The following is a 121896-nucleotide window of genomic DNA, read 5'->3' on the forward strand; positions in this document are numbered from 1 at the left end:
TAATGTTCTCTCTCTCTGATTTTTTACACTTGTAAAAGTTAGTTGGTACTTAGATATTAAGTGAAGGCCATAGAGAAATTGATTTTGATTACACATATAAGTAGGTAGACATTTCTCCACTGTACAAATAGATAAAATAAGACACAGTTGTTAACTGAATCTCCTCACTGACATAATAAATTAGGAATTAACTTATCAATCTCTCAAGAGGCACCATTTGAGTAAAACATATTTTAAAATAATAATGTGCATTTTGTAAAGTCCTCAGGAATCCAGTGTCTCTATGTTTTAAGACTTCAAGCATGATGTACCAATTATCCAGCATTTGGCAATAACTATTTGTATGTTTGTAGCTTTCCTCAACATCAGATTTTCTAAGCTGATTTATATGACAGGTGAAGAAGAAACAGATTGTGTATACCTAGAGCAGTTTTAAATGAGTGGAAAGATTTTTCTGTTTCCTCCTTTTCTGCCAAAAATCACGTTACAACACAAATAAGTCAAGTTAAAGATGCCATAGTGTGAAGAATTTTAAAAAAATAAACTAATTTTTCAGGCAGATTTACTACCACATTCTCATAAAGTCACAACCCTGAAGGGAAAGAAATTATAAGATTTTAAGGCTACTTTTGCTTTTCATAGCTCAGCCGAATCTGTTTACACCAGTCATGCAGTTAACTGTCTGAATATTCTTAAAAACACCATGCAAAGTGGTTACCTCAAACCTTGAATTTTTTATTTAAATATTTTTAAAAAATTACTATTTTTACTCCCTATCTTTTTAATGGTTTTCTCTAAGGTTTATTGTACTTCAGACTCTGTATTATAAGCTATGAAGAGCAATTATATCCTAAAGTATGGTGATCACTGCTGAATATGATACTCCAGGTGAATTATATAACTAGTAATCAGGCATTATTAATTCCATTTGGTTTGATTTATCATCTCTTTCTCCAGGAATTAAACATAGTGTACTGCAGTTAGAAATTCAACAGCATGTCAGCAGAGATTGGTGTGAAAATAATGCCTTCTTGGTCACTACATTGCAGCTTTCTTTAAAGCATTAACTGTGAATAAACTATTTGCCTACTTATATATATGTAAATATTAATAATAGAAACTTTTGACCTTGACAAACTGTGATCACTAGTACTTGAGCTATCTTGAATCACTTCATTTGCGATATTCTCATTAGATAGTCAAATTAGCTCTAAAATATACCTTCTAATTGCCTCTAAAAAAAAAATCCTGGTCCTCTGATGAGTTGACACACTGTTTTGACACATGTAGCTTATTTTTTTTTTGTATGAAAGCTTTTTCAGCTGAAAAATCCTTTTCTATAATGAAAATTTTCAATTAAAATGTGGTTTCATTGTGCTTTACCAACAGTGAGAAATATAAAATTCCATTTTTATTTATCTAATCTAATTTTTAAATTTCTTTTTCTTTATCTTAATCTCCCTTTGTTTTTCATCCTTCACTTTGTACTATTATCTAGTCAAAAGATATAAAGCAGTAAGAAGCTAGGCAGCAGTTCCCTCATATTACACTTATTCTAGAATAGCTGGTATATAATTACGTACAACCTGCAATAATTTTTTCCTGTAAGTGTATTATTTTCCTGAATAATGGGGTTGGTAAGGAGATGGAAATCAAATGGCAAGAGAAAGAGGAAGTACATGGAAGTCAGGACAATGTTGTCAGATAGACCTGTGCTCTCTGTGACCATACTCATTGTTACTGTAGTGGTAGAAGCCAGGTCCTCCTCGTGTTATATTCAAGATATATAAAAATGGGCACTTAGATCTGAATTTCCAGCCAGACTTCAAGTATACCACTTGGCTGCTGCCTAAGCTGCAGACATGAATTTCCTAAGTGACACAAATTTTGTTAGCCATTCAAGTTCTTCATGCATTGATAGCTGTACATTTTGCAGAACCCAGTGAGCACCAGCTCTCTCTGGCACCGGTCCTGTGCTTAAGCCAGCAAGAACCTATGCTTAGATATTCTCTCAGCAAACTTATTTCAGAGCCTCAACGCAGCAAAGGGACCAACGTACCAACAGTAGCAAATTCCACTGGCTTTCAAAGCAGGAGCTGACATGGTATGCCTGCCATATTCATAGGTTGATGATTACAATCCTCCAACCATGAAAATCAGCCTGAAAAATAATTAGCCTGGTGGGAAAAGGAGAGCTCTTGGCCACAGCAGTGGTTAAGATAATGCTATTCAACAAAGTATGTGGCTGATAAGCCAAGTGAGCTGGGGGGACAAGGCACTGAGGGGAGAGCACTTTCTTAGACCAGCCCAACTGCTGACAAAACAAATGTGGATCTACGTGCTCCTCTCCATTTGTGGTCTGGTGTTGTCATTATATCGCAAGAATTCTATTGTCATTACATTGCAAGGGTTCCATATTGCCAGAGTTTCATACCTCCTTGATGTTTCTCATAGGCAGCTCCTCTGGGCACTGACTCTTCCTTCTTCTCACAGCAGCCAACTGACTCCAGCTCCCCTCAACCAACCAATCCACTCTTTTATAACACTCTTCTCATTGGCTAGCAGTGTGGCCTGTTAAAGTCAGGCCTGCTCCTAATCTCTAATAATTGGCTCAGCTGCAACTCCTTAAGGGGTAAGATTACTTTCTATACTATTTTTATTTACTTATATTGTATCCCCCCACAGTCTGGTTCCAGTTGAGCAAAACTCCTAAATACACATCCAAGAGGCTCTAAGGAAGCAGAGTCTGCACACACTTCACGAGGAGCTAACGCTGTGCATCAGCTCAGATCCTGCCCCATTAACTGTGCTACACTTAAGTGCTTAAGGCCTACAGCCAAAATTATATAGTTGGAAAATATACCTTTCTTCTTCCTAAATACAGTCAGGACTCAGGAACTACAGAACTAAATTTTGGAAGATGTCAGCTGTCTTTGCTGGCTTTTCTGTGTGCTGTTCTGAGGTCTCTAAATCTGCCCTAGGCAGGACCTGGAAGTTGGGAATGCAGTAGCACGAGTCCCGTCTCCGAGCTAGCCTTTGAGACACAGCAAACAGCTGCTATTTCCTGAATCAGGGTCTACAGAGGAAAAGTCACAACAGCTTTAGGAGAAATTTCAGGTCTTGCCACTTTAATGACAAATTGAGAATTAACTAATCACTTTAAAGTTAAACAACTTCTAAAATTACTTTCTATAAACAGATGCACTATTAAAGCTGTTTTGTTTTTAGAGTGATTTTGGAGATGCTAATTTGCATGATCAATTAGTAGAGATCATGAGAAATACATGTGGCTATGTGCTAACATTTTAAATTTTTATTTAAACAAAACAGAAAAATACCCTCTTTGATACCCAGATGACCTTCCAGATTTCCATGTACAGTATCTATGGATTTTTAAGCATAATTAACAATTTCCATTTCAGTATTTAAGAGCTGCAAGTTCTGTTTCTTTGACAGTCAAAAGCTAATCAATCTTGTTCTCAAATGCTAATACAAGCAATTAAAAATAACATTAATTGAAATACTGCAGGGGCTGTTAGTTTTTTTCTTAACCTCATGGCAATACTAATTTACAGTACTAATTAGTGAATTGCCCTTTGTATTATAAATCTTTAGAAGGGAGAACTGGCCTTTAAAGCCCAACAGAGAGATGCAGATGGTCACTGCACTTTCAGTAAACTTTCATACTATCAGGAAATTCATTTCACCACATAAGCTAAACATGATGGATTACATTGTTTACGATGAAGAGTATTAATTTCTGCAAAGAAAAATGTGTTGCCCATTTGTCCTGTTGTAAAACATGCAGATATTCTTTATAGAATAGAGTACATTCTTTCCAATTGTCCTAATTAGAAGACTGTAACTGCCTCATGTGAAACACAGGAGAAAGGTAAATGGGCAATATGTTATAAAATGGAACAAGACAACCGATGAAATATGGATAAAAATATATCACATATTGATTGTAAACAAACAATTTAAAAGGTCTTGCTGAGCAATTAAAAATTCAAAAGAAAAAAATTAAAACTTACAAAGTAACAGTTACAAAATTATTCCTATTTACCCTAATGAACCTTTTCCAGAAGATCTAGTTTAATTTGTTGTCATGGCTATTTTTATTCTCTAAACCAAGGCAGTTAGAATAGTTTCTTTTCCAGATAATTACCAAAGACTTAGGTGGTTCCTTGATTTAGGAACAAGACTGGGAGGTTTTGGTGATCACGCTATAATCTATGCAAACAAGAATACTGATTCTCCTTGGAAGTACCATTATAGCATCATTCTAACACAAACATGAAAGTACACTTCAGTCCCTCTATAGTCCTGCAGGCTGATTTTTCATGTTATTTTCATGTATTGCTATTGTGGATTTTGGAAATCTGATAAGAATTTTTTGCTTTTTAGTAACAGCTGAATGGAAATTTTTCATATTGAATTTTCCACAGAAGACATCCTCTGTGCCATGCAGAATACCTGCTATTATACTCCATTTATTCACTGGGCTACAGCAGTGGGTGTGCAAGAAAGGATATTGTTTGAAAGAGTAACATGAGAGGTGAGGTGAGCACAGACAACTACAGAAAGGTTTCATGAGCCAACTCAATCGCTGAGAGTTTATGTCTGATATATAGGGTTTGCTATCGAAACTCCAACCTTCCAGAAATGCAAATATTCCTCTTAGACCAAAGGAAACTGTGGCAGGTCCAAATTGCCACCAGTAGAATAATTGGTATGTTTGACTCCTGCCAATGTCATCCCTCACAGGCAGATGCCATACATATAGGGAGATTCCCATTTAATACATAACACACTTAGGGCTCTGGATTTAAAGCTACCAATAAAGCAGGCAGCCTTAGAAAAAGAATGTGAAAGTAGATTTTAGACCTTTACTGGGATGTCACTGTTTAAGCAGTAAGAAAATAGGATTGTAAAGACAGATAAGGTAATGACTAGTTACTAATAAATGTTGCATTAAGTAACCTTTAATTTTAATTGATTCCATCCTGTTCCTGGAGATGAGTATTTCTTTCTCTCCTGTCAGCTTTGTTCCAGACAAACTTGTATGTAAATAGCCACAAGTGGAAATCTGATGCTGGCTGCAAGTTTATGATCTGGCTCTTTGGCTGAAGTACTCAAAACTAACATCGTGGAGCTTCTCTGCAGCGCAGGATGATGATGGCCTTAAGAGATCAGCGTACCTACACATTTTTAGTACTGAGTATATCCACATTAACAGGGATTGTGCTGTTAGCACACACGCAGATTCCTGTATACAAAGGCAACAAGAGTCCCAGCATGGGCCACTGTAGGTCTCCTAATGCTGAAAGCAGCAAGAGAAGAAAACTTAAACGCAAATTCATAAAGCGGTTGGGTTGGATGGTGTTTTCATCTTATTACAAAGGTCCCATACCTTCTCAGCAATTTCTCACAGACAGCTCCTCACAGTACTCCTTCTTCACAGCACAAAAAACAAACAAACTCCATCTCTCTCCTAACCCACTCTTTTGTAGCACTCTTCTTCTTATTGGACACAGCTGTGGCCTATTAAGGGCAGGCCTGTTCCTAATCTTTGGTGATTAGTACAGCTGTGACTCCTCAGGTGTGAGACTACCTTCTGCACTATTCTCTTACATTCTATCCCCCCACAGGATGGGATCTCTCCCACTAGATCAAGTTGCTCAAAATCCTCTCCAGCCTGGCCTTCAACACTTTCAGGGATGGAACATCTGCAGTTTTGTTGTCTAACCTCTGTCCCAGAACAAATCTGGGAACATCAGCTCTGCCCTCCATTGTATAAATGATCAGGAAGTTAACATTAGGACATAAGCCAGCCAAATATTAAAATATTCTTGCAGCTTGTATCTCAGTTAATTCCTAGGTCCTGAGAACTGAACTGCATAGAGGTGACATGTGCCAGCTACTGAAAAAGAAAGAGCAATTTTAAGACTAACCATCAGTGTAAGATCTGAATGTAAAGCACTTATTATTCATCTAGTTCCTTCCCTATCTGTAAAATGTGAGACAACACTTAGCATCCTGGATCTTAGAAAATCACATTAAAGAAGAAGCATGAAATATTCTCCTCAAAGTAAAAGCAAAATATTATTACTTTTTCCTCTTTTTCTCCCTTTCAAATGCCAAAATGAGAAAGTCTTGACTCAAGGACAACAACTTGATGTAACACTGCAAGAGGTAAAGCACACGTGTCCTTTGTAAGAATAGAAAAGTACAAAGCCAACAACCTTACTTGTTTTATATATTCAGTCTTCCTGTCTTTTGTGAACAGCTGCAGATTTCAAGCATTGTATATAAAGGTAAAACAACTTGTTTTTAATCTAAGCATCAGAGCTATGTGATTTTTCCCACTGGCAAGTTAGACTTTACACATGACTTTTTCTTATTATAGATACTTTTCATTAAAAAAATAAATTGTCAGAAGCAGGTTAGTTAGTGCAATGAACCTCTTGCAATTAGAGTGTTATAAGACAAGAGACCTCTAACAAAAAAATTGAATCTATTTTATATTTAGGATGAGAGGAAATGGCATCGAGTTGATCCAGGGGAGGTTTAGATTGGATATTAGGAAAAATATTTCCCTGGGACAGGCTGCCCAGGGAAATGGTTGAGTCCACCACCCATGGGGATATTAAGGAGTGCAAATGCACCAGGACATGGTTCAGTGGTGGACTTGGGAGTTATAAATTAATAGTTGGACTCAATGATCTTAGAGGTCTTTTCTAACCAAGATGTTTCTGTGATTCCATGATCTTATGGGAATGAAATGTCAACTTTCTACATTAATGTTTTCTGAAAACTTTTTACCTACTCCAGCTCAGGCTGTGCCCTTCTAAGTCAAGGTTAATTTGGACTGCACCTAAGACAGGCTGGTGCTCCATGAAATTAAATAGTCCTGAGATACTCATCTAAGAGAGACTTTGTTTCTGCTTTGTTTCCTTCTTCTTTGAAGAAGGTGAGGAGCTAGTGAGGAGGCAGTGACTTGCTGCTGGTGCTACAAGGCTCCACATCAGCACCACCCTGGCATTCCAAGGAGGTGGGGTTTTGTTCCAATCTTCTGCTGCTCTTTCTCACAGAATTTCTCTGTGGATGGGGGAGCATTTAATCAAATTTATCAGAGGGATCCCATAAAACATACCATAAGTTGGACAACACAAAAAAGGGTTAAAATTAAAATACAACACGTAAATTCAATGTGAAATGTATATGGGTCCACATTTTTGTATTTGAGTTTTAAATGAGTTAATGCTCCAAAATGCAACACTTATGGTTTATAACCTGTCTTTCTATGTAGATCAGGGGATTAGTCTTTCCCTTCTGCCCATAAAGAATTGGCAGTAAGGTTGGCAGACTCAATTACAATACTGTTTTAGTCATGGAGGGTGTTCAACTCCCCTTCTCTACATGTACACAAGTTCTGGTGTAGTGTGGGTTGGAGGACCATAGTAGGACATTAAGCTTCTGTAGTGGTTGACCCTGGCTGGATGCCAGGCACCCACCAAAGCCACTCTATCATTCTCCTCTGGAGCTGAGCAGGGGAGAGAAAGTATAATGAAGGAGTCATGGGTTGGGATAATAAGAAGAGATCACTCACCAATTAAATTACCAATATGGGTAAAACAGATTCAAGTTCAGGATATTAATTGAATTTATTACTAACAAAGTCAGAGCAGGATAATGAGAAGTAAAATAAATCTTAAAAACACCTTTCTCTCATCTTTCCCTCCTTCCCAAGCTCTTCTTCCTCCCCACAGAAGGGCAGGCACATGGGACTGGGGTTACACTCTAAAAACACCACTGAGGCCACAGCTACTACATTTATGTGGATTCAGTAGTGGAAATATGGCTCCGGTTTTGTGACAGAAAAATATTTCCTGGTAAAACCGACAAAATTTCTGCTGTAATATGTGAACTGCACAACATTATGCTTTTATAGAAAATAAGCCATTGAGGAACCTGCAGTACACTCTTGTCTGTGCTCAATAGACTAGACAGGGAAACAAGTGGTCTGTTTGATTTATGGTGTGCCTAAATCTTGAGGGAAAAAACTTCTGTACATCAAACCTCTGTTCAAAGGAGTGTTGCATGTAAACATAAGTGAGACTGACATAAGGAATGTCTGCTGGTCCAAGGAAGTTGGAACAGATGTGATAAGCATTTCTCCTCTCTTGTTTATACTGCTTTTAACTTAAAAAGGAGGGGGAAAAGCAATCTAATTCAAAAATGATACACAAAAGTCATATCCACAATGAACTTGCAATACACTGCTGCCTTGGTGATAGAATGGTCTCCAAATACAGTGAATTTCCTGCTGACACTTTGATTAGAAAAACACATTAGGAGTTCATTATTTCTAAGCAGGATTTTCTAACACTACTTGTTGCATTCTGCTCTAGCTTTTGTCTGCACTGGCTAGTCAAATCATCCTGTTTTTTCCACTTCAGGAAGTGGACCAACATTAAAAATTTCTGTAAAACTGTTATTTCAGCTTCAAAGAATGAATGCTTCCTATCCTGAAGATGTACACAGTATATCACTATAGACAAGCCTTGTCTACTTTGTCATCTTTGTTAAAAGTTTGCTTATCTGGGATATGTTTTTATACCAAGAACATCTAATCATAACAGAGGAAATATTCCACTGCTGGATAGTGACTATGTTCCTTTGACTGGCTGCCATGATATCTGGATACTATGATGACAGGCACATTATAAATAGGCATAGATCTCCCTGCCTCTACCAGACCATTTATCACTTGCTTTGGAAGACCTTCTAATTACTCTGGCAATGTAGGTGGTCGCAGTAGCTGAAGGAGTTGCTTTAGGTAGACTGCCAAATATCTCATTTGTCTTATCATCCTTCACATTAAGTGCCAATTTCTTGTAGGGTCATTTCTCTGTGCTCATTCTTCCTTGATAGCTCGGTTACCTTTGACATCATAGGGCACCTACTACTCCATAAGAAACTCCCACCCTTAGGTTTCTGTGGCACCAGCTCACTGTTTCTTCATCTGGCTGACAGCATTAGAGAGTTAGTGCTGATGGATCCTTTATTTCTTCCCTGTCTCTGCTGGCATCTCTCAAGGCTCTGTCATTATTCCCCTGTCCCTCTTCCCAGTCACTGTCTGGATGTCTTTGCCAGCTGTCCTGGACCCACTTATTTCCCTGTATTAATGACTCTTAAATTTGATCTGCCTGCAGCCTTGCTTCTGTGGTGTCTTTCTGGACTCCTCATGGCTTCCTTAGATGCTGCATGCCTAAGGAGGAATATGCAACTTTCTTCATGGCAGCTGTGCTCTTTATCACCAGTTTATGCACTTGCCTCATATTCCTTTGGTTCTGTCTTCCAAACATTTCCTTCTAAAATACTGTTGCCTCCATCATTGTTCTTCCATTTACTCTGCCTAATTTTACCAAAATTCTTTTGCAATGGACTGAATTGAACTTGCTCTGACCTTTATTCTCCTCTGGTGTTACCTCCTCTTGTATTTTTTATAAAACTTGTTCCTTAAGGCAATTCCCTACCTCCTTTCTAAATCAGCAAATTAAGCATATGTGTATGCTAAAATATTTTGAGATTAAATCTGAAAAATGTAGAAGACTTTATTTGTTTAAAATAAAGTATACTTTTAAGCCATTATGGTAAACAACTTTGACACCATGAATATTTGAAACACTATCAAAAATATTTCCTTTATACCATGGCAGTAAACTGCGTCTCTGTGGCAGTACTGTTTATATCTTCATGAACATGATATAAGATTTTCTATCGCAATGTGTTATACAATAATTTCTAATTCTTTTCATCCAAAAATGTACAGCTGTAGCAAGCTGTAACATGGGAATGTTGCTTTCCAGACTGAAGCAAAGCTGGTATCTCTATCTAGTTCCCCCCAAACTGATGAAAGAACAGAGGTGAATTTTGACCCTGATAAACACATAGAGTAGGGATGTATTCTCAGAGGCTACATCTGACAATTCTTCCAGTTCTGTGGTGGTAGATACAGGGAATGCTTTATTTTACAAATTACTACAGTCACTGTATAAGATAGGCAGAAAAAAAATCATTTTAATTCTATTTTACGCAGTTATATAGCTTCATAGGAATGAAAACAGTTGAACAAATTACTTATCTGACAGACAAGCACATCTGGGCAGGTAAGAAGGAGTTTTGTAATTGGTGGTACTGAGTAAATGTTAGGCCATTTTAAGCACATTGAGTCAGATTTAAGTCATCATGTTAGCAGTTCATTCAAGAACCAGCTGATCTCCCCTTTGTGGCTATGAAATACTGGAAGTCTACTGGTGATTGCTCAGAGATTTCAAACAGTGGTACTGCTAAGTATTTTCCACTTTCCTCTATTTTTCCTTTCATATTCAAATTGCACTGTGATGTTAAACACTGAAGATCAGTCATGTAGTGAAAAATAGTGAAAATTTCCCAAGAACAGCAGTTTTAAAGGGTTGTTCTGAAAGTGACAGCTTTACAGCACTAAAATCTGCAGAGCAAGAAGATTTGTAAGTATCAACGCAAACATTATCAACTAACTACTTGGCATATTAATAATGGAAATAATGGAGGGAACCCCTGGCTGTAATGTAATAAACCTGTTTATCATAACTCTGCAGGTTTTATCTTCTCCAAGTCTTACATGGAAAGTGCTCCAGATATGGCCTTTGATGGCCAGGATAATGAATATTCAGAACAGGTATTGTAGCTGCCCTTTATCCAGCATGGGTAAAGAGATTGACCTCAAGCTCTGACTGTGCAGAAATCAATAGTAGAGCTTACAGTTGTGAAAAAAAAAACCCTCTAAACCAAAACTCTTGACATGTCCATTAATGCGTACCAGCATGGAGGGTTAATTTATTAGAGACAGGGTAGGAATGCTCTCAGTTGAACTGTGTCCCACCATGACAACCTGATTGTCATTATTCTGTAAAAAACACCTTCTGCTCTCCCTGCCTTAGACTGTCTACAGAAATTTTCCCAGCTTTTAAGATGTTACTATTAACAAAAATTGGACCAAATCCAACCCGAGTTCATCTGCATTAGCTCTCTAATCTGAGAGAAGATTATAATCTCCCTTGCCTAGTGTGACCTTAGTATAATAATCAAAATGGAAGAATATGGTATTTGCTGAGAATACTTGTTTCCTGTTGATCTCTTCTTGTCCCTTTGTGGTCTTTTTAAGGAGATATTGCTATTCCTTACCAATACAGGTGTCAATATTAAATTGTATACTCACAGAAATTGAAATTTCACAGAAATTTGTGAGGACAAGAAACCCATGGAAAGTGTCCCATACTTTAAATGAAAATGTCAAATCTTGGTTTTCCTATTGATTTTACAGAAGTCATTGCACATAAATATTTGCACTTACCTAATTTTAGAATGAGGACAATTACTAAGTTGCACTTGTTGAGGTACCTTTTTCCTACTGGTTTGCCATTCATGCTCTTGTTCATCATCAACCATGTTTATTCTTTCTGAATAAAATAAACTTTTATTTCTTTTATGGGCTTGCACATTTGTACTATGCAATCAATACTTATTCAAAAAAAATAAGATTCCTCATGGACCACAAAATGAGAATTATGAAATACACTTTTCTGAAAAGTTCTGGAATTGACATATTACAATATACAGAATCTGTCTCACTACCAAAAAACATTCAATCATGCAAATGGCATGTACAGGCAAATGATATATATGGATTTAAATGGATGTTTAATAATCCAGAGAATAAAAAAGAACATTAATTTAATATCATGTGTATGACTGTGACTTATACCTGGACTGAGTTAGCAAATTTTACAGAAACACAAAGGGGAAAAAATTGACAAGAACAATGGAATTAGATTAGATTCAGGCTTAGATTTCAACAGCATAAACAAAAAGATCAAGAGAAAGACCAATGAAAGGTAATCAAAATTCTAGTAATATAAGTGGCAATCTGGGTTGTTAACACAGATGTATGACATAAAGATGCCATACAGCATTACAATTTTTACACTTTATGAAAGTCTAAATACTTGAATTCTGTTTCTCTGTATGGAAATATGCAGATAGGATTAGGAAATACTATCAAAAAACATCTAAAGAGGTTTTCTATACATCCATTGAGATTCCAAACATTAATTCCTTTTTGTGAAGGATAATGGGACTCAGAACCTCCTACTCAATAGAATGTATTTTCATATATAATTAGGTTTTGGTCACATTGACATTAAAAGTAAATCTCCTACTGATTTTGGAATATGGAATTTTATCTGTGTGGTAGGTTCAGTCATCTTCAGACAAAAATTCTTGTGTGCAGTTCTGTTCACTGCAATATGAGAAAGACATTAAGCTGTTGGAGAGCATCCAGAAGAGGGCAACAAAGATGGTGAAGGGGAATATGAGGAGCAGCTGAAGTCACTTTGTTTTTTCAACCTGGAGGAGACTGAGAGGAGACCTCATTGCATTCTACAACTTCCTCACAAGGGGAAGAGGAGGGACAGACACTGTTCTCTTCTTCCTGGTGACCAGTGGCAGAACCCAAGGGAATGGCCTGAAATGGTGTCAGGGGAGGCTTAGTTTGGATGTCAGGAAAAGATTCTTCCCCCAGAGGGAGGCTGGGCACTGGAACAGGCTCCCCAGGGAAGTGGTCACAGCACCAATCCTGACAGAGTTCAAGAAGCCTCTGGATGATGTTGGTGTGACTCCTGGAGACGACACTGTGGGCCTGGGAGTTGGACTCAATGATCCTTGTGGGTCCCTTCCAACTCAGCATAATCTGTGATTGCTGTCTAACAATAGCACTCACAGAAGTGTCAAATACACAATTAGGTAAACTAGAAAAATTTGTCCCAGCTATACAGATTCCATCCTAATGGAGACTCCAAGGTTGCACTTGTGTAGCAGAAGGGCAGATTTACCATATCACACTGAGAGATCCAACCAGCACTACACAAACCACACTCTAATCAGGTATGTCTGAACTGACAAAAGGGCTCAATTTCAGTTCCAATTTCCAATTTCTCATTGCAAAAGAAACATTTGAATTTTAGTGTATTTTTTCCTCATTATCAAACATATACTTTTTTCTTTAAGCTAGGTACAGGACAAGGAGAAGCACAATTAACAGTCCAGCAGCACATGCACTGGCTTCCCCAAAACAGATGGATTAAGACAAGAAGAAAAACTTTTTTGGTATAGAAACAGATTTGTGGTTAAAGGCTCTAAGGAATTATTAAAACCCTAATGAATCTTTTAAATTAACATCCACAGTGTCCTTTTGAGTGAAATAATTTCAGAGGTGCAGTGCAAACCAGTTAAACAAATTGCTAGTTGGGAAAAAAAATCCAAGTCTGTTGGCAGCTCTTCTGTTTCAGATGCCTACAAAGACACACAGACAGATATATATATGTGTGTATATATATATATGTGTGTGTGTGTGTGTGTGTGCGTGTGTGTGTATATATATATATATATATATATATATATATATATATATATGGCAATGGGTGGTGGAAGATTTAAGCAATATTAGGTTATTTTAAGGAGAAGTAGTGGTTTATATTTACACCCAGATGGTGAAAACTTATGGCTGTAGTGCAGATCTGCCAGGCTACACTAGCAAATAGATCTCTCTCTGCACCCCAGACTAGCAGAGAATAGATATTTTAAATAGATCATTTTCTGTAATAGATCAATACTCTGTTGTTTTACAGATTAAGGTACATACAGTGGTTTGGCTGTTAAAAAAATCAATACAAATATTGTGCCATCTTTGCAGCTGGGACCAGTGCAAGAGAGTAGGATGCTATAGCAAAGTTTCTTCTTCAGCTCACCTCCAGCAACTCCACTGCTTCTCTAAAATCTCTCAAATTTCATGAAATTCTGCAGGACGAGGAAAGTGTTCACTGCTCCACAGAGTGAACTGCTTCTCACCCTTGGAATGTAAAAACATCAACTATTCAGCAAGGCTCTGGTTATTACTGGTAGGAGGCTAAAACAAGGGGCTGGTTTCACAGTGTCCAGCTTGCTTTTTTTAATCTGAAATCTTTTGGATAACTATAGCAACGATGCAGCATAGTCACACTCCAGCTATCTGTGACAAAGAGGGATGTCTCTGTTGTTACCTGATTTGTTTTTGTTGCACACAGAACTGATGCTATCCCACTGTATGTTTTGTTAGTAATTTATAAACATTGCTTATAAATGAATAAAACTAGGGTTCTGGAAAATCTTTTTGTTTAAGTAAAGACATTTTTCATATCATAATAATCTTCTCTATTACAACTCTCATACAGGTGCACAGAGTTTACTTATTTAAAAGCATAGATTAGGACCGAGAGAATTAAAATGGTCTTCCCATGACTAAAACTGACTATGGAAAGGATGTAGCAGAACACTGCCACCTCCAGTTACAGACCATGCACAGAATATACTGAGTATATTATTCTGTCACTTATTGAGAATTAATGGTAAACAGGCATGAGCTCTGGCAAAAGGCTCAGGCTGACTGCCAGTGCAGAGGCACACACACATTTTAGCCTTTGATTACAGCTGATTTATTTAAAAAAAACAGTAAAAAACTGATACCACATAAACAAATAAACCATCACTCCCCACATACTATTATAATCAAGTTGCCATGTCAGAAAAATTCCTATTACTAGCGACATAAAGTTAAGGACTCTGATCTCTAACTTCAGGGCTTTCCCTGCTCAGCTTACATTGGGTACACGGAAAGGGAATCTACCTTTGTGTTTTCCTATGTCCTTTCTTTCTACTTGTCCAGGATGAACTTCTCCAAGAGTTCTAAAATCCTGTGGGATAGCCCATGATGTGCGAAAATGTGCAGGGGACGGAACATCCAGGCTGAATCATGAGTGCCCATGACCCAACAGAGGTGGAGGTTTAGACTGAAAGGCTGCACTAATGTGGGATGCTTTTTTTGGCCAATGTGAAGAGATAAATGTCATCCAAATGCTGTAAAGCAAGGAGAGCAGATTTACAGCAGATTAGGTGGAGAGGATGATGATGGCTGCTGCTTACCACTATACAGGGGGTGAAAAGACATGAGATAATACCAGTAAAACATATGAAGTGTGAGAATACATCTCCTGAGTGCCAGGTGAAAAAAAACCTCATAAAGTTTCTGTACCTAATATCTCATGATGGCTGGAGCAGAATTTCTAACCTAGGCTCCAGCTAAGGCTTATTGCTGGCACTCTATCCTCCTTACCTCTCCTTTCCATCTCACCTGCCGTGGCCACTCTTGAGACCTTCTGTCTTCCTGCTTCAGCCACTAAACCATGCTACTTACAACTCTGCCTTTGACAGGGGATTGATATTTTTTCCTCTGTCACTTTTCCAGTCTTACCTCTGAAAGTGCTCCTTGCCTTTTCCTTAGATAAAATTGCATCAGAGTTTACTTCAAACATGTATTACCTGTCAGATCAGGCACCAAGCTGTAACACTTGTTATTAGTACAGTCTCATGTTCTGGGTATGATTTGTTTGAAGAGAAAGTGACAAATGGAATGAAGCTGAAAGAAAAACAAAAGGTATCAAGAGATGGAAAAAAATAAATTATGAGTTAAGACCAAGAGAAAAGATAAAAATGCATGGCCTGACTAAGTGATATCTTGCTGGAGGAGAGGAAACAGATACTCACAGGTGTATGAATAAACACAAAAGAAAAAAAAAATACCTAGCACAGCACCTGGAAACAGTAGCAATAGGGAAGAAAAGAAGGAAGAATATTGAGATTAAATGATATATATTAGATAGGGAAAATGCCTTCCAAGTTGCACTCTTACAATAATATTAACATTCTACTTTTAAAACAATTTGTGGAATATAATTAACCTTTTAAAAAATCTTTATCTTTAAAGACAAAGCTATTACCATTTTGCACCAATATATGATTACATCATTTAAAACCCTATCACTGCCTGCATAAATGAGAATTATTCTCAGAGAGGAGAACAAGTAAGAACAACCAATGAATTAATAGTATGGAGTATGTTTCCCTATGTCTCCGGAAGAACCTCAGGTGGTTTTCTCATTGAAAATAAGTATACTGTAAATGCAATTATGGCAAAAGAAGGGCAGAATTTTTTCAGCCAGAAAAGAAAAAATTGGGGAAAATATAAATATTCAAATTTAAAATCTCCCCAAATAAATATTTGATTTTTCTTTACAAAATGAGGTATATCTTTTCAAATTGTCCTCACTTCAAAGATTGCAATAACTTAAAATTACATAAATATTGAAATTGTATACTCTAGATCACTCCCTTCCTTTTTGTTTGTTTGTTTTAGCTTTGTCTTTAGGCTAATAAAATAATTATTTATGCATATCTACTTCCACAAAACCAGTGCCTAATACTGCCAGAGTACACCTCATACCAGATTTCTTTTAATGATTCATGAACAGTTGTTGCCGACAGCACTCCTATATTTATAGAATTAAAAACCAAGAGATCATAAGGTCATCTAGTTTATCTTCAGTGAATCACAGGCTCTTAAATTTCATTAATTTCCCTGGTATATATCCAAAACTCATATTTGAAGAAGGTGTATCTTCCAAACTACACTGAGCCCTGATGTGAAGGCAAGAGGTACAGAATCCAGACCTCCTGGTAATCTGTGCCAATATTTAATTGCTTGCACTGTTAAAATGAGTCTGATTTCTCATTTGAAATTGGCTCTTTTATGCTTCTCCTCACCAGATTAAAGAGATCTTTGGTACCTGGTATATTTTTCCAATGAAGGTACCTGTACACTGTAATCAAGACACCTCTCAAATCTTGTTTAGGCAGATTGAGCTCTTTTAGAGTCCTCCAGTAAGACATTTTCTCCAGCCCTCAAATCATTTTTGCAGCTCCTTCCTGAGCTCTGTGCCATTTTTCACTGTCCTTTTAAAGAAGTGGACACTAGCACTGATGAAATATTCCAGTAGCTGTCTCACCAGTTCCTTATGCTCTTTGCTGTACTTATTCATCCTCTGAAGAAAGGCAGAGCTAGTCAGAAGGCACCATCTGGTGAGGAAGTCTGACTGGTAGGGGGCAGATTTAAATACTTAAAGAGTAGCAGAGGGGAGGGTGGAATGGGCAAAGGACATTTAAAGACTGACTTGCTAGACTATGATCATTTTTAGTTTCCCCAGGAGGTTAGTGAATTATTCTCCCTTGGACTGCTATTGCCTGTGTTTAAAAAGGTGAACAGCAGCAGACTATAAAATATGGAAAATGAAAATTTCATTGGGATTACACATGGATGAGAAAAATCAGCATCTGCCTGCTGGAAAACACAGGATTAATGGGGAGAAGGCAAGCAGGGAAAAGGAAAAAAGGAAAAAAAAAGGAAATGCCATGATAGCCAAATAGGAACAGAAAAACTGCACAAAAGAATGTAAATGGGAAGGGGATTCCATGGCAATAATAGATGTTGTAACCTATATTTAAAAAGCACTGGATTACTGAAGTCTCAGAATGCAGGTCCAGCATTGAAGCTAATTCCCACTCTGCAAAGCCAACACCTGAGAGGGGACACAAAAGATTTTGCCCCACTCAGCTCTGCAAATTGCATTTCTTAGTGAAAGATCCTTTTTAGAAGCTTACAGAGGTGTTGAGTAAAGAACAGGATGCAGAACCTGGAGACTGTTTACTTATGCACCCAGCTGCTCCTAACTGCTGGGGTAGCTCATAAGAAAAAGACTGCCAGACAAGCATAAAGCTGGTTGTTGAGATCAGAGGCAACAGTCTGAGTTGCAGATATAAAAGGCATGCAAGTGCAAGAGAGAGTTTTTGAATGACTTTCAGAAGCTGCATAAGCCAAAGGCACTCTTCTCCCCTTCTGCAAGGACTTAAGCATTTGTCTCTGGCTCTTCATTCAGCCATGCTTATTCATTCCTTTAGGATCTGTAGATTTGGTTTTTACAATGTATGGTGACTGAAGAATAAACTTGAAAAGTGCATGACAGCTCTAGTTGTTGCAGCATGATCCTGCATAGTACAGTGGAGATACTAGTCCAGGCAAAAGTGTACTGCCTGAGCTCTTCACTGACCCTGTATCTGCAGTAACACAAGCAATGGTTTGTCACTTTTTAAAAATCATCCAAGCAATCAGTAAGAATCCATTATAAAGAATACACAGTATATAAAAACATGGTTTTGAACTCTCTTTATAAAATTATGTTTCATATAATTTCTTATACTTTCAAGAAAGAAGAGTGCAAACCACTGTAATACTGTTGCTGGTTTCTGACTTATTTATAGAAACATTGAAACACCTAAGGCACACACACAGTTGATTGTTTCTGAAAAATCAAAGCTTTTCTTTGTTGCTTAAGCCCTTTACTAAAGTTCCCATAGCAGCTGTCCATATAAACTTTATTCTTCCATACCAACAAATTAGGCAACACAAAGAACATCAATAAAAAAATGACACTTTAGCTGTGAAGGCAGTGAGTGTTTCTTAAGATTTCAAAAGTCTTGCTCGGCCTAACCCGATAGTGTTACTGAGGGAATAAAAAAGGAAGAGTAACATGGCTTAAAGGCTCCTTAAACACTGAAATGGGGGACACATGGTGTGAGATGCAAGAGGAGGAACCTTTGCAGACATTCTTTCCCTGTTTTGCAAACAGCCATTGCAGAGGAATTTTTTCCCCTTTGATTGACAATTAATCCCTTGAGCCAACACTAGCAAATACTTGCCACACAAGTCCAATTCCCTCTGGATTTTCTCTCTAATTCAAGATTGTTGCAAAAGCCCTATATTCTCATACTTACAAGTCACTGCTACACTGTGTAAATGTTCTAGGATGCACAATTTGAAAATAGAAAACAGAATTACTATAAATATTAGGAAGGTCTTTACTTTCAGGTGTTACTTTTACAAAGTAAAAGAGTCACAGCAACAGAGGACTCCTTTCAGGGAATAACAAGGAAATACACTTAACTGTTACATTATTTGCAAATTATACAAATTTACACATTATTTGTAAATTATACAAATTCACTTATTCACTTTTACATTTCATTTGTAAGAAAATGAAATGTAAAAGTAAACTTTTAAGCATTTATCATGAATGGGATAAAATTGATTCTTCTTTCAAGAGTTTCATTTTCTTATATTTCATTTTTTCTGAAAATAAATTGTTAGAGAACTCTAAAAATCATCATGTAGTTAGTCTTCTGTTATTCTAGCATGAAGAAGTAAAAGCTGCGGTTCTTTTCCAATTTATATATTTTAACTTGTGTTATATCCAGACAGATGCAGCATTCTTATAGAGGTGTAATGCTTTGCACTTATTTTACTACTTGATAATTTGATTTTTTATTTCCAAGAAATATAATCGTTCATCTTTTTTCTGGGCAAATTATTCCACCATGTAATAGAATTATTAACTCCTCAAAAATCTTCTGTTCAAACATCAGACTTGCTTCAATGGGGATAAGTGTCCTTAATATGTTTGAAATAGTAACATTCTGTATTTAATTTACAGCTACTATGCAAGTTCACCAGATGACTTTCTCATTAGAGTTTTTGAAAGATGCAAACCATGCATTCAGGTACATATTCATATCCTCTGATATGTATGTTTATTTCAAAATGTCTGTTAGCAGGAATGTGACATTGCACATACAGAGTAAGAACAGGAGAGCAGAAAAATCCAGGTACTATTCCTGTTATTATCCCATCTGCATTTTGACCTTAGCTAAATTACACTGAACTTGTGCTACCCCCATTTCCCTAGTTTAACATTGATATCAAGATATTTCATTCCCTGTGTAACAAAGCTAAGTACTTCTTTATATAAAAATGTGAGAACCCTTAGCAAAATTGATTCAATGCAAATAAGCTAATGCCATGTTATGGTTGAGAGTCTGAAGAGAGAGCTCTCAAAAAATGCAAAGGCAAACTCCCACAGCAATTATAAAGTAGGTCATATTGAACGTATGTGTTAATGCATGGAGGGGCATATACTTACTCAGTAAAAATTGCAGTGGCTTTTAACAACCAGGCACTCTTGAGTTCAAACCCAATGCACTGTTTTCATAGCCTGAAAGTTGTATTTTCATTTACCAAGACTGGATAAGAGATAATGCATTGTTTGCATTATATCCAATCACTTCTGATACTGTGCTCTATTGATCAATGTTTTCTTTCCTTTTATATTGACATTGTGGGATCATATACAAATCTGCAATGACACTTCTTCGTTTGACATTGTAATATTCCCTGTACAGCTGCATTTATATCATTTGCAGCCCTTTAGAATGACAATAACTCCCATGAAATCAAATGATGAGCTATTATTATCACAGAAACATAATGAAAAATAACTAGCTTGGAAGCTTGATAGTAATATATTAGCTACCAACCCAAGCACTTCAAAACACAGTTGTTGTTTTTTTAGCACAGTATATCCTAACTAAGTTTGTCTTCTCATTTTTTCTTCTATTTGCAGTTATAAAAATATGTCTTGGAAGAGATCCATTTGTCACTAATTGTCAAATGAACATAAGGATGATCATTTCACAGGTCTATCTACTTAAATGGTCAACAGCAGACACTTAGCCAGATGAGAAGCAGAGCATTAATACATCCCATGGAAAGTACTCAGGAACATATGAACACCTTGGGATAAAACTTGTACCATCACTACAACATTTAATAGCTTTCTCTCAAATTTTGTAATACCCTTTGAAAAAATTTTCATAATTTTTGGTAATATGCTCTGCCCTAGGAAGAAATATGTTTCCTGTTGTAAATTAAAAGAAAAATCTCTTTTTCTGGAATATAAATCCATGCCTAAGAAGTGATAGATATCTAAATACACATGTTTATTCTAGTAAACTGAACTTATCTCTCAATTACAGGAAAGATACATGTCTATGTGAAAAAGCTTAGCCAAACTGTATTACATATTAACTTAATTTTTGCTAATAGTGAGCCTGTATGTAATCCTAAGAAAGCATTTAGAATATACTTAAGGGCCCTGAGTTTTTTAAAGCTGTATTATCTTAAAAAGGGGGAGATATAAATTAAAAGCTGTCTCAAAGACACAACACTACCACAGCATTTTTAATGATGTATCTCTGTGGATTCAGTACATTTGCTTCTGAAAGGTAACTCCATATGAAGCATGTGGGCTTAGAACTGATATCAAACTCAATGATGTTTTGTGATATCCACATCTGATGAATTTAAATTCACTATTTTCATGAAAGACTGTTTATTCATCATAAAGGCCTTTTTATTTTTATTAGTGAAATTTTTTTCCAGCAGAGTTGTCATTGTCTTTCATCTTGTACAATAAAAAAATCCAAAAACAACAGAATCAAAAAACTACAGTAGCTACTTCTGATGTGGGGATTACATTTTACATGTAAAAATAATTTCCTGCAGGAACTCTCTAAAGTGCAGGTGAGCAGTAATTGCCTATAACTTTTTTGGCCACCTTGCCATGATTTGGAGTTCAGAAACTGGTTAGCTGCTGGGATCCCCAGTTTTTGCTTGCACAACTAAGGCAAACAGCAGCAAAACTGAAAACTCCTGAATTTTACTTCAACAATCCTGTAGTACTGCTAAGCAAAGGAAACAGTATGTCTGTAACAAAACTGATTCTCTGAAGAGGTTTCTAGCAGGGACTTAATCATGAGCTATCTAGCAGTAGTACAACATCCACAGTGCCTAATTACTTAGGTTATCCTCTCTGAGGGAACTAAAGCCTCCTACACTGGATCTCCCCTCTGCAGAGCAGGAGCTATTCTTGCTCTGCAGTTGCTAATTCTTTTGAAAACTAATAGTTCACTGGGGGCTGGTTACTTCTGAATCAAAGCACATCCCAGGTACTGTGTGAGGATGTGAACTATTGGCTAGATCCCAGTTCCCCAAAACTTGAACAAGCTGCTGCACCACTCAGTCTAGCTCTCCTCTTTCTAACACTCTACACAAAGCTCCTGTTTATTACAGTCCTTTCCTCCAGGGAGAGCTGATCAATCCAGAGACATCTAGAAGCTAATGCATAAATCTGTCTTTATATATATATATATATATATATATATATATATATATATATATATATATATATATTAATCAAAATCCAGAAAGTGGCAATGAAGAAATTCACTCACAAAGCTTTGTTGCAGAGATCCTCTTCTTTTGTTGTACTTTCCAGGCTTCCCATAACCCTAATTATTAGGATATGAATTATTACCCTGATTCCAGTAGAAAGTTTCCCTACATGAGCTCACAAGCTCAAAACTGTGGGGTATTTTTTCACTGAAGAAAATTTTGATGGCAGATCACAGGACATATTGGAGAAAGAAAATTTTCTTTCATAATTTTGCGCTGCAAAACTGCTGGTTAAGAGTTAAAAAAAAACACCTCATTTTCACTGGTTAAACTATTCAGATTAAAGGATTAATGTGGAAAAAATTATATATAAACTTTGACTAACAAGCAAATATTGCTACAAAGTGGTAACTGTAACTTCTATTGTCTAAACTGTCTCAGATACTTTTTCAAAGAAATTATATCTGCTCTTACCACAGTGGGGACTTATAATACTGCATTTAACTGGAACTTTATGGAATCATACTCTGTCTTCTGGACCTTTTAAAATTACACTAAAAACTGATAAAAATATTGTACTATCCCAGTTATATCTTTGTGATTTTAGGAGTTTCTCTGTTGTTTATTTTGTTTGTGTTGGTTTGGGTTTTTAAAAGCTTTGAATCCCTCATGGCATTCGCAACAAATTCAGCTTGATTTTAATGCTTCTGCAGTGACTACTGCAAAGCTTCTTAACTTTTACACTATAATGCAGTCAATGTATTTATAGTTCTTGAAAATGTCACATGGCAATGTTATGCCAGGGACAGCACATCTCCAAGGCTCCTTAATATGTCTGCATTGTTGTATTCTATTTGTAGAGGCATTTTTGTCAGCAGCAATGAAGAAACAGAGCTGCTGCTGCAGCTCTTTCAATAACATTCAAACTTATAGTTGACCCAAGGGGCTCACATTATGACATTCATATTTAATTTAACAATAAATCATATTTTCATGGACTAGAGTATTGCATTATAACCTCACTGTTTTATGTGCAAGGGAATGCAGCAAAAGCAGGCTTGTAAGTATCTACAACACAGACTAAATGCTTAGTTCATGAGAGCAAGGTTGGAGTGTACAGTTACAACAATAAATAAAAGGTTTTATAACAATTCTTAGAAGTCTGAGGGAAAAATGACACAAAAAGCTATCCAGGACAGACTTCATTTAACTTGAAGTTCAATTTTTAAAATCTTAGCTGCACGACATTGCTTACTGTCAGTTCTACTTCTGCTCTGCACTTCCCATTGCAGTCAGCATTCTCTGTATCTCATTTTCTCTTCTGCTTCATTCAAGCATATTTAAGGAGAAAATTAACACCATCTGAATCTTGAGTTTTACCCATCCTTTTCTCCTCATAATCATTTCTCCTTTTTGCCCTGCATCTCTTACTGCTGACCTTCTAGCTGAATCCAAATTAAATGTTCATATGTTTCCTATTTACTTCCAAATCTAGTCCTGCTTGTTCACATTTATTCTTGCTCATCTCCCTCTTATTTGCCTCTGCTCACATCACATCACATCATATCATCCTCAATTTCTTTACTTTCTATTTCTACTAACTTCCAGGACCTACTTCTTGCAGCACTCTGCAACCTAATATTCATTTAATTCATTTTTTCCTCCCCATCAGCATTATTACTAATCTTTTACCAGCCAGATTATGGAATACCTTCATTGCTCTTCTCCATCAGCTGGCAATAGTTTAACCATATTTGCACTGCTCTCCTCCACAGACTTTATAAAACTACATTTATCTTTCTTAAAAGGCTTCACTTTTCAAAACTAAGTACTTTCAAATACCTTTTTTTTCTTTTTTGGCAGCCTTGATCTTTGGCCTAGATGTCATTCTTAACATACATTACATAAAATTAAGAAAGAGCAACTGTAGTAAAAAGCATTTGACTACTCTGACCCGTGTTCTCTTTTTACCTCTCATCCAGATTTTTGTTCTTCATCTCTTCATGCATTGTATCTAAATTAGATTTTCAGTTCCTTGGGGTAAGAAGACATCACTTTCATTTATCTGTAAAGCACCATGCATGCTTATGGCTCTGTTGAGGTGCTAAATATGTATATCCACATTTCTTAAAATATTGATGTTTTTATCTATTCATATATTGCAGAAGCAGCATGGCAGCAGTTGTACACATTTATAATAGCAATGATATGATTTATAGTAGCTGCATGCTGCTCTCTATTTCCTAGTTCGTATTTACATTGCTCATTCTGGTCTTTTTAACTAACTAAAAAATAAAAATCTCAATTTTCTCTGACATTGTTGATTTACCAATTAAGGACAGCACCTGCCCTCCAAAATCATGTCATTTAAATGGTCCTGATGACAGAAAAAATTTTAGGAGTTTGTACGACATGTAGCTTGAGAGGCATTGAAGTGCTCTGATTTTCAGAGTACTAGAGCATAACTCTTTCCAAAACACAAGATCTTGAAAATGGAAGATCCTTATTATTTTGAAAATTTTAGATGACAAAACTAAGATAACCGGTGTAAATATGTATCTTAAAAGTTAGGAAGGTTTTAATTAAAAAAAAAAATTAAATGGTGATACTATCAATCTAATTACAACATAGTAAAATATTTCTAATAAGAACTGCAGTAACAAACTGTAGATAGTAGTAGTTCTTTGTAGTCAAGCATGTTTATTTCTTGGTTAGTCAAAAAAGTAAGTAGATGCTTAAGTCCCACAGCAGAATCTGCACAGTCTCCTGTCATGACTCAAAGGCCCTTGCATGAATGAGTCTGTACTAATAATTTCAAAATTTAGCTCAAAAGATAAGGAATTATCACAGAGTAGACACTGTATGCAAAGCAATTAAACAGTTATGCTTCATGTAACACTTAATAAATGGTTAAGCATTTAAGCACTGAATAAAGTGAACATCTTTAAGTATCCTGCTTTGCATCAATCTGAGCTGAAAACTTGAAATGGGTTGTTCATTTGTGGGTCATTACATGTGGAGTGGCCTTGACAAATGTTTACTCAGAGTAGTGGGCACAAAGTCACATGGGGGTAATGTTGCTGACATTTCTTCACAGAGTGCCTGCAGCTGATGGGTTTAAGAGCTATATTATCTTTGTACAGAGGGACCCATTTCAGCCAGCATTCCACCATGCTATTTTACTGGATAAAATTATAAACTTCATGTCAACCTGCATTTATAACTAAACCTGTATAAGGTTGCGCTGATTAGACTCAGACCACATGCACATTTAAAAGTATTTTTGGACTGAAAAAATGGTAAAGGCAAATTTTACTCAACTCTTGATATCTTCCAATAAGCATCTACCTCCAGGCTAGTCCCATTTATTTGTTACTATGCATAAAGAGAACTGTGTCAACAAATGCATTACAGTGGGATTCATCAGACCTACCCTAAATATTTACTTCAGGAAAAGCCGTTGTACATTCTAAAACATTGTCAAAACAACTAGATTTGGTAAATTAATTCCATTTCATTGAACAGTGAGAACTCTGTGTTTCTTAATTTATTTGCATCTTCTGAGAAAGTCAAATCCAGATATCTTGTCTACAAACCTAAAAGTAAACAAAACTCCTTGATAAAACTATTGTCCAATGCCAACTAGGTTCCAGACATGGCTTGGGGTCAGATATGGAACAGCCCAGGAGGTGCTCTCCAAAGACAGCTGGTAGATGACCAGTCTGCTTCTGACAGAAGGAGAACCTATCAATTGGTTTCAGTGCTGGAAAAAGGTCCTGTGCATCTTCTACTCAGTTGTAGGAAAAGAGGTAGTTGGCACGGATTTTTGCATATTGCAACTCTAAATTAAAAGGAAGAAGATAGAAAGACAGCTTTTAAGTGAAACAGTTTTTTAACAAAAACAGTTTTTTTAACAAAAGTAAGGATAAAATAAAGAATTTAAAAAGCAAAAGTAAGAATTAAACATTATAATATAAAAGTGGCCACAAAAAATTATTGAACTATGATGTGACTTTCATGACTGTGATCACTTTGGACAAATACAATAGGGATGCTAACTGTTATCTAAATGAAGTGACATCTTAAAATGCATTTCACTTGCTACATAGTGAGAAGATCTACTTCCAGTAAATTACTATAGAGAAGACTACCAAAATAAGAGAGGTAAGAAAGGAATTTCCAGAAGGTTGGAAATGGGGCCAATACAAAAACTATAGGTAAAGCATAAAAACAGAGCTTTGCTAGTGTTGAACAGTTTTGACCACCTTGATACAAAGGCAGAAGCTGAGTTATAATGACTTAATGGCTGTGTACAGGAATTAGTTGTTGCACAGACCTCACTGTGTGTGGGAGGTTGTATTCTGTAAGGATATAATGAGATGCAATGATCAGATTTTTAGGTTTACATCACTCAACTTTACATCCTGCACAATAAGAAGCATTAATGATAAGCACTTTTTAACGTGGTTGCTCTGTTTAATGAAGAACTTTGACCTTACAAAATAAGTTTAGCAACAATGTATATATGGAGCACCTTTTCTTTTGCTTCCACACCAAGATTAAAACTGCTTGTTTTCCTTTCAGCTAAACATTTTTTCTAATCACACCACTTTACTCTGATTTACATAAGTTTTAGCTTCAAGAATCATTGGTCATTGCTGAATGCAAATAAGCACAGGATAAAATTATATTAGGTTTACACAACTGATATTTCATCATTTTAAACGTTGACTTTTAAAATTTTCTGTAAAATCAGTCTGAAATACTCCTGTTATTGACTGGCATCAGGTAGAGCAGGGTCGCTTTGTAAAAACCCATTCTCAGTGATGTAAATTATAGGGCTATTGTATGTATCCTAGAACAAGAGAGAGCAAAAGTTTTATTCAGAACAGATGTAAGAAAGCCCATAAAATCAGATGCATTACCCTCTATCTTTTCTAAGCTACAAACTAAAACTAGTTTTCATCAAATTGCACTGACCCTATTAACTTAATTTTCCATGAAGTGACCTTTTATGACTAACAATGGAAAAGCAAAACTGTGCAAATACCCATGAAGACAGTGAAATGACTTATTTTAATGAGAAGACTAAAATATCTTTCCTGCATTAGCATCTGCTTATTGTCACTGCTCCTTAACCCCTCGTACTGGCAGTCACCACACGTCTCCTTGCCAGGAGTAGATGTATGCCAGGAAAGCCTTACTGCTAGCATCAGAAAGATAATTTCTGGAGTTCAAAAGATGATATAACACTGGTGTGTCATTTCAAATAGTAAAACAGATATCAAATAAAAAGGTAATAGGAAAACACTAAGGCTCCTACTCTCTATAGCCAGTATGAAAAAATTAAATTACAAATCCCAAGGTGACTTGTTTATTTATATCTTGTACAATATCTTATGCCATCCAGATGGGCTCCTAAAAGTCTTCTGCAGAATTCATAGAGGTTCTATCAATCTGAGCTATTGACACAATTCCAAAATGTTTTCTCCAAATGTTACCACAACTGCATCATGGTTTAGCAGTAGTTTTTACACATTAAAACTGCCTTGTAAGCTCTGGTACCAATACTGGGGCTATACCTTTTAAACAACCACCTAAAGCAACATAAGGCCCATTAGTAATGATCATTCGATCTCCAAATGTTATGAAGCAATAATTTACATGAATATTGATGTTGCCAATGATGCCTTCAGATTTCCAGTCACCTCTGTTTTTTGAGGATTAAGGCAAACCAAACTGATACAGGGAGCAGGATGCCATTTCCCAGGTCCATAATGGTTTTGCAGTAAGAATTGACTCCTGAAAATATTAAAGGAAACAAAAGGGGTTAATAATAACTTTGTTACATTTTAACACTTGAAGCAACCTCACTGCACATTTTCTCTATTATGAGATGCAAATATTTTCTCTCAAGTGCATGCTGACAACTGTTACAAGACCCTAGAGTTGGCAAAAATGCTCAGCACACAAAATCTTCCAACCAGGCACATGAAATGAGGATGTAAATTTTCAAAATAGATCAGTGGACAGCAACTCCCAGGAAAAAACATAATTCTGATGGGTGCTGGTCACATGAAAATATAATCCTTTCATTTAAATGCCTGAATGGCAGCCTGACTGCATGTGCAAGATACAAGTGTGTTGGAAGAAGCCTGATGCTTGAGAGCCTTCCCAGGTAGATTTGTTCTAATGAAATAATTTTTCTCCTTGAGAACTGTCTTTTAAAAACTTCAGTGCCACACTCAGCAAGGTAACTAAGCTGATCTTATATGTTTTGAACTTTGTTAGCTGGATTAGCTGTTTCCTCCAGAATGTTCCATTCTCCATCACTGTGCCAGCATCAGGACAAAGATACTGTCACCGTATTCAACATTTTGCTATGGTGTGAGTTCAACATTTCACTCATTAGATTTATATTATATTTAAGGCTTTTCATTGGGTTCTATGAGCTTTTAGATGGAGTTTGAGGCACTGGTCTCTTTAGCCACCAGCCTGAATGGCTGGACAATGGCCTATCTGAGAAACCATCTCTCACCCTTTACACTGCCACTGCTGCAGACTGCTCAGTCCTTCTGACTGCAAGAAGGAATTAGCTCACCTCTCTAAAAGCTCATGACTTCTAACCTTTCTTGTCCCCTCTTGCTAAGACAGAGATCAACTTTAATTTCCTGGATGTGTTGTTAAAGCTGGCCAGTACTGGTGATGTATTTCTAGAGGCTTAAAAGGAATTCACCTACTGTACAGATTTAGCAGTGGCTGACATGAATAGGTTTCCTAAAGGACGATTTTACACTGCTGAGAGGTCACTGTAAGTTTAAATATCAGGATATTTTAAGCTCTCAAATAGGCATTTTTAATTTTGCTTACATGCAAACACAACTGTATTGCTTTTAAACCTTCTGAAAACACTAGATATTGAAATACACATCATAAGCTCTGGTTCAAAGAGTATCAATTAGCTTGCTCTTTTACTTGAACTATCTGGTTTACTGCAGTAATTGGAAAAGGCCAACAGTGGCCTTGAATTATTATTTGTTAAGCTAAGAGGCTCCAGACAGGAATAGGTCTCTCTCATGCTGATAGAATGTAGAAATCAGGCAGTCTTTGCTTCAGAGACTTGGGCTAAATATACCAAAATGTTTAATAACCTCAGAAACCTAAATTTCATAAATTTATTGTGGGTTTTAGACTACCACATATCCTTAATAACACATAGATGCTTGTGAAATAGCTATCCCAAGGCCTTGCTACATTGAAACATAGAACTGGGAAATGTCTACAAAAGTAGAAAACACAGCAAAAAGTAGGAGGAGGAAGATTAAATTGCAAAGGTTAATAAAAGGTATGCTTAGGAGGTTATGTATGGCTTAGATCATTATTCTTAACAGTTTCTGAACCACAGATTTTATTTAATCCAAAGCAGGAAATTTGTTCATACTTCTATTATATATTCCTTGGTATTTTCAGGTTCAGCTTACTGTGTATTGATGTTTGAAAATGCCAACACAGAATGCCATACTATCTTCTTCTTAAAAGGACAGAATTAGACTTCAACCTAACCCAACTTCAAATGACTGATCTTAGGGATTCCTGCCAAATAGCTTTTTTAAGACAACATTTACTGCAGCAATCAATTATGAACCCCTGATTTAGACAGTGACTTCTTCTAAACAAACAGGTGTATATATATCCCTTAGCACAGCAAGACTCAATAAGATTGTTTACAAAGTAATTCACAATAAATCTCACATGTAGTTTGCTTTTCCTTGCAATGCAGCACCAGAAAAACTCATTAAATTCAGAGGAGATATGTGCCTGTGCCTGAGGATGCACCCATGCAAAAGAGAAAGGAATATACTAGAACTTAAATTTTGAAAAGCAAATTCTTGCATTTTGCAATAGCAATTAGCAGCAAATACATCTTGATTCTCCAACTTTTGAATGGGCTTCTATTTGTCTTCAGAGGGACTGGGTGTGTATTAGCTCTCTGCTGATGAGACTACAAGGTTTACTACATAAGCTTAAACTGGGAAAAAAGAGCTCCTTTGCTGCTACAGGATCCTGTCCTCTCATATTCAACCCCTACATAGAAGACACTAGCATTTCTCATCCTAATTTTCAGATTATGAACTATACAGTACCATTTAGAACATCTAAGTGCAACCAGCTATAATTTATTTTTTACATCTCAATTAAACACCTATATTGGAAAAGATTTATGCCTTTTGTTAGAAAAGGAAGAGAAATAGGACTGTGAGCCTGAAAAAATGTGAATGTCAAGTCAAATTTCCAGGTTGTCTCATACCTTCCAGAGTAGGCTGACTTAGTTTGTCTGGATGTATCTGTGAGTCAGGTAGAAGCAGAAATACAGAGGAAAACATTCTTCTGAGGAAGTGTGTATATAAGGGTTTTGTGGAGAAAACCCAAAATTTTGGGGTTACAGATATTAAGGAGCAGTTTGTCAGTAGAGAGTGAAGGATTGTCCTTTTCTCCTTTCTATCATCTTCTCTCCCCATTCTGATTCCCTACCTTCATGCTGAAGTGAGACATAACATCAAATTCTCACAGACTCAATATCCCCTTGCCTACAACTTCTGTCTTCTTCTGCACTGACACCTAATGTTTAGCAGCTCACTTGTTCTTCTCAGGGCACTTTCTGGGGTAAAAATAATTGTACAAAAATACTTTAAAAACTGGGTGTAAGCTTTAAGCTAAAGCCTGACACATCTTAGGAACAATACATCTACAACATCACTGCTTTAAAAGACCCTACCTCCACCAAGTCAGAAACAGAATGGTTTTAAAGGTTTTCAAATGTCCTACATCTTAGGTGTGAAATTGGTAGTGAATCAGTTGGTGTGAATGATTTTATTTGAAAGGACATTGCTTTAAGCTTTCTAATTCTTCACATGCTCTTTGCAAAAATGTTTATATAGAAGATGATGGCCTTTCCATGCTATGCAGTTACAATTGCTTCAACAGATCACTGCACAGGAGAAGTGAACTCCTGCCTAATGAAAGTTGGCCTACTTGGAGTTCTGCCAATGCCCTTTCGTTAAATGTAAAGTTCATAATATTAATCAGGCAACTGCTTATACTGGGGATCAAGTGAACATTTTCTGAAATTACAGCTGAGTTTTGTCAAAATGTTAGCTTTCCTTACCAACTGCATTCAGAATGTCTGCTTGCTATCTCCCATTCTGACAACTAAATAACAAAGCCCATTCAGTAGGCAGCTTGCTGAGGTTTTACAGTGCCTGCAGCCCCAGCTGAAGGAATATCAGTAAAGAAACTACAACTACTCAGCCAAATTTAAATTCAACACACCACAAAAAGCATTCTGAGGGAAAGACAAGCTGTGCCAGTGAAAGTGGGCCATGTATTGTAAATTTTGGTGGCAAAGAAAAACCTTCAATTCAAGCCTCTCTGGGATACTGGCACATGTATCTGGCATGCTCTGCAGGGAAAAATGGCTGGTTGGTCTGTTTACAGCAGATTTACCAGCCCCTCTTTTCTGAAATCTTGAAACAAAGGCTCCTCCACTCTCTGGTGAAAACCTTGATCTGCAGGATGCAGAGGACAGACTGCTGTCTACTGAACAGCCAAGCTCTCCATGACCAAAATTCTGCAGAAAAAGATTGCTTCTGCTGGTACCACCCTAGCACACATAAGGATAACCTGAAGAGTATTTTCTAAGAAGTCCTATCCTTTGTAGCCTTCCATCTTTGCAGTCTCCAAACCAGAAGAAAGTAATTGCCAAGGCAAATACTACCCTAGAAGTATAAAGATATATATCTTCTTGGTTGAACCAAGATGCAGAGGAGTAGGAAGCAGAATTGAGATTCAGAAATTCATTCAAATATACTTTTCTTTTTTTCCTCTTTGGAATATTATCCTCCCAGCATACAAGAAATCTCAGCCAGCTTGTTTGATTCTCCCATTGTTTCTGATTCAGCTTCAGTTGCTTTTATTCTTCACAATGCTCTTTATTTCTTCTTTTTTCCATTCCCTCTGTTTTGCAGGCACAACTGCCCTTTCCTGTCTTTTCCTAGCGAGTGACCTTAAGCTGTCTCCCAGTCCACACCGATGGAATTAAAATAAATTAATCAGAAGTGAAACAAATTTTATATCTGACTTCTAGCAATCTGACCAGTTTATTTATGTGCTGTTATCCCTTTACACACTGCCTGCTGAGACTTATGTGAAAACTCATCTTTTCAGAGCTTCTGTTTGCCAGAGAATTAAGCATACTTCCTATCAGTCTGAAGAATCCTCTCTAATATGCTAAAGAAAAATGTCTGGGAAAAGTATGTCCCTTAATGCAAAATAGTCAATGTGAAGTTCAGCACATTGGAGTATACTGATAAGCTATCTAAATGCACTTGCCAAATGAGATAACTTGTCTATTGTAAGCCATCCAAAAATATTCTCATGGCTAGGATCCCAGTAAGTATAAACATTCTGATGAAGCAAAATGATTTAGAGCTACAATTAAAAAAACTGGAGTAAGCAAAAAGATACATAGGAAACATAATAATAATCCTATCCCAAAAGATTGTGCTATCCGAGGGGATCTAGAATATTAATTAGTAAGTTGTTGCAAACCTATAAAAAATCATCCTATAATTACTCTGAAAAAAAGTTGCAATTTCAAAGCTACACTGCAGAATAGCATACTGGATTAATTATGCCAGACTGCAGCAATAACCTTGAATTAAAGCTGCAACCTTCTATTTTTAAGAAACAATTGCCTTTCTGGTTGATGAAACCTGTCGTCCCATCAGGTAACAGACGTGACCAGGAAAGAGAAAAGCAATAATGAGTCAATCCAAGCTGTTTGATACATTTCAAATCTTCCTCCCACAGAGTGTAGCTGCCACAAGCTACATCACCAGTCTGGTTCTTGAAAACTCGATCTCCTCCCTGATGAGTGAATATGTCCCAGACATTAGGGCCCTTTCCATCTGCATTCCAGCCTTCTGCTTGAAAAACAAAACTTGGTCATTACACTTTTGACATCAAAAGACATATGTTGCAAGTAAATAATTTATCACAAAGTAGGTGCAAATCCCATGGGCAAATTGAGACGTATTCTCTACCCACTCCTTATATTATTTAAAGTAACTCGGAACTTTCAAGCATTATTTTACATTTGCATTAGGTTTTGCATTTATTCATATTTTTACTTGCTGCTAATTATTTGAAAATTATATTTTAAAAAAACATTCAGACTTCTAACACTCTTCATACTTCCTTAGCCAAAAATCTGATGTTTTCCACTCTTGAGATATTACAGGTTTTCACAAAGGGCATTTTCTAATGCAACTTCCATCCATAAATGTAAAAGATCAGTCCATATCAAAGAAAGCCTTTAGGGTATGAGAAATACATCCAACAAATAGGCACTTATGGCTTTCAGGATGTCCTTTGAAAATCTTGACAGTTTGTTAAAAAGAAAGGAATGCCATTATGAGCCATGGCCCTAGGCATATACAAGCTGAATTAATAACACAGCTCTAAAAAACTTCAGCTTTTTGTTTAGCCAGACATTCACAGAAATTAATTTCGAATGTTCAAAAGCACTGCACCATTTTCCCCAAAGTTTCAGAGTTTTAGGTTATTTCTTCACAATTCTAAAATTGAGATACACAGATTACCATTAAAATAGTCAAAGTTTAGCTGTTGTCTGAGATCTAACAACATAAAATATTTAATTTGAATAAATGCACCTCTCTTCATTAGAAGTTTCTTTGTCTTTCCTGAGCCATGCTATAATTGAGGCAAACATTACTTTTTTTTGTGGAGAGATCTGTAAACTTACTTTCCACTGTAAACCCCTGTAAAGTGTGATTTAATCATTAAATTGCAATTAACCTCAAAATGGCCAACCTCATTTGCCACCAAGATTTTTCAGAGTCCCAGTGAATGCACTGTTCCAGGGTTATTCTTTAAAAACTAAAATGACATTGTGTGTTAAAATTATGTATAAATTAAATATCAGTTGGGTTATAAGATTAATAACTATATAATAGCTACATATCAATCCTCAATAAAAGTGTTTTAATAATCAATTAGTAGCATAGAAATTAGAGATGGAGAAGAACTATTAGGAGGTCATTGAGTCCATCCCCTGCCAATGCAAGATTGCTCCCTTAAGTATATTCACTACTTAATATACATCTGTCTTATTAAATCTAAGTTTAATGCAAGGTTAAGCATATTGAAGACACTTAATTTAAAGCTTTACTAAAATCTGTAATATCACTTATGTAACCTAGCTTTTTGGAGATCATTGTCACATTTCATGGTCTTTACAGAATTTTATTGCAGCACACGAACACCCATACATCTACATTTGGTTGGTCAGTAAATTAAATTTTACATGGGACAACCTTCAAAGTAGGTCAAATTTTAGATCCAGACAGTTTGAGTTTTTCTTAATCTCAGATTTTATGATAGACTTGGTGCTCTGTATGCTCCTCAGAAAAACACAATACTGCAAGTTTTCTACATCCTGCTTCAAATTTCAAACATGCCTGCTGAAATAAATAGTCATCTGAGAGAAGTGCAGGAAATAACAAATAACAGTAATTCTTTGATGGTACCTAGAGTTTTGAAGCCTTTAAGAGCAGGCTTCCTGCACCATATTGATTTGATAGTGCTCTTTTTTCAGTAGGGCTGGAATGAAGGGCAGAAACAGCTGCCATAACAGGCAGTTAACACACCTTCAGTTAAGAATCATCATCCAGAGCAGAGGCTGAATGATCCCTCTTTTTTGTCTGCCTTCCTCCGGCAAAGGCAGTGGGTAGGAGGAGAAGAAGCATTTGATTTTTAGCAGAGACTAGCAGTACTACTCCAGTGGTCATTAGCCTCTGCAAAGCCCTGATGGGGCTGGAGCAAACAGACTCACTTTCAAGCATTCCTGACACTGTTCAGAGAGACTTCTCTGTACAGCATCGTGCGTCTGAGCCACCTGATGGAGTGTAGGAAGGAATCCAGCCGAGGCAACAGAAAGCTCTAGATACACTAGCACATCCTGCTGAGCCACAATTAGTCTGCAGAGAGCTCTGCTCTGCTTCAAGGAACCAAGCTTGCGCCTCTGAGCTTGCTCAGAAACTTCCATGCTACACAGCACTCCATAGTGTAGGCAATAACTGGAGATTTAGTGAGCTTTGGGGCCAGGAAAGGACAGTGATGAGGAACTGATTTTACACTCAAAATGTGTGAATTGGATACCAAATCAGCACGTGACACGCCATCAAATGAATAATCTAAATTATTATGATACATGTTTCCATACTCTGCAATTATTACAACAGAAAGAAATGCAATGCTTTTCCAACTTGTGAAGCTCCTATTCCTATTAAAGCAGGAATATTATTGATAAGAGTATATAAGTTTTCATGTACTTTTCCAAGTACACTTTTCCTCTAATTCAGCTGTCCTTTAACCTTTGGGAGTGAAAATTTCTTGACCTGGTCTCTGATGAAAAAGTGTAATTCTGTTTGAATTAATGCAGTTCCATTATTTGGCATATGAAAGAGGTGAAAAAAACCACTTTTACCATTACATGAATTTTTTTGCAACTTTTCCTCAAGAAAAAAAAAATCAAGCAGAGAGTTAGAATTTAGCATAGAAATGGCCCTCAGTAAGAAGAAGTGCTTTTGAATGTTCTGGTGCAAATTGATTTTGATTTGACTGAGTCATGAACCTTTGAAATCTGCACTTTGAGCATGCAGAGTACAATTGGTATGATTTTTTAGCGCTTTGAAATATACAGAGTGGAGAAGGTTGTGCTGTGCATAAATACATAGCTGACAGTAAAAAATAAAGTAGCCTGTCAGCTCGTGCCTCTTCCACTGTGTATCTTGTGAGATGCACAGCAACTGAGTTTGGACTCTACAAGAACTATTGCTTCAATCATTCTGTCTCTAAGTCGGAAGCTGCACAGCCTCTGAAGCTTTCAGGAGAAGGAATTCCCTGTTGAGTTTCTTACTTCTGCAGGAAAAGGGTCATTTGAGTAGTGTCTAGACCATATTATAGATTTTTTTTTTATGTTTTCCCCACTCAGAAGCCTTAAGAAAGTTCATTAAAAATACATTAAGAGAACATTAAAGTTGCACATCTAGCCACTCAAAAGGCAGGAAATTATAATGCACACACAATTCACATTTTAAAAATTAGTTAGAAGAGCTATGTGTATTGCAGGACTCGAGTTAGAATCTGGCCCAGAATATTGATTCCCTGGGAACTGCGAGCTGTGCAGTCTATTAGGTGAACTGAGCTCGTTAAAAGGTACTGAGCATGGGCAAGTGCTCTCAATTTCAGCAATAACCAAGAACTAAAGGCTACATCCTCAAAGACAATTTAGGATCTACAACTCCCATTTAGGTACTGAAATCAATGGGAGTTAAGTGTCTGTATGCTGCAGGGTATAATATGAGAAAATCAGGTCTGTATGTATTTTGAAGGTTTATAAAGACAGATTTATGAAAGGATAAAGTTTGGAGGGGTTATGGCTGCAGGTGTCTCTGTGTTTACGTGTTTACATTTCCTAATCTGCAACATATTTTCATATTGTGCTGGGCAAATCCCTTCATCAGTCCCTCTATTCAGCTGGGATCATGACACATGTCCCTGGGGGACATCCCCCACAAGTCCAACTGTTAACCTCTCAGTTCATTGTTTTTCATAATCTTTGGAGAAGAATTTCTAACTGAAGGCTTCTTGTGAGTAGGCTTCTTGTGAGAGGCTTCTTCTGATGTCTGATGAGGCAGTTCTCCCACCCAGTTTCAAAATAGCCAAGAGCAATCTACTTGAACTAGCTCTACAGAAACAATATACGCAATAAGTAGATGAAAAAATTACTCGTGACTGCCTCCTACTCTCCTCGCCCCTCTCCCCCCAATAACTAGCTCCATTTCTATTACCTAGCTATGTTTCTCAGATTTGAAATGTCTTCTACCTTCTTCTTACTCCTCAAGTCAGAAGTGTTTGAACAGAAGTGCTACATGGATTTGCATCAGAAGTAGTGTCTACATAACAAGGCAAAGATCAAACACTCTCCTTCCTGGGTCCAGACTTTTTGTTCACTTAAAACTTCTTTAACACTTTGATAACTAAAATTTGACACCTTCAATTTGATATGCTGCTGTAGCTGCACCCCAAGCAAATCCAACTGGAAAAGCAATATCCTCCAGCACTGTCTGCAGAGGACAGGTGAATACACAGCATTATATGTGCTGTGGAGATGTTGGTTTCATTTGCAGACAACACTCCCTGGCTTGATCACTCTTCCACTTTTTACAAGCAGATTCTATATGGAAGACAAAAAGAAACCCTGTGCAGCTTCACACACTGAAGGGTAAGACATGCACTTTGCATATCTTGGGATTAAAGTGGAGAGGTTCAGCTACCAGTAAAAGTGGAAAAGGCAGCAGTGGAAAGACTAGGGTGGTCACGGTAAAAAGGCTCCTCCTAATACAAAGAATTAATATGCAAAGCAGATCCCTCTTTCCCTTCACTTGCCTCTCACCTCCCCATACTTTGTGGACCCTCTATTCAATATAAGTCCTTTAGCCATCAGGCAAAAAATAATTTCCACCAGTAAGTGTCAAAACCAGCAGTCTCTCTTCTTTTCTCGCATCAAATTTTTTTTCCTCTTCCAACACCAAGAAAATGTGCCTGCAGTAGCTGAAAAAGGATATTTTAGCCATTACATGTTTTGCAGTGGAAACCAATGAGTAGACGAGCAAGATTTGTATGGGAGAAGAGACAGAACAGCTATCTTTCTCCTTCTTTAAAACCCCGTGGATGCTCATTTTTTTAGAGCAGCAATGACAACCTTATGGCATGTGTGCCAGAATCAGCATCTGCAAAACAGCCCTCAGGTCTCTTCCTCTACCTTCTGTCAATGTTGTTACTGCTCTCCTGTCAGCAGACTGAAAAGGGAGCAGCAGCAGGAGGAGAGTCAGGTAGCAAGTGGGATGGGTTGAAAGAAGTTTACTGTCCCTCTCCAGGAAACTGCAACACCTGGCACACTAGATGGCACTACTGCAATTTTTAATTTTTTTATTTTTTTTAAACTTACTGGTGCTTTTCCTCCATTTTTTGTGACACTACACCCACACTACTTTTGCCAAGGTCAGTATGGGCCCATATTGGACTGCTGTAATATATCACTGCCATTCTTCTTCTTTACTCCACTTAACTCTCTTGACTGAGATCTTTCTAGGTGAGGACCTGCTTCTGCAAAGCATTACACAGGTAACTGACATTTCCTCTGATAATGAAAATAAGAACCCTTACTATGCATAGGAAAGCCACTAAGACAGTCAATGCACATACTTTTGCCAAGAATGCACACAATAAAAGAATCAGCTTCTTAGAAAAAAATAAATTCCTTTGTAGAGACACAGGGAAGCTGATTTAATTCCAAAATGAGTATTGCAGAACCAGACAGTGCAGATGCAATGCAAAATAATTTGGGCTTTCACAGTAGGCATATATTTCCTCAAGTGTCTTTCATAGGAAAGGTAAAAGCCCCTTGAATACAAAGGAACAAAGGGGAAATGAGGCACAACATACTAATTTGTTCCCAAAACACATGCTGACACATAGTCTAGGCAAAAATGCATGTCCTTCATGTGTATTATACAGGTGATCAAAACCTGATAAAATGAACTAATCAATGTTCTCTTGTTGATGCTGAATATTCAGGCTTTCATCTGCAAGATAAGGACAGTTACCAGTAAAACTCACCAGGGCCACCTTAAATTATGATTAGTAAGTATTAATGAACCAGAGTAATAATGCTTATTTTTTACATCATTAAATGTTACTGGTAGGCACCTTTGAAAATGTAAGTAACATTAAATTTTTCCCTGAGAATAACACAATTCAATTTCACAGGAGATATAATAAAAATGTAACTCAATAACAGGGGGAGAGGGGCAGACAGGATTAACAATAAAAATCCAATAAAAAGTTTTCTAAAAAGGCTTAAGCATAAAAACAAGGCTAAAAAGTGTCCCTGCTGATTCCCTATCAGGAATCAACAGAGATGGGTTTTGAGAGAGATTGAGTAGGAGAAAAATATTCCATAAGCAGTCTGGGGGAGAGTGAACAAAATTTGCCTCAGAGGTTAAGATAGATTCACAGTAATGAGATACCAGCTTATGTCAGGTAAGTAGGCAGATTCTGAAAGATGCAGGGCTTCCAAAATTCAGAGAAGCTGCACTGATAGCAACTAAGATGAAACATTTCTGGCAACCCAGATTCTACATTTGTGATCCCACTTCTGGTTGTATTTCTGAATTCATAAGCCACTCCTTACTGCAGTGGTGTGGCATAAAATTACGTCTTCCTTAGGCCCTCTGCATGGCTTCAAGGATGCACTCACCTTCTTACTCTGATAATTTTCCCTGCAGTATGTGCCTGCTATTTTCCCTATATCTAATAAAATTTTCCCTATATCTAACAAATAATCTGGCCCCAGTGTAAATTTCACTATTTCACTGTCCCATGCTTTTTTTCAATCCATATACCTATATAAAACTTAAAGAGAACTCTTAAACTCTATCTAGAGGCAATATTTTCCAGACTATATTTAAGGCCTTTACATTTGCACTGGCACAGATGTAACCAAATGAGCTCAAGGCAAGTATGCATAAGAAAAAACAAACAGCATCCAAATGTATTTGGACAAAGATATCTTTGTCAAATCAATAAAAAGCAGGAGCAATCAGCCCTGATAATACAGGTTAGCTACTAACTTTACAAAATGTGAGATATTGTACAAAGGTGAAAGAATAGATTTTGGTGTTGAACTTCAATTCATGTGGGGTTAATTATTATCAGAAGAATTGCATCTTGTCAAAAGATTTTCCTGACTGAATTGGTGTTTCCTATTATAAATATCCTATTCCTATTATTAATCGTATTTACTATGGAGTTTAGAAATTAAATTTTGAAGGGATGGTGAAAATTAAAATCTTGTTCCTGAAATTTTACACCATGCATGGACCAGTAGAAAGATATACCTTCTTTGGAAGTAAGACTCCATGTCTCTGAAGCAGCCAAAGACAGAAGTTCATATCTTCTGTGGGTTCTCTTTGTAATTACTCATAAATTTAGCTTCTCTCTCTGGCAACATAATAGAGCAGCTATTGAGAAACAAATTTACTAAAACACTTTGAAGTCTGCCAGATAATCTTGATTTTTAAATACTAATACAAAATTAATGAATAGAGAGCAGAAGATATACTGTCATATGTCTGACTTTTCGCCATATACTGTATTCTTTAAGGTATTTTAGCACTGGGCTTTAGCAAGGTGTTCTCAGTTAAGTTATGGAGACCCCATACTGTCTTACACTGTGGCTGCAGTAGAGAACTCATAACTTTGATTCTTCAAATTCAGCCTTAATTAGAACCTCTCCTGGATTGTTGATTAGCCTTTCTTCTCCCATCACCAGTGTGTCAAAATTCTGTTCCCAAACTTAAATCAAATTGGAAATGAACTATCATGTTGACTGAAATGAAGGGTGATGACAAACAATGAAGGGTAATGATAAACAATAACTTTGAAGGGAGGCATTTAGTGCAGTACACAAAGATTAGTATTACTTCTGATCACATTTAATAGCTTCAATAATGAGCTGGAAGAGGGAGTAAATGGTACATTAATGAAATCTGCAGATCTATTAAACTAGGAGGAGCTGAGCACACTGCTGAAAATAGAGAAATAATTCAAGGGTTCTTGGGAAGATTAGAAACACCAGCAGAATATTGCAATGAGATTCCATTTAGAAAACAGATGAATAATATTTTGGTAAAAAATCAACAGATGGTAACAGGTAAAAATCTGGAGAGCTGTAATGCTGGAAGAGATTTAAAATTAAGAACATCAGGAAAACTAGGCAGGAATCTGCAACTGAGCAGTAGATATAAACTGTGAAATTTGGGCAAAACTATTAAAGAATAAGTAAACAAATAATGACTCATCTTAAAGCAGCTCTACAACCATCAGTTCTCTTCTGTGTACAGCATGGGCACTGGAAAAACAGACAGTCAGATGGTTAGTGATTTTACAGCTATGGAACCTTTTCCTGGAAGATAACTTAAAAGTTAAGCCATTCATATAACAGTGTTGTCCTTCATAAAGTGAATGACATAACAGTCAGCCACTGGCTAAAACACATAAAAAAGCCCAAGACTGAAGAAATAAAATATTCCCCCACTGCTTCTGGTAATTGAATCATGAAGCTTGAATTTTTTTATATTCCTGAGGAAACTGCCAATGGATTGCCAGCTGCTATGAGCTTTCCAACACCAGATATATGGGCACAATATCTTGGAAACCTAAAGCTAGTTGTGAGCAAGTCAGCTGCATTTGGGGAGCTCACACAAATTAATCTTGCTGGGAATAACTCTACACAAACTATAGTGGAGGGCCAAACTAGTGTTACATCACTCCCTGAAACAGAAAAAGTCTCAGCAATTCAGCACAGCAACAGCATTAGGATGTATAGTAAGTTTGTAAAGTGATATTCCATATTGGTCATCAGTCTTCAGAAGTCCTTGATAGTTCTTGGATGTTGAAGGCAATTGTTCTTTATTGCTGAGTGCCTCCCTACAGTATTTTAAAGTGGGCTTGTCTGCCCAGGAGTTTGTCACTGTCACTGCATTGTGACACAACACTGGGTGCGCAGAGCAGGGCATTGATCCACAGCTTTAAACTTGCACACTTCAGTAGAAAACCTGGCAAAAGCCCTTTCATGTAAAGCCATGCTCTATTCATTTATATCTTGGCAAGTCCTGCTGTTCCATACTTCTGGATCACTCATCTTTTAGGTGAACAAGCTTAAAAACAATGAGCCATCATGCAAAAATATCAGCATTAAAAAAAAGGAAGAGATAGATATATGAAAAAAAACACAAAAAATACCAGAAATATAGGCAGGCCCTCAGGCCCCCTTGTTGAATGCACTCTGAGCAGCACCCTTTCACTGGTGTTTCAGGGAGAGATGCTTAAATTTTCCAGAAACTGAGACTTTCAAGATGTTTCCAAAGCTACCTATTGGCAAACATGCTAAAAATGATTTCACTGGAAAATATCCGCTGCAACTTATCACTTTGGCTGCAACTGGTTATAAAGAGACCTCTGAATGATCTTAGCTAAACTTGTTAACATTTTTAAAATAGAAGGCAAGGTCTTACACATGTTTGAAAGTGGCACAATTTCCCTGTTTATGCCATGAATCTGTAGGCTATTTTGCTACACAGCTAAATCTTCAAAATCATGTACATAGACTCTTCACTGGACATACTTACTTAGTTCTGCTTTAAAATCAGTATGCCTCATTTTTTACACTAGGTACACTCTGAAATCCTAGTAACTTATCCTCTGGAACATAATTTAAGTGCCTAAAACTAGAAGTCAAATATAGCTGATTTGAAAATGTTTTTGTTTTGCTGTTTCTGAAATGTCTCCCTTCTTACCAGGTAAATCATATTTACCCTTAGAAACTTGTTCATGTTACTTGGTTTCTATGGCTGAAAGATTATATATATGATGTCTATATTATTCTCCCATTCTAAGATTCACAACTCACATATTTCCTAGCACAGGAATGTTTTTAATTTCTTCTGACCCCACATGCCATCAACAAGACATGTGCTGACATCACATGGCAGGGGGTGAAAACATTGCTGAGATGTTTGAATACTTACAGGCACAATGTCTGTGGAGATCACTAACCAGAGCCAAACAAATTTGAAAGAAATCTGACGCTGGTGAGAATATGTGGCTGAATAAATATTGGTGCTGCAACATGGTGGAAAGCCTGAAAAGCTGGTGCAGGTGCCAGGCACCAGAGAATATGACTTGAAGGAGACATTACACCTACTGGTACTAAGGGAAATGCTTCAAGCAACATCCATGAGACCACAAAAAAGCAACACCATCAGATAAACTTGTTTTTAAAACTGAATTATCACAAAAACCTTTTTTTTTTTTTCATTTATATGCACGTTTTCTCACCAAAGCCCTAATAACCTAAAATTTTGTAACAATTTTTACTGTATATTTTTTCCTTTCAAGGTTTGGGTTGTGGTGGGGGTATTTTTTAATTTGTTTTTGGAGTTTTTTTATACTTTTTAGTTATTTTAACACCATCATAGAATAAACCAGGAAAAGATTCTGCCCAGACCAATTTTATATTGGGGATATATTGACAAAACAAAATTATTTCAACATTTATAATATGCATAAAGTCCTGCTGAATCCCACTATTTGTTTTCAGAATTAGCTTGAAATAGTGCAACTAGTTTATAGAGCACTGAAACTGTATCTTTCATTTTCTTTTTCTTCCAGAAATTCTGTTTCTCAAGTCACTGACTATGACTAATGACATTGACTATGACTTCAGCAAATATGCTTGAAAAGCTTCTTCCACCAGTCAGGATTAAGAAATCCCATTATATTAGTGCATTTACATAAAATTCACTTCCCTGTATCAGCAATATAGAACCATCTACTATTAAATGGCAGCACACTATGAGAGACAGTAGTTGATATTACTTTCCAAAAGATTTGTGCTACCCCATTATCCTGTAAATATTTTTTCCTTTTGCAAGAAATACTATCCATTGTACTCCTTTTCATCCTGCAAAATAGTAGTGAGCACTATTTTGCTTGCACCTGGAAAAGGAGATGTACAACAGTACTTTAATTTGACAAATTAATTCAAATACCTATTTGAAATTCAGTAAACATGGGTTATTTTTCAAACAACTTGAGTTTTATGCATACATACACACACATATTTATATAGACTTCCAAACAGTATTACAGATGTGCAGCGATATCTCAGGACTGTGTTATTCTGGAAATACCACAAAATATATACCTGACTCTGAAGCTAATCTAATAGAATAAAATTTAAAAAAAATCAACACAACTCTTTAACATAGCTTTCTATTTCTTGATTTCAACACATAAATTTAAAAAAAATATTAAAGGATATAGTAGGCATCATGAGGCAGCACTGACTTTTTTACCATCACAAAAGTGGTTTTCTTAATAAAGAAATCACATGGGTAAATACAGTGTCTCATTCAATTCAAGCTCTTTATGTGTTTAGCTTGGCACAGAGTAAACTGAACTATGACATAGTAGATGAAATCAAACAGATTTTTCCCCTTCTGACAAAATACTCCAGAATTTTATAATCAGACAACAAAAAAAGTGGAGTTTATGGGTAAGCAAGTTTATTTCTAGATCAAGCTCCTTTGATTCTCTCTTGACTGCCCTTCAGACTAAACTGGTGAATAGAACTAATAATGGTTGTTGTATGGAAGTTTTTGGCTGCTGAGTGATCAATATCCCATAGGAGGCAACAGTTAGAGAGCTCTGAGGATGTGGATATTTGGCACACATCCATACTGAGCTCTTAGAAATGTTTCTGGTTCCTCACATTCCCATGGAGATATGTAGAAAAAATTGTGCTTAGGTAATTAAAAGATTACATCATGATCTATGGCATAGATTGGGGCAGGGGAACAAAGGCAACCTTTTATTTTCTAGCTTTTGAAAAGCAGATGTTGTGAATAACCACTATTTAGCAGAATACATATCGCAGCTTATTAAATGTATTTAAAATCTGTCCAATGGTGGTGCTGCTACCCACATCACTCTCCTCTCAGTCTGAGCCAAGGCAAGAAGTTGTAGCAATAGAAAGCTGTTACCTCTGATGTGGACCTTGCCGGTGGTTGCAGTTATTTGTTTCCTTGCCAAAGAGTGAGTAACTTTATGTTGAGTTCCAAGTTCTCCAGCAGACTGTGCTCTACTGATTACCAATTATTTTATACTCTGTTTCTGGCCTGTATTCATGATCTTAGCCTCAGTTTTGTTTTGGTTTGTCTTTTGGATTTTTTTTATACACAGCCTTTGGCAGTAGCAGGAGAATGACGGGGGAACTTTTGTTGGGCCTCCAAATTCTAGTATGGAGCCTGCTCCAGCTCTGTAGGAGCAGTCCAATCCAGTTAATGAAAAGATGTTGGGGGCTGAAGCATTCTCAAAGCAGACAGAATCTTTGGCAGATTATACAACCAAACATTAACAAGTTGTCCACTGAGCTTATATAATGTGTATTTCTTCTCCAAGGCTTACAGTGGGTCCAAATTTATGGAAGCTTAATAGATATGGCAAGAGAGGTAAGCTGACAAGAATGTGTCATTGGTGTCCCAGTTTTTATCCACTCCTCAGTCAGTGCCTAGAGTGCTAAACTATCTTGTTTCATTTCAGCAGTAATTTCATGCTTTAGATGCCTCTGATCCATAACACTCATATAAATTTGAGACTGAAAAGAAAAAGGCAGCCAGACTTGTGGCCTGAAACAATGAAGAATAGATGCAATGGTTATTAGGTGTCTTAAAGGAATTTTTTGCAAGGGTCTGGTTCTTGTTTTGCCTGAGACAGGTTAGAATATGCATTTCTCAATAACCAGATGAGCGTCTTAAGCAGCACATATTGGTTATCCTGTGCTGAACCCAAAACGTCCTCTTTTTTATTTTTCCCCTTCTTCTTGGCATCCTAGGTATCTTTTTGAAAAAAAGTATGCCATAATGCTGCATTCTGACAAGATATCTTGGTTCTAAATCTCAGTTTTCACCTGTAAGGGAAAAAAAAAATTCATAGTAATTTCTTTTTAGACCTCATCTTTCCATACTCACTGTTTCCCTCCTTTTAAACATCTTAGTCTGGAATTCCCCAGGATACGGTGGAAAAAATGCAAATTCTATCACAAAGGTTTCCATTTTGGACTCTATATGGACACAGGCTCTACAAAATCAACAAAAGCTTTCCATTAGTCATTGACAGTTGGATCAAGTCTTAACTTTCACCACAAAAAAAAAAAAAAAAAAAAAAAAAAGAAAAAGAACTGAAATAAAATAAAAAGAGGAGGAAATAACACATGAATGTTATCAAAATTTTTTGTCTTGTCCATCAAAATATTTTTTTTTCATATGACTGCAACTGACATGTTTAAAGGTACTTTTGCAGTCTTCTTTCAAAATGGCTGAACTTCCACTGTGTCATGGGATATTAATAGGTATTGCAAAAGGGATTTGGATTTTTTTTACTTCACTCTCCTTCTCCTATTCAAGATTAGCCAAGTCTTCATGCTATATATAAGATTTCTAAGGGTTTTCTAAAGGCTGCAGGTTTGGTAATTTTCCTGCAGTTACAGAATACAGCCCTGGATTGATGCTTAGAACAGATCCAAAATATGTATCATTCATCATGCTTTGTGTCATGTGCTATTGGTTATAGAGCTTGCAATTGTTATCCAGCTGGATTAGTGCCTTAGCTGTACCCTTGCTATTCAAAGAGAAGGTTTAAAATGAGCACTATCTTTGTTCTCCTACAATAGTTCAGTGAGAATGTCAGCATAACAGAGCAAGTTGGGAATACTTTCTTAAGAGAAGATCTTGTGATTATTGTAACTTCTGTTTATCACTATACCTGTTTATCACCCTGGAATACTTTATAGCCATTAATTTCTCTAGGCACTATTTTTTCCTCTCTTTAAAAATAAGGTGATACGAAGTTGAAACTTTTTCACTTTTTTCCCTTGAATATGCTGTTTTCAGTTTTATGTGGACATCTATGAAAACTGTTCACAGATGAAACAATGGAACAAAAACACAATACATAGGGGATAACCCTGCCAAAAGAGAAAGAATCCTTAAAATAAATTTTAAAAAAAGGAAAGAAAAAAATTTTAAAAAAAGAAAGTATGTTCATACCAATTGTTTACTGCCACAGTACTGGAAGCATTCAGTGCAAAAAGATTATAATGGATTATAATGCTGTTATGCACAGATCTTTCTCTGCCCCTGAAAAGACACTACACAGGAGAAAAGAGCCTCTAATGAAAAGAGAAATGATTTCTCAAAGGCCACACAAAAGATCAATATCAGGATTAGGAAACATTTAGATCTTTCATCAGGCACATATCCTTTCCAGAGGACCATACCTATCTGTACCTTCTCATATCTACTGCACAATTACCTGGCACTGAGCACATTTCTGAAAAGCTAAGGAAACATGCAGATAGATGTTTACTTTACAATATATAACTATAAAAATGGAAGGCTAGAAGTTTTTTGTTAGCTTTAATTGTCTTTCATATTGAGGTATACACTGAAAGCAAATACACAATTCTGTTTTGTTCTGGCAAGCATGTCTGTTGGAATGTGCAACTGAATTTGGAACTTCGTATGTTCCTTCAAAAACTGACATTAAGGGAGCTTTGTGACTGAAATATTAAAATGTCAGAAACAAGACCTGAAACCCAAACCCCTGTATCTCAGCTCTGCTCTTCTCTGCAGCAACCTGCATGTACTGTTGAGTGGATGCTGAAATATACCTTTTCATCCGTAACTTTGCAATAGCAAGTTTTCTGTACTAAATTTACTTTTCATCTTAAAAGTTTAAAAGTTGAATGATTGCCTATTAAAGCCAATACTATAGAATCTCAATTTCTGTGGAGAAGGAAATATTAAAGGCATGTGTTCTGTACACAACAAACTAAAATAGGAATACTGTAGTGACATTAAAGATTACCTTTTTATCATTCAAATTTCTCCTGTGAATCTGTAAAGGAAAGAGGTGATTTTATAAAAGACATAATTATAGCTGCTTTTGAAGAGAGTTGTGATCACAATCTACTAAGAAGATGGATAAGTATTTGACTATGGGACTAGAATTTTAACAGAAGTGACAAACCTATCTGAAAACCATAGCTTTTCCATTGGACAGTATCAAAAAACTGCTATGCTTTTCCATTGTGACTTATCTCTGTCACTGCCCACTTAAAGCACTTTAAAATTTATCCTCTTAACAATCATTAGAGTTTGAATAATATGCTTGCATACTTATTCATCACTAAGAAAATTAAGGAAATTTTTATTTAAGGCTGGAAAAGGGAGAAAAATTTGTTTGGCTATTTGACCATAATTCAGGGAACTCTATGGAGTAATGCCATTATCCCACTCACAGCATTTGATACGTGTAACCTCCCATGATTTCATTCATTCTGCTCAGACAGGCACTTCTGCAGGCACGGTGTCTCTTTGTGATTCCTTGGCCATGGTGCAATCTCTCCTGGCTGCTTGTCTCCTATGCAATGTCACTGCATCATTTAGTGAGATAAATGCTTGCATGTAGTTATTCTGAGATAGGAACCACATAAAAAGGGGAGAAAATAATTCAACTTTCCAAACATTGGCAATTTCATAATTTCACTTGTTCCTTAAAGCTCTGTTTCTTTCTAAATAAGGTCCGTGCCAATTAAATAGAAATACAGTTTGGACAATATGTATAAATCTATCAAATAGGAACAGATTGGTAAAAAAGCACTGAAAAGAACATATCTATACTAAGTGTTCTCTAAGATAAATTTCAAAGTCATCAGGTATGAGTCTTACTTAAAGCTCAGTAAGAAAAAATCCACAACCCTTCACGTGAGGAAAAGCAAACTGTTACATGTTAAGATCACAAAACTAGATTTTTTTTTCCCCTCAAACTTAATAAGTGAACTAGTATAAAACTGACCTGCGGTCAATGATCATATCTGAGAAATTTCGGCTGTGAAGGTGAAAGCTTGACACAGTCATAAATAGCTGAAAAGGACAGAAAGGAAACATTTAAAAACCCTATAAATGTCACTATACTCTCCATTTGGAATACCATTGCTAGTACTTTTGCAATGCAGTACAGACAGCAGTCTAAGGTGATCAAGGGAACAACAATATGTCTTAAAATCTGTCTTAAGAAAGAGGAAAAGTATCATGAAGATTAGAGATGAGATCACAGATCATCCAGAAGACCACCTGTAAAGGAGTAAGACAAAAAGAAAAGAAAGTCTGTTTTAGCCAGCTTCAGTTGGAATGACCTTTGAACCACTAAGTCATCAGTTTCCCAACACCCAGCTCTGCTGGCCAATTACTCAGCAGAACATGACATGATCAATGATCTGAAAGTTTTCAGCTGGTTGTATTGATCAAATATATAAACAAAACACAACTGTCAGCTGCTTTGAGTTTACTGCTGATGAAGTGATGTTTAAAACAATTAATGAATTAATGCTCAAACACAGATGAAAAAAAAACCTTATCTGATATAAAAAGAGCAAAAATATTTACTACTCAATTAATTTGCCTTATAATTGATTCTTTAAATTGTTTGACTGGCAAAATAGAAGTGTGAACTATAATTACCAGTTACCTGTAATAGCTTTTTCTTTTTTTTTTTCCCCCCTTTGGATTTCTGTTTATTTCTAAAGTGAAGGAAGCAGGGTTGCTGGTGCTGCCAAACCCTTTTCAAATTATTGGTGCTAAAAAAATAAATATCAGAAAATGCAAATTATTACAAAATGTGAAGGTTGATTACTTTTTGTGAAAAAAAACAGGCAGATGAGCAAATGCTATGAAATGCTGAGGCAGGGCTGGGGCACACAAAGGAGTTATGATAAACTAATGAGCTTCCAGGTGTCGGCTGAGCTTGGGTAGCTAGTGATATTTGCACTCTTAGCCTAGAGCAGATCTGAAACAAAAGGTGTGGGATAAATCTTCAGGGAAAGCACCCTCTGTTAGCAGGACCAGCCCCAAACAAGAGTCAAAGTTTGCAAAGGCACACCACTTTATGAAGAACAACTTACTTCACTCCTCCTTGACCTACTCTGAAAATAGGAACAATTTCAACTTTTAAAGGCAGTAATTTAATTTCCCTCTGACAGCAACAGAATGATCCAGGACTCAGTACTATCTTAGCTTTTCAGAAGTGTCTATAAAACAGGGGTTGCTTTCAAAAAAAGATTTGGAGTCAAATTCATTATTGGTCTTCTGGAAAATGTAATTTATGTCTTGCTTAGCCAGGTAAAGATGGGAGGCAATCTAGCTGTTAGAAAATAAGGAGCTGAGTTAAAGAAAATGGAAAGGGAAAGAATTAAGCATGAAAAGAATGCTATTTAAGGAAAGGGTGAAAATAGAGAGATTAATTTACTGTTAGTTCCATTTTATCTCTTGTAAGTACATTTTTTAATTCTTTAAATCAAAGTTCTTCTGCTCTATGTGTACTGCTATTATTTCCCTGGAATGGAAAATGCCTGTTTTGTTCAGCAAGCGCATGTTAGAAATCTTGCGCTATTAAAAGATGGTGCCAATGTTAACTGCTATACAAAGGATTAAATCTTAACTAAGTAGTATTAAAAAGTGACTCTATAAACCTTTAGGTTATTGGTACTTAAAGATTTTTCAAAGAAAAGAAGACCAATATGAGGGATTAATAGTTAAGGTTATGCAAAATCCACTTAATCAGCATGGCTAATTTTAGCTTTGACTAAAGCTTCTGGCAACTGTGTGTATTTTGCTTTGGGGCTTTACTTTTGAAGAGAGCAATGAATACATTTTTGAGGTAAATTTATCTTAACTGAAAGTCTACCTAATGCTCTTTAATTGCTGAAAAAGTGATTTTAATAGCATTTGCATTTAGGAAAGGAAGAAGATCTTCAGCTGTGCATCTTTAAGACCCTAAAATAAGCATTTTATTTTCACATTTATATAATATAGTGCTTGACTGTAAAAAAGGTAAATTTTATAAACAAGACAGTCATCAACATGGGCATTGTTTATGAAGAAATAATAGTTCTCCTGATAGTACATACTCTATTCAGAAAAGAGCCTAGGAAAACTGAAGCATACTCCAAAGATACAAATACAATGACTTGCCAAACTATCTAGGGCACAAATGTTGAGAATGAGGGTCTTGCATTGACAAATGCTACCTAAGCAAGGCAGATGCATAGTGTCAGGTCGAGTAGCCCAGACATTTTAAACCAGAAATACAAACTTGCTAATACTTACAGCACTTTTACCTGACTCCAAAATCACAAAGGTTTAGATCATTCAAAATGAAATGGATTAAATGTGGTTATGCTCTTAGCTTAAATCAAACTATATGAATACAAACTCTATGCTTATTCTCCTTAGAGAGTAACATAAAATCTGACTGCATCATAAACTGGCAGGGTAAGGTGTTGAGAAAGCAAGGGCTGGGCATTAGGTGAACTCAGCTTCATAAGGCTGTCAAAAATTGTGTGGGAGGAGCTACCCTTTATATTACAAAAAATGAAGAGCCATGGTCATAATTCTATAGAGGGTGATAAAGGGATTTATCTAGTGGAAAAAGTGGGTAAACCTAGTAAAATTAGACTATTGATCTACAATTATATGAAATTTGGGTAAGTGTTCCTATTTAGAACACAAACAAGGTAATGTTTTGTTAAAACATATGGCAAGATCCTACTATACTAGTATAGAACAATTTAATTTATCATAAATTGAAGTCCCTTCAGGTACTTTCAATACTACTTTTTTTTCCAGTGTCATGAATGAATTAATTAATTGAAATTTGTGCAGCTTTGCTTCCCTACACCTGCTGTCATGGCCTGAGAAGGTCATCCTACCTTCACTTTCTTTTAGAATTTTCATGGTACTTTTTCAGTGGAACCTGTTTATCAGCTAGGATCATAAGGTATGATATACTGGAATAGATTCAGTGCATCCAACTATGTGGGTATTCTGTGTGTGGCAATAATCAGCATCTTCAGAAGAAAGCACACAAATTCCCAGTGAGCAAATGAACTTTCAGCCTATGCCAAGGGCTGGAGAAGGCTTGAGCAATTTTTGTACAAAAGCTGAAAATTGCATGAAGTTAAGTCAGTTCACTCTATCTAAAATTAGGCAAAGTGAGTAACTGAGCAAAAGGCACTTTGGGGAAACACAATCTCAACCTGTCAGGAGTGATGTCTTCCTTCCAGTAGAAAATTTATTCTCTAATGAAGGTTGTGATTAGCTCTGTGTACTTACAGAGGTTGAGTTTCAGCTAGCCAGTTGATATGTTGATAGCACTGTTATTTTGATAGTAATTGTACAACTGACTAAAGACTCATATAACTACTTGGGTGGCAAGCTTGTACTGATCTAGGTGCTGCCCTGGCCACATCACTGTACAGAGCTGGGTTATAGATTGCCTCTCCCACAGGCAGTATCTGCAAGGGCAAGTATTACAGAGTTTTTTAGTGTTATAGGGTTTTGGCATATCTTGGACACAGGTCCCACAAGAATCCAGCCATATGTCCCCCCATGGCTGTGTTAGAAAAGCTGTCTTCCAGGTTGCAAATGGCAATTAGACTAGTCTCAGTGGAGCTGAGATCATACATACTGTACTATTTCCCTTGGTTAAATGTCATCCAGCAATACAATTCCGCCTTTTTAAAATATTCCTGTTTATATTTTATATTTATCTAAAATCTTACTAATTATAAATAAATAACTGTACTATTTCCTTTGGTTAAATTTCATCCATTAATAAAATTCTGCCTTTTTAAAAGTCTTCCTGCTCCCACCATCTAGTCTTACTCAGATATTGTCTTTGATTCTTGGTTTAGATAGCTTCAAGGCAGACCACTGGATGGTATTTTTGCTACACCTCAGAAGAAGCTGTATCTCTTTGACTGGAAAAAAATTGTTGATAGAGATTTGTAGGAGGTACAACTTTGAAAATGAATTATGCTAATAGTTGGGTTAAGAATCTTCAAAGTATTAATATTTTTCATTGTAAACTAGCAATTGGAGAGAGCAGTAAGGATCTGAGCCTGAAATTTCCTGTACAGCTGTGATTCAAATTTCTTCACCTTCAGAGAATCACACAACTCTCATTTCCTTATACAGTTGTTGTTTTTTTTTTTTCTTTTTTTCTGAAGGCATTCAGAAAGGGCATATGTATCTTCACATCTTAACATTTGCTATTTGCATTCTTACTTACATGTATGTGACCTAATGCACATCTGTGGGGTAGATCTCAAAAACACTTGAAAACTTTGAGAGCTACTTATCTGTATGTGTTTCTACATAGATATTTATGTTACAGCTTCTCAATTAAAAAAAGAAAAGATTACCCTTCCATATCTTCTAGGAAACATTCCTAAAAATGTATTTTAAGCTCTGATTAGACCTCCCTATATCAGAAGCCGTTAGGTTTTTTTTAAAGTGAAAGTATTGCCACTTCTGAATAAATTTGTTTAGGTATGTTATAACAAATGGTTTCAGTTTTAGAGTAGAAGCATCTCTATCCATTATAACTCACAACAAAGAATTGTAAACATTGGAGGCTATGTAAATCTGCACCATTCATAGCGCTGCTTCAAAAAACCATCATCTAAAAAAAATCCGACAATTACCTGGAATGTAAAAACTGGGACATTAGATAGGGTGTACTACTAGTCCCAGCAACTTTTGAAAGCATTCCTGGCATGTTGCTTCCACTGAAAGAAGAGATAGTGGTGTGTGGGCTTCTTAAAATGCCCTTACAGCCTGCTGAGAGTAACTTAAAAGATCTCATGTCTTCTGTTTTCACACTGCATCAACTTGAGCCATGTGGGCCTCCAAAAGCAGCAACTCCACAGTCACTCTTGTTTACTGTCTATTCCACCCATCATAAGCAACATTTCTCCTCTGTATGTTCCATGAATCCTTTATTTTCTTCTCAGAAAGCAGGACTTGCAATCTAATATGTATTTGTATGCTGTTAAAGGTTGCTGCCATTTTCTATGAAGTGAAGATGTCTAAGTAGAAATTGAGTTATAAGGGGAAAAACCCCTAAATTCTTCCATTTAAATTATGTATTTTAAACTCTTAAATTTATCCTAAGACAATACTATGATTGTACTAGTACACACATTTAGGGGTAGCATTCATTATGAGGGAAAACAAAGTTACCTTCATCTTTGCATCTTTACATGTGATTCTTTCCCTGAAAAAAACCCAGTGAAGTAATTTTCTACTATTTAAAATACAAGCTCATAACTTTTTAACCCCAATCTATCTAATGATATTGTATCCTTGCCCTTTTTAAAATTAACTATTCAAGTCATGTGGTACTTGACTGAAATGAGAAGGCTCACTGCTTATGAGTGCAAAGCCATTCCTGGGGAAGTCAGAAGCAATTTTGCATTTTTTTCAACTTTAATGCAATCTGGATTACATTAAGGGTGTAGAAATGACTGTGGCAAAAGTTTTACTGACTAGGATTTTATTTGTGGCATATATATATATATTCATTATACTTTAAAATAAAGTCTATATGCAGACAAAATCAACTCTTTAACAATTTATAGTATTTGCTTTTTCTTGTATAAAACACTGTTCATTACATCTGCCTATTCTCTGTGCTCTGCATTTCAGTCTTTTTTTTTTACAACTGATGTCTCCTTTCATCATTATATATTATCCCAACACTAAAATACATTTGCTGTGTTTCATTGTCAGACTTGATTAGCTCAGCTGCTGTTCAGGTGTGTGCTACCCTTAACTTGGAAAGGTTGTCTCATAAGAATCTGCAAAACTAACTTGATAATCATCCTTTAAGACTTCTAAAAATGTTGCTTTCCTCTAACTGCAATGAAAAGTCATGAGAATGATGAGAGAGTTGATGTTCCTGCTACAATTGCTGTCTGTGAGTCTTTAAAGAGCCTCTCACTGATATTTTGGGATCTTATATCTCTATCATCTATTGCCTCTTAACACATGAGATTTTGGGACAAGAACATGTTTCTGTATTCTTAAAAGCCAAAACATTCTCTTAGTTGTCAAAAAACATAGATGAGTTTTTTCCTCTTCATCAAAAATCAGTTATTGCAAAACCACCACACGGCCATATCTGCCAACAGCATGACTATTTGCTGTGGTGAAAACAAGTAAATAATCATATGAATCTTTAATAGCTTTTATAAAGAAAACAGAGCAAAATATCCCAAAGACATGTAGTGCCAGTAGACATCTTTTTTCACTCAGTCAAAACAAAAAGGCATAAACATTTCATGAATCCTGTGATTTTAGATGAATGGACAGAAATACCAGTCAACAGAAGCAACGTCAATAAATAAATTTGAGATAATCCTACAGCAACCAAAGCTCTATTTAGATATGCTTTGGAATATTTAATGCATCTAAATAAAGCAGCTCAGCTGTGTAGCAGAAAACTGATGCTGATGTAAGCTATGCTGGTGCTGGCATAGATCCAAAATGGCTGTCATTTTTGCTGGTCTGCTCAGTTTCTTTATTTAGGTGTTTCTTACATGAGATGCTGTTTTATTGTGGGGGGGGGGGTTGACTTAAGAAAAAAAATCCCTTCATGTCCAAATTGAGCTGTGTAAGATGTTTGATTGTACAGTGTTTTTGATCTACTCCCAGGTATCAGCTCAATGGAAAAGTTTTCCAGTGTTTGATTTATTTACCTGTGTGTTCATTTTGTGATGGTTCTATTTAATCCAACTAAACTTCTTTTTGAGAATGCCTTGTGCAACCAGGATCAGTGTTTTACAAATATTAAGAAATTCTGTCTACCACTTTTGCTTTGTGCATTTATTACTTCATAGAAGAAACCAATTAGTTTGGTTTCACTTGATTTATGCTTTTTACAAATGTGTTACCGATTTATCACTGTGTTTTCTTCAACCTGTTTACATACTGATTGCTCTTGCTTTACTAATTGTTCTAGTTATTTGTCAGATATTGAAGTTAAAAAGTGGCCTATAATTCTTCTTCATTTTTCCTCAACCCTCACTTATTCTCTTCTTTTAAATTGTAATAAAATTTTAGCCTCCTATTGGTTTCCAGAGGCAAAGAAATATAGATGGATATTAAACTGTGCAGTAAGCAATAGCACAGTTAATAAAATCTAGCTCAATTAACCAATGACTTAATGGGCAAAGGAGAAAGTTCTGCTTAAAGAGGAGTAGTGAGGTCCCTTTCACCATCAGCTCACAAGACCATATACGCTCTTAATTCCTGTACTTCTTGTTCTCTGTGAGTGTGTATTTCTTCAGGGTGTGAGGGACAGTGAAGAAAAATGTTGTCAGTTGTTTGTTTAGTGTCTTCAGGTATGAATCAGCTGAGATTAAAGTTCACTGCTTCAGCCAAACTAGGGCTAGGACTACAACATCAGTGCTAAGGCTGTATAGCAAGAAATAGATGGCAAGAGACAAAAGGTATGTAATCTCTGGCTTTATGTGAGTGTCATGGTTTAACCCTGCTCACCACCTAAGGCCCACACAGCTGCTTGCTCACTGCCCTGGTGGAAGATAGGGGAGAAAACTGGAAAGGTAAAGAGAAAACTCATGGGTTGAGATCAAGACAGTTTAATGGAAAAGCTGCCCACCCAAAAAAAGCAAGGAATTAATCACCACTTCCCAAGGAATTAATTCTTCACTTCCCACGGGCAGGCAGATGTTTAGTTAGACATCTCCAGGACAGCAGGGCACCATCAACATTGGCTATCACTCCAAACATGCCTCACTTTCTCCTCCTCTCACCAGCTGTCTGTGCTGAGCATGCTGCCACTGGACATGGAATATCCCTTGGGTCAGCTGGGGTCAGCTGTGCTGGCCATGTCCCCTGCTGGTTCCTTGTGCACCCCCAGCCTCCTCACTAATGGGGCGGAGTGAGAAGAAAAGTCCTTGATGCTGTGTAAGGATAGCTCAGCAATTGCTCAAACGTCCTTGTGTTTTCAATACAGGTATATCTGGGCATGGTATCTAGACCACACAAACTGAAGGTAGATCCATAAACTAACAGACAGTTCAGTGGGCTTCTGATTTTCAATGTGCAGTCACAGAAAAACAAAACACAGTAATGGGAAATAATGGTAAATAGGAACAAAGAAGTTATATGGCATTGATGAGGCTAGTATTGGAATTCAGCTTTGGCAACTGTTTTTGGGGGGATGGGGGTTGGGAACTGGAGGGAGCAGAGATCCACAGAAGGGAAGGCCTTTGTATGACAGAGATGGTTTGGCTCTAAAAAGACTGTGAGAAGTTATGATTTCAAGGTATTGATACAATTCCTGTGAATTAGATAAAGAGTACTGAATAATGTCCTTATTTCTTTATTATTTACTTATTATATTATAATAATGAAATAATAAATTTTTATACAAATATATCATAATGAATAATAAAAATGAATATATTTTATTTATTTATTTATTTATTTACTAGGTTTTTAAAAAAGCACAACTGATTTTTAAAACTGAAGGTGAACAATCACTAGAAATAGATTACTAAAAGAAGCAATGAATTCTCTAGCTTTGGATGTTCTCAGAAATATCTTCATAAGCTTGAATCAGTTACAATCCACTGAGTTCAATATGGACTTGTGATGGCTTCTTATATGTTAGACTATATGACTGAACAGTTTCTTCTGACATTAATTTCAAGGATTCTTGACCCTTTCTCCAATGAAGAAATATCTCAGCTCTCTTACCAAAACACTCTGATGCCAATTATTGCTCACAGCAATGCAGTCTTCATCAAAGTCTACAGGCAGTGTTATTGCAGCTTCTTACATTTGTTGCAGAGGACGACAAGGGATAGAGTCACTTTTAGGTCATCACTGTGAGGATCATGATTCTTTTAAACAAGAAAAGCATTCCAAATTTTTTAATTTGACATCCGTTCCTGAGAGTTGGTCATTTTGCAAACTAGAATTATGCAAATCCCACTGACAAATTTTGACTCACTGGTTTTAATGAACTGCTGAATGTCAGCTCCTTCAGCCAATAGGGACTGCTTTTCCTATACAAATATGTGATATTTTATTATCATTATTATTTCCAGATAATGCTAATTACACTGGAATAAAATGGGTGAGAGTCTTTATTATTGCTATTAGCAGAGAAGTTTAGCAGAATGTAATTCACAGGTACTCAGAGCACCTAGTAAATAGATTCTAAATGAAACAAACTCAGTCTTTAACACTAATTTTAATGGAAAAATATGAAACAAAGATCAGATCTGCTGGGAAAATAGGCAACCTTTTAAATTAATGTTCCCTGAGCCACAATTAATTTAGATTTAATAGGACAGTTAGTGTATGTTTTATGAATACTGATTATTAAACACTCACCAAGGATTAAAAGTTATGTAATAGATTCATAACAGTGAAATTGATATGGACCTATTGCATTGCCATAATACTCTGCAAATATGTTTTAGTATATAGCTGCTATTTGTTTTATATATACTAACTGTTTAATGAAGTTTAAATTAAGACTTGAATCTCAATTGCCTACAAGACACAATTTGAAATATGTTTCCTATGCTGTGTTATCATGATAAAATCACGATATTTAAAAATATTGTTATTAAAAAAGAAAAAAAAAAAAGGCAAGCAGTCTGAAGCGCCTGCTTGAACAAAAAGTTTTCCCTGGATAGTTTCACTGCCAAAACTCCCATGGAAGTGCCTAGATGTCAGGATGATTAAGTACTCAAAGAGCAAGATCCAGAAATTTTGCTGATGTTGACATCAAAATGCATTGTTTTCTCCATTTCCTCCTGTCTTGGGAAGAAAAACTTTAATGATGTACTAATTGCTATTTATTATTATGCTTCCTATTTTTTAAATTTTTATGCCTTGTGATTGTTTACCAGAACTATAAATAATCCTATGGATAAAACGTATTGGGAGAAAAGATCAGTACAAGTCTCACAGCAGATAGTTTAGACTGTAGTTTTGTGTAGAAATTGAGGGTGCCACAGAGATCACTTTGATGATACAGCTCTGCAAGCAGACAGGCAGCTATAACCTACTGCTGTGGCTCCACCTGCTGCAAGGTATGGGTTTGAGTTCCGAAGGAGTGCCACAGTGAGGCACGGCGCTTCTCCCATCCACTGACTGCTCCTTTTGCATCTCTGCGTGGTAGGGCTGTGCCCTGTGTCCGTGTGCCACACACAGGGGACATGCATCTTGGGTACTGACAACCCCTGTTTCACAGGCAATATCTTACTCATTGTCATCAGTGTGCCTGTGGCTCCTGCTCCATCGCTGTGGGCATACCCGTGACTCCAGGGGAGACTGTTATCATCCTCCCTTTCTGCTTTTCTGACTATGCCCAGGCCTGGCTCAGTCCTGCAGCATATTGTCTGAGCTACAGTCCTGTGTCAATGTGGGACTCAGTTGTCACATGCTTCTGGCCAGTTTAGTCTTCTTTATCTTTGTTAGCACAATAGCATTTTCCCTCCTGTTTTTCCATCTAAGTTTTCTCCCTGAGTTCAAGATATCATGCAGGGAAGAAAAGAGAATCTCTTGCTTCAGGCAACAATATACAGCCAATAAATTTGGGACTTTTCTATGGCTAATGTTCTGTAAAATCTAAGGTGAAAAGATTTGGGAATAAAGGAAATACTTCAAACTATTCCTCTTAAGGAAGCTTAACTTCTGAACCATTTGAATTGCTTAAGCATCAGACAGCTTTTCTTTCATATGCATTATTCACACAACAGTAATACCCATCTATCTACCTAGACATAACCACCACCTCAGAACACCATCACCTTCTTTTAAGCCATAAGTACTGCTATGTTAGTAATGAAGTAGTCCAGATTTTTGTTTTCCTTTATAATTTTTCCTCACAATTCTGAGTGTTTGAAACCTACCTACATTATAACCTCTATTGAAGTATATAACAAAGTATGACAAGGAGTAGAAGGAAAACTATTTTATTTCCATTTTTATTAGCAGATTATTGCTTAGAAACCTGTAAGTACATTAATGCTGAGTAATGTCCCTAACAGATGAAAATATTTCAAAAGGGATTGGAATGACTGTTACACATTATAGAAAATTTTTAATGCTCAGTTGTATGAAAACTATATTGATCTCTTCCTCTTCCATGCAAATATATATTTTTATAGCTTTATTTTTTGGGAGGAATTATGTAAGATATATAGAAAATCAAAAAATTTCAAAATTATATGAAACAATTATTTGAAGGCTAAATACACAAAAAGTGCTAATGGAATTTGTATGTTAAAAAAAGAAACCTCATACAACATATTTTACATATTTTTGAGCCGTTCACATTTCTAAAATTATGGGATGGAACCATGTTTCAAAGTCAGTGCTCCATCTACAACTATAGTCTAAAACAGCAGAGGAGGAGTGAGATCCCTGTATAAGCCTGCTGAATCCAGACAGAATGGGTTTTTTCCTTCAGTCATGGCAAAGAAAATGAAAATCAAGCATGAAAATATTCAAGGACTGACTGTCCTCTTCACGGAAGTGAATCTGGTGGTATTTCAAGTTCTAATATACAAAATTTCAGTGTATAATTCTAACTTAATTTGGAATTATTGACAACCAAACCCAGAGATCTCTAAATAAGCAGCTTGGAGAGCAGTCTTTTAAACATTTAAAAAAAGTTTTCTATAAGAAGTATACAAACTAAGTCAATGAATGTTTGGTATTTTGCCAAAGTATTGGTGAAATAAGTCTGCTTAAAGAGCAACATAGGTAGAGGGAAATAATGTTTCTCCTCAGACTCCCAACAGAGGCTAAAAACTCCATTTTCCCCATTATACTACTAAAGCTGAAGGTCTCTGACCACTGGCTGCTGCCAAATGGGAGAGTGGCTGCAGAGAATATCTCTGTGTCTGAGAACAAATGGAGAATGTCCAGCCTGAAAAACATTAGCCAAGCATCTGGGAATACCTGTGTAATTCACACAGCAGAGCTTGGGGTAGCTCAGTGACTGGCTGACAGAGGCAGGGGTGCAGTAGTACAACCTGCAGCTGTGTAAGAAGTGGTTGTACAAAGGTGACTCTGTGCCTGCTTAGATTTAGTGATTACCAACAGCAAGCCAGCATGTGTCAGCAGTTATCATCACCTCCCTGTACTTGGAATATCAAATAACCACAGTATTGCAGACAAAGCTGAGGGCAACCAAATGCTTCCTCTTTCTTGACAATTGCCGTAGCAAACAAAATGTAACTGATAATATCCCAATCCATGAAATGTGGTTGGTAAAAATAACTCTGTGGCAGTGAGAAAAAAACCCCATAAGATATGAAGGTAAAGGTAGCCTGGGAGTCCCTTGAGAGAAGAATTAGAGAGTAACCGTTTCAGTGAAGGTGATGATAGCCCAGGAAAATATGCAGGGATGTAAAATAACAGATGATAAAAAAAAAGGAGTAAGCAAAGAAAAGAATCAGAATGAAAGACAGACATAATGTAAATGTTCCTATTTATCTCTTTGACCTGAGGACAAATTAAGAACTTGAAATGCTGCCAAGGCTACCTTCGTTTACACATAATCACCAATAAGAATTTAGTTGCCTTGCTCTCTTTCCCACACCCTTCTTCTTATATATACTGGATAGAAAAAGTTACTAATTAGTAGACTAAAAAGAAGGGAGGAAAATTTTTCATTTCTGTGGTTTTCCATCCCTTCATAAAATTTGCCATTAGTACATTCAATTTTGAAAAGTAATTTAAAGTGAATGTATTAGCAGCAAATTTTATGGAGGGAAGGGAAACCACAGAACTGGACAAAATGTGCTTGTTGGCAATCCAAAAGAAAAACACATTCAAAAAAGTTCAAATTACATGGCTCACTACAAAGAAAGCATCGCCCGCACCAACAACATCACCAACACTGGTGGAGGATGAGGGGATTGAGGGAAAGAAAGTCCTGAGATTTGTCAGCGCAGAAAAAGAAGCAAGAATCGCAGAAAGAAGTGATATTTAAAAGTAGCTGCTATCCCAGCTATAGCCAGTAAGCTTTGGGAACAACTTGCTCTTTCTTTGTATCTATATCAGCTATTATAAGAAAAGGTATTTGTCCCCCTACAAATCTTGTTTTTCTTGAAGTTACATAAGATTACTTACTTTGCTGCCCAGGTGGGAGGTTTCACTCTCTTCCCACCCCCCTCTTCAGTTCTGACATTCTTTTAACCCTTTCCTGCCTTGACTGAACTCAATAACCTGACAGAAAACTAAACACAAAAAAGTTTTGTGGTTAAATTGGTTTGTTGAACAATCAGGTAACTACAGCATGTGGAGCAAGAGTGAGGGCCTATATCCTAAAGGTAAGGTAGTTGAAAGGTAGATGCAACAGGACTTTCTGGTTTCTGAAGCAGCTATACTATGTAGCTTTGTTCTTATATCCTTAGACCACAACAACTACAATAAAAGTAGTGACCTAATAAACTTGACATAGGTATACTGCAGTTCAAAAAACCCCAAACCCTCACATGAAACTTGTTAAGTGACTCCTGTGGGACATATGTTTTGGATTAAGGCCTTTCCTGAGTCAATGTAAGAAAAAACATTTTCAAATATTTGGCACAGAATGGAAGTTGCAGTAATTTGCATGAAAGAGGAAAGATGAAGGGACAAGGATAAGCCTTCAAGAGACTTGTGCTTGAGGCCTTCAAGCCTTTTGAAAACAGGTAAAGAAGAGTGGAATTAGAGTCACTGCAGAAGCAGTCAAACTAAGAAGAAAAATCAACAGAGTGCAAGACTTGTAGGTTCCAATAGTAGCATTTAAACAGAGGCATAGTTTAAAATCATAGTTTTGCAACTGGCATCCATAGTGAGATATCTTAGCAGGAGTGGTTTCAGCAGAGATGAAAGAACAGAGCAAATAGTTCAGAACCATCAAGGGCAATTAATGCACAAATCTGTACATTAGAAAGGAATTGGATAAGACATTAAGATGAAAAGAAGTACAAGAAATTTTTCTCTTCAGGACTTTAGGAGAATGGAAAATTATGATGGACTGTGATCACAGACACCAGAAGCCACATTCACCATTTCCATCATCATCATCTTTGGATTATGTGACCACATGGATCATCTCACTGATACAACTGATCAAAACATGCATTGCCACGAGCACAAGACAAGGTTGAGAAGCAAGTAGCTTGAGAAAAACATGAGAATGTTTCTTTCAGTACCACTGAAGTGCAATCTCTTGATTAGCTACGTGGAAGCTGTGGTGATGCCAAACCAAAATTCTGGTTGAATCAATAGTCTAAACTGGCATTTACTGCTCCCACTGCCAGTTTTATGCCCTATCTCCATGCTGATCCATCACCCAGCAGAAGCTTTTTATGTGGCCATGAAGAGAATCGGGTCATGTTATTGATGTAGGTAAAAATTCTGGGAATAAGGTAGCCAAAGGGAAGAACTGTTTAACCCAGCACTATTCTGAGGGAAAAGGTATCTTGGGCCATGGTTTGATTTAGTTAATCCAGCTTTACAACTCTTGGTGCCAGATCAAAAATGATAACCTTCTATGATGAAAAGCACCCATCCAACACAAATTAACAGTACAATTTGAATTTGTTTAAAACAGAGCCCAAAATGAAAGAATTTTCTGTACACTGGTGAATTTCGTGTTAATTAGACCTCTCTTCTCTTGCAGTTAGTATAACTGCAGCATAAGAGCAAAAAAGCATTGTCAACTTTGCATTTTGTGTCTGACCTAATTTAGTTCAAGTGTAACAGTGGCCTCACATCTCATGAAGATCAGGTTGGTCCTGTTGAGTGACTCAGTGGCACACAAACATCATATTAAAGCTCAGGGACCAGTGTCTTCTTTGCATTCTGGTCAAAAATTTCACTACTTAGAACATGTTTCATCTTCATTTGTAAGAAGACACAGAGTCTAGGAGTAAAGGGTAATTGTGAAATTTTTACTGTAATCTTGTTCCTTTTGCTCCAATCTACAACTCCAATGGTTTGCCAGAATCTTTTGTTAGGTTACAGTTAAAACTGAGTTACAGCCTGAGTGTTCAGCATTATTCAAGGACATCTTAGGTTAGAGATTTTGTAAGACTCATTTTGGCAGCTGTTACTGACAATATCTAAAATGAGGTTTCTGTGTAATAGCAGGTAGTTTGCAGGGTGCCATTTGCCAGTTCTCTTCTCAAAGGATGGGGCACTGTGAGTTCTTGGTTAGTTACCAGAACTTCCTTTAGGTTCGGCAAAATCTGTCTTAAAATTTTAAGTAGGTCCTGCCACTTCTTGTAATTTGATTGTTAGGTAACAGTTATTTTATTATCCTCACACCTACTAGAGGCAAAGACCATACTGAGGATCTCAGCTGTCATTGTCATGGAAGTGTTCGTGCCTGGCTGTCCTGGCTGCAGAGAAATGTGAGAACATGACCCAATTACACTCCGGAAAGTGGTTTCAAGTGTGCAATGAAAACACACATTGTAGGTAGGTGGGATTTGGTGTGTGTATCTGTGTGATTGGGTTTTTTGTATCGTTGAGATAAATCATAATCAAATAACTTTTGGCTATCAAGTGGGAATAACTGGTTACCTCATCTTACAGGGCCAATTTGAGAAAAAATGTTTTTAAGTACTATTTACTTGGCGTTATGAATTTTGAAGCCATTTAGCAACTAGGCAGGGGATTATCTTTCCTCCATGAAGCTAGAACAGCAACAGTCCTTGTAAAACTAAGGAACTGGAGCAGTAGGGCAAGAGCCAAGTCATGGAAGCAGAGGAGAGGGAAACCAAAGCACTTTATCGAGGAGGACAGGGCTCACGGAGAGTCACAGGGCCCCGCAGGGCTGCAGCAAGCGAGAGCGCACAGGCTCTGCCCCTGAGGGCACGGTCCCCACAGAGCCGCCCCCAGCCCCGCGGCCCCGGCCGCGGCCCCCGCCCGGCACCGCGCATGCGCGGGGGCGCAGTAACCACCGCGGCGCTTGCGCAGTGAGGCCGCGGCCCGGCGGGCGCGCTCGGTGCCGCGGGGTCCGGCCCCGGCGGGAGGCGGCGCTGCTGCCGCCGCGCTCGGCCCGACCCGCGCCACACAAAGGCGGCCGCGGCCGCCACGGCTCCCGCCCGCCTGCCGCTCCCTCGGCACCGCATGGCGGCGGCATCGCCCCCGCGGGGCTAGGCCAGGGCGGACCAGAGCCCCCTTCTTCCCTCCCTCCCTCCCTCCGGCCTGTCCCGGCTGGCCCGTCCGTCGCCGGGAGGAGCGGAGCAGGGTCCTGCGCGGCCCTGCCATGCTGCCCCCGGGCCGCCGCGCTCTCTGCCGCCCGCCGCGCCGCCGCCGCCGCCCGGCGCGGGTCGTGCCCGCCGTGCTGGTGCTGCTGCTGGCGGTGCTGAGCGGCGGCGGCGCCGCGCTGCCCCCGGGCTGCAAGTACGACGGGCGTCCCAAGAGCGCCGGCAAAGCGGCGGCCGGCGGCCCGGCGGAGGTGAAGGTGGTTTGTAGCAACCTGGAGCTCGTTCAGGTCCTGCCTCCCGAGGCGCTGCCCAACCGCACGGTCACCCTGTGAGTACCGTCCCGCGTGGGGGGTGGGCAGCCTCGGTGCGACGTGGACGGGCGGAGGGGGAGTGGGAGCGCCGGTCCGAGGTGAAATGGGGTGAGCTGGGGGGAGTGGGAGAGTAGGTGACTCCCCTCCAGTGCTGGAGAAAGCCCCGGGAGCGGATGTACTGTTCATGTTTTCCGGTAGTTTCCCGGGGTGGTCGTTTTTGAAAGGGGCGAAGTGTCCTGTAACTCACTGGTGGGGGGGCACCGTCCCGTGGAGCTCCCTCCGTGGAGCAGCATCCCCAGCTCTCCCTGCTTCATCCCTCAGTAGGCGGGCTGTTTTTGTGCGGAGGCAATTCCTGCTTATCCATTTGAATAACAAGTTTCAAACAGGATATGCAACTTAATCCAAAGTAAAAAGTATGTTGCCACTTACTTTAGAACTTAAGCGTGCACGTGTAAAGAGAGGCTTTGCAAGTTGTTTTCCTTTCTGGGACGTGACTCCAGTAAAGAAGTTCATAGAATGGTTTGGATTGGAAGGGAGATCTCCAGATCTGCTGGTCCAATCCCTCTGGCATGGATAAGATCGTTCAGCACTGGATCTCATCCGTGGGTGTTCCCAAAGTGAAACCCTTGCCTGTTCTTTAGAGAGGCTTATTGTGCCTGTGCTGCCATGAGAAGACTCAAGTGCAACCAAGTAGTGTCAGTGAAAGTCAGTGAAAAGGAACTGAAATATAGGTTCTAGTTTAAGATATTTATCTACTTAACTGGAAGTCGCGGGTTTGAAAGATCTACCAGTAACCTGACATTTAAAAAGTACAGAATGTGCTGTCATGAGAACAACAATCTGCTGCTTTTGTGTGCACTGACGGCACTGACACACGAAGGAACGGTGTTCTTCCAGAAGTCTTAGTGAGGTGTGAAAAGGGAAGGCAAAAAATGGGAGCTAAATAAGGCTAAAGTAGTTGTTCTTACTTGTCTGCAAGGGTTCAGACAATATTTCTAAATTACTTGTGAGAAATGATTATAGATGTTCCTACTTAAGTTTCTGAATTAGAAAACAAGGCAAAAAGTAGAAGTGACAGTAGTTTGATAGCAAATCTCTTTTAGTCTTTGTTGGCCTCAAATGCTTTGCAGCTGATTACAACTTAGGAGTATGGTATTATCCATAAAAATTTTGATACAAGTAGATATTGGTATGGTTGATATGCTGAAGTGCACTGTGGGGTTCTTTTGGTTCAAAAAACTTGAATCACAGCTATGATTGCTGTGAAAGACAAGCAGATTCCAAATACAGCAGCCTTGCTGTGAGTGGATCTTTGTTCATCATTGTAGTGACAGAAGAATTTGGAAGAATGGTTCATCTTTCATCTTGATTTTCATACTCCTTAAATATCTAGAGCATATCTTCATACACTAATTAGTAGCTTTCAATTAATTAGCCTTTGAAATTTATAACAACTTCTGAAACATTTTTCTGATTTGAACTTTTTTAGTAGACATAGCAAGAAACAATGTCATTTTTCATTGTTATTTGTAGGAGATATCATAACTGTGTTGATACAATTTAATGAACATACACTTCAAAATTTTGCTTAAATATAAAACAAGGATTATTAAACCAATTACCTCCTTTTTCCAAACCTAGCTGTTGTGTTCAGGTTCAGAATCTTGCATGTTTGTTGACTCTTGAGGCATGGCTTTCCATTCTCTCTGAGGTTTTGTTTTGTTGTGTTTGGTTGGTTTTTTAATTTTTATTACCAAATCCATGTTAACCTAGATTGAAAGTGTTGGTGTTGTGTGGGGCTTGTCACCAAATGCCACTTCACTAACATGTTGATTAGTAGTGCCTGGATTAATTGGTATCTAATCTTTTGCCAAAAATAATGGGGTTTTTTTGCCAAGCTGATACTTAAAATTGCAGCACTTGGTGAACAGTTGTCTGATTAGAGTCAAACTGCCCTGAGTTATCTTGATTCTTGTGGGATTCATCTATTAAGATAAGTACTACTTCTATTAGATCTTTTTGGATTATTGGATCACTGCAGAGATATGTAGCTGAAAATAGATCACTTTTGTGTATATCAGCTGCATTTTAATTCAGTTAATTTTCTTTTATGTTGACTCTATTTAGCACAAACCAGTTTTAAATACAATGACCTATATAGCTTTATATAACTTCTTGTTTTTTGAGTGAATTAGGAATGATGCAAATGAAGTGATTATATGCATTTTGGAAATACTGGTTTCTTCCTTATCACTGGTCAAGTTCTTAGATTTTCAGCAGATTAGCTACTGTGCCTTTAGCATTTACCATTTCTTTTTTCCCAGTGAAATACTTTTGAGGACAATAGTCTCTAGAAAGTGAGCAAATAAGTGAGAAATAGTGGAAATTAGGATAAGTGAGTAGCATCTGAGGATGCTGGCAAGGTTCTTTCATTCTTGCACACCATTGTAGTTAGTGGTTAATGATGATACAAGTTGGGCAAGGTCACTTAATTTGTGTTTGCCACAAAACATGTTATTGTCCCAGTAATTTAGGTCAGTATCATGACAATCTTCAGTTACAATTCAGAAAAAAAATCCTAATTTGATTTCAGCTGGTAAGAGATGAAGTAAATTTGTTTCATGACTGAGGAGGAAAAGCAGATATGGTTGTTTCATGATTGAGGAAGAAAAGCAGACACGGGAAGAGGACTGTTAAAGTATGGAAACGTGTTTATGGCAGAGTAAGTAATGTGTAGGATTTCTAGCAGTACTGTAAATTGGTTTTCCTTTACAATCCAGGTAGAACTAGCTGTTGCTTTATGGGGCACTTAGGTCAAATTCCAAGGTGAGTTCAAGTTCATTTATAGCTAAGGAAGAGACTTTTTTCTTAGCATTTTATAATAACAGCTGATTTGGATGCAAATGAAGGGTGTATCTACAGGCACAGCATCGATTGCTTTGACATTTGTAGGTTAAGCAGACAGATGAGATGCTTTTGGTTTGAATATACCAAAACAGGGTGAATGTAACTGTGGTTTGTCTGACATGTTCTTTATTTCAGTAGGTATTGAAGCCATTGCCATGATGCCATTGCCATGATTTAAGTGAGGAATGCCCTGTACTCTTGTAATAGAAGCCTGACATTAAATATCTGCTGCTGTTGTTTGTTGATGCAAATTCAAATGATGATGGTGGATACTTGTTTGAACTTATTGGCTATTAGCCATTACATTGTTTTTTGGAAGAGAATGTGTAAGTCCAATGAGGACAAGCCCATGAAACTTATTATTTGTTGCAAATATTATTTACCTGTTACATATATTATTAGAACAGGAATCTAAATAAAGGAAAAGCATATGTACTCAGGAAGGGATTGCATTTCTGGATCAGGAGGCTTACTGCTCTGCAAACAACTTTGCTTAAGCACATATCCTCATAGGAGCACAGGAGTATCAGTGTTTGCCCTTAAAAAAGTGTTAGGATTTACAAGCCAGAGCATTTGCCTGGGTTAATGTTCAGAGCTTTTCAAAGATACGTTTAACTGGATTGCTGTTAGGAAACATTTTAAAATGTTACAGCTTTAATCCAGCTACTAAATAAAATCACATCAGACTACATCCATTAAGAAGCTCATATGCATACTTACTTGGACTTCCAAATAGCTGTGCAATTTTTCTGTTTATGACACAAATTTAAATTTATAAAGTTTCGAAGCAAAATGTCACTGATATTGCAAGAAGCCATTTGTATTGCAATCTGTTATTACATTGTGTCTGAGTCATGTAATTTAAATATCCTCTGTGGAAGTTTATCTCTTTTAAAGTTTTAAAGTACATTTCTGTTTACTAATTTGATGACACTCTTGATAGCTATTGGTTTGGGTTTGGTTTTTTTGTTTATTTTGTTGGAATAGTCAGTTTTAGACTGTTAAGGTGCTGAGTACTAATAATTTGGGCAGTGATACCATTTTTGAAGGTACGAGGTTCTAATAATCCCCATTAAAAGTTAAAATTTTCTTTGGCCAGTGGATACACAGGCTGTGCAAAATGCATCTTATTTATGAACACAGGGCAGTACAGAGATAGTACTTGAGAACTGTAGCCACAATGTACTAATTCACAAGTACATGTACATGCCTCTGTATCAGTGACATCTGACTCCTAAAAATCCTTAGTGTGTAATTTACTGATAGGCTTGTGTTCTATACTTCTGTCAGATTTTGTGTGTCTTTAACCTTGTTGAGAAGATAACCAATTTTGTGCTTTTCTGCATGTACTTTTCCATGGATTCATTGCTGTGAGATTGTTACAAGATATGTATGTGTAGTATTCTCTTATGTACACTTATTGCAAGAAAATTCTGATGTCACAAAATGAACAGTGTTTTCTTCTAAATAGCAATATTTAGTTCTATCTGAAAAATTATTCAGCTTTGGAAGACATCATGTTGCATGGCTTGTATGTGTCCACTGGGATACACTGTCAAGATTGAATAGTGTTTTCCTATTTCATGAAGTGCTGCAGTAATGACTTTAACATACATGGTGGTTTTGTAACTGGCAATAGTCTTCATGCAATAATATTCAATTATTATATTGATTCATATTTCTTTTTAATAAAAATACTCTTCTGTATAAGCATTTTAAAATTATCTTATGTGCCTTTCTCAATGAGATGATTTTACTTTTGAATAAATACATGAGACAATTAAAAATATGGCTTCTGTACCACAGATACAACTGTAGCAGTTTTAACAAGCCTGGGACTCGGGTTTTGCGTCAGAGCTATCTGTTGGTTACTGTTGAGTTGAAAATAAGGGATAAGGACAGAGCTAAGTTGTGCATAACTCTGGAGAGCAAATTTCTGTAGTGGTACTTTTTTTTTAAATTCTCAGAGCTACAATATTAATGTAAAATTGCCCAATACCTTTGTTCCTAAGTAGATACCCATTTAAGCGATGCTCTTCATGTGTTCATTAGCCCTTCAATTAGCCCTAAAGTGACTATTAAATGTCAAATGTGTTATGCTGTTTCTAGCCTCAAGAAGGCAGATTTGAATCTTCATAATTAATACTTTTTTATTTTATTGTCTTTTTTTGATCAGTAGTATTCCTGGGTTTGCTTCAGAACTACAAGATACTGAAATTTTTGTTTTTATTTAATGCCAAGAGCAAAAGAATGGAACTAGAATTTGTGCTGCAGTGATGAAGAACTAATAACTTCTTATGTCTCTATGCTTGCAGTTTGCTCATGTTTCAGAGGTTATTTTTGTAATTTAAAACAACTATGGAGCTGCAAGTTTAGAGTTTTCAGAATTTAATGGTTCCCATATGTACTTTGCATGGGCCAGATATGTTGCAGGTTCATGGATTTGTCATTACTGCCTTATATAGTCTGTCTTCACCATTACAGTCTATAATTTTTGAATCTGTTCAGTGTAAATGCATTTTTTGTACTACTAGTTAATCCATGAAGATTAAAAACAGTTGAGCATTTCTTTTCATCAGTGATAATAAACTGTTTAAAAACATCAGTCACATAAAGTATGTTTTTGTGAGTAATTTTGTTTTTCTTTCTGTAATTAGATGAATAATGAATTTTAAATTTATTTTTAAAAATTATATAATCTATCAAATGTCTCTAGTCTTTACGTAGTAAATAGCTGAATTTACTACGTAAATAGAGAATTTAATTTTCCCCTTGTGTTCACTGTTTGGGTGTTTAGCAGTGAAAACTGCAATGCCTTGTTGCTCTAGAGTGCTAGAGATCATATCCTGTATGAATTACTGTTTACTGGATCGCTGTGTTGTGGCTGATCCTTGTGCACTGCTGCAGGCCGTGTCCAGTGGTGGGGACAGCACTGTCCCACAGATCTCCAGGCTGCCCTGGGGCCAGGCAGATGCCAGGGCACTGCAGTGCGGAGCTTTTGGGTCCCCAGGGAGCAGACTGCCTGCTTTGGTTGTGTGTGATCCAGGCTGGTCAGCCAGGTTTGGCTGGGCTGCAGAGTTTTCACTTCTGGAGTAGGAACTTGACCTTTTTGGTAAGACAGACCAAAAGCTTTTTGGGGAGAGGGAAGAAACCCAAACATAATAGATGCAGACTGATTAAAGATGTTTAAGAAATAGGCAGCTTAATTCCACAGTTCTTTCTGCACTGGACAGTGTGTTCTAGGATTCATCCAGACTCCAGGTGGCTGAGGACTGTGCTGTCTTCTAGTGTTTTGTCTAAAAGTACAATCTGTGCCCTCTGCTATGTCACCTCAATCTAGGAAAAGAAGGTGCTTTAAGGTAGGGGGAGGGAGGTTAGAGTCTAGGGAGAATGAACACAGAAAGATTGGATTAAGAGGTGGAGGCTGTTGCTGGGAGTTGGGATGGAAGTGTGGGTTTCCTTGAATTGATATGTCAATTATGGCAGTGGGAAACTGGAAACCTTAAGAGGGAATGAAGGCAGAGCAAATAAGGTGCTAAAGGCAGAGTGTAAACTGCCTTGATGTGGGATCAGCAACATTCTTGGAAATTCAGCAGCTACCCTGAAATTACTAGACATTATTGACATCTCTGTGCCAGTAAGAGAGATGGGTCGTATGAGGAATGGTAGTGGTATAACACTATATATAGTCCAGGAAAGTTCTTCTGGTGCTGTCCACATGATGTGCTGTTTCCACCTGAGCTGTTTCTGTCAGATACAAGAGCTCCTTAGTAGCTCTCCCATGTTGTTATAGAGTATGTTTTACCTTGAAACTGAGTATCAGGCAGAGTTTTTGCAAATTACACTTAGGTTTCTAAAAGTGTCCTGTCAGACATTCTGGACAACTTATTCCAATACTCGGACTGTTGTTTCAGGATAACAGCCTCTGATGTTAACAGGAATTTTAAGCAATTCTCAAATTAACTTGTGTGCTGATTGACTCATTCATGTTTCTGTGGGTTGCAGTGACCTGACTTATGGCTGTGGGCTGCAGATCCCCTTCAGCTTCTCTCCCTGACACAGGGATGATGAGATGCAAGGGCTGAGGAGATCTCCCCCCCTGTGTGGGGAATGTTGCATCAGCATCCAGCTGTCGCTAAAACCGTAGCCTAAACTGGAGCTGGTGTGTTCGTACCTTCGCCTCCCAGTCTGTCGCTGTGTGGATGTTTGTGGGTTTTTCCCCTCCCCTCCCTGGCTGCAGTACTAGCATTTGTCTGGCTCCATGCCTAGTCAGTTCAGGGAGCTAAGCTATCCAAAAACTGTTTACTTCTGTAGGATTAGGATATAAATTTTTGTAAATGTATCTTTGTGTGCCAGCAGCTGACAGGAAGTGCTTGTTAACGTGTCTAGACAAAGCACTTTCATAGAGAGCAGGTACACCTGGTAGGAAATGTGAATACATGTGAGACTGGGTGTGACAATCTATGTTCTAATTAGTACTACTGTGATATGACACAGAGAATTTATTAATTTATTTGCCATAGCAGGTAAAGTTGGAAGTGGCTGGCAAGGTATCCATGTGTGCTGTTTTGTGTGAAGAAAGTTATTCTTGCATGTATGTATGGATTTTTTTGGGGTCAGGTGAACTTGCACTGAACTGCAAATCAGTGCTAATCCTAAAACTTACACAGCTGGTAGCTAAATGGGAAAATCAGGAGGGAGCAGAAGTTAGTAAACCAAGACAGTTATTACAGAAAAAGTTGATCATGATATCTTAAAATAACGCAGGTGCTACAGATCTAACCAGTGGGGAGAGAACTTTGAGGAAGCTTTCTAGAATGAAGTGGTCACAAGGGTTAGACTTCAGTGCTTTCTGTTTCCTTTAGAAATGGCAACATAGAGTTAATGTTGGAAGAAATAGGGTGTAGCTGTGTCCTCTGAATTTTCTCCATGGTAGGCTTTTGAACCTGGCATAAGTACAGGAACGAAAGCAAAATTTGGTTGGTAATTTTGTAATTTCACAATAATTTATTTTGAAATTAGTATGATTTTCAGCAATGCTGCTGCTCATTCTCCCATTCTGTTTTGCCCCTCTGTTCTGTCCTTTTCTAAGATGATTTTTATTTGGTACTATTAAAACTTAGAAAACTTGCTGTGTTGCTCCAGTGATTGGCAGTGTTTTTCACTAGAAATAATTTCTGTCTTTAAGAACAGTTTGTTTTTAATGAAAAGCAATAAATAAAGTGTGTTGCTGCATACTGAATATCAAGAAAAAAATTCTTTAACGGCACTGCATAGTGGGCATCGCTGCTTGAACAATCCAGGGATTGTGTAGGAAAAATCAAGATTCCTCATTAGATGATATAAATTTAGCACATTACCAGGTAAAAATGGAGCAGTATAAGTAGACACAGTTTTAATTCTGTAATTTCATTACTTCTGGGAGGTTTAGTTTACAATTTTAATATCGTTTAATATGCATAATAATGAAATATTGCAGGAAATCTTTTATGTGTTGCAAACTTCTATTTTGCAAATGCTTCATTGCTAAGCTTCCTTAATTGTAATGGTTTTGTTGAATTGGAAAATACTGTCTCCTTTTGTTAGAGTTTTGGAATTAATAATAGGTCTTTCTCTGTATAAAGCTTATGGAGTGCTTTCATTTCAGAGTTACTATTAACCAAGTACAGTTTGTGTTCTGTTCAGTCTAGGTTTCAAGGTTTCTTTTGCTTTGATACCAGTAACTCACTAGAAGGCAAAATACTAACTGTTGAAAAATACTGGGTTTATATCCTTGTTAAATCACAGTTTCTACAAGAAAAACTTTGAGAAATGTGTTTCTTTTTCCATGTTCACAACTTTCAGCAGAAAGCATTTTTCTTGGTTGTTTGCAGATGGTTATTTTAATCTGACTATTGCTGGTGGCCACTTTCCCAGTTCTTAGAGTACGCAGTCACCATGAATTGATCTGATTTATTATCTATTTCCTGGCTCTCCATTTGAGTCTTTTAAAATGTGTTTTGGAAGCTACTTCAGTGTTCAGCTAACAGTTACACTTCATACAGGCTTCTTAGTGGCCTTTTTGACTATTTGGTAATAGTGTTAATGCATGTGTGTGTGTTTTAATAATATTCTTTGGATTAGGATTCATTTGTGATGTTAGGACATGCATTCTAAATTACTGCCTAATTCACTGATGTCTTAGTGATAGATGTTTTATAGCTGACAAGCCAAAATGGTTTCACAGAACAAAACGTTTTCTACTCAGTGCATTCTAATGGTAGAAATGGATCCAGCAGTGATTTTATTCTCCCTCTGTATGAGAAAGGAAAGTTAGGACATCATCTTTGGTACCTATTGCTAAAATTCCTTATAGTTCAAAGAACAGACTTTGGGTTTGGCTGCATTTATGTTTTGCATGCTGAGCATCTACTGCTAAAGGTCTAGCCAATAAGTTAATAGTCATAGTTGAGTTTCTTTGCAGTTTTTTCAAAGTTGTCTGCCAGTTTGTGAAGCAAAATGGAAAACAGGCTTTTGATCCAAGCTATATTCAACAAAGAAACATTTCAGCAATGTTCTTGGAATAGGTGAAAAGCTGGGGAGAATTAAGGGGGTTTGAGGGGTTTGGTACATTTCTTTTCTTGAGGTACATTGTTTCAGATTAACTCTTGGTCTCTCAGAGCTTCTGCTCAGAGAAAGAGGGAAATGCTTTGTTGTAAGGTGACTTGAGATGTCCATAATTCTTTCTAGAGCCTACTTTTTAGCTGCTCGTTCTTCCAGGTTTTTTAGTGTTAATTCCATGGCCATGTTTTTTTTAACACAGGAACTATCATTGCCTGCATTAGTTTCACATTTTATTTTCGGATATATAAGTGTTGGACAAGCAAAATGTGTTTGTTCCAATCAGGTGTTGTTGATTATTTAAAAGAAAAGAAAATAAAAAACCTCATATGGAGCTCATAGGAAATATGGAGCAACAGTGACATTGGGCTGTGGAAACCCCTTTGTGAATCCTCAGTGACATCATTTATGTTTCAAAGTAATTTGTTAAAGAGTTGAATAAGATGGGGATGAGTGCAGCTCTCATCTCAATGGTAGCTCTCTACTGTTTTCTCTTTAGACTTCTTAATGATGGAAAAGTTAGCATACTTTCAGAATTACTTGGCTCTTTGGAAAAATTATGGTCTTAAACTAGTAACTAAGAATTATTATTGATCACAAATAATATCCTTTGCCTAAGTGGTACATAATAGTCCATCATTTCATTGTACATTAATGCACAGAAACTGAAAGTGACTATAAAACATCTACTTTGAGGTGGATGCTTTATTACATTTTGTCTTCTTGTGCCACATCTCTTAATACTTCAGATAATGTATAGACTATATATTAATAGCAAGTTTTAAAGTGCATTTTTTTAAGATTACACAACATTTTTGGGTGATGAAGTGTTTTAAGTTATATGGAGTGTTGTAAAATCTATCATTTATTGTACTAAACCTTTATGGTTGAACAACTAACAGCCTCTGCAGAGAAAATACTTAATCAGTCTGGCTGTAATTTGTAAATCACACTCAAGAGAGAAATTTACCTTGTACCCAGATATTCAAAGGCATCTACGTTAGACCTGTTATTTTACAGGCAATGTCAGAAAACTTTTTTTTTCTTACAGAACTGTTATTTTTATTTAGTTTAAATTTAGTTCAGTCAGTTATAGCTGCTTTTGAAGTGGTTCCAGGTCCATTTTGAACAAGTTATTTTTCTGGAAAAAACACAGGTATATCAATAAATCTTTAGATGAAGTAAATTGTAACTAAGATACAATTTAATTTCTGTACTACTAAGGATTGTAATTTGCTTGCTTGTGTTGACTTAGATCAATGTTTGCTTGTGAACGTCATGGGTTTTTTTTCCTTAATTTCTCCTGAAGTGTGGAATTGGTATGCATTTTTTTCTTGCTGCTGCTGTTATGCCTTATGTTCAGTTTGCATTTACTATTAATGATTTTTTATAAGCTCCTTCATTTACTTTATATATAATTACTATTTTTCTTCATGCATACATTTCTGAAACCAGGAAGGATGTTGAAGTAGAGATATACTTTATTTGGTTTTCTGGTGAATGTACCCAGTACCTGCCATTTTTACAAATAAAATTTATTATTTAGGTTGAAACGTTTTTGAGTAGAATGGGGAGTAGTTTGAAAGACTTAGGATGTGTAATTTTAATGCTTCAGGTTAAATTTTACTAGTTTTGTGGACATTCCAATTTGTAGATGATGTTTATTATTATTACTACCAAACTTGCACTCTTGCAAATGTATTTAGTGGTTTTGTGTTAAAAGTTGTGCCATTCTTGATGGAAAGAGTCATTGAAATACACGTACATTTTTTAAGAGTACCTGTGCTTCCTTGGTTTCTATGTGTGTTTTTAAAAACCAGCACTGGTTCTTTTGTTCATCTAGTTTATCACAGCTGCAGGCAAGGGAAAAAATTCCTTATTTTCTTCCTGTGAGGTAGCTTAATGTATTGGAGTACAGAACTATGTTTTCACAAGAGCAAATGCTCTTGACGGACACTCCAGTAGATGTTACAGGCATTATAGCAATACAATAGCAATTTCTCAGTATACTTGTATTTTTTCCCCTTCTTCCTTTCCACCATTCCTGTGATCAGTCTTCACCTGGTATTATCTGACCATGTAGGATATGAGGTTGATCACTCTTGTGTAGTTGACACATAAATCAGACTCCTGGGGGTTGCCCTGGATAAATGTGTAGTTTAACATTTGCAGCTTGTGGAGCAGTGGGCACCAGGGATGGGTTGACATGAGCTGCAGAAATACATGGTATGATTGGAAGGTGAGAAGAAGGAATGGAATCTCCTCATTTTAGCATCAGAACTTGTTACCTTTGTTGAATGATTTAAGGTTAACTTTAAGAATTTTCAAACCTTCTTACCATCAGGCTGGAAATAAAAGGATTTTCAAACAGTTTGTTCAACTGTCTTGACTTTGTGTATGTGAGATGAGAAAGAGAAATTGTCAGAGCCAGAATTTTTGACAAAAAATGCCTGCTCTGTGTTTGTCTAAACTATAGAGACTTGAGGTAGTCTTTGAGAAGCCTGGAGAAGAAAACTACTTAATGTAATATACAGCTGTGTCAAAATGATGCTGTTTTTGTAGATTGCTAGATCTCTATTTTAGTTTAATCTTATTCATTGTGTGTTTTGAAGTATTATTCCTTGTCATTACGTAGTAAATTTTATGCACTGGAGGAAAGAGTGCACGTGTGTTTGTGTGTTTGGTTTATGGTTGTTTTAAAAGACATCTGAAAGATGTGGTGGACTGGAAAGAAATCTCATAGTGTGGCACCTTTAAGTGTAGAAGTAGTTATCCAGCCTGAAGATGTAATTGGTGTAAGTGAAGAACTGTGGGGACATGTTGGATATGAAGGATGCATTTGATAGAGGATCTGTCTGAAATTGAGGTGACTGTAGCAGAAGTTGTGGAACTATCTGACAGTGAATAAATTTCCAGGACAAGATGGTGTGACTGAAGAGCTTTTAGAAGAACTTGGGGATGAAATTTCTGAAGTCTTGCTTAGAATGAACATGATTTTTGAGGACTGGAGGATAGCAAATGCTTATTTTTAAAAGTGCATCACCATTTGCATGGTTCCAAGTCTGATGTTTGTGTTGAAAAATCAGTAGAACTTATAATAAATATATTGGATACCTGGATAAAGATAAAGGTACCATGGGAAATTTACATCTTCTGTAATGAGAAGCTCTTCCTCACAGTCCTTTGGAGCTCTTCAGAGTCAGCAAAATATTTACAAGTTTCATCTAGCTGTTATAATGAAACATGGATTTCTAAAAGGTGTGTCTGTCCCTTGCCAAAGGCATTTGATGAAAAAAGTACGTCAGTCTTAAATGGAGGATCATCAGATGAGCAGCTGACTTGCTAAAGGATAAGAAGAGGGTGTGGAACTAAATCCCTCTCAGTGGAGTGGAGTCATAGAGAACTGTAATGCACAACTTACTTCCTAATGACCTGTAAAACAGCGTGAGTAAGGGGTTGACATAGTTGAGTGAGTTGATTGATGTAATAAGGATGAGGATAAAGTGAAGAATTTTGGAAGAAGTTTGTGAAAGTAATTGGGCAATAAAATGGCAGCAGCACCACACTGTAAAAAATTGAAAAAATTTACTGGGGACAAAACCTCTGCTGTCTTATATAAGATGATGGGCGTTGAGCTGACTAGAAATCTTAGATTCTTAGCATAAGTGATAAAGGCAGATTATATGTTAGGAATTGCTAAGGAAATTGTAGGAAACAGAATGTCATTATTCCAGTATGTGGATTTGTGACTTGTCTGTGCGTTGTGTACTATTTCAGGTCTGGTGGTCTTACCTCACAAATTTTTTAGTGTAATAAAGCTGGAAAGAACTCAGAAATTATTAAGGTGTCACAAATGGCTTTTGTGTAAAGAATAATTAAGTAAAACATGGATTTTACAAATGGAAAAAAGACATCTAGTTTTGTACATAATGGCACATAGTAAAAAGAGGGTAAGTGGATTGATTACTGTGTGTTTCACTTTTTAGAAGTGGGGAACATTTAATAAAGCTGGCAGGAGGTGTTTTCAGAACAAGTGAAATGAAGCATGTTTTATGGATTGGAGAGTTGTACTGCGAACCCTTTTGTAAGGAATACTGTAGGTGCCAAAATTTGACATGATTTAAAAGGAAAATAGGCTATTTTGTTTTGGTTTGGGTTTTTGTCCAAGAGAGAGCTATGTGGTTGTGTAGAAAGCAGGTCCTTCTAAGTAAGGAAATATCAGCCATACAAAGAAATTCCTACCTTGAGGATAATTAGGATCTGCTGTGATCTGTGCAGATGGCTGTGATTGGAGGATAGGGTGCTTGGCAGGATCGACCTGATCCAGTTATTCTAAAGGAAGAAGGAATTTGTGGTTGTGTTGTCCTTTAGGAGAAGAAAGGATAGATGAGTGCTTGCTGAGCTTATTTGCAGATGTTTTAAAAAGATTGCATTGAGGAATAGGATGAATGTGTGAAGGATGGCTGGGAAAGGTAGTACAGTCTGGGAGAAGTACATGTGTGTGTGGCTAAAAAGGGGAGCAGAGGAAGTGGGAAGAAGGCAGGATGCTGCTTAGTTTGGAAAACCAAAATGGGTAAAGAAGACAAGAATGTTGAATGTAGTGATTTGTTCTTTAATGCTTAATTCCTACTACACCACTTCTGGGTCATATTAGGATAATCCTAGATGGGTGTACTTCCTGTCAGATGTTACATATGTAAGCTTTCATGGTGCTTAAAACAGATGACATACAAAGCTTTTTTTTTCTCCTTCATAATATTTAAGTAGTGCTTTTGTATACACCTCAAGAAAATGAGCTAGGCATTGTAGTTTGATACAGGCTGTTAAACAAAAAGAGTTACAAAAGAAGTGTAAGCTGTAGCAAAAAAAATTGTTACCAAACTTATAATACATTGTTCTTGATTGGTTTTGTTTACAGGATTTTGAGTAACAATAAAATAACAGAGTTGAAGAACGGTTCCTTCTCTGGATTACACCTTCTTGAAAGATTGTAAGTACTTCTTGAAAAGCTATATTCACTTTAAAAATCAAGTGATATACTGTTTGTTTCATTAATAATTCTAAGAACAGAATGTCTTAAATAAGGGATCTGTGCTTTATTTTGATGTCTTTTTTTTGTGATTGAAGAGTTAACATAGTGTTCTCTTAATATGAATGAATTAATTATTCAACAGTATAAATAACATAACAGCAAAAAAGGGATAATCTCACCTGCAGGTGAGAGGGCAGTTTCAGTGGGAATTTTACTGGAATGCTATGATGGCTGGATTTGCTTTGTTGGTTGTTTCATTATGCAAACACTGTGTTGTAAAGAAAATTACTTCTTGAAGTAAATTTCTTAAGTGTCAAACCATTTATTGAACAGTTGCAAAGTATATTTGCAGGAGAAACATATGTATTAGAGCCCCTAAGAGAGACTGAATTTATTAAAGATTTGTTGTTGACATTTATTTTGGGAGTTTTACTGCTTACTTCACAGCTTTGGTATGTGCCAAAGGTACAGGGGGATGGGATTGAGTCTGATGGGAGTAACTTCTTGGATATCTCTTGCTTCCTGTTTTCACTTCCCTTACAGATGATACATTGCCTATGAGATAAGAAGCAGCATTGTAGCTTCTCTTACAGTCAGCCTTTTTCCAGCTGGTAGAAGGTCAGGATTGGCAGGTTGATCTACCTGGGAGCAAGCATAAACTTTAGAGATAAGGATTTTTCTAGGCCATTTGACTGGGAAAGTAGCCAGCTTCATAATCATCTCACAGCATCTAGGAAGAGTTCCAAACAGCTTTTGGCTTCAGGGAATTAAAAGTATTTTATTCTTCCTCTAAAACTCAAAGGCTCCAATCCCAGTCACCTGACCTAAATAAATTCAAACACTTCTACCATTCCCTCTCCCATGTACCAGAAGAAGGCATCTTTTCACAGGCAGATGACCTTTATTGTAGAAGTAAGTTGCTGTGCCAAAGAAGCAAGGTTATCAGCAGTGATGGCATTTGATTAGCTAATAAAGGCATCTGCTGATGGTTGTTATTTGTTGAAACTCGTTACAGTTTTCAGACAGGAAATACTTTAAACTCTAGTTAGTTTGAGATAATGATTTAAGTTTTCTTCAATAATCCAAATCTTAATTTTCTTTAAAATCATAAGAATGCAGCTTTCTTCTATTTAACTCCTGTCATTTGTAAGGTTTTTTTAGGTTATTTTAATATCTTCATGAAAAGGAAAAGAAAGCAGCAAGGCTGGCATCAAGTTTGAGCATTTAAAGTGAGCTGGGATAGCAGTGTTTTAGAGGATATGGTAGTCTCATCAGAATGAGAACATTCTTTATTGTGCACTATTGTAGGAGTTAATGCATCAACAAAAGATTAATAATGGCCAGGTGTCTTCATTATAAGTGGAGGAAAAACAAGTGTGGTACACTAATTATTAATGATAGTATTTTCTCTTTTTTTCCTTTTGTACCTGCAAGACTTGTTTAAAAGACATAGATATTTAACCACAGTAAATTTTTCCTCTTTAAATGTTTTGTGACCTTGGACTGAAACTACTATTGTAATTAAAATAGTTTTTCAGACTTAAATAGATAATCAGTAGTAAAAGCAAAAACAGTTGAAGGTCACAGTAAGTATTTTAAACATTCACATTGTTAAGTAGCTTCAAATTATTTTTCTGATGTTCATTGTAATAACTTGCATGCCTTCAAAATTGCATTTTTTGACATTTTCTCGTTTATTTTTATTTTGTCTTACTACTCATACTTTCCCTTGTTTCCTTATGAGTGTTTTGTGCTTTGTAGGGAAGTTCTTTTCCCCACATTTAATTTAAGAGATGAAATGGAGATAACAGAAATAAATTCTCAGTATTTAAATAGTTAATTCAGACAGGATGATTGTCACTTCACTGATTACTAGGGGGGAGATTCAGTATGCATTTCATGTTTCTTTGTTCATTCCTTGTGATGTTACACTTGATAGGAAAAACATTTGCCATTTCACTGTAGTGGTTTTCAGGCAGAGATTATAGATGTGTTGTTATGAGCCAGCAGTGAGCCCTGGTGGCCAAGAAGGCCAAGGGCATCCTGGCCTGGATCAGGAACAGTGTGACCAGCAGGAGCAGGGAGGTCATCCTTCCCCTGCACTCGGCACTGGTGAGGCCACACCTCGAGTGCTGTGTCCAGTTCTGGCCCCTCAGTTTGGGAAGGACGTTGGGACACTCGAGTCTGTCCAGAGGAGGAAACGAGGCTGGAGCGGGGCTGGGAACACAAACCCTGTGAGGAACGACTGAGGGAGCTGGGGGTGCTTAGCCTGGAGAAAAGGAGACTCAGGGGTGACCTTATCATTCTACAACTCCCTGAAAGGTGTTTGCAGTCAGGTGGAGTTGGTCTCTTTCTCCAGGCAGCACTGACAGAACCAGAGGACACAGTCTCAAGCTGTGCCAATGGAAGTTTAGGTTGGATATTAGGAAAAAGTTTTTTATGGAAAGAATGATAAAGTATTGGAATGGTTTGCCTGGGGAGGTGGTGGAGTCACCATCCCTGGATGTGTTTAAAAAAATACTGAATGTGGCACTTGGTGCCATAATTTAGTTGAAGTGTTAGGGCTGGGATGGACTTGATGATCTTGAAGGTCTCTTCCAACCTAGTGATTCTGTAATATATTTAAATAAAGCCTTCAGAACAATAAATCAGAGGAATATGTCAGGAACATGTATCTGCATAATAATTGATTGAATTTTAATCAATACTGACAACTTTATAATTCATCTGTTAACATACTAACCTTTTTTCTCCTGTTCAGTTCTTGAAAATTTTAATGAAAATGTAGATATTTTTAAATGGTTTCTGTCATTGTATTAATTTTTCTAGTAAATTTGGGGACATGGTATTTGTAGCTGGCAACTTGTTGCACTTCAGGTTATCATTTTACTCAAACGTGTTATCACTTGACCTCATCCACATCAGATAATTCTTCTGTGTTACTATTGAAAGGTGTAAGTTTTGGAGCATACAAGCAACAAATAAAACAATGAGCAAGTACATTAAAAATGGTAGCCCGGGTAGACATAATAAGTCATAGTTTTAATAAAAATATTTACAGATGTGTTAATTTATGATAATGTGAATTCGCTAATGCATTATTTTGTAAAGAGGGTGATAAATTTACAAAAATAGAAGTTTAATTTTACTGGAAAGTAAAATGTATGTTAATTAGAGTAGAAAATGACTATGCTATGTCTACGTCTATTCTTACAGGAAAAAAGTATGCAAATAAGAGTAACTAGGTCAACAATTTTAACAAATGTCTTAAGTGGTAATGAAAGTGTCTGTACAAAAAGATGCCAAGTATTTTAATGTCCATTTTGTTTTCATATTAATTTGAAATTCAACAAAGGTGAGTGCAAAGGATCTTGCACCAGGGGAAGCATAGCCCCAAGCACCAGCACAGGCTGGCACTGACCTGCTGCAAAGCAGCTCTGTAGAGAATGACCTTGGGCTCCTGGTAGACACCAAATTGTCCATGAGCCAGCAGTGTCCTTGTGGCCAGGAGGGCCAGTGGTACCCTGGGGTGCATTAGGGAGAGCATTGCCAACAGGCTGAGGGAGGTGATCCTGCCCCTCTACTCAGCCCTGGTGAAGCTCATCTGGAGTTCTGTGTCCAGTTCTGGCTCCTCAGTACAAGAGAGACATGGAGCTCCTGGAACAGGCCCAGAGGAGGGTGACAAAGATGCTGAAGGGACTGGAACATCTCTGTTACGAGGACAGGCTGAGGGAGCTGGGCCTGTTCAGCCTTGAGAAGACACAGCTGGGAGGGGAGCTCATCAATGTCTGTCAGTACCTGAAGGGAGGGTGGCAGGAGGATGGAGCAAGGCTCTTTTTTGTGGTGCCAAGCAACAGGACAAGAGGCAACAGTCAGAAACCAATGCACAGAAGTTCTACCCGAACACGAGGAAGAACACTTCTTTACTGTGCAGGTGACAGGAGATAGAACAGCTTTCCCAGGAGTCTCCTACGCTGGAGATACTCAAGAACCATTTGGATGCAATCCTGTTCCGTGTGCTCTGGGGTGACTGCATGTGGCAAGGAGGTTGGATCAGTGACCCACTGTAGTCCCTTTCAACCTGACCCACTGGGTGGTACTGGGAAATGTAAAAATTCAGTCATAAGCATTTGTTTGACTTGCCCACACAAAATGTACACCACGGAGACCCAATGAAAGGATAGGCTGACTTTGTAATGTGTGTAATGTCTAACTATTATTATTACAGAAATTACTCTTTCTGTAATTTCTTAACTCCTGTTCTTCCTTCATTTCCCTCTTGAAAAAGCATTTCATACAGGAAGAGTCCATGGTAGCTAATATGTTTCCTGTCTAACATTTACTTTCAAGTAGTGTTAAGGAAGAAAAGATAATTTATCCAGTGGTAGGTAAGAAAACTTAATAATGTATACATATCAATATGTATGTATAGGCATAGTTTGTGACTGCAGGATGCTTTATTAATAATGAAGACAGTCTTCATTGTGCTGAGATAGAAAGCAGTAAATTTTTAATTATGTATCCATGCACTTTTAAATCATAGGTAACTGGCTATTGAAATGTTTCATTACAAAGTATAATAAAATTAAAAGGTATTTTTTGCATAGCAAACCATATTTAAATATAAGTAATCTTTCATTAAGATACTTTTTACATCTCAACAAGAACATAAGGTGCAAAAAAATTTCTGTTGGGGAATTGCTATTTGTCCACTTATTTTATGGCTTTGATAAAGGGCTGTTCCAATTTGGCACAACAGTATCTTCTGTCATGAGAGTGGTTAAACAGAGTTGTGTGATGGTGAAATCTGCATCCTGTGAGGTTTTCAGGCCTTCATTGGATGTGTAACAGTGCAGCAGTTGACGTGATTTAGTTGCAATTTGAGCCAGAATTTGGAATACGTGACTGACCTTAAAGCATCCCTTGAAACCTGGTTTTCTGCTATCCCAATATCTGTTAGTGGCCTTCACTGATAAATATGGGGAACCCCTTATATATGGTGTTACTTAGATTTAGGAGAAAATTAAGAATCTGTTACTAGATTCTCAATGTAAGATTGCTCTACTGCCTGGCTTGTGATTTGTGTTGTTATGGGGGTGGGGATTTTTGTTTGGTTTTTTGGGTGGGTTGGTTGGGTTTTGGGGGGGAGGATGACATATTTTTTTTGTTTGTGGTTTTTTGTTTGTTTTCCTTGTTTTGTTTTTTAGAAGGATTCTTGATGGTGGAAGATAAAGTTAGTATAATATAAATGATGTTACCCTAACTCAAATCCTTTTTTGCATTTTTTTGGAGAGATTTTCTTCCATTTGGGCAAATATGTGTCTGTAGGTACATCTTGTTGGTTGAGCTTTGCCAAAGAAAAATCAACATCTGAAATGCTTAATTTCCTCTTGCTAAAGCTAAAATATAGTTTATATAAATGTATTCATTGGTGTTAAAACCAGCAAAAACATGAAAGCCAAACACAACTTTCTAGTAAGGTTGTTTCCCCCACCTCTCTTTTATGTGAGAAATAAAAGTCTTTTGGTTTAACACCACTGTAGTTTCTTCATTTAAAAACTGTCCTACATGCTGCAATCCCAGTGGTTGTACCAGCCTATGTTGCATTAACATCGTTCTCTGTTTCTGAGGAGCTGCTACACATGTCAGCACTGTTAATTTTGAGATCTTTTGGTATCTCTTTTGTTTCACAACAAAACAAATTTTCCTCTGCAAATTTCCTCTGCAAATACTTTTGGTAGCTTGATATACAGCTAGTGCCTACCCAAGGACTGCCACTGCAAAGGGTAAAAAAGCCCAACCAAACAGACTCCCCGTCTGTTGTAGTTGCAGGTTGAGAAAAGTCTTAACACGTTGGACGTTAATTGATATGAACCCACTGCAGTGGATTTATGAAAGAGGTGTATCAGGGAGTACTCTTTGAATTTATGGAGTGAAATCAAAGAGCCCTGATAGTTTAGACTAGTGGATTTCCAAGGCATGTGTTGAAGGTTTTTCTCCCTCAGTGGTTTCATCAGTGAGGTTTTAAGTGGGAATTACACAATTTTAAATAAAAAATTGAAATATGAAGAATAAGTGTAATTTTTCTTCCCTACATCAAAGATTGATGGTAAATGAGTGATGAATACCTTTTATTAGTCTCAGATTTGCCATGATCTGGTATTCCAGGGTGTTATATGCCTAAAGAGCCAGTTCTTCATGCTCCTGGTACTACTGCACTGAAAGTACTTGGCAGTTCCTGCTGCCACAGCAAGGGAAGAAAATAAAGTTAAGAGAAGTGTGTATATGAAAATTAATTTACTGCAAGGTGAATTTAACGTATTTCAAGTATTTCAGATGTTTAGGTAGAGCGTTCAGGTGTGATCCATGTGCTGTGATGCTGTCTGTTGTACCATGATTTGTTAATCTGTCTGAAGGAAATTCTGTTGTGAAATCTTGGGATGAATTATTTTTTTAATCATGTATAGCTGTGTGATGGTAGATGTAATCCTCTTGTACAGTTCTCTTTCAAACAGAATTATTAATGTTGTGGTAGATGTAGGAGATCTTTTTTCTACTCTTGCAAATTAATTCACTACTTTTGAATGAAAGTACTATTTTTCTTTTCAAATCTAGAATGTTTGGATATGACCAAGGAGTGAGAAACTTTACATATAGTAATAAGCACCTGTGAAGTTTCAGATAGTACTAAAGTAAAAATCAAGTGTGACTAAGGAGGTGGAAGTAATTTTAGCATTCATGCAGTGATAACGTTTGTTCAAAACTGTGTAAGTGCTATCAGCTGCTTTCTGTGACCTTTGAAATTAAGCTGTATCTACAGAATATCTCAAGTTAGGAGTTACAACCACTATATCACTTGTACAATTAATAAAACAGTTTAATTTAATGATTACTTTACATTTCTCCTTATGGTCTCTGGAAACTTAAGATTTAGAAATTTGCTTTGAAATTTTTTCACCATCTGTATTTGGGATTCTCAATGAGGGCTTTGCTGTTGTGCCAGCAACATAAGTGGAAAATTTCAGTGTTTGGTCTTCAGTGTATTTTTAAGATCATATTTTGCTTTTTTTGGTAGATGTTGGGCATTACTGAAGTATTGAAAATTGGATAGGCTACAGAAAACAACATGTGCTAGACAGTATCATACTGTGTAATAAACAGGTGTCTCTGCATAGCTGTAAACTGTTCACACTGTGGCAAAGTATCTTTGAGGCTATATCATTTCATGTGATGCAAACTGATAGAATTTTTAATGGAATACATGTGCTGTTTCTGTTCTTCCTTGTAGGTAAAATACAGATTTTTCCAATCTTGAAAGATGCTGTATTAGAGAAAGTAAAAATGTGTTGTTGAGTTTTTTTGCTTGGTGTTTTGTTCTGAGTTTTTTTGGGGGGTGATTTGGTTGGTTTTGGGTTGTTTGCGGGAAGGGGGGGCAATTTGGTTTGGGTGGGGGTTTTTTGAGGTTCTCAAGCAAATTGAGACAAGTTACATGTATCTTTACAAATATCTCTGTTTTAAAGTGTAATTTTTGGTAAATGCTGTGTCTTAATTCTCCACAGGGATCTTAAGAACAATCTTATTAGCACCATAGATCCTGGAGCTTTTCTGGGACTTTCATCTTTGAAAAGACTGTAAGTAGTATATCTAGCTAGTCAGTTTAAACAAAACAAATAAAAAACTTCTCAGGGAGAGTAAGTCTTAGCTTCTGGAAGTTTAGACAGCAAAGTTATTATATATAAAAAGTTGAATATATATATGTACCTGGTGAGACAGGTGCCAGATTTAACTACACATTGATCCTACAAGCTCACACCTCCCTGTCTGCCCATTCCCTGCCCATTCTCCACCTCGTGGCTCTTCATGCTATAATTAGTCTTCTTTGGTGGTTGTGGGCCAGGGCCTTCTTGGTGAAGTAAGAGGTCTTTCTCAGGTGTTGCTTTTTGACCTCATCTTTGGGCAGGCGCAGTGGAGGTTTGGCTAACTCTCAGGTCAGTTTGTCCTGGCCAGGAGCCTGGTTTTTGCTGGCTCCTTAAGTAAAAGGTTCTGCTTTATCGGTTTTCTACGATACTTGAGTCTTGCTTTACTGAGTTTTCACAATATATATCTTGGCTTTATGGCCTTTACTTAGCAACTATATTCTTGTGTTCTGTTACAAGTTGTTTCTACCTAACAAGTTACATTCCTATGTGTTCTGTTACAAATTGCTTTTTCTACTTTTACAAACTTGCTAAATAAGCTATATATATTTCTGTTTCCCTCCACCCGCCTAAATAGATTATTATATGCTTCTAAAATTCTGAATTTTTGTAAACGTACATGTTTTTTATATCGCATACACGCATGTATAAAACAAAGTCTGCTTTCAGCCTTGTGACTGAAGAACATCCGCTGCTTGTGGCTTGGCAGCCTCCCTTGTTCTGACAGTTGCTTGTATTCCTTTTTTTTTTTGTACTTGAGTGGCTTGAAACCTCTCTGGGTGGACTTTTTCAGAGCTTTGATTCCATCAAGTCTTGTTTTGTTGAATGTTAAACTCGTGATTTTTATTTTCCAAAGGTCACAGTGGAACATAGAGTTGCTATTAATACTACACTGAAGTTACAGTACTATTTATGCTGCTTTATATAAGGTTTTGCCAACATTCCCATTAACATATTTTTGGGAGATTTATGTGTTGGCTGTGAAAGTTTGTACCAGATCAAACTTGAAAAATAAAAACTCAGCATTATTTTTTTTTCTTTTTTTAAGCACTCTTCAGATTTTTGTAATATTGTTACACCTTTTAAGTGTTAGTGATTTTTGGTACTACCTCTCCTGCCCTGTTTCTTTCTTAAATTTTTAGAGTATATATGTTAATTTATAACTGATCAGATGATCTGTCTCACTTAAAAGGAAAGTATGTTGGTAATTGCACTTCTGAAAACCTTAAAAGTAAAACTGAAGGACTAATTCTGGATCATTATTACTTGCAAGCTTAATTTTTATTACTTTAAGAATTTTTGGTCATTTATTTCAGGATCTATACTGAAAAATATATAACTTTTAAGTATTTATTGAAGTATAATTCTAGAAATGGTCTTATGTATAATAAATGCACTATTATAGGTCTCTGATATGTTAAAAATCAAGTGAGGTACTCTCTCTGTGTGTGTATATATATATTTATACACACACATATATAAATACTACACAAATATGAAAATTTACTAGGTAGGGATGTAAGCCAAGCCTGTTTAAGGGAATTTATTGGTAAGTCTAGACTTGTTCAATTGTGTATGGACAAACTATAATTAGTTAAGAGATGGATTAAGGAGTCTGTGTGCATGTGTAGACACCCATATAGCAGTACCTTCTGGGTTTTCCTGAGAAAGACCAAATATGCATGTGGTGCAATCTGTTACTCATGAATTTTTGTTCCAATGCTTCTATTAGCAGACTGTATGTCATTTGGAAATAAACCAGCTTGTTCCAATTTTTCCTTTTTTCTATTTATAGAGACTTAACTAATAACCGAATAGGCTGCCTGAATGCAGATATATTTAGAGGACTTGTAAACCTTATTAGATTGTAAGTATAATTTGTTTTACATAAATACACTTAAGTTTTAGCCTTGTGTAAGTTAACCTTCTTTGTTTCAAGGGGAGTAGTTTATTTAAGTGTGCTCTTGAAAGACAGCCAATGCCTATGGTTGTGGTTTGTGACTCAGTAGCAAGCTCAAAAACAAGTGCTGGGGCCAACCCAAACCAGGCTATTCAGTGATCTGTTGGCCTTGCAGCTGTTTTCCAGTTTCTTAGAATGTGTAGCTGGGATGGAGACTCGGAGACTGTACAAAATATTTTCTTTAAAAAAATATTTCAGCCTTGTTGACTCTTTCAGTATCCATGCCTTCTACAGTGGCATTGCTGTCAGTCTGTTTTGGTGGCAGTCTTGCATGTTTTGAAGAGTCCTTCATTTACTTTAAGAGGATAACATGTAAGATTGTGAAATATTTCTTTGCCCTGGTTGTTAGTTTCTTACATACAGTGCTTTCACTTATATATAGAAAGTGTTATGGATAATATTTTAAAAAAGCATTCTGATAGATTGAACATGCTTCTTAGAGCATGTTAATAGGAAGACAGCAGTTCACTGTGAACAACAAAATTAATTTTACACTTCTTGAAATCTGTGCTCAACATCTGCCAGTTGATGCTTTAAATAAAAGTCTCCGCATTTACTTTTTTTCCAATCTTAAAAATTCTTCACCTAAACCAAGAGTATTAAAGAACAGTTTATTTGGAGATTTTTGCTAGGCTATTGAGAGAGCCTATTGCTAGGCTATTATTATTCTTATAGTCTTGTGAACTAATTACAGTGTTGTAATAGTACCTTGTAACTTTTAAACATAGTTATATTGAAGACAAGTTTTTTTTTATTTCACATGTCATTTATCTGAGGATGAATTCAAATCATGAACATACTTTTATTTCTCAGGAATCTTTCTGGAAATCTGTTTTCTACACTTACACAGGGAACATTTGATCATCTTGGTTCACTAAAGTCTCTGTAAGTACTTGCTGCATCTCGTCCTACATTATTCTGAAAAAACAAAGCCATTTTCTCATCTGGGCTTCCAAAAGTTTTATTCTATATGTATCATTTATTAATTTATAGTAAATAAATAGCATTTTACACCTTTATAGCAAAAGAACCAAATACTTCTGTGCAAGATCTTAGACCTTGATGAGCAGTATAGTGTTGTTACACATAACAATGGGTAAATATCAGCCTCATGTTCCTTTGCTCTCTCTTGGTTTCATGAGTTGTAATCTTGTGTAAGAAAGAAAGTAAATTAAAAAAAGTGCTGATGACTAGCTTATGCTTTTTCCTGGTAATTATGACAGTTGGTTCACTGTTCTGGGACTTAATCAAAAGCTTTGGTTTCTGAGTTTGACACTGAGTTAATTTCTTGTTTATATTTATAAAGGAGAATATTTCTTTCCCTCCCTTCATCCCTTTAATTGTTCATAAGGTGGTGTTCCTGATATTTTAGTTGTCTGCATAAAGGTTGCTATTCAACAACACCACAGAAATGACAAAAGAACCTGGATATAACTCATTATTATTAAAATAGTGACTGATCTGGAGGAATTCATGCGAGCAAATGCCAAATGGGGTTTCATAGGAATGTTGATTTAGTGTTTGTAATGTTCTGCCTGTGATGTGTTATCCTCTAGACATTTGCAAAAAGAGAAAGAAAATGTTTTCACTAGAGGTAAAAACCAGTGTAGACATAGCTATATGTTTTGCTACATTTTTACCTGTTTCTAAACAGATAAAATATTAATTTCTGAACAGATAAAATTAATTAATTAATCCCTTAATTTAGCTGACTTCAGCTAACATCTATAGGGGATTTAGTATATCTTTTTACTAGAAAGTACTGAATTATATAGAGAAGACTGAGTCAATTAAAAGCCTTATGATTTTCATGTAAAGCAGAATGAAATTGTGTGAATAGTGCTTCTGAAAAGAGAAATAGTTGAGGAGCTATTTTTATTTCAGTTGATTTTACTGCTAAAGCATTTGATCACTACATTGAAGCAATTAAGTGTCTTCTTAGGTCATGACAGTGCGCATTCAAGCAATTCTTTCTTATTGCTCACTTGAAGTAGCATGAACACTTTCCATGAAAGAAATTACCAGTGTTATTTTCATGTACTGATATTAGATATTCCTCATATTTATGGAGAGGATTCCTTTTCTGAGGGAGTATGTCCTTTTGTTCTCAGAGTACAGCTTGCAGAGGGATAGAGTAACTTCCTGTAGGTAGAGGCAGGCAAATCCACTGTAGTCTGGACTTTACTTGTTGCTTTCCTGGTGACAATGAGAGGCGTGGCACAACTGTTAAAGTTAAGCTTTCAGACCTTGGAATTCTGCAGTGTGTCACTGTAAATGCCTGTGTTCTGTTGCAGAGAATTTCAAACTGATTACCTTCTTTGTGATTGCAACATACTGTGGATGCATCAGTGGTTAAAGGAAAGAAACATAACTGTACGTGAGACTAAGTGTGCCTATCCCAAGTCACTTCAGTCACAGACAGTGACTGGTGTTAAGCAGGAGCTTCTCACCTGTGGTAAGCACTGCAGGCAACTGGTATTTGTTTTCTAATGCATTCCATGTTCTAATATTATTGAGCCGAGTTTTTCGCTTTATTTCATTTCCCTAATATTCAAGAGTTGAATAACAGTGGTAATAACAAATTCCTTTTCAAAGGTTGATCTTGAGTTGTGATTCATTATTGCTTGCATTTGGAAATGAATAATAAATAAATTGATGATGGTGGATGTTAGTTTGTAGAAACTAAGGATAAGTAGCTCTCTTGATAAACTCCTTTTTCCAGCTAATCTGTATTTTTCAGAGATCTTTACCTAAATGCCACAAGAGGAATCAGAAACTGATAATTTCTTTCATAGGTCTAGCTGTGTGATTTCAAATACATCAATTATTCTAACCCCAAATTTCTAAAGTTAAAAGATCTTCATTTTATGAGTTGCTTTCCTGTGTGGTGATTCTATTTTTGATTAGCCTTCTTTATGTGACAAAACTGTGACCGACTTCCTTAACTTTTTTTTATATTGGAATTATTCCAACTGTGAAAATAAAAACTCATATGTTACTGTGATTTTGAAGTCCAGGTGAAAAACTGGGAAAAACCAAAATGCATAATTAAATTTTTCCTTCAAATTTGTGTTTTTCACTCCTTTAGATAGGGGCTAACAAAAGAGTCCTGAAATATATTACATTAAAGAAATACACATTTTGAAAAAGAATATAATGATAATTTGAATTTTTCAATATCCAATGCAGTAAATGTAGTTTTTATATGCCTCTTGGCCAATGCAACTTCATATTGATATATAAATAATTGATACTCATTTAGTGTATCTATCTCCTCTTTTGAGAATTAGGTCTATAGCAGATTATTGCTGTTAATTGTGGTTTTATGTCTTGAATTCTAGAACCACCGCTTGAATTACCGTCTTTCTATATGACTCCATCTCATCGTCAGGTGGTCTTTGAAGGAGACAGTCTGCCCTTCCAATGTATGGCTTCATATATTGATCAAGACATGCAAGTCTTGTGGTATCAGGATGGGAAGATAGTGGAAACTGATGAGTCCCAGGGTATTTTTGTTGAAAAAAATATGATTCATAACTGCTCATTGATTGCAAGGTGAATCCATAGTGAGAAAATTTATTTTCTGCTTCTTCCTTTCTGCTCTGATTTAGTGACTGTTACCATAACAGTAAGGCCCTCTCATATCCTCACTGAGGGAACATGTACACAGAAACATCTCTAGTAGGGAAGTAATCTTCCCACATCTCCTATTAACAACAAAGTTGGAGGAGGAGGTCTAGAGATTTGGTAGGTCAAACCTACATGCTTAAAATAGGATTAGCTAGAGGAAGTTGCAGTTGAGTTTTAGTTTTCTGCAAGTTTCACCCAATGCATTAATTTAAAATATGTTTGTGGTAGGATACCTTTTTTTTTCATGGAATGTTAAAATTACAAAAATGTTGGAAACAAGGCATTTAACTGAATTGCTCATGGATTCTTTACTCTTCCTTTTGAGCACACCACAGTTGTTAATATTGTTCTCCAGCAGAGATCTAAAAGTGTAATTTGTTCTGCCTGCAGCAGATTGTTGACTTATTCAGCATCTACCGAGTGGCTATATATCCTGTAATTGTATTGGTAAATTAGAGTGTCAATGTTTATAACAAATTATGCATTTGGGAATTTATTTTAGTTTGGCCTTTCTAAACAACTAAAAAACTTTGTCTTGAATAGTAATGATAACATTTAAGGAATTTGGACTTCTCTCTTCTTTCTGAAGTCTTAGGACTTTTTCCTATGGCTGTTCTTTTTGTTTCCTAGCTTGGCAAAACTAAAAGCCCAAAGAATAATAAATACTTCCTGTTAATTACAGTACTTTGAGATGTAAATAGCTCTGGTTTTATAAGATCACTCATGGCTGTATGTAATTTGATTTTTCTTCCATTGTCTTTCTGTACTTAATTCATCTTTTGGTAAAAGCTTACATAAATGTTATTGCAAGACTGTTTTGATTTATTCTTTTATTTTATCTTTCCAGTGCACTTACAATCTCGAACATTCAGGCTGGCTCCACGGGAAACTGGGGTTGTCATGTACAAACCAGACGTGGGAATAACACAAGGACAGTAGACATTGTGGTGTTAGAAAGTTCTGCACAGTACTGCCCTCCAGAGAGGGTTGTGAACAATAAAGGGGATTTCAGGTTAGTAACCTCAGTTTTTTTTTTCTGAGTAAAAAAAGTCCCTTTAATTTAGCTTCTAACTAAGATTTTATGCATTAGAGGCGCCCATGTGGATGTTTGCTTGTAAATGGTGTGTAACAGATTTTTATCTGTTCTGAATTACTGGGTGTCGACAGAAGCACAACAAAGTATACTGATGTTAAACTCTGAGCCAAGGTAACACATCCTTGAAAGATACTGAAACTAACCTATGATACTTGAAATATATAAATGAAGTTATTTAAATAATTCAAGCTCTGTAGATTTCCTCTAAGATCAAGTTATACCACATACTGACAGGGGGATTTCTGCCAGGTTATCATTCTCTTTTTAAAAGCCTTCTGCTCCTATATGGTAAAATATACAAATATTTAAGAAATATGCAACATAATTTGGATCTTTTTTCCCCCCTATGAGTATTAAACGATAAGAGAGGTGCTGCTTGCTTTTAATGATTGTTAGGTAGCTGTGATATTCCACTGTGTTGAGTGTTGCAGAGTATTTTATCTTTTGTTCTTATCTCTTCACCTGTTTTCCCTTTTCTGATCTTTCTGCTGCTGGTCACTCTAACAACACGTTATTCCTGGAGGTGCCAGCTGTAACAGATAGCTTCTGTATAGATTCTCTATATGTAAGGTAATTCCCTTTATGACTACTCTGTGTTTTACCTCCCTGCAGTAGTTCCTACTGAGAATTAGTGTCTGCAATAGCATTGTGTTCACTATGGTGCATAGGGTTTCTTAATGTTGTATAAACTGCTTTTATCCACTCATTTCACTTTTCTTATGCTGCTTGTCTGTGTTGATCTTCTGCTGGTCTTTTGTTTACAGTTAGAAACTTTTCCTTTCCCTGTGTGCATTAGAGTTTTTAAAGTCATGCTCTTTGTATATAGCTGATCTAAGACCATGTATTTTTTATATTAAGAAATGGAAAGTAAGGTCAACCACGTTGCAGGGACATAGTTTTTGGGGGGAGGGAATAACAAGCTTTCATCTGCAGAAGACCTCCAGCTGTAGCAAAAAATCACTTAAAGTCCTGTCTGAGAGCATTATTTCCAAGCTGATCTCCTTTATGTTCATCACTTGGACAATTTGAGAAGTGTTGAGTATTCCCTCATTAGTAAAGGAATTAGTGTTAAGATCACTTGCTGTACAGAGGCAATTTAGAATTACTAAAGAAGTTCACTTTCACATTGTAAGGAATTATTTAGATAAGTAACTTTGTGCATGTTGTCTTTTTACACTGTGGTGGTTTCAACTGCAGCATTACATTAGAAAAGGAGAACTTCCTGCATTAGATAAAAGGCGAAGAAAGTCAAACAGACACAGGTTGTATTCATCAAAGAACACATCTATTTAAATCACTTATGCATTTTTTTATGATACTAGTGTGAATTGTTCTTCTTTGATTTGCCATTAGAGGTGAAAACAGATGGTAAAGGCTCATTTCAAAGTGTTTTCCATTAAATTAACCTGTGCTGTTCAGTGACTGTTCAATGTAATAGGATTTACCCCCTCTGGAATTCAGTAGAAAGAAATAAGATTTCAGGAAATGTTCAGCTTATCAAAAAGTTCACTGTGTCTGGGTTTACTATAACAGACTTCCTCTTGTAGCTAGGGTAGATAATAATAAAGAGTAATTTTTCACCTTTGAGAGCATATGGAAATAAGGCTTTGACTAGTGAGAAAATGGTTCTGAGCAGATGGCTGTAAATGATCCTAGGTGTATTTGATTTTATAGGTTTTTTTAGTTGGAACTGGTTAGTCATTTTAGCTTGGATGGTGTTTCAAAACTGGCATCTAGATTTTTATCCCTGCAGAGATGGGATAGCAAAGAGTAGAAAAGGAGGGTGTTTGTTTTCAATGTCTTTGGCTTGGTGTTAGTTCAGCATAGTTTGCAAAGGTTAGGCAGAAACTCCATCCTAGAATATGTTTTCTTTAATTTAAATATTCTAAGTCTTACTCAGATAAACTCCCTGAGTATTTTACAATGATTAAATTGAAAATACAGTTTGCATGTTAAAGGATTTACTGAAGTGGAAGTATTTTAACTGTTGTTCTTAGCATGATTTTATGCTGGTAGTTGATAGAATTATTTTTTAAATATAAGAATTATGTTTTTGAACAGTGTTACTCATTGGGTGTAATATATTTTAAAATTGTAATTGTCATGCTGAATTTAGAGGTTTACTAAGATGTAATAAAAAGAGACTAGACTATCTGTTAGCTAATGAAATTATGATATAAAAACTCATTGTAACTTTGTAACTGCAAGTTACTGTTCATGTAAGAAATTAATGCTTTCAAAACAGAATTAATATGTATGAAAGAAAGGATTCTTTTATAATGTCATGGTCTGCCTTTTTTTTCCCCCTCTGAAATGAAATTAAGTGCTTAAACGTAAATGAACCATCTTTTCCCCCACAGCTGTCTACACTCATGTATATGTGATAAATTTTGAGCACCTAATTATACAGAGTAATGAAATAAGAGTGTTAATACAGCCCAGATTGGCACTTCTGCTAGCAGTTGGGTGAACTGTGAAAGATATTCAAGCTTTGACTCACAAGAAATTAAGAATACAAATTTACGTGGCCTTTGTTTGCATGGTAAGAATTAATCACCTTTTGAGCTCTGCTGGAAGGATGTCCTCCTTTCCTTCATGGAAACTGGAGAATGACTCTTTACCTCATGTCATGCAGGTATTGGGAAGAAACAGTTCATGACTGAGAGTGGTACAGCTTAACATTCATTTAGCAAAACTAGGGAATAAGGGAAATGTAGTTAAAGCTAAAATCAGTTCCCCTCTCTTTCACCACTGGGCTGCAAAGAAACTTGTACCTGTGCAAGGGGTTTTTTGTGTGGGAGAGGAAAGAGGCTAAGAGATGCTGTGGTTTGAAAGTGTTTCTCTCCATGGTACTGTGCATTTGTATTGTTTTTGTGATGTGAGATTATGGCACAGAGCTGTTGAGTTTTAAATTGTCCTTTTTATGTCCAGTTTAGTAGAAAGCTTTCTAAATCATTATACAAATAATACATTAGTCTTAACAGTAAAATGTTTCTGTACATATCTAAATTTGTTCTAAAGGGAGTGCAGACTAAAAGGCTACCTGGTATTGCTTGTATTCTTTTGAGAAGATCATGACAAAAGATGATAAAATCCTGTGTAGGGACATGAATGCAAAGTAAACTCAGGGAGAATGAAAGGACAATAATGAAAGAGAGTGGTAATAAAAATAGGGAAAGTGGAGATAAGAAGAGGGAGAAAAGGCAAATAACCTTGTGATAATCTAATAACCTTTGAAGTAGTGTTCTCATTTTTTTTCTGTTTGATGGCTATAGAAGTTCTAGAAGATACATATATAGCTTAGAAATATTACTTGTTTAAAAGCATAGTAATTAAAACTCTCCTGAAAAACCTGTTTTACATTTGAGTCCTAGTCTGAGAAACCAGAGAGAAACTCTGTTTTGTCTTTTTCTACTTCTTTAACACTAGATTTGAATAGTGAGAAAAGGAACAGCATGTGCCATATTTAAGTTAAAATATTTTTCTTGGAGGTTGTGTCATAAAACCTCTGTCAGGACCACAGAATTTAAATTATTCCAAGGCCATGTGACGCTCAGTCTGTAAGGTGATACATTCGGTGAAAACTGAGCTGACCACACTTCTACTGAAAATGCTTTGGAAAAATACAACTTCTAGAAAACTGTAAAGACAGACAAATATCCCTTTCAAAGTGGCATCTTTGATGTCAAAACTTAATATAAAAATTTCAGCATTGATAAATGATTTTGGAAATTATGTTTTGGTACTCCAGTGGCAGTGTTTCTGGAAACCTGACTTTGCATTCTAGAAGTGGAGGTTTGAGTGTATTATGCAAGGTATTTGTGGGCCTGCATGTCTCATAACAGCTGTGCCAGCTGATTTATTAGTTGTCCTCATCTGCCTGTTTTCTTTTTGGCTTGGTTCTCTGAAGGCTTATTATAAATACATAAAAATTGGGAGCACAGAAGTATTTCATCTTTGTACTTGCTTTTCCAGTCTGTGTTGAATCAGAGTTTATTTCAATTTGTTGCTACTGACATTTCAGAGACTTGGATAAGTGTACATGTATTGTATCCTGCTGTCCCTCCCTCCCTTCCCAGCAGATGCATAACTTGCTCTCTCCGTGAGCAGGGTTGGCCAGACATTATCCAGTCTGATATTTTACCTTGCTGAGGTGCATGTAACATTGCACTTAAGGATACTACTGGAATTGTGGCAATTCACAACAATACTGTTGAAATTCTTTCTGAGGAAGATTTTTGTCCTTTCTTTTTCCTTTTTTGCAGTTGAAAAGGTGTAAAAATCTTTTTGCTATCATTGCAAAATCTATATCTGTTCTTTCAATTAATTTACATTCTCTGAAATACCTCATTATGATTCCAGGCATTTAAAATCTGTGCTAATTATTTTTAAATTTTGTTCTTCTTTCTTTTAACTACCTCCATTGTCACCAAATCTGGTATAAGTTTTACTTTCCGGTGTTGGTTGATGGTGACTTTTCTCTTACTTTCTTCAAGTGGCTGCTGAGGCTCTGAGTGTGTGTGAATTAATATTTGCTGGGCTGGATGAAGCTCTGCTGGATACTCAAATAATCTTCTGTCTCTTCAAGTATTCAAATAGTCTAGAAATGACCATAATAACAATCTCCATTTCTTAATGAAATTATGTCACTTCAATATGGAAAGCCGATCTGTAATGTCAAAGCTGTTACAAAAGGTAGTTAAATTTAAGTCCTTGTTTCCTAGTTTAGTTTGTTGTATTTATCATCTAGTCTTTTGCATTAGTTCTCTTACTGACTGAGAATTCTTTTATGGTTGTTGCAGTGACCTGTGTAATACTGGGATGCCACCAGCAACTATCTTTTTGCTACTTCTTGCCCAAACTTAAGTAATGGTCAAAATGGCCTGAACTGTCTCTCTTCCATTACTGAACATATTACTGTTACATGTTAATTATTCTGTATGAATTAATTAAGAATAAATGGGAATTTAAGATCGAGAAGACTTCTAGTATACCCTAAAAGGTTACCATCTTCTATCACTTAAAATAATTGAGAAGTGTAGTTTTTTGCCTTAGTCCATCTCTGGAGTTAATTATCTTCTCTCAGAAAGAAGAATTGTGATAAATTCTAGCATCTTCAGTAAGAGAAAGTGACTTCTTCAGTTTCTTTGTGTTGGCAATATAACTTAAATTTTTAATTTCCTGGAAGTGGAACATCTTTCAAGGTGTTTACTTCATCTTCCTGCAGACAACAGACAATTTTCTTTTTTTTAATGCAGCCATTTACTATAATGCAGTCCAGATATAAAAGCAAACTTTAAAATCACAGTGTAATCTACTAAATCTTTTTGTTTGACCAGTTCCAATTTTTGGACTCAACTGCTTTGTACAAGGCCCTTTGAAATACTTAAAATTTAGAAAAGCTATGTTAGCTCTAAAGACTCTTAAAGGAGTTTGACATAATGAGACTACAGAAAGCCTGGGATGAATCAGTGAAGCCCACTTGCTCTCAGTTTTAGTTAAACCTTACATGTTGGATTGTTAAATTTGAGATACTGAGCATTCTGCAATTTAGGTATGTATTCTTTTTTACTTCTCAAGTTTAAAAATTAGTGCTCTGAATGATAAAATAGCACTTATGCATATAAGCTTATGCATATAACAGGGTAGAGAGCCAGAAGCAGGGGCAGGCAGACTGATTGCCATTCCTTGTCCCTTTTGTCTGCTCAGCATTGCACCTTAATTCAGGAATGGTTTTCTTCTATTCTTATTTTTTTTCCTTGGATCAGTTCTGCTCTAATGAATGATCAGAGTATTACAGATGTAAGGTTTTTTATCAAAAAATTGTAAATTATTTTTAGTTGTTTTATAAGCACCTTCTTCTCTCCACCTGAAACCTCATGAAAGAATTCAAAAAAACATACTAGCATTAGAACTCATTTTGTTAATAGACAGAAATAAGAACAGCTTGAAAATGCTGAAGATGAGCCAAGGTGGCCCTTTAAATAGTTTAAAGAGGCTTAGTTTTGAGTGTCTCTTTATTTCATGTTGTAGTGCTTAATCCTTTTATTTGCTTGTCATGTAAATTTGTCTAAATGTGAGGGTTTTTTTTCCCTTTTGACTCCCCAGGTGGCCCAGAACATTGGCAGGCATCACTGCATACCTGCTGTGTACACGTTACTCTGCTGGCAGTGGGATTTATCCTGGCAACTCCCAAGATGAGAGAAGAGCCTGGCGCAGATGCGACAGGGGAGGGTACTGGGCAGACGAGGACTACTCCAGGTGCCAGTATGCAAATGATGTGACTCGAGTTCTTTATATGTTCAATCAGGTAATTTGTGCATTTCTGTAAAAACCAAATTATGAAAACCTGATTAATGAGAATAAAAACTCAGAAGACCCTTTATCTTCTCCAAACTGGAAATACTGGTGGTCTAGATAGGTTATGGTGGACACATGCCTCTGAGTATAATACTGAAACTTGTAGGTTTAGGTTAAAAGCTTGGTTTAGTATCTGTTTTGAATGCCCTAGCTTGAAAGTGCAAGGAAGATTTTATTCTTTGTACTTATCTAAAGCATAAGAGAATGGCTTGTCATGATTATTTTTGTCAGCTGGATGCCCTGTTATGCCCACATGCTATAAAGTAACAAGGCAGGCTTAATCCCTAATGAGAACAGCTCTTTTCATTATAGTGGTAAAGAGTAGTCAATCTCTGCTCTGCCTTTGTTACTGTAAACCTTTGGTAGATTTGGTGTGATTGATAAGGGTTAACCAGTGAAAGTAGTAAGTAATAACTAGGCTTCTTTATCTGGTAGTACTTACCAGGATTCAAGAGAGCATTCTAGAATTTAAATTGTAGCTATGAAACAAAATTTTTCAGCTACAAGTTCCTTTTGAGGTTTATGTAGTTAATGCACTCTTCCACAAATGCCGTTCTGCAGCGATGTACCCATCCTTGTCTGTATAGGTGCTCTGTTGGAAATTACTCCATAAAGCTTTGGACTTCTGGTTTAAGCTTGTTTTCCAACTTGTACAGTCAGATCACTAGTCTGCATGCAAGAGGTGAAACCATGGAAATACGAGATAGTTTTTGGTGTGGTGTTTTGGAGTTTGGTGGTTGGTTTTTTGTTTGTTTTTTATTAATAATGCTTGGTCACTGGATGATGATGTTGGTAGCACCACTTAAGTTTAACATGGGGCTATGGTGCTTGTCTGAGCCCAGGGTAGGATTTCTACATGTTGTGTGGGTTTGGAGTGTTCCAGTTCATCTCACATTCTTTTAGGGAAAACTTCACACTACCTATCTGAAGCACCTCAGCCCCCAACCAGGGCAATCAGATCTAAACTGGTATGTTCCCCTTTGAGATGCCTTAGATTTATGCACACAGTGAGATCTTGATGTCCAGTTGATTGGACTAACTCTTTTGAGGCAAAAAATTTTTACTACACATTGTGTAAGGTGGGCTGACTTGTTCCCTCTGTGTTCCCGTACTTAATAATGTTGACACTGCTTTTTGTTCTCCTTCTCTGGTTCCCTGAGGACCCTTGAGTGCTGGCCAACAGAGATGGCAGGGGTGAGAAGGAAAAAAAAAAAGGAAAAAAAAAAAATGGAATGCCTGTTCTGGCCCAAGAAAAACTTGAAGGTTGACATAACTATTTGCTTTACTCCTTTATATTCTTAGCACTAGAGGTGTATGCCATGGCTTGGTCACATGAAACAGGTTTGAGGGCTCAAATGTTCTTTCTTACTGACTGGTTAACAGGAGAGAGGTGATGCTGGGATCACTCTGTCCTTTTCTGGGACACAGAAAGGTTGAGTGTTAGTTTAAATAGAGCTTCAATGCTGCTGGTTTGCTTTTTCCTCATCTGGGAATTTGTATTTTTCTGCAAGGTCTGTGACAACTCAATGCCACTCCTGCCTATTTACCATAGCCCAGATGCTCAAGAGCATATATAACTTAAGGTTTTTATAACTGCTTTTGGTTAGCCAACAATTTTCAGGTTGTGGAAAAATGCTGCCAGCTTTGTGTTAGGAAGTTTAAAGTGTAAGCATCAGACTGGTATCTTCAGAAAAGCAGAAGAATAATTTTCATGTGTGAAGTAGATAACCTCCTATTATCTACTCAAAAATAAATGTAAACAGGTATTCTATGCTGAACTTCTTTTAAAGGGAGAAGAGGAATGTTTTGGGTTTGGGAGTTGTTTTGACTTATGAAAATTGCCTTCTTTTTATGTGTAGTAGGCCTGGAATTTTTAGCAGTATTCTGCACAGAAGTTTCTTGTCTCTGAGACTAATGTTAAATGTAATCATATTACAAGCATGTTCATAGCCTTTGAACAAAGGTAGTTGAGCTGTTTTGAACATCAGAACTTTGCCAAGCATTTTAAATCAAATAAAGATTCACATGTAAAATAAAATAAAACCTTTATAACATTCTGCAAGAGCATTCATATTCTGCTGTTCTTGTTTGTGTCTTGAGCAAGTACAGTTTTAGGTGACAAGAAATTCATGATTAGAGAAAAAGTTCAAAGAAATCATAAAGAGTGTCTGAATTTAAAAGTTATCTTTGTTCAGTATGTGTTATGACTTTGAACTTTATTGGCACTTTAAATACATAACTTTCAGCAAATTGACAAAAAAATTAACTTCCATTACTCACATTGGAATTTATGTACAAGTGCTAAGACTGGCAAGGACAAATATATAGTTGTGCTTAGGTGGCACTTTTCAAATTCAGTAGGGCAGACTAGATATCTCCACACCAAAAACCAGAGAGAGAGCCTCTGTGGTTTGGATTATTATGGATAAACAGCATCTGAACATGAGCTGATAACATTAGCACAGATTTCCAGTATACTATGTAAAATTTCCCATTTTTGGTTCCTGCTGGCGCAGACATGTGGATGTTGTGTATTATTTAGTGAAGAATTTTCCAGCATGGGGTTTGTTTCAGGAGTGAAATCATGACCTTCGTCATAGTGAGATCTGTCTTGTTTTTTGTGTGTGTATGCCATTCCAAATGTTTCCTATAATTACAGAATTGAGAGTGAATGCTGTGGCAGTGGTGTGTTTGAATTGGTTTTGGCTTCTCTTGCTATATTTAAAGAGCTTTGTGTTGTCATGCCTTGGCTTCGGTGAAAATGAAAATAAGCAGTTGACAATACTGTTTTGGGGAATTTTTTTCCTTTTTTTGATGTAATACCTCTCTCCCTTCTAGGACAAACAGCACAAATCCCAGTTCCTGGCTGCCAATACAAACAGTAGTTCTCTGGCTTGTAGGAAATGTTTTTGCTTACAGATAAGGTGGTGGTCCTTAGCTACTCAAAACACTGTGAGCCCTCTTGGAATTGTTCTTCTCTTTGGATCAATCCTCATTTATTAATTGGTGAAGTGTTGTCTCTATCTTGTTCTTTTAAAAATGCTCATGTTTGTTCTCTATTTAGATGCCTCTCAACCTCACTAATGCAGTGGCAACAGCAAGACAGCTCTTGGCTTACACAGTTGAAGCAGCAAATTTTTCTGATAAAATGGATGTTATTTTTGTGGCTGAAATGATAGAGAAATTTGGAAGATTTGCTGAAAAATATAAAGAGGTAACTGGATAATTTGCCATCACTCTAAAGATAACTAAAGTGTTTGTCCTTAAGTATTCTGAGCAGTGAGATCTTCCCAACACTAGATGCAGGCCCTGAGTTAGTGGATTGTCAGATTCTATTCCATGTTTTTGTTTGTTTAGTAGGTCCCTGAAGTTGCTGACCCATGGTCACAGACTTTGCATTCGCGCTGAGATGATCCAGCATTCACTGGACCTGTAATGTGAGTAACACCTCTGGTCAGCACTGGAGCAGGGAGATAGGTACAGTAAGTCTGTTTTTATTTAATATGGAGTGGGTCACACAGGTTTTCATTGGTATGTTCTTATCTAAAAACACATATAATGAAAGCCTCAGAGATCCTCTCAATAATGAATAAAACAAGACTTATCTTCTCCCCTTCCACTGTGATAGACTGTCTTTATTCAGTATTGAGCCATATCTCTAAGGTTTTCAGTACTCCTCTGGCTTGCAGGATATAACATAAGATATTAAAACAAAATCTTAGAGAACGCTCATTTTTGGGGAGAAAAATGCAAGTAGTTGAATAGTCCCACCAGTGGGTTGAAACTCTCTGTTTCACTGCTGAACAGAGGTTATATTGATCTCACTGTACAGTGCATGTTGGGAAGTTGAAGACCACAATGCCTCGAGTTTAAACTCGTGCATAAAAAAAAAGCCAAATTTTCCCTGTCCACCCTCCAGCAAACCATAAATGCTGGTTCTACATCCTTTGAAGAACTCCTTAGAGGATTTTTATCTTAGATAATGGGTTTTTTTCTCAGTGGATTTGTTTCAAAGCCAGCCTGTGATTTGCTGGTATATTTAAAGAACATGAGTACAAATTCATGTGAAAATTTTAGTAGCTATTAATAAGGCTTGATTTCTTCTCAGGTTGTTACTCTATGAACTTGTTCTTGAACCTGTTATTCATATTGATTCAGTTATACCATCCTCTTATTCATTCCCTAGTTTGTGCTAAAAGGGCTGTTTAAAAGATTAGAATAATAAATAACAAATTATTAGCTCTTTCATATCAGAAGCAACAAGACAATTGTTCAGAAAGTTCTTAGCAGATTGTCTTTATTTAGAATACAGCTGGAAAAACTTGCTCATACCTCGATAAGTAGGAGAAAGAATTATGTGTAATATATTTTAAAAGCATGAAGCAACTTTAATTCTGCGAATTGTGCTGGTTTATTCTAAAGTCACTGTGTGTTGATGTGTAAAACTTGTTACCATTTCTTAAGTATTAATAAGTCATGACAAATACTTTCAGTTAATTTAACTTTGTTGTTAAAGATTTAATGAAAGGACTACAGCCTGCAAATGCTACTTAAGGAATTTACAAGAATTTTTACTGATTGAAAATTACGTTCCTCAGAGAGCCAGTTCTCAAAATAACAAATACTTTTTCATTCCAATTCTTGCCTTTATATTTGAAGATTTTTAAAGAGGAAAGCAAATTACTGTGTTCTCTCCTTATTAGTAATATTGGGGAAAATAAAATTGGGAAGCCTGCATAGTAAAGGAGATGCCTTCTTCACCCTACCCTTTGTCTCTTCAAGCTGAAAATTCCAGTCCTTAAATTTATTCACTGTCAATTGCATTTTGGTCAATTCAACTAAAAATTATACTCATCTTTGCTTTTGGTCCAGTATTTGTCACTGCTCCTTAAATGTGAAAATCAGGCATAGGTCAATGTTGTCAATGTTGCTCATTATTTTTGGTAGATTGGCCTAAATAAGTAAGTTCCCTTTATTATTTGTTTTTTATACAGAAGGCAGGGTAAGGACTGTAAACTTAAAACAATGTAATTGATGGTTTGAAAGCAGCACTGGTACCTATGGATATTTGCTGTCTCTCTCATGTAAACCTGTGACCTAAAACAGGTCATGCAAATTTGAAGACAAACAAGAAAGCAATTAAAAAAAAGTTTGACTTGCTAAAAGGAAGCAAAACAGATGGGTTGTATGCTAATTTTTGCCTGTTTTACTGTTTTCCTATTATCTTCTATCATACATGCAAACTGTATTTTAGTTGATTTATAGTTTTGGTTTCCAAGTTGATGGTAAATGGTCCTCTTAAGCATTTAGTACAGTAGAAGATGGAGTATTGCTCCATTTCCTTTTAATAAAATATTTATCATGGGTTTTTTCCTGAGTACTATATAAACAGACATATTCAGTTGGCCCTACATTTTTCTTCAGTGGGAGTAAGTGTCCAAGTCAAAGTTTTTCAGTATCAGTGTGATGAGGTGATTGAAATAGGAGCAACCATTTTCTTTGTGCTTTTTGTGCTGCCAACTCACTTTGTGTTTTCTGGTAATGACCCTACCTGCTGAATGCTTTCATTCCTATAAAAGAGTCTCACTTCTCTTCCATGTTAGCTTGGCGACGTCATGGTGGACATAGCAAGTAATATTATGTTGGCTGATGAACGTGTTCTGTGGATGGCACAAAGGGAAGCCAAGGCTTGCACCAGAATTGTACAGTGTCTACAGAAAATTGCTATGTATCGGCTTGCAAATGGAGCTCAAGTTTATTCTACTGTAAGCATGAATTTATTTCTGTATTTACTTAAAAGAGGTTTTGCATGCTCTTGAGTTTGAATAGCTTTTTATTTTTCTTAATAAATGCTGGCATTACCTGAAATGCCTACTATTTCTGAAGGGAGTAGAGCAATACTCTGAAAACATTTATACCTCCCAGATAAACCAAGATGGTTTTCTGAATGTGTTTTTCTGTGAAGACAGAGAATCCCTTTCAGATTATTTGTTATCCTGTCTGTGGTGTGTAAAATCATTTCATGTTTGATTTTTGTTGTTACAGTATTCTCCAAATATTGCTCTTGAGGCCTATGTAATAAAGGCTGCTGGTTTCACTGGGATGACTTGCACCGTATTTCAGAAAGTGGCTACATCAGACCGTACAGGACTCAGTGATTATGGGAGAAGGGACCCAGATGGAAATCTAGATAAACAACTAAGCTTTAAGTGCAATGTTTCAAATACACTGTCAAGCCTGGCTTTAAAGGTGGGATGCTCTTTGTTTCCCTACTGACTTTGTAATAATATATATGAATAATTTGGCAAGCAAATTTATTGTTACTAAGTTTAAATTAGCATTTTTATGTAATCCAAAATGACTGTGAGAAGAATTAAAAGGATAAAGGATAATAAAGCTTGATTATAAAATAGTTGTTTTAATGGACACAGATTTTAATAAGTAGGTGTCGTTTTCTTAATTGTAACTTCGTAAGTTGAAAGATCCTTTCTGACTTTTTCATAAGTATGGAAATTGAGATGCTTCCTAATTTGTAATAATACATCTTTATTTTTCTGTATTTTCACCTTAATTAAATATTAAATCAGATATTAGCAGTGTCCTTAAAAATGTGAAATATTCTTCTCAGAGTAATACTGTAATTAAGCATGAAGTAGAAGATAGTTTTGTGTGTGCATGTGCATATACACACACACACTCACCTACATGTATTACATCTCTATATGGGTGTGTATAAAATGGAAACACTTCCTCATATTCTGTAAAAGTATTTTTTTCAGTTATATTCCCCAACTCACCAGTTTGTTTTTAGCACTTAATTTGCTTGAATGTCACTGCAGGATGTATATTAAAATTTATGCTTGTGTAATTCTATGAAATTATATGCATGCTCACTCAAGTATCATTTATATACAAGTAAAACCACCCTGTTTGTACACAGCATTTTGTTTTGAATGGTACTAGTGCACAATTGCAGCATTTCTCTCTGCTTGTGTTGGTTGCTGCTTCTAGTTGCTAACAGCCTAGTCTTGAAAAACTCTCATAAGACTTTACTGATACCAACTTTAACTTTACTCTCTGTAACAAGTAAGATAACTGCAGAATCTTAACATTTTTTTTCTTTTAAAAATGTTTTAAGGCTTTGATAACCTGATTAAGCTATTTTATCCTGGATTACTTGAAAACACTGTCAAATAGGTTCGTCACAATGTGTAGTCTGCTAAATGCATTCATCTCTGACTCTGTACATATAGAAGAGTTGCTAATTTAATCTCTGTAAGGAACATAGTTTTCTCTTTTGAACTTTAAAAAAACTGGTTTTGAACTTTAAAAACTGCTTGTTTCTAGAACACAATTGTAGAGGCCTCCATCCAGTTGCCAGCTTCCCTTTTCACCCAAAAACAAAAAAGAGAAATCAGACCAGCAGATGAATCTGTCTACAAGCTTCAGCTTATTGCATTTCGCAATGGAAAGCTTTTCCCAGCAACAGGAAATTCAACAAATCTAGCTGACGATGGGAAACGTCGTACAGTTGTGACTCCAGTTATTCTTACCAAGATAGGTTTGTTTTTATTATTACTTTTTTATGATCTTTAGTAAACAGTTTGGACTCCCTTATTTTGGTTAATGTGTTAGTTACATGCTGAGAAATGTATGTTCAAATACACTTTCTTTGTAACAGATGGGTTAAACGTAGCCAGTCCCCACGTTCCTATCAACGTGACACTGCGGCGCATTGCACACGGAGCAGATGCTGTTGCAGCTCAGTGGGACTTCGATCTCCTCAACGGACAAGGGGGATGGAAATCTGATGGCTGTCGCATCCTTCTGTCTGATGAAAATATTACCACCATTCAGTGCCACTCCCTCAGCAACTATGCTGTTTTAATGGTATGACACTTGGGAATTCAATTTCTTTCTGGAACTTAAAAATGTTTCAAGATACAATTCTGTTTGTTTTTTTTCTTGAGTTAAGGAAAACAAGCATTCCCATGCTCCATTTCACATAAAACTAGACATAATAAAGACATCTTTAGTTTTTACTTTTGTTGGTGTAAACGTTGAGGTTAGGTGAGGTTTAAGCAGAAATATCTCGAAGTGTAATTAATTGGGTAATAAATAATTAATGAACAACTGGATATGCTAGGAAAAAAGAATTTTCATATGCAAAGTATTATATTATAGGAAGACATTTTAATGAGTTACTTAATCAAATTCAGGAACTTTCATGAACTTTAGTCTATGAATGACAGGCTATCTTCAACTGTTACTGCTCTTTTTTTAAACTACCTTCTCTGTGTTAGATTTGTTGACTTTGTCAGTTCACCAGGAGTGTTTCCCAGGTATTTTTTCTGTGATCCATAACCAAAGACATTTATTTTACTCCAAATTAACTGTTAGTTCACTAGTATGTATGTCTGTTACCTGAAGACATCAGTGGAAATGGAAAAAAGATCAAAACACTTAGTAACTATAAAAAATATTTTTAAAATACTGCTGAAAAATAGTATCCAAAATCTAGTCTAAGCATATAGGTATCAATAAAATGGTTAACCAGTTCTGAAGCATGGTGATAGAAGAGACACTTTCTTTTAGTGCTCCTCACTTGGGAAGCTGAATTTCTTCTTTGTCTGCTCTCAAAATTCTTAATTCTAGAGTCTGGCCTGGGAAATTTCCCTTTTTATAGATGGTGACTGCTACCCTGCTCGTCAGTAATCCCTACAGATGCTAAATTATAAAATGTGATACATAAGATGGACTGGTAGTAAGCTGAGTGAAATATTACGAGATTTAGGAAATACTGTTAAATGTAAATTTGGCATGGGTTTTGGGCTAGTTAACGTGTTCCATGTGGAATTAAATATATATTTTTATGTAATCACACATGGAAGAAAGAGCACTCTTTTATGATGATTAGTGGATTAGAAGTTGATATTTTTCTTTAGCAACTCAGATTTTTAAAGATCTTCCTCAGAAGAGAATAAAATGGTAATTACCAGGCTAAACTTATATAAAATTGATTTACATGCCAAGCTTTTTAAAAGAGCTTTAAGAGAGCAGCTTTTCAATTTACTTTTGAGGGTAGTGTTTTAAATTACTTTAAACTTCTGCAGTCAAGTAAACTTTTACAAGTAGTGTTCGTTTCTTTGATATTTTTAAAATATATAATAATTTCCTAAAATTTGGCAGCATTTGTTAAAACAGAAATAAAATTTATTTGTATGTATAATATGCATGTAAAGAGAGATTATGCTTTAAATTGGTCACATTTCTGTCACCTGGAGGAAGAAAAATGAAAAGCATGCTCAATCTGCTTCTATGAAGACTAGGTCTGAATTAACACATGGGAAGATTATATGAATTGTATCCTCTTGTGAATTGTAGAGTGAACTGTTAACAATCAGAAATCAAGTTAGAGAAAGGGACAGCTTTCTTCCTTTTCTGTCAGTAGGTCGTGTTGTATACTCAAAACTGGTATTCTTTAAATATTAAGCCACTTACCAAAATGTTAGGCTGTAGGGACTGGAGAGGAGGGGCCCAGAATAACACTCATCTGACAGATGTTTTTTGCACACAGATAATACACTGCAGAAACTCTGGATGTCTCTGTGCTGCTAAAAAAGCTTTTCATAATGCCTATCCATATATTAACCAAAAAAGCCATAATAGCCTATTTCATTTCTAGACTTCCATCATGTTGTGCAAGTCTGGGTTCTGGTCTCAGGCTCAGAGTAAGTTCTTTTGGGTTCAGTTTTAGAAGTTTGCTCTTTAATCCAGCAGTTGTCATTAACATCAAATATGTGAAACAGCAGAGGCAGGAGGGACCCAAACATGGTGGTTCATCATCCTGGCTTGGATGGTGAATGACTTAACCAGAGCTATTTCACTCTATTTTCATCTACTTTACTTTAGTACCTATATGTGTAGTAGAAAGGAATTTGTAGTGTACTGACCCTCTTCATACATTTCAGAAGGTGAAGTCCTCTGATAAGGAAACACATCACTGATTGCCTGGTTTTCTGATCTAATGATTAGGAAGATGCAGTTGTAAAACTTTGTGTTTATTTGGAGATTATCTTCACCACTGTTTAATAATAGAAGAGATAAGCAGAAGGCTTGGCTGAAAACTCATTATTACAGACTGAACAGAAGAAAAAAACCTAGCAATAGTGCTTGAGAAGAAACAAGAGTTCTGCTAATTAACTATAAACTCCCCAGTATTCTTAATGCCATCTCTACTATTACTGTCATTCTTTTTTACTCAGTAATTATTTAGGATCAGTTTAGCTCAGAAATAACATTATTTGCTCCCCTTACTCTTTTTACTAGATGAAGAATGTCAGTGGAATGGATAAAGAATTACATTGATTTATTCCATTGGCTATTGGGTCAAGACCTCAGCTATCTAGGCAAGGCATATACTGAGTTTCCTCACAAGTTTTAGAAGATTATTGTAAATCTTGTGATTTCGTAGCTCTCATTCTCAAAATTCACACCAATACATACCTGGCACCAGTCTGGAAGCAGCAAGCAGAATTGCCCTATAGTTTGTGTTGCGTGGTACTCATGGGCCAGGTGTGACTAAACATTTGCTTATGCTTGTAACAGCAGGGAGTTCTCAGGGATCCCCAGCTGCATAACAACCAGGCCATGGGTAGTGTTGAAATCAGATGACACTGGCTGCCTGAAGCAAAAATTCTTATGATCCTTTGCCAGGTGCCAAAGAAAACCAAATAGATAAGAATCAAACTGACAACTTGATTAAATTAGTTTGAAATGAGGTTGTTGAGTTAGTTAGGAATAACGAATTTATATTCTGATGAAAGAACAATTGAAGGTATGGTGAAGAGACTGTTGACTTTAATTTAATTCAAAAACACTTTTCCTGTCCATGAAATCAGATTACTGTTCTTAGGCTTAAAAATATCACTGCTTTTTCTCAAAACTGACTGAAACTTCTTCCCAATCTTTTACTGTTCTTTCTTAATGCTAAATTTTTTCTCCTTTTCTTCAGGACACTTTTGAACTTTGCCAACTCCAGAAGTTTAAGAGTAACTTACTCAGAATCATAAGGGAGAGATTTTTTTCTGTATCCTGTCCATTCCAAAAAATTACTTTTAATTGATTTTTTTCACTAATCATAGTTAGAAAATTTACTGTGTATTTTGTGCTAGGTGCTACAGTTTCTTTTGAGTTGTCATGTCATGTCTGTGTCCCCTCCCCACTGCTGGAACTTTAGTAGATTTTAACTGCTTCTAAACAGAATTATTTCTTCTTCTGAGTAAATTAAAATCTGGGTGAATTCAGAAAATTTAATTGGTGCTATGGAGCTGTTGAATTCTCTTAGAATTATCAACTATCTATTCTGGTCAAACAGTAATCATAGAATAGCAGTCTGGTAGGAACATCTGGTGCCATTTGGTCCAGTTAACCTGCTCAAAGTTTGACTGCTTTTAAAGTCAGATCTTACTGCTCCAGATCACATTCAGTCAATCTTTGAGTATCTCCAGGGACACAGTCTCTCTGGGCAGTATGTGACCACTTCAGAATTTTTCTCCTGTGTCTAATCAGAATTTTCTGTGTTGCTGGTAGTGTCAGTTCCTTTCATTATTTGGATGGTTCAGCTCCAAGAAGAGTTTGAAAGAGTTTGACTTGGTCTTCTTTATACCATCCCAGTAGGTAGTTTAATACAATAATCCCCTCTTTTCTTCTTAAAGATAAAAGACATCACTTTCAGCCTCAGACAGTGTATGCTTCAGGATACACTGCTAATATCCTGGTGATCTGTTAGACTTGCTCCATCCAGTATGTCAGTGTCTTTCTTTTGCTGGGGAGCCTCAAACTGCAACTTCTGCAGGGTGGTCTCTCAGTGCTAGCAGAAGGGAAGGATCAGCTCACCCACTTGCTGTGTCAGTGCTCACACAGCAAACGGTGGCCTTGGGCTACAGGTGACATGGCTGACTTGGGGTTGGCTTTTGTCTACCACTAACTCAGGCTGTTTTCTAATCAGTCCAATGCCCAGCCTCTGTTTTTATGTGCATGGGGTCATTCCATTCCAGATGTAGATCCTCCAACATTTTCCTGTCTGTGATGTTCTTTGGGCTGGTAAAGAAGATAATCACAACTGAAACACACAGTTATTCCACGTCTGTACATAGAAATATTTTAAGGTGAAGAAAATGGTGTGTTTCTTTAAGCTGCTGACCTCTCTGTATCTTCAAAAATATATGAAGTTGAACTGCTCTGTAAGAATTGTGACTGCATTTATAAAGGTCAGACAGAACATCAGATAATTGCAGAAGAAACCCAGAAATAACAAATAAATAATTGAAGAGTTGTTTCGGGACCAGTGGGAAAGGAAGGAAGACATTTCATCTGGAAGGTGTCTGTTACTTCTTGTGTTCCCCTTGTCATTGCCTCACCCTCAAAAAATAGATACAGTGGTCTAATGTTTTTTTTTTTGTTGTTGTTGTTGTCAGGACTTGACTGGAGCCGAGTTATATACACAGCCAGCTGACCTTCTGCATCCAGTAATTTATGCCACTGCCATGGTTTTGCTGATGTGCCTGTTGATGATCATAGTCAGTTACATATACCATCACAGGTAGGAATCAAAATTACCAGACTAGGGAAATGAGTTTGATCATGATTAGGATTACCTTTTCTATTTTGTAAGAGCATGATATAGTAAAATGCTTTCAGTGGTTTTTTTTTTCCCTATAAAATCTGTTGATGCAAACTAACAGTTATGCAAGTAGCTATTTTGTCTTTCTTGAGTATGATAATTTAGCTGTGATAACCATGTCTCTCCTTTAATTCTTCATTTTGCTTCATGAATGATAAAAGAGGAGGCCATTCAATAATAATGATAGAATTTAACAAACTGTTCAGCCTTTTACATTTCTGTTGATGTGAAAGCTTGAATCCTAAAATTTTTAACTCGGGCCCCAAATAGATGTATAAAGTTGATAATAGGTGGGTGTTTTAATTTAAGATCATATTTGATTACAAAGCATGTGGTAGTCAGACAATCATTAAGAGGAATTATATGTTGTTTATCACAAGAATATCATGCTAGTTTCTGAAAATAGTATTGTAGCTGTGTTTTATATTGTCTAATTTGTTTCTTTTAACAGTGTGATCAGGATCAGTGTTAAAAGCTGGCATATGTTAGTTAACCTGAGCTTTCATATTTTCCTGACATGTGTGGTGTTTATTGGAGGCATAACTCAGACCAGGAATGCCAGTATTTGCCAAGCGGTAAGTAAAACTTTGTTACTGGTTTTGTACTCTTATATATGAATATGCCCTCCTTGCCACTTACAGCACTCTAATGCTGTATAGGCATTCATCAAAATATCAAATCTAGAAAAAAAAAATGTTTTGCTTTTTAAGTCATCTAGTCCAACACCCCTGCAGTAAAGACAGACATTTTCAATTAGATCAGATTGCTTAGAGCCCCATCCAACCTGACCTGCAATGTTTCCAGAGATGGGGCATCTAATTCCTCTCTGAGCAACCTGTGCCTGTGTTTTGCCAGCCTCATTGTAAAAAAACAAACTTTCTTACATCTAATAAAAATCAACAGTCTTTCATTTTAAAGTCATTCCTCCTATCACTACATACCCTTGTAAAATGTGCAACAGATATTTTTTTCCCAAAATGCTACAACAGAAACTAACTTTATTGGTTATTTCTGGTTTTGAGACTTACTTACTATGAAATTATTTTATAGGCCTGTATGTGGCCTTTACAGGCCATGTGAGATCTGATTTTCACAGGTATTAAAATATCTATTTCCATTTGCTCAGTATAACTGAAGGGGAGGGGAGAGAAGTGTTTCAAGCCTCCATGCTTTATTGAGACTCCTTCTTTTTAATGATTTGCCCTCCTAAAATTTGGCCATCTCAATTCAGTTGCAGTGTTTCAGTATAACAATAGTTGCTGTTTTCAAAAAATGTTAGTGAAATTTTTAATTTTTGTTTTAATCCAGTGATTACAAAAATTTACACATCCCTCACCATTATATTCTGTAACGCTTTTTGTTTGAATTTACTGGAGTTATTACGTTGACTGTTCAAAGTGTTGCAGTTGAACTTATCCTGATCTTTCTCCTATGTGTGTGCACACATACACACACCTTTTTTCATACCTTCCTGGAGACAGAAATCCTCCAGAAGAAATCTTGTGATACAGACAGGCTGTTTGAGAGTTGTGTGTTTTTACTGGTGACTGAAAAAGGCAAAAAACCCACTTGTAGTCAGCTTAATTGGAACTAAAGTGTTGCCCCTTCTTCGTGCATGTGCTGTCATGGCAGTGTTGGCTTGGGAATAAGGCAGTAGAGGATAAGGAGATTCCACTGTGAAGTAGACTGCATTAATGTTTGGGCAGGTTAAATATCTAATGCACTTTCTTTATCTTTGCATTATGTCAAAATTGCTGATGAGTGTTGGCTGTCTGTGTTTTGCCATCTGCTTCATACTTATCACAGTATCACGAGTCTGCTGTTCCCTTACTTGTTTCAATTTGAATAATATCTTTAACACAGGACATTTTAAATTAAGTCTTTTGTAAAATACAGTTTCCTAAAGTGTATGATTGATATGTACACTTCTGAAAGTGTTTTTCTCCTGTTACTAGGTTTTAAAGGTTTGCATTACATTTTTTTTTTTTTGTTTTAAACTATAATGTCTTGATTTTGTTTAAAAATAGAATGACAATCACTTGATAGAGTGGTCATATGAAATAAGAGGGTTTTTTTCTCTTGAATTGAGCTTCTGAAAATTTCAGGTTTATCGTGAGTTGTGAGTCTAATGATTTCTGTATTAACTTAGTAGAAAGGAAATATTTGGGGGTTAATTCTTTTTTTTTGTTGTCTGTTTTTGTTTTAAGGTTGGGATAATTCTCCATTATTCCACTCTTGCAACAGTACTGTGGCTGGGAGTGACATCTCGTAATATTTACAAGCAGGTAACCAAAAAAGCAAAAAGGTGTCAAGATCCTGATGAGCCACCTCCTCCACCCAGGCCAATGCTGAGGTGAGTTGTTTGTTTCTGTGGCTCCTTATTTCCCAGGTTATATACATTTATATTCTGACTAGAAAATGTAAAAAGTCACTCCCCTTGTGTTCTCTCCAGGTCTGTAAAGTTCCTTTAGATTTTGTTGTTCCTCAGTGTTATGTTAAGGAGGATGAGCTGAAAGACTATTGGTCTTAGTGTATTACAGATGCAATGCTGAGTTGCTGATTGGTAAACTAAAAATCAGTAGTGTTTCAGCATCACCATTGAAGGTTTGTTTAGGACTTTAAACAGCAACACAACCCATTAAATTGTCAGAAGAAAGAATGTGTAGAACTCTTAACACAATTTAACACTGCAATTTCAGTAGATAAAGTCAAATATATTTTCCAAAGATTGTTTACAAATTACTTGAAAAATAGTAGTGTCACTCATTATCAAATGGAAATAGTGTTCTTTGTGTGATGTTCCTCCTAAAATTTTGATTTCTGAAATCCCAGAAATGAGACAAACTAATTCTCTGTTAAATTCACATATGTGCAGTGTTCTTGTTAGAAAATACTGACGTACCTTGTTCATGTTGCCTCCTCAGCTTCTGGATATTAATTAAAAACTGCTACTGTGAAATTCTCCACCAGGTGGCAGAAGTTGATTAACTTTGATTAGTTACAGGCAAATATTTAAAGAACTTGATTTTGTACGTACAGGGACTGCAGAAAAACAGAAGTGCTTTTCTGATTCTTTTCAAGTAACATTTTCAATGCTACATACAAGCATTTTATATCCATTATCATTTATTATGAAGTTCCTGCTTTGGAAAACGTTGCAGTTAAATTACCAGCCTCACAGGCTCAGCTCTGCACAGACATGAACATGTCATTTCAGGTCTGAGCACCTCATCTCTGACACTAGCAGTAGCTCTGGAGGCAAGTATCCAAGAGAAAAATGGAGCAAACAGGTTTTATATTTCTCAGACTTACTCAGTGTCCAGCTTCCTGCAGATCAGGAATTTTCTCAGTCAGATAGATATGTGATGTTTTTGTATGGAAAGGCCACAGAAAGATTATTTTTTCAGCTGTCTTTTAAACTTAGGTTCAAAATAAAACTGCCATTAATGTAGTACTTGTATAAAGATTTGTTTGTCTGGCCAGCTCCTGATTACTGCATCAAGATACAGAATAAACCAATGTCAGAATCTGATCTTTGTAGGATTCATCAAGTAAATAATAAATTCAGTGTATCTTGATTTCCAAAAAAGTCATAATTTGCTTTAGACTGTTCTTTTGTGTCTCAAAAGAGACAAGAGTAATTTCTGGTGAATTATCAGAAATGCAGTGGAAAATTCCAGGACCACTGTAATAGGTGGTAATAGGTGTCCCTGTTGATAAAAACCAAATGCTCATCCGCATGTCACAGAAAGTTTTCACTTTTGTGTTCTGATCTGAATTTGGAGTGAATTAGTATAAGCTGCAGGACTGAGTGCTGTTAATTTGACTGCTGATCAGTAATTACTGATCTGCCACTGATGAATGGAATGTGAATTCATACAAATCAGAATGAAAAGTGAGATATTCCAACAACATAGGCCCTTTTTCTTCTTCAAAGTTTTCATCAATACCACCACAGGGAAGCAGGAAGTATATACTGTAAAATTAGAGACTCCATTAAAAATTTTTAAAAAACCAAAACCAACCTGCCATCTGCTGAACCCCTGCACCCAAAAAAATTTCAATTAACAGTGTATATAATATTAGGCAGGTTCATCTGTGGAACACAGGATTTTAAATAAATTAGTGTTAATAAAAACCACTTAGTGTTTTTATTCTAAGTTTCCTTATTCTTTTCCAGCAGTTTACAACTTCTGACTGAGTGCTTTTGCTTCTTCCTTCTAGCACTGTATACTTCTGTTCAGTGTCTGCGAGTGGGAGGTGGGAGTGAGCAGCTTTGAGAGAGAGGCAGCTTACAGCAGGAGGAGAAAAACTGTAGTGAAGAAGACTTAAAAAACAATTGATACTGCCAAAGCCTAAACCTGATTCACCCTATTTAGTTTCATAAAGAGCTTGTATGCTTCCCAAATCCTGGAAAGCTCTAATTTCCCTCATGGTAACTTAAAATCTATTTCACTTAAGCAGCTGCTACTAAATTTGTCTTATTTTTTAGGTTCTACCTTATTGGTGGAGGGATCCCTATCATAGTTTGTGGAATAACAGCTGCAGCAAACATCCGAAATTATGGCAGTAGACCTAATGCACCTTAGTAAGTACCCTATAAGTTAGAGCTTTGTCCTAAGATTTCTTAAGTTTTCTTCTCTCTGAATACTTGTTGCAATTAATTCTGATTCTTTCTGAAAACATACCACAGACAAGATCATGTCAATGAACTGAAAAAAGCATAAGTAACTTGTGCAGGGTATTAATTTATTCTTTGCTTTGTTTCTTTTGCAGTTGCTGGATGGCTTGGGAACCTAGCTTAGGAGCATTTTATGGACCTGCTAGTTTTATAATTTTCATAAACTGTATGTATTTCCTCAGCATATTCGTACAACTAAAGCGTCACCCTGAACGCAAATACGAGCTGAAGGAGCCCGTTGAGGAGCAGCAGCGTCTGGCCACCAACGAGCATGGGGAACTGGCCCATCAGGATTCCTTGTCAGTGTCCCTGGTGTCCACGTCTGCTTTGGAGAACGAGCACAGTTTTCCAGCACAGCTTCTGGGAGTGGGCCTTACTTTGGTTTTGTATGTGACGCTGTGGATCTTTGGAGCTCTGTCCATCTCCCTGTATTATCCTATGGACCTGATCTTCAGCTGTTTTTTTGGAGTGACATGTTTAAGCCTCAGTGCCTTTCTTATGGTGCACCATTGCGTTAACAGGGAAGATGTCAGGCATGCTTGGATAACAACGTGCTGCCCAGGAAGGAGTACATATTCAGTGCAAGTAAATGTGCCACCCTCCAGTTCCAGTGGAACCAACGGAGAGGCCCCAAAATGCACCAACAGTAGTGCAGAATCCTCATGCACAAATAAAAGTGCCTCAAGCCTAAAAAATTCATCTCAAGGTTGTAAACTAACTAACTTACAAGCTGCAGCAGCTCAATGCCACCCTACTTCTCTGCCATTAAACACAGGTCCTCAACTTGATAACAGTCTGACTGAGCATTCAGTAGATAATGATATCAAAATGCACGTAGCTCCATTAGAGGTACAGTTCCGGACGAACGGACACCCCAGCCGGCACCATAAGAACAGGAGCAAGGGCCATCGTGCCAGCAGGCTTGCAGTGCTGAGGGAATATGCCTACGACGTTCCCACGAGTGTGGAAGGAAGTGTGCAAAACGGCTTACCCAAAACTCGCCAGAGCAACAGCGAAGGGCACTCCAGGAGCAGAAGGGCCTATCTGGCATACAGGGAACGTCAGTATAACCAGTCCCAGCAAGAAAGCAGTGATGCTTGCAGTACACTTCCGAAAAGTAGCAGAAATACAGAGAAAACAATAGCTACCAACAACAAAAAAGATATTCTGAGGAAACCAATAGCAGCCGAACTTGAAAACCAGCAAAAATCTTACGGCTTAAATTTAGCCATCCAAAATGGGCCACTGAAAAGCAGTGGACAGGATGGACCTTTGCTCACTGCAGACAGTACTGGTAATATTAGAACTGGGTTATGGAAACATGAAACTACTGTGTAGCATTATAATTCTTTGTGGGATGAATCCATATAAACTGTGATTACACATTCCTTAAAGCTATTAACACTTTTAAAACTGTTTACAAACTGTAGGTACTTAATGCAGGGAGGGAACAAAGATAATATGCCAAGCAAAAATTTTTATGCAACATTACCTTTGCTGTTGTTACAAAGATGAACTCTTGTTTGGTATTTTGTGAAATTTTTTGAAGTGTCAGTCTTGAGAGATGCAGAACACAACTTTGTACTTTTTTTTACCTGTAACCCTGCAGATGTGTCCACAACACATTTCAAATTTGTATTTAAATGTATAATAAATAGTATTTTCCCCAGCAGCCCAAAGTTGCACCTTTTTGTTGGGTATTTAAATTACTACTGCACTGAATATTGTATTGATTTTACTGTTTCATTATCTGAAACTTATGAGCTTCTATTACTGATAAAATACTGAAGTTACAGTTTTCTACACTTAGATTGTTGGCACCTCAGTGTAAACAAGATAATATTTTGTATCATTCTGCTGCTGTGATCAATTTAAAGTTGTAGTTGCAGAGGTGCTTGAGGTTGTACCTGTTTCCAGCACTTATACCCATTTTGCTAAAGCTATATGTATTAAATAGCAAAAAATGCTTCTGTATAATTGAGTACAGATACCACAACTCAGCCTTTAAACAGCAAATAGAATTGGGTTGTATATGCTTGGTTAGTTGGGTACCCACTTCAGACTTGCCCCTTTTGGGTCTTTTAGTTAAGTGTATCTGAGTTATGATACAGATCTAACATTGTCCCTATTCAAATACTGTGTTAAATAATTTATAAACTCATTCAGGTATGTTTAATTACTGCTTGCCAGATTTACTGCAGCCTCTAGTAGTCTGACAGTGTGAACTAATCTTTGATTAGTTTGTACAAACCTCTTGTACAAACGTCTGCAGTAGGACAGTGTTGTTGGCGTTTGGGTTCTATTTTTACTTCTCATGGGTAGTTACCATTTAAGAATTCTTTCAGGAACATTTTGACAGGTGTATGACTCAGTTTTCATTGCTATTCTATTTTCCTGGTTTTAGGAGAGGTGGCTTTTAGCTTGTATCCAACCTTACAGCTACCATAAGGATAGACTCTCAGAAAAAAAGGAGCTTATGGGTATTACCAAAGAAAAGAATTTTAACTAAATATAAAAGTATATAATAGCTGTTTTAAATCTATTTGATAAGGTATCTACACATTTTGGACAACTGACTGACTGCTTTGTAATTGCTGTTTATGGGTTTATGGTACAGGAGGGCTCCTTTTGGGGGCAGAAATGCCGTTTTGGACCTTGAAGTCAAAACCAGCAACTTGATCTTATTCCATTCCAAATGCTACAAGTCAAGAAAACTAAACTGCAGACAGTAAGGGGATGTGCTAGGAGCAACTCACAGTCTGTAGCTCAAACTGAGGTACTCTTACAGTATATTTAATCAGGTGTCAATACTGTGGTTTTTTTTACAGTAACAAATGTATGTACTCATGCAAATAAATTTAAGCCTACATTTTATCTTTAAAAATATAGTGTTGGAAAATTGTAATTCACATATACATGAAAGATATTCAAACAGTCCATAGATTATTTATTACCTGAATGAGGTATGATAAGGACTTAGGGTAGGATCAGTTATCCTTTAGAATCTGCTTTCCCATTGCTTTTAGCACTTGCCCCTTTTCATAGGTTTGCTTGTATTTCTTGAAACCCACCTTTAAAATAAATTTTATGTGTAATAATTCTGCATAGCTTGATAGTTTGCCCTGTTTTGATGAGATGAAAAAGCTTTTCTCATAGTACCTAATAAACTCTGACTAGCCTTGGTACAGACAGGGTCATTAATGTAAAATATTTCTTAAATCATCACTGATAAACTCTAATGAACATGCTTAGTTTACTTACTGCTATATACATAGCTTTTCATCTAACAAGTGCTTTGGCTCAGATGATAAGACATTGTTATCTGATACAGTCTTGACAAACACAATGATACTCTCATCTGCTGCATTTTTCATGAAGAATCTTAAATTTAAAGAATTTCTGCAAATGAAACATGAAAGGCAGGTTATTAGATTCTGTAAAAGGGGGAATATTCAATATAGTATCTTATTAGGAAAATTAGAAACAGAAAATCTTCAGGCTTTTTCATACTTTCCTAATAATGTAAAGCAAGCTTATTTTCAGAATTGTAATTAATCTTCACATGAAAAACCACCTAAATCACTCCAATGCAAAAAAAAAATCCACCAAAACAAAACCACAAAAAGCTTATTTTGGCCTTCTAAATGGGAAGTGGATCAATGAGAAAGTTGCTACAATCATTAATCAGATATATAAAGGAAAGCAGATAATACAAAGTGCTATTATGGGGGCAGTTTGTATTATCTACAAAAGAATGGAGAGACTAGAAGCAGTAGTTAGGGCTGGTTTCCTCCATGATAAAAGTGAATATATTTGTGCAGTCATACTACTGGCAGAGGCAGACTTTGAAAAGCATCATGGGTATAGTGGAAAAGGGTATAAGCACACCCTGTTTATGGCTAAAAAGTTTTGGTGGTTTTATCATAGAACGTTAAGGGTTGGAAGGGACCTTAAAGGTAATCTAGTTTCAGCT

The 121896-nt window shown here is 36.6% G+C and overlaps 1 protein-coding gene across 1 annotated transcript; it reads left to right on the plus strand.

Moving 5' to 3' along the window:
- The first annotated feature begins 65023 nt into the window (after window positions 1-65023).
- Window positions 65024-119595, plus strand: ADGRA3 (adhesion G protein-coupled receptor A3). The gene is made up of 19 exons (XM_066548547.1): window positions 65024-65292; window positions 79701-79772; window positions 87374-87445; window positions 89307-89378; window positions 90285-90356; window positions 91766-91926; window positions 92813-93026; window positions 93949-94113; window positions 100306-100507; window positions 103622-103771; window positions 106161-106322; window positions 106603-106806; window positions 107905-108118; window positions 108239-108447; window positions 113037-113161; window positions 113694-113817; window positions 115450-115595; window positions 117735-117830; window positions 118019-119595. Exons 1-19 carry the CDS (start codon window positions 65024-65026, stop codon window positions 119259-119261), a joined length of 3972 nt encoding a protein of 1323 aa, XP_066404644.1. The 3' UTR covers window positions 119262-119595.
- The last annotated feature ends 2301 nt before the right edge of the window (window positions 119596-121896 follow it).

This window comes from Molothrus aeneus, chromosome 4 (genome assembly GCF_037042795.1).
Source record: "Molothrus aeneus isolate 106 chromosome 4, BPBGC_Maene_1.0, whole genome shotgun sequence".
In the NCBI taxonomy this organism is placed as follows: Eukaryota; Metazoa; Chordata; class Aves; order Passeriformes; family Icteridae; genus Molothrus; species Molothrus aeneus.

Bases quoted from the DNA above. Each gene is read 5' to 3' on its own strand.
- ADGRA3 (XM_066548547.1), top strand. From the start codon at position 65,024: ATGCTGCCCCCGGGCCGCCGCGCTCTCTGCCGCCCGCCGCGCCGCCGC. The intron at 94,114-100,305 runs GTTAGTAACCTC...TTGACTCCCCAG, and splicing joins AACAATAAAGGGGATTTCAG to GTGGCCCAGAACATTGGCAG. The intron at 115,596-117,734 runs GTGAGTTGTTTG...CTTATTTTTTAG, and splicing joins CCACCCAGGCCAATGCTGAG to GTTCTACCTTATTGGTGGAG.